This window comes from Marmota monax, unplaced genomic scaffold (genome assembly GCF_021218885.2).
Source record: "Marmota monax isolate L192 unplaced genomic scaffold, Marmota_monax_Labrador192_F-V1.1 WCK01_AAM20220418_F8-fsc00017, whole genome shotgun sequence".
NCBI classification, from domain to species: domain Eukaryota; kingdom Metazoa; phylum Chordata; class Mammalia; order Rodentia; family Sciuridae; genus Marmota; species Marmota monax.
Window position 1 is genome coordinate 20,308,976 of NW_026695241.1, and position 104,877 is coordinate 20,413,852.

At 38.3% G+C, this 104,877-nt stretch overlaps 2 protein-coding genes and 1 pseudogene across 11 annotated transcripts; 2 read left to right on the forward strand and 1 right to left on the reverse strand.

The window, feature by feature from the left end:
* Positions 1–23,168: 23,168 nt before the first annotated feature.
* Positions 23,169–41,861, reverse strand: LOC124090295 (rRNA-processing protein FCF1 homolog). The gene is made up of 7 exons (XM_046440869.2): positions 41,556–41,861; positions 40,071–40,142; positions 38,678–38,826; positions 33,963–34,035; positions 27,803–27,890; positions 24,464–24,558; positions 23,169–23,448 (listed from the first exon to the last, which is right to left on the reverse strand). The coding sequence occupies exons 1-7, from the start codon at positions 41,588–41,590 to the stop codon at positions 23,400–23,402; spliced, it is 561 nt and encodes a 186-aa protein (XP_046296825.1). The 5' UTR covers positions 41,591–41,861; the 3' UTR covers positions 23,169–23,399.
* A 128-nt stretch (positions 41,862–41,989) lies between these two features.
* Positions 41,990–96,617, forward strand: Arel1 (apoptosis resistant E3 ubiquitin protein ligase 1). Of its 10 annotated transcripts, XM_046440872.2 has the most exons (23): positions 41,990–42,140; positions 44,627–44,689; positions 47,433–47,525; positions 49,254–49,326; positions 59,010–59,318; positions 64,745–64,805; positions 65,726–65,952; positions 66,858–67,095; positions 71,854–72,023; positions 72,597–72,777; positions 72,975–73,222; positions 74,854–74,931; positions 75,719–75,860; positions 75,982–76,103; positions 78,128–78,203; positions 78,697–78,806; positions 80,264–80,443; positions 80,622–80,747; positions 83,328–83,457; positions 83,539–83,597; positions 86,507–86,596; positions 87,017–87,192; positions 87,299–89,885. In XM_046440872.2, the coding sequence occupies exons 6-23, from the start codon at positions 64,790–64,792 to the stop codon at positions 87,399–87,401; spliced, it is 2,472 nt and encodes an 823-aa protein (XP_046296828.1). In that variant the 5' UTR covers positions 41,990–42,140; positions 44,627–44,689; positions 47,433–47,525; positions 49,254–49,326; positions 59,010–59,318; positions 64,745–64,789; the 3' UTR covers positions 87,402–89,885. The 10 variants fall into 10 exon arrangements, 8 of the variants coding, with proteins under 8 accessions (XP_046296828.1, XP_046296827.1, XP_046296830.1 ...); XM_046440871.2 differs by lacking the exon at positions 44,627–44,689; XR_009226357.1 differs by lacking the exons at positions 44,627–44,689; positions 47,433–47,525; positions 49,254–49,326 and adding an exon at positions 94,992–96,617 and having other exon boundaries at positions 87,299–87,620.
* LOC124090297 (rRNA-processing protein FCF1 homolog) lies at positions 76,115–78,114 on the forward strand (annotated as a pseudogene).
* Positions 96,618–104,877: the final 8,260 nt, after the last annotated feature.

Consider the following 104,877-nt stretch of genomic DNA (forward strand, 5'->3'; position numbering starts at 1 on the left):
CACTAAATTTTTTAGGCTGGCCTAGAACTGCAATTCTGTCTCAGGTTGCTAGGATTACAGGCATGCACTACTATGCCTGGTGAAATTTTCCTTTTGAGATATACAAAAAAAAAAAAAAAATGTAGGGCGGGGGTTGTAGTTCAGTGGTGGAGCACTTACCTAGCATGTGTGAGGCACTGGATTCAGTTCTCAGCACCGAATATGAATAAGTAAAAATAAAGTTCTATCAACAACTAAAAAAAATGTAATTCACTTTAGTAATAGAACAAAGGAGAAAATAATAATGATCATCTTGTTAGATGCAGAAAAATAATTTGATAAATTTCATAATTAAAGTTCATGATTTTTAAAAAGCTTAGTGTTATAGTTTGGATCTTAAATGTCCCCCAAAGACCCATATGTTAAAGGCTTGGTTGCCAGCCTGTGGTGCTATTGGGAGGTGGTGGAACATTTAGAAAGTGGGTCTATTGGGAGGAAGATAGGTCATTGGAGGCATATACCTGCAGGGATATCGGGAGCTCTCTCTCTCTTTGCTTCCTGGCCACCATGAGATGAATAGGCCTGCTTTGCCACATACCACCCTCCCTCACCCTAACTGACATACTGTGCCACCACAGGCCCAAAGCAATTGAGCTTAGTGACCATGACTGAAACCTCTGAAACCATGAGCCAAAATAAACTTCCTGCCCTTTAAATTGATTAATCTCATGAACTTGTCATAGCAATGGAAAGCTGACTAACACACTTAGCAAACAAGAAATAAAGGTGTTGTGGTGCATGCCTGTAATCCCAGCAGCTTTGGAGGTTGAGGCAGGAGGATCCCAAGTTCAAAGCCAGCCTCAGCAACTTAGAAAGACCTTATTTCAAAATAAAAAAAATAAAAAGGGTTGGGGGGCTGAGGTTGTATGTGGCTCAGTGGCAGAGGGCTAGCTGAGCACATGTGAGGCACTGGGTTTGATACTCAGCACCACATAAAAATAAATAAACAAAATAAATATGTTGTTAAAAAAAAAAAAAAAAAAGGTTGGGGATGTGGCTCAGCAGTAAACACTCCTGGGTTCAATCCCTAGTACCAAAAACAAAACAAAAAAAAAAGGAACTTTTTTGATCTGAAAAAAAAGAATCTAATTTTAAAAAGCTATAGCAAAACTACCCTTATGGTGAAAAGTTTAAAGTTTTTACATCAAGACCAAAAACAGACATCAATGATCATTACATTTGTAATGAGTTGAATTTTGCCCCCACTAAAAGACATGTCAAAGCTCTCACCTCAGTAACTCAGAATGTAACCTTATGTGGAAATAGAATAGTTACAGATGAGATCTTCTGGAGTAGCATAGGTCCCTAATTCAATATAATCTGCATTCTCATAATAAGGTGGCCATGTGAAGGCAGAGAATGGCATTATGCTACCACAGGCCAAAAATGTCCTTTCATTTGTGCATACACACACACACACACACACACACACAATCTTCTATTGGTTCTGTCTCACTGGAGAACCCCTTCTAACATAGATAGTGACAAAGGTGGCTTCTGGTAATGTTTGTTTATTTATTTGAATGCCATTAAATAGGCACATTCAGTTTTTTAAATAATCTGTCAAGTTGTACCACTTAAAATTTATGCACTTTCTGTTTGTTATCATTTAATAACTGAACCTCCACAAAAATGTTGGACTCTGGAAGGTCAAGTGAACATTTACTGTATGATCTACTTTATATATAGTTCAAAAATCAGCAAAATAAAATTATGTTAGAAGTGAGGGTGGTAGTGTTACCGCTGTTGACCGGTGATGAGTCCTTGCTTCCCCAGTGTTGAAGAATAACACCAAAGAAGCACGCCGAGGCAAGGTCAGAGTAGAAATTAGAAGTTTATTAAAGGACAGCAGAAAAGCCTTCTCCCAGAGGAAGAAGGGGACCCAAGAGGTGGAATCCATGGAAGTGCGTTGTCTCTCCATTTTATAGTTTCTTTCAGTGATGGAATGTAGGTGGGAAGGCCCGAGGGGTGGGACACAGGTGGGCCAAAGAAGTAGTCTGAGCAGGAAGGACTTCATTAACACTTCTTTGGGATGGACTTTGGCCTAGGGCCTTTTCAGGACTTCATTAATATTCCATGAGTTGTCCTGCGTTTCCTGGAATCATTCTCAGCATGGCCTCCATTTTAGATTTCACTTGGTATTAGACCCTATTTACCTAACTACACTGACTACCTAACTTTAAATCTGGCTTCAGTAGGTAGTTGCCTTTGAGGAGAAGAAAAAGAGTAGAGACCAGTAAAGGCCCAACTGGATTTCTGAGGTGAGGACAATATTCTGTTTCTTGAACCAGGTTGTAATTTCACAAATACTTCCTTTATTGAAACTTAAGTGGTACCAAAACAGGCTGGTGGACCAATGGTACAGAATAGAGGACACAGAAACCAATCCACAAAATTATAACTATCTTATATTCGATAAAGGGGCTAAAAGCATGCAATGGAGGAAGGATAGCATCTTCAACAAATGGTGCTGGGAAAACTGGAAATCCATATGCAACAAAATGAAACTGAATCCCTTTCTCTCACCATGCACAAAAGTTAACTCAAAATGGATCAAGGAGCTTGATATCAAATCAGAGACTCTGCATCTGAGAGAAGAAAAAGTTGGCTCCGATCTACATATTGTGGGGTCAGGCTCCAAATTCCTTAATAGGACACTCATAGCACAAGAGTTAAAAACAAGAATCAACAAATGGGACTTACTCAAACTAAAAAGTTTTTTCTCAGCAACAGAAACAATAAGAGAGGTAAATAGGGAACCTACATCCTGGGAACAAATCTTTACTTCTCACACTTCAGATAGAGCCCTAATATCCAGAGTATACAAAGAACTCAAAAAATTAAACAATATTTGGGCTGGGGATGTGGCTCAAGCGGTAGGGCACTCGCCTGGCATGCGTGTGGCCCGGGTTCGATCCTCAGCACCACATACAAAGATGTTGTGTCCACCGAAAACTAAAAAATAAATATTAAAAAAAAAAAAAAAGTTTAAAAAAAAAAAAATTAAACAATAAGAAAGCAAATAACCCAATCAACAAATGGGCCAAGGACCTGAACAGACACTGAAAAACCAGCCTCTATCTCAGAGCAAAGCCTGTCCAAGGAAGGGACATGGCCTTTGTCCTTGGAAAAACCCACAGAGCACTCCTAAGCACATTCCCACCCTGCTAAGTTGTTTATCTACAAATAGCAGAAGATCTGCTGCGCCAGTTGTCCCTGACTCAGTCAGGCTAGGTGGAGATCCATAGCAACCCCCTAGCAGCCACCAAGCAGCATGAGACAGGGAAATACCTGGGATGCCAGATAACCCTCCCAGTAGTTTATGGTGGTTGATAACATGTTGGGAAACCATGTAGTTCAGCACGTACACCCCTCATGGCTTAAACCAATCAGTTCAAATGAATACCCCTTTTGTACTGACCAATGACCCCTACCCAACTTGTTCCCGCCAGTGAATGTGCTAATCATGTTTTAGAGTTGTTATTTGATTTTCCCACGGTGTGTGATGATTTGCTAAGGGATGCTATGATGTATGTGAAGTCCCTGCCCTCTCCAAAAAATGTATAAAACTGCTGAAAACCCTGGGCTCAGGGCCTCTCAGTGTCACCAGTTGCTGTGCGTGTGCGCGGAGGACCGAGCTAGCTCACAATAAACACCTCTTTGCCGCTTACATCGATCTTGGGTCTCTGGTGGTCTTTGGGGGTCCCAAATTCGAGCATAACAACACTTCTCAGAGGAGGATATACAATCAATCAACAAGTACATGAAAAAATGCTCACCATCTCTAGCAGTCAGAGAAATGCAAATCAAAACCACCCTAAGATACCATCTCACTCCAGTAAGATTGGCAGCCATTATGAAGTCAAACAACACCAAGTGCTGGTGAGGATGTGGGGAAAAGGGTTCACTTGTACATAGCTGGTGGGACTGCAAATTGGTGCAGCCAATTTGGAAAGCAGTATGGAGATTCCTGGGAAAGCTGGGAATGGAACCACCATTTGACCCAGCTATTGCCCTTCTTGGACTATTCCCTGAAGACCTTAAAAGAGCGTACTACAGGGATACTGCTACATCGATGTTCATAGCAGCACAATTCACAATAGCTAGTCTGTGGAACCAACTTAGATGCCCTTCAATAGATGAATGGATTAAAAAATGTGGCATTTATACACAATGGAATATTACTCAGCACTAAAAAAATGACAAAATCATGGAATTTGCAGGGAAATGGATGGCATTAGAGCAGATTATGCTAAGTGAAGCTAGCCAATCCCTAAAAAACAAATGCCAAATGTCTTCTTTGATATAAGGAGAGCAACTAAAAACAGAGCAGGGAGGAAGAGCATGAGAAAAAGATTAACATTAAACAGGGACGAGAGGTGGGAGGGAAAGGGAGAGAGAAGGGAAATTGCATGGAAATGGAAGGAGACCCTCATTGTTATACAAAATTACATATAAGAGGATGTGAGGGGAAAGGGAAAAAAAAACAAGGGAGAGAAATGAATTACAGTAGATGGGGTAGAGAGAGAAGATGGGAGGGGAGAGGAGGGGGGACAGTAGAGGATAGGAAAGATAGCAGAATACAACAGTCACTAGTATGGCAATATGTAAAAATGTGGATGTGTAACCGATGTGATTCTGCAATCTGTATACGGGGTAAAAATGGGAGTTCATAACCCACTTGAATCAAATGTATGAAATATGGTATGTCAAGAGCTTTGTAATGTTTTGAACAACCAATTAAAAAAGAAAAAGAAACTTAAGGATGCTTTGTGATTTCCTGTTTGTGTGCTGTATTTCACAATTTTAAATAAATTCAAAAACAAGGTGGAAATAAGAAAAGTGATGGTAGTGATGATAAAATAGAGAAAATAGGGAAAGATAAAATTAGGTGGGGGCTGGGGATGTGGCTCAAGCGGTAGCGCGCTCGCCTGGCATGCGTGCGGCCCGGGTTCGATCCTCAGCACCACATACAAACAAAGATGTTGTGTCCGCCAAATACTAAAAAATAAATATTAAAAAATTCTATCTTTCGCTCCCTCTCTCTCTCACTCTCTCTTTAAAAAAAAAAAAAAAAAAAAAAAAAAAAATTAGGTGGAAGAAGATGGAAAGCTTTCTCCTTGCCTTTGCTTTTCCCACCTTTCCCAGTAGGTCTAGCTGTCTGGGCGTTTATCCAGAACCCCTCCAACAAAAGGGGCCTTTCAGCACCTGCTTGGGATATAGCACCACTGTCTAAACAGGCCCTCATTGATTAAGACAAACTAAAGGTATTGTACCTAAAGAAAATTTAGATGCTATGGGGATCCTATTCCCTTACTATGGAATCCCTTAAACTATGATCCCAGAGACTCAGGAGTCTGAGGCAGGAGGATTGCCTCAGCAATCCTCTCAGGAAACTAACGTAGTCAGCCACTTAATGCTTCTAACCTGCACAATTTTCAAAAATAACAACCATCTTCATTTTACAGAGCCTTAGCGCCAAAGAAATATTTTTTTAAAAATCTCATTGTGTGTATGATGCTCTCCATGTGACATCTTAGGAACATCAACTTCACATTATAAAACCAATCCAGGCCGCAAGTGGTGGTGCACTACTGCTACTGAGGGAGGTTGAGATAGGAGGATTTCAAGTTCAAGGCTAGCCTAGGCAACTTAGAGAGAGCCTATCTCAAAATAAATTTTTTTTTAAATGGCTGAGAATATAACTCAATGGTAGAGTGCTCTTGAGTTCAATCCCTAGAATCATACACAAAAACCAACATATACACATTTTAGAGAACAATTTTACTAATCTAGAATGCAAAAAGTAAAGAATAATAAATATCAAAATGAACTAAGATTAATTATAGCACAGATCATGAGAAAGTTGTATGTGTGGGACCCCAGAGGATCAGCTATCAACATCAACTACTATGAGTCTTTTCTGGATTAAGGTTACAACCCACCTGCACTTCTTTATTATTTTTCATTCTTGTTGTTGCTAGGGAGATTTGGGTGCAGGTTGAGAAGAAAAAACAGCATTTGGCATTTTGAGACTTTTGTGTGTATGTGTGGTACTGAGGCTTTTGTGTGTATGTGTGGCACTTTACTAATGATCTACACCCCAACCCTTTTTATATTTAATTTTGAGACAGGATCTCCTAGTTGCTGAGGCTGGCCTCAAACTTGCAATCCTCGTGCCTCAGACTCCTGAGTCTCTGGGATCATAGGTGTGTTCTACCACAGAGCTGAGGCCATATTTCTGATTGGCTGGTGGCTTGCATGCCGTTTCATGGAATAAATTCTTACTAGGGGTTTGGGGATTTAGCTTCATGGTAGAGTACTCACCTATCATGTGCAAGGCCTTGGGTTTAAACCCTGGCACTGGAAACAAATGAAAACCTTACTAGCTAACTCTTGCAGTTTACACTATTCTAACAACACAATCTAGATGCAGATTAGCTGCAATGGGGTCTGTGCTTAGGTAGGCATTTCTTCAGGATTCTAGTTGGACACTGTGTAGACACAGTGTGATCTGGTCATACAGAGTCTTGGAAATGTGTTTCTTTCCCTTCTTATCACCATGGAGTCCTGAACCCATTTTATTCTAAATAAATCCATAGATGTTCATAAGTGATCTTAATTGCTATGGGGTCAATTCTTCCAGCCATTCCTCATGGATCTGTGAGGGCTTTGGAAAGCCCGAAATTGAGGGTGTACACACATTATAGTTATTTGGATGTTAGCTATAGCAACAGCTGAAACTTAAAAAGAAATGTATTGGAAAGATAATGTAGAATCACAAAATATATAAGAAAATCATATGTTCCTTAGTCCAGGAGCAGGGAAAAAGCCAGGGTAGGAGCTATTCCACCATTAAGCTCTGGATGCTGGAAGAAACAAGGTTCACTTTTCCTTTATTCTTGAAGCCTCTAAATGCCTTCTCAGATATATATATATATATATATATATATATATATATATATATATATGATTATCAGAGGAAGGCTCTGGAAGGAGCCTCCCATGTTCCTTTCCGCTTCTATAGTGTAAGAACTGGGCACTCTGATCTAACTTCTAATATACACAATTGGGGAAAATGTAACTCCAAGGAGAAAAGGGGTAATTAGGTGGGAGGAGGGGATTTGTTGTTGTTGTTGTTGTTTGTTGTTGTTGTTGTTTTGGTACTGGGGATTGAACTCAGGGGCATCCAACCACTTAGCCACCTCCCCAGCCCATTTTTGTATTTTACTTAGAGACAGGGTCTCACTGAGTAGCTAAGTGCCTCGCCATTGCTGAGGCTGGCTTTGAACTCAAATCCTCCTGTCTCAGCCTCCAGAGCTGATGGGATTACAGGATTGGGCCACCGTGCCTGGTTTGGGAGGGGATATTGACAAATAAAACCAACAAATATCTACCTCCTGGGGAGTGGGCCTCTACTGTCAGCCAAATGTGCTCAGAGACAGGACAATAAAAGGAACTTAGAAGGATACAGATCAAATGCAAAAAGAACCTTATCAAAAAGATTATGGGGAAGAATGAACACTGGTTTTCTGAGCAAGGGTAAATTGGAAATGGCCTTAAAAATTGAAGAGCTGATATGTTTATTAGAATGCAGTCTAAACTGTTTTTGAAACAATGAGAAACTAAAGGACAATGGCTTAAGCAAAATGAAAGTTGATTTCTTAATCAAAGAGCAGTTCAGAAGCAAGCCATCAGAAGCTGTTTTCTTCAACATAAAGCTTTCATCTCTGGTGGCTACTCTGGCTTGTCAAGTTTGCATCTAGCCAGTGGGTTAGGGGAGCATACCTTTTTACTTTTTTTTTTTTTTTTGGAGGCAGGGTACCAGGAATTGAACTCAGGGGCCCTGGATCACTGAGCGACATCCCCAGCCCTATTTTGTATTTTATTTAGAGACAGGGTCTCACTGAGTTGCTTGTCACTCACTTTTGCTGAGGCTGGCTTTGAACATGCACTCCTTCTGTCTCAGCCTCCCAAACCACTGGGATTACAGGCATGCACCACTGTGCCAGTTTTACCTTTTTTTTTTTTTTTTTTTTTAAACGTGATGCTGAGGTTTTAACCCAGGGCATCATGCATGCCTGGCAAGCACCTGTATCACTGAGCCAGCCCAGGAGCATGCCTTGTCACGAGCATGCCTCTTTAATGTCATGACCAGAAGAGAAGCACATTATTTTCAGTCACATTCTGTTGGCTACAACTCAGGGAGTTGGTTGTGGCTCTCTGCAAAGAAGATTGGGAAATAAAGTCTCTACATGAGCAATCCAAGTAAAACTCATGAATCTATTATTAAAGGAAGAAGAGGAGAATAGATACTGGGGACAACTGGCAGTTTATACCACATTGACAATATCAAGTTCTAATGAGGATGTGGAACAACAGAAATTCCATTTGAGCAACAGAAACTCCAGGATGGGAGTTCAAATATGTACATAAAGAGTAATCTGACAATATCTGGCATAACTGAAGATGCATAATGTTTTATGATCCAATTCACTAGTAGGCATATACCTTGGACTAGAGTGTCTGTACACACACGTGTACGTGTATAGTGTAGTGTATACACATATGCACAGGAGGGTTGTAAAAAAATGTGGTCTGTTTGTAATAGCAAAAATAAGAAACAACATAAATTATTGTTTATTGGAGAAGGAATTAATTATTTTATATTTATTTGATGATATATTGTGCATCAATGAAGGTGGGTGAATTACAGATGTTAATGTGGATGAATCTCACAAACTCAGCAAAAGAGAAAGTTGCAAAAGACTAAATACACTGGATATGTACTCCAAAAAATTTAGAGTAAACTCAAACAGGAATTTGAACACCATGTTCACCGTAGCCTTACTCACAATAGCCAAAAGGAAGAAGCAACTCAAGTGTCCATTGATGGATGATTAGATTAAAAATGTGAGATAAGCATAATGGAATATTATTCATCCTGAAAAGGAAGGAAATTCTGACACATGCTACATGGATGAATCTTGAAGACATTATTCTAAGTAAAAAATAAGAATTTGTCACAAAATGACAAATTCTATATGATTCCACTTACATGACGTGTTTAGAGTAGACAGAAAGAATTGTATGTGAATATACTTACAGCCAATAAAACATACAGTTAAAGTGTAGCAAGTGAGGAGGCTGATGCAGTAGGATTGCAAGCTTGAGGATAACTTGGGCAACTTAGCTTGAGCCCGTATCAAAATTTAAAAAAATTAAAAGGACTGGGGATGTAGCTCAGTGGTACAGCATCCCTAGGTTAAATCCTTAGTACTTAAAAAAAAAGATCAAAGTCATAAAGTTTATGTTATGTACATTCAACCACAATTTAAAGGCTATATACAGAATAATATCATTTACAGGTGATGCCCAAACCATGCATGCTATGTACATATTGCTAAGATATACAGCGCTGGGATGCAGCTTGGTGGTAGAGTGTTTAGCTAACATGTCCAAGGCCCTAGGTTCAATCCCTAGCACGAGAGAGAGAGAGAGAGAGAGAGAGAGAGAGAGAGAGAGAGAGAGAGAGAGAGAGAGAGAATAGAATTAAAATAAAGAGGATAAACAGAAAAACTAGGACAGAGGTTACCTCAGCTGTGGGGTAGAATTGAGGGAAGGGAAATGTAATAGGAGAGGATTACATAAAAAGCTTCAAAGTTAAGGGGAATATTCTTTTTCTTAAATCAGGGAATGGGTACAAGGATGTTCATTTTAGTAATAATCTTTATACCTTAAATATACTCTGTATGTGCTATACATTATTTCATCTACCTTTATTATACAATGTTTCATACATTCAAAAGTAATGTATGTCTTTGAATATATGAAGCATTGCATGCTTTTACATGGAAAAATTAAAATTGAGAGAGAATGGGAAAATATTAAAATTGAAAAAAAATTTGAAAAACAGCTAGTAAGACATTTTCCTTATACTCTTAGACATGGCTACAGTTTCTGTAATGGATAATGATGATTGTCTAAAGAGCATTGTTTCCTTCCTCCATCTTTAATGAAATCCCAGTTTTGCTCACCACTCCACATCTTCCTCACCTACCATGTTACTCAGAAAAATCCAACCATCTCTGGCTCTAGAAGTATGTTCCAATTAGTCATTCATGGTGATATCATCCCTCTTGCAATATATTGATTAGAGATTCTGGATTAACCTAATCAGCATATGAAATTTCTTTGGCCATCTAAAGATCTGCATCTACCCAAAGTTGGCACAATTGTACTGAAGGAAAGGGGTCTTATTCCATAATATAATTCATGATCCTCCTGTCTCAGTCTCCCAAATTGCTGGGATTACAGGCAGGCACCACCATTCCCAGCTTGAGGATTCATTTTCTTAGCACAGAATTTTCTTTTTTTTAATATTTACTTTTTAGTTTTTTAGGTGGACACAATATCTTTATTTTATTTTTATGTGGTGCTGAGAATCGAACCCAGGGCCTCTCGCATGCACACTACCACTTGAGCCACATCCCCAGCCCCACAGAATTTTCTTAATAGTCCACTTAAGTTACCAATTTGATAATTTATCTGGAAGGAAACTCTTAGAATCTGCCTAAGGTTGTACTATGCATGCTAGCCTTGGCGGTCCAATAAACACACAAATGACTCTCTGAGCAAGCTAGGCTCAAAGTTCTTTCATCACATCAATCTCAAAATCTTCATCCATAAGGGTACTCAATGAAACAATGGCTCTTATCTTTGCTGGAATTATTCCATCTCTCATATCATATTCTAATTACCTATTTTTAAAAAAATATTTATTTTTGGTAGTAGTTGGACACACTACCTTTATTTTATTTTATTTATTTTTACATGGTGCGGAGGATTGAACCCAGGGCCTCCCACATGCTAGGTAAGCACTCTACTTCTGAGCCACAACCCCAGCCCCTAATTACCTATTTCTTAATCTTTTTTTTTTAAATGAATTTTAATATTTATTTATTTTTTAGTTTTCGGTGGACACAATCTTTGTATGTGGTGCTGAGGATCGAACCCGGGGCGCAGGCATGCCAGGCTAGCGCGCTACCGCTTGAGCCACATCCCCAGCCCCTCTTAATCTTTTAAAAAAATATTTATTTTTTAGTTTTAGGTGGATGTAAAATAAATATCTTTATTTTACATTTATGTGGTGCTGAGGATCGAACCCAGTGCCTCATGCATGGTAGGTGAGCACTGTACCACTGAGCCACAATCCCAGCCCCTTAATCTTTTATTTCTATAAATCTCTTAAATACTCCTTTCTAATATATCTGTTAGTTAGCTTTCTGGATTCTCCAGTACCTTGATTGATCCCTTTTTGCCTAGTTTACCGCTCCTCTCTTGACTATACTTCTTTTCCTACCAATCTTCAACCTATGTCAACTCAGCCTCTTTGCAGGCATCTTCAGTTTCTTATTCTACTGTTGTAATTGCCCCATCAATTTCCAACTACAGCTCATTCCATCCATTGACCTCCTTTTGCTGAATGGCCCTGGAGGAACCAAACAGCACACAGATGGTGACACTACCAACTCAGCTGCCTCAATGTTGTCTGGATTCTCATTACTTTGCCATTATTTTATGTCATTAACATCTTTCACTCAAAACAAGAGCTATTTCAGTTCTTCACCACTACCCCAAAACCCATCGCTCAATAAATGGCTTTGCTTTACCTTCAGAGAGAGAACTGACACACCCACGCTCTAATCTTTATTAGCAACCAGCCTTACCTCCTGTCCTCCAGTTTCAAAATGGCTCTGCTCCTATCCCAGGTTAATCCTGGCCCTTATGTGTTACAGCCCATCTCTTCACATTACTAGATTAGTTATCTCTTCTCCCTACTGTATTTTTCACTTTTGTTTCATCAAATATTTTGAAAAATGATAAATGTGCAGAAAAGTTGTAAAAATAGTGAAGAAACACTCCTATATTCTTTACCTAGGGGCATCTCTCTCAACTATTTGTGTGTATCTACTACCTATTCTTCCCCAAATTATTCAAGAGTTACTTGAAGACATTACTTTACTTCACACCTAAACATTCAGCAGAGTTGTCCTAAGAATATTTACTATAGTATTTACCCAAAGAAAATTTAACATAAGTACAATTCTATTACCTAACAATTCATTCACACTTAAGTTTCTGCAATTGTCCTGGTAGTATCCATTACAACTTTTTATTTTTCTGGATCCAGAGTCCACTCAAGAATTACAGCTTGTTGGGTACAAGTGGCACATTCCAGTGACTCGGGAGACTGAGGCAAGAGGATTGCAAGTTCAAGGCCAGCCTCAACAACTTAGTGAAACCTAAGCAATTTAGTAAGACCATGTCTCAAAATAAAAAATAAAAAGGGATAGGGATGTGGTTCAGTGGATGAGCACCTCTGGATTCAATCACCAGTACCAAAAAAAAAAAAAAAAAAAAAATTACAATTTGCATTAGTTTTCAAACCTTGTTAGTTTTCTCTAAAACCAGCCTTTCCTCCCTCCCCATATTCATGTCCTTGGTGAGTTTCTGTTGTTGTTATTGTTGTTTGTTTTGTGGTACTGGGGATTTGAACTCAGGGGTACTCTACTGATGAGCTATATCCCCAGCCCTTTATTTTATTTATTTATTTATTTATCTATTTATTTTATCTATCTATTTATTTATTTATTGGTATCAGGGAATGAACTCAGTGGCACTCAGCCACTGAGCCACATCCCCAGCCCTTTTTTATATTTTATTTAGAGTCAGGGTCTCGCTGAGTTGCTTAGCACCTCATTTTTTATCCTTATTTTGTCTATTTATTTATTTTATGTAGTGCTGAGGATCGAACCCAGGGTCTCAGACATATGAGGTGTGCGCTCTACTGCTGAGCCGCAACCCCAGCCCCTTAGCACTTCAATTTTGTTGAGGCTGGTTTTGAACTCACAATCCTCCTGTCTCAGCCTCCCAAGCTGCTGGGATTACAGGTGTGTGCCACCTTGCCCAGCCCTTTATTTAATTTAATTTAAATTACTGATAGACCATTATTTTATTTATTTATATGTGGTGCTGAGAATCCAACCCAGTGCCTCACACATACCAGGTAAGTGCTACCGCTCAGCCCCAGCCCCAGGCCCTTTAATTTATTTTTTGAGATGGAGTCTCACTAAGTTGCTGACGCTGACTTCCTGCCTCAGCCTTCCAAGTCATGTACTATCACACCTGGCTTTATTGATATGTTGAAGAATTTGTGTCCACTGATTTGCATTTGCAAAATGGTCCTTGATTTGGGATTTGACAGTTTGTTTCCTCATTATTAGGTAAATTTTTTAAATGGGGGACAAAAATATGACATAGTTAATGTACTCTCATATGCATCATATCATGATGTCCTTTATCATAGTTTGTCCTATGAGAAATGATACTGAGTTTGATCATTTGGTTAAGATGGTGTCTGCCAGATTTCTCTGTTTTAAAGATTTGTACTATGGAGTGATATTTGAGGCCTTCCAAATATCTTTTTCCATAGTTTTCACCATTAGATCTAGCATCCACTTATGATTCTTGCCTGAATCAGTTATTACAGTGGTAATTGTAAAACAATGTTTTTATTTATTTATATGTTTGTTTGTTTTTGAGATGGGGTCTTTGCTGTGTTGTCCAGGCTGGCTTCAAACTTGAGATCCTCCTACCTCAGCCTCCCAACTACCAGTGTACATCACCACACTTGGCTTAAAACAATGATTTTATATTAGTTTTATTCCATATACATTTATTAGTTGTCATTTTTCCATGTAAGGGAAGCTCTTCCGTCTCCCCTACTTTGCTCGTTATTTTTAGTGGGCTCATAGATTCTTTATGAAAAATCAATGCATTAAAATCCATTGATGTCATTATTAATTTTAATATTTAAATTATGTCAAATTTGGTCAGCATGAGCCTTTTCATGCTGGTTTCTGTTTATTTTGATATGGCCCATCAGTTTTGAGGACTTCCTTGCATTTTTTATGTGATATTAAGATTTCCTTATTATGTATGAATGTGTATGTGTAAAATATGAAAATAATGTAAAAATATATAAAGAAAAAATGAAAGTCCCAAGATCCACACTTAATTTTCTATAGGAAAAAAATACAGCTTAAGATACTTTTGTAAAATACTTCAGGAATGTATTCATAAGTTGGAAAGAAAGTATGAAACTCTCAAGTGAACTGTAAAAAGCTAGAGACTCAGCATTTGCCTTTAAGAGTTTTGCCTAACTTTTGAAAATGGTCATCATGTTTCTCGGCAAGGGACTGCAAATAGGCTAGCTCATGGTTATGAATTCTCAGGGGATAGGATGCAGAACTTAGGTCTCGTTGAAAAGAGACCATGAATAAAGCTTGGATTACAAAGAATTATACCCATCATATTAGAGAGAATTAAAAACCATTTCTCCTCCAGGGCTGTGAAGAAAACACCTGTTTTGACCTTTAACATCAAGTAAAGGGCAGAATCTTCTGTGAGAATTTATAACAAACTAGGCCTGATGTTTTTTTTAACCCAAGTTCTAGATTGATTGAAGACCCTGAAGCCCAGAATTTAATTTATAGTTATTGCTGCTAGTAACTCAAGAACTGACAGAGGTAAACGCAATAACTTTGGGAAGAACTTCATCCCAGGTCTCAAAATATTTCACTTAAAAACAATTCTAAGGAAAACAACTCACTAAATACACAAGAAAATAGGGAAATATAAGTGAGTATCAATAGCTAAATAAATAAATAAATAAATAAAATAAAGAGAAGAATAAGTCTCTCAAAAATCTATAGATACTGGAATTATTACATACCAGATATAAAATATTTTATTTCAACAATTAAGAGATTTGAAAATATGAGTAAAGAACAAGGATACCTGAAAAAGAACAGAACTAGAATAAAAACTTAATTGAAATTAAAATGAAATGTGTAAATTTAGTAGTTTAGCAGCATGTTAGACAAAGCTGAAGAGAGAATCAGTAAAACTGATAGGGCCGGAGAAAGATCCAGAATTCAGGCCAAAGAAAGAAATGAAAATATTTAAAAGAGGTCAAATTACTTGGAAGATTGAGTGATAAGATTTATTTACTTATTTATTTTGAGAATTTTAATATTTTTTAGTTCTCGGCAGACACAACATCTTTGTTTGTATGTGGTGCTGAGGATCGAACCCGGGCCGCACGCATGCCAGGTGAGCACGCTACCGCTTGAGCCACATCCCCAGCCCGAGTGATAAGATTTAATGTGGGAGTTCCAGAATGATAAGAGATGGACAATTATGTAATATTTATTTTTTTTTTAATTTTATTTTTTTTTTATTGGTTGTTCAAAACTTTACAAAGCTCTTAACATATCATATTTCATACATTTGATTCAAGTGGGTTATGAACTCCCATTTTTACCCCGTATACAGATTGCAGAATCACATCGGTTACACATCCACGTTTTTACATATTGCCATACTAGTGACTGTATTTGAAGAGACAATGGTTGAGAACTTTTCAGGACAGCAAAATCCAGGGATTCAAGAAGCCCAATGATGATCTTCCCAAACAGGATGTGAGAAGAAATCCACAGCTAAATTTCTTCAGAGTGAAATTTTAAAACTCTAAATAGAGAAAATCTTAAAAAAATACTTGGTTAGGGGCCTTGGGTTGTGGTTCAGTGGTGCAATGCTTGCCTAGCGCGTGTGAGGTATTGGGTTCAGTCCTCAGCACCATCTAAAAACAAATAAATAAAATAAAGAATGTTTGAAGCATGATAGTCTCTTTTTAAAAAAATTGCTGGATAGGCCAGGCACAGTGGCACACACCTGTAATTCCGGTGACTTGCGTAGCTAAGGCAGGAGGATCGCAAATTCAAAGCCAGCTCAGCAATTTAGTGAGGCCCCCAGAAACTTAGCAAGATCCTGTCCCAAAATAAAATAAATAAAATAAAATAAGCTGTGGATGTGGTTCAGTGGTTAAGCATCCCTAGATTCAATCTCTGGTACAAAGGAGCCCTCATGGCCTATTAACTCTTAAAGTTTCCACCTCTTAAGCTATTTGGTGGCATCTGAATTTTGGGGAAGAAACATTCAAACTATAGTAGATGATATGTTTAATGCTATGAGTTTTAAAATAAATACATAAATATATGCAGTAAGAATGTTCTCATAGCAATTTGATCTTGGAGTACTCAGATTCATTCTGAACTGTTAAGAAAATAAATTTCTGTTCTTCATAAATTTCTCAGTCTCAGGTATTCTGTTATAGTAGCACAAACTAAGATACCATCTTAACCAGCAAAAATTTAAATCTTTACATTGTTGTGCAACAGATACATGTAACTTTTCATACACTGAAACTGTATATCCACTAAACACTAATTCTCAACTCTCCCCCAACTACTGGCAAATATTTCTTCAAGATCCTGCCTAAAAAAAAAAAAAAAGATCCTGCCTCAAACTCTTTTGGAAATATACTCAGAAGTGGAATTGACAGATTGTATAGTAATTCTACTTTTAGTTTTTTGAGGAGCCTTTATAATATTTTCTATATTGGTTGTACTATTTTACATTCCTACCAAGAATGTATAAGGGTTCTAATTTCTCTACATCCTCACCACACACTTGCTATTTTCTGTTTTTTTTTTTTTTAAATAATGGCCATCCTGGGGCTGGGGATGTGGCTCAAGCGGTAGCATGCTCGCCTGGCATGCGTGGGGCCCGGGTTCGATTCTCAGCACCACATACCAACAAAGATGTTGTGTCTGCTGAAAACTAAAAAAAGTAAATATTAAAAAATAATAATAATAATTAAAAAAAAATAATGGCCATCCTAATGAGTGTGAGGTTGTATCTCATTAAGATTTCGATTGGCATTTCTCCCTATGAGGAGTTGCTGAGCATCTTTTCATATGCTTGCTGGCCATTTCTAAATTTCCAGAGGATTTCTATCCAGGTCTTTTGACCATTTTAAAAACTAGGGTCATTTTTTTTTTAGTTGAAGTTTCTTATAAATTCTGGAAATTAACCCTCAAGTATTTATAATTCATAAACATTTTCTCCAATTCCATAGGTTGCCATTCCTTCTAGGCTCATTGTTTCCTTTGATGGCAGAAGTGTTTAAACCTAATGGAGATTCATTTGCCTGTTTTTGCTTTGCTTTTGATATCATACCCAATAAATCTAATGTCCCAAAGTTTCCCATGTTTTTTTTCTTAGTTTTATGCTTTTAGGTCTTACATTTAGCTCTTTAATCCATTATTAGTTCACTTTTGCATATGGTAAAAGGTAAAAATCAAATTCACTCTTTTACATGTGGATATCCAGTTTTCTCAACACCATTTGTTGAAAAGACTGTCCTTTATGTTTTGTGTTGACTTGTCACCCTCATCAAAAATTATTTGGCCAGCCAGGCATGTTGGCACAAGCCTGTAATCCAAGCAATTTGGGAGCTGAATAGGAGGATCAGGAGTTCAAAGCCAGCCTCAACAATATAGTGAAGCCCTAAGCAACAAGTTTCAGCAAGATCCCACCTCAAAATGAAAATAAAAAAGGTTGGGGATGTAGCTTAGTGGTAAAGCAACCCTGGGTTAGATCCCCGGTAACACTCCCCTCCACCCCCAAATCATTTGGCCATATATACAAGAGTTTATTTCTGAGCTCTCTATTCTTCTTCTACTTCTTCTTTTAATAATGGGAATTGAATCCAGGGGCACTTAACTGCTTAGCCAGCCCTTTTTTATATTTTATTTAGAAATAGGGTCTCACTAAGTTGCTTAGGTCCTCGCTAAATTGCTGAGGCTGGCTTTTCACTTGAGATTCTCCTGCCTGAGCTCCTGAGCCACTGGGATTACAGGCATGCACCTCTGTGCCCAGCCTGTCTTACTTTTACTATATATTTGTCTTTATGCTATTTACCACAGTCTTGATCACTGTTCCTTTGTGTTATGTTTTGCAATCAGGAATTGTGTGTGTGTGTTCAAGTGGCCCTTACAGAGTAGCCCAATGTTCTTAGGTAAGCTTAAGAGCATTAGGTTATATAATTAGGTCTTGGCATTCACCTCACTTCATCTCAGCATGCAGGCATGGTATCATCCCATATTATCACAAGAAGGAAGGTAAGTACATTACAAAATATTTTGAGGGAGAAAGAGCAAGCATCAACACATTTAAAAAAATATTTATTTTTTAGTTGTAGTTGGACATAATACCTTATTTTACTTATTTATTTATTTATATGTGGTGCTCAGGATTGAATCCAGGGCCTCACATGGGCCAGGGAGTGCTCTACTGCTGAGCCACAATCCAAACCCAAGCATCAACACATTTATATACCTTTTGTTACAATATATTGTTATATGTATCATTGTTAACCTCTTACTGTGCCTAATTTATAAAACTTTATACTTGGAAAATCGGATTAGGAAAAAACAGTATAAACAATATAAAATTTGGTACTACTGTGGTTTCAAGCATCCACTGGTGGTCTTAGAATACATCTTCATGGATAAGGGGGAACTGTTATACAAATCTTTCACCTCCTTGGTCAGATTTATTCCTGAGTGTTTTATCCTTCTTGATGCTGTAGGACATGGGATTGTTTTTTACTTTCTTTTTCAGATTGGTCATTGTTATTGAATGGAAATGCAACTGATAATGGAATGCTGATTTTGTATCCTGAAACTTTGCTGAAATTGTTTATTAGTTGTCTTAATCTGTTTTCTGTTGCTATAATTGAATATCACATACCAGATAACTTATAGAGAAATTTATTTTTTATTGTTCTGGAGCCTGAGAAGTTCAATGTTGAAGGATCACATCTGGTGATGGCTTTCTTGCTGTTGGGGGCTCTGCAGAGTCCTCAGGTGGCACTGGGTATCTTAAGGAGAGATAAGCCCAAACTTTAACAGACTCACTCTTAAAATAACCCATTAACCCATCAATTCATGAATAGGTTAACCAATTCATGAGGGTGGAGCCTTCATCAGCTAATCATCTCTTAAAGGTCTCACTTCTTCTTTTTTTTTTTTTTTAATATTTATTTATTTTTTTTAGTTTTCGGCGGACACAACATCTTTGTTTGTATGTGGTGCTGAGGATCAAACCTGGGCCGCACGCATGCCAGGCGAGCGTGCTACCGCTTGAGCCACATCCCCAGCCCAAGGTCTCACTTCTTAATACCTGACAATGGAGATCGAATTTCTTTTTTATTAAACATTTATTTTTAGTTGTAGATGGACGCAGTATATTTATTTATTTTTATGTGGTGCTGAGGATCGAACCCAGTGCCTCAACCATGTGAGGCAAGTGCTCTACCCCTAAACCACATCCCAAGCCCTGGAGATCAAATTTCAACATGAGTTTTGGTAAGGACATTCAAATAATAGCAAGGTAACTGTTGTTTTGTTTTGTGTGGATTCTTTACACGTAAGATCACATCACTTGTGAATAGAGATAATTTTAACTTTCTTCATTTGGATACCTTTGCTTTTTTTGCTTTTGGACTTTTAACACACGCTTTATCAGTTGGTGTAGGCTAAATTATGCTACAGTAATAAAAACAAACAGCTGAGGATACTGGTGCATGCCTGTAATCTCAGTAGCTTGAGAGCCTGAGACAAGAGGATCTCAAGTTCAAAGCCAGCCTCAGCAATTTAGTGAGACCCTTAGCAACTTAGAGAGACCCTGTTTCTAAATAAAATATAAAAAAGGGCTGGGGTTGTGGCTTAGTGGTAGAGTGCTCACATAGCATGCACTAGGCACTGGGTTTGATCCTCAGCACCACATGAATGTAAAATAAAGATGTTGTGTCCACCTAAAACTAAAAAATAAATATTAAAAAAAAGGGGCTGGGGATGTGGCTCAGTGGTTAGGTGCCCCTGGGTTCAATTCCTGTTTTTTTTTTTTTTTAAACAAATTCGTATTTATTATTCATCCTGATATTCCAATCCTGGGCCAGCTGGGATGTTCTGTAGGCCCCAAGCCAAGCAAGGTTCCATCTCCATGCTTTCATGATTGCCAACACAGGGCAAAGGGAGCACAATAATCACACACTGACTTTAAAGCTTCTGCCTAGAAATGACATATCATCTTAATCAAGGCAAGTCACATTGCCACACCTAGCTTCAAAGATGGTGCAGAAGAGCATTTCCAACCTGGGTCCACACAAAAGCCAGAAATAATTGGTGGGCAGCACAATTGAATGCCACACTCTCTTGTAGATACCAAATGTTAAACTCACTCTCCCGTCCACAGGTAAAGTATATGCAACCTCTTCTGCTACAGAGACAATCTCAAAGTCCTGTCCAGTCAAGGCAATACTCAAAGGTTATGTACAGCAGTCCCTACAACAAGGGGTATATATAACAGTGTCTGTATCAGGAGGTGTGGCTTTTCTTGATCTAGAGACCTATGCACCAAAAGAACAATGATCAGCATTCATATGCCAAATATACAATAATTGGATAGAAACAAGACAAGCACACTCCCAGAATTGATATCATTCAGGAGGCGCTTAGCCACTGAGCCCCATCCTTAGCCCTTTGTTTTGAGACAGGGTACTACTAAGTTGCTTAGGGCCTCACTATGTTTCTGAGGCTGGCTTTGAATTCACCATCTTCCTAAGCCACTGGGATTACAGGCATGCACTACCACTCCTGGCTCACAGTAGCAACTTATGAAATGGAAACTCTAAGAAAGTACAAAGAGAAATAGACAAAATACACTAATATTAGGAAATCCTCATGTATTTTTCTCAGTTTGAGACAGATCAAAGTGTCAAAAATGAAAAGGATAGAGAAGGCCTAAGCAATTGGGTAGATTTTATGGATATTAAAACATTTATCTTGATAAGACTTTTTCAAGTGTATGTGGAACTTCCACAAAATTGCCCACAAGCAAAACCCCAATATTGTTCATATTGCATATTCAAACAACATATTTAAAAAAATTTTTTTGCATGTCTTTTTCTTCTTTTCTTCCTGAGGCAAATATTCCATACAACATGACACCCATTCTATATATACTTCAATGTGTTTTGACAAATCAATATATTCAAGTAACCATCATAACAAACACCATTTCCAGGACTCCCCAAAATTCCCTTGTGCCTATACCTGGCCATCCTCATCTTGACCTTAGGCAATCAATAATTTACTTTCTATAGTTTTAGATTTATTTTTTCCCTAGAATTTAAACAGAACCATACAGTGTATATTCTTTTATACCTGGCTTCTCTTGTTCAACTTGTTTTGAGACTAATCTATGTTGTTGAATCAGTAGTTGATTGCTTTCATTGCTGAATAGTATTCCACTGTATGAACATACCACATATGTTTATTCATTTACCTACTGATGGATATTTAGGTTGTTTTAAGTTTTTGCTTTTTGAATTTATGAACATAGGTGTATAAGCCTTTTTGTAAACACATTTTCATCTCTCTTGGGGTAAATACCTTTGTCAGCATGACTTGAGTACCCATTTCCCTACATCCTTGTTGTATTATTTTAGAATATCTTTTTATCAGCCACTTGTTATTTTAGGGAGAGGAGTGTCTTGCATGGAAAATTATAATTTAATATATTCAAACTTATTTATGGTGTTCTGCTTCTTTATTTTAAAATTTTTTTTTAGTTGTAGTTGGACACAATACCTTTATTTTATTTATTTATTTTTATGTGGTGCTGAGGACTGAACCCAGCACCTTGCACGTGCTAGGCGAGCACTCTACCACTGAGCCACAACACCAACCCTCTGGTGTTGTGCTTCTTATTGAAGAATTCTACCTAAAAGTTAGGAACACATTTTTCTTTATTCTAACACTTCTTAGTTCAAAACAAAATTTAGGTCTTTGATCTACTTTAAAGTATATTCTCATGAATCATGTGAAATAAGAATTTAATATTTTTCTTCTCCAAATATAGTCACCTTGCCATTGCAATAATGCAATAATCACTAATATTTAGTGGGATTTTTTTTTATTTGTCTTTTTTGGAACTGGGATCGAACCCAGGCTTTACGAATGCAAGGCAGACGTTTTGCCATGAGCTACATCCCAGCCCAATAATCACTAATATTTATTGAACAACACTTCCTTGGGCCAGGTATTACTCAATTTAATCTTACCTTATCAGGTTTGTTTTGAGGATTAAATAAAACATTTTAAAGAAGAAATAAGGAAAGTATCAAATGGTTATGTGGTTTACCCAACTCATACAGACTATAACTGGTGGAATCAGGATTCTAACCCTAATAGATGACTTCACATTATTTGGCATTCTAACATAATTTCCTTGTCCTACAGATTTGAAATAGCAACTTACTAATATAACAAATTCCCATAAATACATAGGCTTATTTATGGACCTTCCACTGTGCTTTAATGATCTATTTATCTATTCTTACATTACCTTGTAGTCATTTTAAAATATCTATACTGATCATATTACCTGTCTGCTTCTTTTTTCCCTCAGTACTAGTGATTGAATCTAGGAGTGCTGTACAACTAAGCTACATTTGTAGCCCTTTTTATTTTGATTTTGAGACAGGGTTTTTGCTAAGTTGCTAAGGCTGGCCTCAAACTTGTGATCCTCCTACACGAAGTTGTTGGATTACAGGCATGCACTCCCTGTGCCTGGCTTTACTGCTTAACAATTTAAGAACACCTTATTGACCTTAGGATAAGTCCAAACCCTTTGGTGATAAATAAGGCCCCCTCCTTTTTACCTCCCACTTCATGGGTCTCAGATGTGGGTATATCCCCTATTGCCCCATGATTTCCTATGTTCTAGTCATAAAGTTTTTCCAGCAATTATCTGTACAAGTCAATCACGTTCATGTCTCCATATTCATACTACTTCCTGTGCTTCATCTTCTTTGTCTTGTTTACTGTGTAAGCACTCATTTATTTTTAAGTTTAACTCAAACATTACCACATCTAGCCTTTCCTCCCTTCCTATTAAAACCAAATAAAAAGAAATCCTTCCTTTCTCCTTCATGTGCCCACAACTTGCATAATACTTGTACCCTAGCACTATTTTACTGTATTTATTCATTTGCATGTTTTTCTCTTCAACCATGTTTAGTGTTGTGAGGGCAGGACCAAATCTTATTAAGTACTGAGTATAAACTTTAAAAACTTTGAGTAAATCTAATCATGTGAATAATGACTGGAACATATGATTTATTTAAAAAATGCAACAAATTTTTAAAGGCTACAAAATATCATTTTCAAAAAGCATCAAGAAGTGAGTATATTTAATCATATTTAGCTCATAACAGAGCAAATAATTCATGCTACAGGAATTATTCTATATTCTATAGCATGTTTACTGAACTGGCAACTGAGAAAGTTGGTCGAAGGAAGATAGAGGACTTTGTCTTGTAAGAATCAGAACCGAGGGGCTCCATAATCATCTGGCATACGCTCGATGTTGTATCTGTTCAGGGTAGAAAATCAACATTGGTAAGAAAGGTGGGTAGATCCCATCTAAAAACTCATCCTTTACTCATTATAACACTTATCCCCACCATGAATTTCTTCTGTCAGTGGGAATATTTTAGAGGGATCCCATAATGAGTGACTGACATCAAAACACTGACTATATTATCTTTTTCTTCAAATTCACAAAGTTAGCAAGTAAAGGAGCCAATGTCTGAATCCAGGGAAGCCCAAGTTCTTAGCCCATATTCTCACCACACTGTGATCCCCAAGCTGCTGAAAAGCTGGTCATTTATAGTTTGACCCAGAAACTTACAAGAACACTAAAGAATGTTTTTTTTTTTTAAATAAGCTATTAGTTTCCCAAATGAGGTGCTAATCAAAGTATCTTTAAAAAAAAATCTTAAAAAAAAAACATATCTTTCAAAAAGGTATTTCTGGCCAAAAAAGATTAGCTTGATTTAAAATAATGCTTTGTATTTAAAGCAATGTATCTATTCTTATTTAACAATTTGAGTGTCTGCTTCATTCCTAAATCCTATCTTTATTTTCTATCCTTGCTCTTGATACTTTGTCTCATTTTTTCAATACAATCATGTAAATATTTGATATAGTAACTTCTTTGAAATCCTTTTATAACCTTATAACTTGACCTCATTTAGGGAAAACCAAACCCCGGGTTGCTGCATTTATTGTTTAAAAATTGATATGGAGGGGCTGAGGTTGTAGCTCAGTGGCAGTACACTCGCCTCGATTGTGGAAGGCACTGGGTTTGATCCGCAGCACCACATTAAAAAATAAATAAATAAAAAATAAAAGTATTGTGTCCATGTCTCACTAGGTTGCTCTTGAGTTCTCCCAAGAGCAAGACTGGCCTCAAACTTGGGATCCTCCTGCTTCAGTTTCCCAAATTGCTAGGATTACAGGAGTGAGCCATCACACCCAGCCTGAACTCTTTTTAAATTAACATCAACTATATTCTTCTAGTTACTTTCCCAAGAGAAATTTCTTACCTGTGGTTAGAAATGTACATGATAGGAACTCCAGGGATCTTCCGGATTCTTCGTTTAAGGTCACGGTCAACTGTGGCCACGATGTAACACTTGTGCTGAAAGAGATATCCATTGATGTTCATACAGAGCTCACTAAGTGTATTTAATGACTATTGGAAAATTGCACAACTATTGACTAATCTTAAGAATCATTCATTTTTCACAGTAACTAGAAAAAGGAAGGCTATAACAATTTGTTGAGTAGCTACTGTGCTCTAGGAGCTCATATTTATAAATACATAATAAATTGCTTAGGCTGAATATGATTCTAAGAATCTTGAGGGGAAGAAGGTAAAAAACTGTTTATAAGCCACAAGCTGTTTTCTGTCTCATAAATATAAGAGACTTTTCTACCTTAGGGCACAGCTCTCTCCTTTCCCTGATCTCAGGGCTTAGATGTGCTTTAAAGCCTCTCAATGTGGAGGTAGGCTACTCCTTGGGCTGGGAGCCCAGAACAGGATATCCAGGACCCATAGTTTGAGCTTAGCATCTCTGAAAGCTGCAACATTTTGTGTTGTACCTTAGTTTTGTCATATCCAAATTTCCATTGAGTTTTACAAAAAGTTGCAGTGTGGTGCCTGCTGGGCTGTGGGAAATTATGGGCAATGCTGGCCCCACCTATGAGAAAGTGGCTAAAAAGACACAGAACAATCACCAGATGAAAATGATTATCCTCAGCAAGGGAGAAGAGTTTTTTTTTTTTTAAGCAGAACTGAGGAACATAGAGCTTGGTGCATAATAGGCAAGCTCTCTTACTGAGCTATACCCCTATCCCAAGAGAGGCTCTTATAAGAGTTACCTGTAGTAGAAGTTCGTGTGGCACTTGACAAGGAGGTCAGAATAGAACAATTCAAAACCTACTTATTCCAGGATAAGTGTGAGACAGATTTTGATGTAAATGAGAAACACTTTTGGGTTAGGCATGGTGGAAAAGGACAAAATTCCTGCATGAGGAGGAAATGGAACCTTATTTTAGAATCATAGGGAGGTGGAATCTGATATATGATTATATCTACATAAACCCAAACCATTTTAGAGATTTGAGGGATAAAGAATCATGGATTCAAAGACAGAAAAAGAAGAAATCAAACTATCTGCTGACAATATGATCCTTTATCTAGAAGATTCAAAAATCTCTCCCAGAAGAATTTTAGAGCTTATAAATGAGTTTAGCAAAGTAGTAGAATACAAGATCAACAACCATAAGCCAATAGCTTTTCTATGATTCAGTCAAGAAAGAAATTAGGGAAATCATCCCATTCATAATAACTCAAAAACAAAACAAAACAAAAAAACAAAAAACCCCAACCGACCAGCCAACAAAACAAACAAAAAAATTCGGGAATTAATCTAACCAAGGAGGTAAAAAAGCCCTATAATGTAAATTACAGAACACTCAAAAAGGAAATTGAAGAAAACTTAGAAGAGGGAAAGCTATCCTATGTTCTTGGATAGGCAAAATTAATATAGTCAAGAGCTGGGGTTGTGGCTCAGTGGTAGAGTGCTTGCCTGGCATGCGAGAGGCACTGGGTTTGATCCTCAACACCACATAAAATAAAATAAAGATGTTGGGTCCACCGAAAACTGAAAAATAAATATTAAAAAAAATTCTCCCTCTAAAAAAAAAAAATTCATTTGGAAGAATAAGAGATCCAGAATAGACAAAGCAATACTAATCTAGAAAAGCAAAGCAGAAGGCATCATAATACCTGATCTGAAATAGGTGGGATGCTGTCAAATTAAAAAGCTTCCGCACAGCAAAGGAAACAATTAAGAGATTGAAGAGAGAGCCTGCAGAATGGGAGAAAATCTTTGCCAACTACTCCTCCAAGAGGGTACTAATATCCAGAATATACAATAGAACTCAAAAAACTCAACACCAAAAAGCAACGAACCAAACAACAACAACAAAAAAAAAAAACACCCAAATAACTCAGCCAATAAATGCAAAAGAACTACTCAGAAACTATTCAAAAGAAGGAACACAAATGGCTGACAAATATACGGTGTTCAACATCTAGTAATCAGGGAAATGCAAATCAAAATTACACCAAGATTTCATCTCACTCTAGTCAGAATGGCAATGATCAAGAATACAACAATAATAAATGCTGGTGAGGTTGTGGAGAAGAAGGTACACTTGTACACTATTGATGGGACTGCAGACTAATACAACCACTCTGGGAAGCACTATGGAGATTCCTCAAAAAATAAGGGATGGAACCACCATATGACCCAGCTATATCCCAGTTCTTGGTATTTTCCCAAAAGATCTAAAATTGGCATACTACAATGATATATCCACAACAATGTTTATAGCAGCATAATTAGCAATAGCTAAATTATGGAATTAACCCAGATGCTGTCAATAGATAAATGGATTAAGAAGATGTGATGTGTATGTATACATATGCATACACATACACACACACACACACTGGAGTTCTATTTAGCCATAAAAATCAAGTTGTGGCTTTTGAAAATGAAGTAGATGGATGGAAATAGAGAATATCATGCTAAGTGAAATTAGCCAAACTCAATGGTGGAATGTTTTCTCTCACATATGGAAGGTGAAGTACAATAAAGGAAAGGAGGAGGGAAGAGGAGGCTAACATAAAGAACCAATTAACTGGGCTGGGGTTCTGACTCAGTGGCAGAGCACCTGCCTGGCCCATGAGAGGCATTGGGTTTGATCCTCAGCACCAAATAAAAATAAGTAAATAAAATAAAGGTATTGTGTCCATCTATAACTACAAAAAAAGAAAAAAAGTGACTTAAAAAAAAACAATCAATCAATTATAATTTAATAGAGAGTGAAAGGAAGTTTAGTAGAGTAGAAGAAGGAGAATGGAAAAGGGGAGGGAGGACGGAAGGAAAAAGCAGGAGGGAAAAGGAGGGGTATCATGAAATGAAATCAAATTCCATGCATGTATGAGTCTTGTCAGGATGAACCCAACTACTATGTATAACTACAAAGCTCCAATTAAAAAGAAACAAACAAACAGAAAAAAATAGAACATAACCAGTGTAACCCAAATCACATCCCCAGGCAGTGCAGGTGCTGAGATTTGAAACCATGCTTCATCCCCAACCTGTGCTCTTCCCATTATGGTTAGAATATAAATTTTCAATCCACTTTCTCAAGTAAATGAGGAAATTTATGCTTCTTGTGAATTGATGTTATATAATTTTTAAAATAATTTATATTTCTAGATACTTTACTGACCATGAACATTCAGGAGATAATAGTTTACCTTTTTTGTTTTAAAGTAGAAGTAAACATTTAAAAACTTATGATACCTGAGTTACTCTTTGTACTAAGCAGTCATCTGCATAGGTTCCTTTGTGCGTGCATGGTAATCGTTCAAACCGGGGATCCTTTGCAATCCTGCAGGGTTATAAAAGTGGATTAAAGAAAACACTCAAGCAACTGGATAATCTCCTGTGCCTCAATTAGTGAAGTGAAAGCAACATGACCTCTGCAGATTTTCAGGCACCTTCTCCTTCTGAAGCTTATCTTTTAACTAGAAACACACCTTTCAGAGCTGGGAGTCAAAGCTTGCTGACTGATAACTGGTGGTATGCCTGCAGTCAATTAATCATCGCAGAAGTCTGAATTATATTTCCATTTTAAAGAAGAAGCAGGTTCAGAGAAGTTAATTTGCTTAAACCTACATAGTTGGGAAAAGCCAGGATTCAAAACCAAATTAATTTGACAGTTCATTTGTTTTATACAAATGTACTGGAAGACAGGCACAAAGATGGGAATTACAGTGTGGTTTATAACAGTAAAAAAAGAAGGCACTCTAAATATCCAGCAACAAGGTAAAGTTAAGATATTTGGGTACCCCTGTCCTATTTAAAAAAAAAAAAAAAAAGAGGGAGGTAGAGCTATCTGTATGAATGTGGAAGGACCTATACTAAACTGTACAGTAAACATAGGAGGCCAACGAACAATATATAAGCAAAAATGCATATATAAAAGTATGAATGAACACACGATTAAATTAAGAAAATAAAAATTCCCTTCTCAGGTATTCTTTCTCTAGACTCACATTGCATAGAAAAGGGTCTGAAAAAATATGTAAACTAAGATTTTTTAATTATCACTCTGAGGATAGGAAAATGGTCAAAGTGTGAATGTGGAGAAGGACTCTTTAATTATCTGTATATTTATTCTGTTTGCATTAAAATGTATTATTTTCATATAAATCTGAAAAAGGAAAAATCCTGAGTTGGTGATTCCTAGGGCTCTGTTCTTTCTGTTACACAACGATGATGAGTCACTGAAATGGATAAAAATACAAGGTAGCACACAGGTACCAAGCGCAACAAAAATACTCCATATTGCAGTAGTTCAGTGCTAGATCAATGTGGGCTGGATAATTTAGAAAAAGACATGGAGATGAATAAAATGAAGATGAAAGAATATACCAAGCAAAGTGAGGGTAGGCATATTCCAAACAGGGCACCATCCAACAATAAAATGTTTGCTGCTGATCAGGAAAGAGTGAGCACATCTGGCGGAGAAGTGTTTATGGAGAGGAGGGTAAAATAAGGCTAATCTCCAATGCCAGGCTGAGGAGTGTGAGCTTCATGACAAAGGTGGTGGGAGTTAGTATAAGATTTCTGAGGCAAGGGCTAAATAAAGTGGTGTATACCTGTAATCCCAGTAGCTCAGGAGGCTGAGACAGGAGGATTCCAAGTTCAAGGTTATCCTCAATAATTTAGTGAGGCCCTAAGCGACTCAGCAAGACCCTATCTCAAAATAAAAAAGGGCTGGGGATGTGGCTCAGTGGTTAAGCACCCCTGGGTACCAATCCCTGGTACCAAAAATGATTTTTTTTTTTTTTTTTTGTCGGGTAGGGCACTGGGATTGAACTCAGGGGCACCTGACCACTGAGTCACATCCCCAGCCCTATTTTTTATTTTATTTAGAAGCAGGGTCTCACTGAGTTGCTTAGCACCTTGCTTTTGCTGAGGATGGCTTTGAACTTGTGATCCTCCTGTCTTAGCCTCCTGAGCAGCTGGGATTACAGGCATGCAGCACCACACCTGGCCCAAAAGAGATTTCTGAGGGAAGAGTGATATGAACCAAGTTCTATCATGGGAAGAATTAGCATGCTGGGTAAGGAGGATACACTAGAAGGAAGACAGGCTGGTAGCTGAGAAAAGATGTAGGCAACAGTCTTGTGACTTGGCTCTTTGGCTACACCTTTCACTTTTGGAATTATCTCTTCTTCTTAACTGGCTCTTTTCTGGGGACAGACCAACATGCTCTAGTACTTTCCCATCATAAAAAAGGAAAAAAAAAATTAATTAGCCCTTCCTTTTAGCTAACACCCCATTTGTTTTTCTACATAAACAAACTTGTGCCCATATTTCCCTCCCTCTCCCACAGTTCATTTATTTTTTTAAATTTTCTTTAGTTGTTGATGGACCTTTATTTTATTTGCTCATTTATATGTGGTGCTGAGAGTTGAACCCAGTTCCTCATACATGTAAGGCAAGCATTCTACTGCTGAACTACAACTCCAGCCTCCCACTATTTATTTATATTATTTAAAAATAATTACCTCTTTTCCCCTTTTAATTTGAATTATTTCAGATATGCAAAAATGGATGAAGATTAAATTTTCATTAAAGAGCCAGGTGCAGTGGTGTAATCTCAGCGAGTTGGGAGGCTGAGGCCCTAAGCAATTTAGCAAGAACCTGTCTCAAAATAAAAAATAAGAAGGGCTGGGGATGTAGTTCAGTGGTAAAGTATTTTTGAGTTCAATCCCCAGTCCCTCCCTACCCCACTACAAATAATTATTATGCTGAATTTCATTCTATATTTATCATCCCCACACACTTTACTACAGATGTAAGATTTCATATGTACATACCTATATAGAGTGTAATATTGGCTTGCATGTTTTTAAACTTTAGATAAATGTATGCTCTTGGTTGGTTGTTTTATAATGCTTTTGAGATTTATCCATATTGACAATTATAACTCTAGTTCACCCATTTTCACTCCTATATAGTATTTTATTCATGAACATTCCATAATTTGTCCATTCTCTCCTTAAAGGACCTTTGGCTACCTATAATTTTTTGCTATTACATAAGAAAATTCCAAAACTTGACTCTACAATTGTTGTGTGAGTTTCTTTATGGCAGTGCCTTTCTGTATTACCAGAAGCCACAGTATGAATGCAGTTTACTAACACTCACTTTGCACTTTTATACACAAGCTTATAAAAGTGAAGAGTTTTGTGAAACAGTATTCAAATTCAACTCTTACCTCATGCAAGGCATGCTAACATTCTATTACATTAAAAACAATATTAGTTGTGACTCATTAAACTGATTTCACAACATACAGACTATGATCTCTAGGTTGAAAGACAGTGTTGGAACAGCATGGACAACCTTGATTTTACCAGATATTGCCATATTGCTCTCCAAAGTCATGTCACATTGACAGCAATAGTAGTTGAGTATGAGAATTCCCATTGTTATACAAACTCAACTATTTTGGGCATTGTCAAGCAGATTTAATTTGTTTTTGCCAACCTGATGAGTATGAAATGGCATCTCACTGTGAATTTAAGGATTATTTGTCTTTTTCTTAGATATATATAGAAGTTCTTCATACAGTTTGAAAATAAGCCATTTGTTCATTACATGTGTTACTAATATCTTCTCAATGTCTCTGGCTTGTCTTAATTTTGCTTATGGTATCTTTTGTTATAAAGAAGCATTCAATTTCCATATAGTCAAATTGATTAATTTTGTTATAGTTTGGACTTCTTGAGGAAGTCCTACCCACCCTCAGCTCATTAAGATATTCTTTATATTTTCTACTAAAAGTTTAGATATTTCCTCTACCTGGAATTGATTTTTATGTGAGATACAGATCCAATTTTTCTTTCTTCCTACAGATGTAATCAGTATTTTAGTAATTTATTACTTTCCTACTGACCTAAACAATACTATCTAAGATGTTCCATTTGTTCTTTTGCCTTTAAAAAATCATCTTTTTTTATATCAATGAAATATAATAGAAATCTCTAGTTATAGAGATATGCTTGCATAAGTTTTAACAGACTTATATATCCATGGAACTTCTTCCACCACTGAGAAATAGAACATTTTCTTCTCCACAAAAAGCTGCCTCATGCCTCTTTGCAGTTAATCCCCGCTCCTACTCTTGGCTCCAGGAAACCACTACTCTGTATTCTATTCTAGTTTTGCCTTTTCTAGAATTCCTATAAATGAAATAAAATTTCTAGACAGGAATGTTTTATTTCTTGACTATAATAGAAGTCCTATTGTTATATACGTATGCCAAACTCACCAAATTATAAAATTTAAATTAGTGAATTTTATTGTATAGAAATTATATCTCCATAAAGGTGACAAAAATAATACACTGGTCTATTGAACATGTTTTTTTAGCCATGGCATGATTTTGTGACATCATTCATAAGTGACTTAGAAAACACTCATTAGTTGAGGTATGTTGCTTTTTCCAACTATTGGCACTTTTTTTTTTTTTTTAATATTTATTTTTTAGTTTTTAGGCGGACACAACATCTTTGTATGTGGTGCTGAGCATTGAACCCGGGCCGCACGCATGCCAGGCGAGCGCGCTACCGCTTGAGCCACATCCCCAGCCCTGGCACTTTTCATTATACGTTATGAAAAAACATCACACCTGTTATCTCCACTGGTCTCAATAAGAACAATAAGAAGGTCTTTAATATTGAGGATGTGATAAGCTCACCATAAGCTTGAATTTTATCACTGGTGACTGATATGGTAAGTTGCTTTCCTTGCAGTGATGTGTTCACCACTGTTTTGTTTTTTTTTTTTAAATATTTATTTATTTATTTTTCGGTGGACACAACATCTTTGTTTGTATGTGGTGCTGAGGATCGAACCCGGGCCGCACGCATGCCAGGCGAGCGCGCTACCACTTGAGCCACATCCCCAGCCCCGGCCACCACTGTTATTTTTTATTTTTATTTTTGGTACCAGGGATTGAACTCAGGGGCACTTGACCCCTAAGCCACATCCCCACCTCTTTTTTGTATTTTATTTAGGGACAGGATCTCACTGAGTTGTTTAGCAACTGGCTTTTGCTAGGATGGCTGTGAACTCGTGATCCTTCTGCCTCAGCCTCCCAGGCCACTGGGATTACAGGTGTGTGCCACCATGCCTGACACCACTGTTAATTTTTGAGAAAATGTTTGCCAAATAACAAAGTCTAAATAACCAGTGTTTATCAGTTGTTCCTTCACAGAAACAATGACATTCCATGAAAAACCAGCTGGTTCAGCTCCCAACTCAAACACACACACAATACTTTTCATTGAGATAACTTTTGTCCATTGGTAAGTAGCAGAGGTGCTCTGTGTATGTATCACATTTCATCACAAAGAACACTGATGTGTATTTGAAGGTCAAGATATAATGAAGTTAAATTTTACTGCTTCATTAAGGAATCTGCCTCACTGGAGATTGAACCTAGGATGTTCTACCACTTAGCTACATTCCCAGCCATTTCCTTTTTATTTTTAATAGAGAGTCTTGCTAAGTTGCCAAGGCTGGCTTTAAATCTGCGATCTTCCTGTCTCAGCTTTCCCAGCCACTGGGATTATAGGTGTGTGCCACTATAGCTAGTTTCAAGGACATTCTTAAGCAACTCTGGCTTTTTTTAAAAAAAAACTGCCAGTGAAGAGCAGTGAGGAATACAACGGCTACTAGCCTTGTAGGAGCCCATTATTTTGATTCATACTAAGGCATAAGCAATGTCATCAGTGCAAATGTCAACACAGTGACAAAAACAATGGCTCTATTATTATAAAATGAGTTTTGTGAATAAAAGGTTTTGTGCCAAAGTCTCTGGGACTCAGAAGTCCATGGACACATGTTGAGAATGCCTACTCTAAATTCAAAGTTCTAAATTCAATTTTCTAGAGTAAACTCAAAACTTTAAATGTGTACATTTTAAGTGTGAGATACTGAAAGAGATGTCTTTAAAACAAACTAATAAATAACTTCTAATGGAAAAATTGAGAGGAAATTAAAAGGAGTCACAAGATCAATATGACTAAGTAGCTTTGTTCAAAGAGGTTGAGCTTAAAATCTTTTAAACTTTATTTAATTTTTAAAATCATAAAAGTTTTGTTTAATTTTTATTTTGTCTAATTGGTCAATCACTCTTTGGAAGGCAAAGAGACGAAGAAGGGTCAAAAGAATCTTCATTATACCAAGGACTGGTGTTGTGGCTCAGTGGTAAAGCACTTGCCTAGCACATGTGAGGCACTGGGTTCAATCCTTAGCACCACATAAGAATAAATGAATAAAATAAAGGCATTGTGTCCATCTACAACTAAATATATAAAAAAAAAATAAAAAAATCTTCAGTATACCAATCTAAAATAAAACTAGACTAGATCCTTCTTACCTTAAAGCCACTCGATATTTTTGCCCCAATTTCTCAATTTCAGCCATTACACAATCAGTTATACAAGGGATACCTGCCAGGAAAAAATACAAAAAAGTTAACAACAGAACTTGTGGATAAGTTATGTGAATTATGTCCTGGTCAGTCTTTAATAGATCCAAGAAACTTCTGGAATAACAGCTAAGATCTAGAGAAGACTGTCATGTATAACTGAAAATAACAAATTAAAAATCCCTATTTATAAAGTAACTAGGGAATTGTCACAAAGACATGCCATAGACTTTAATAAGCACCTGTCATAAATGCTGGGGAAAAAATTAAGCCGAATCCTGTTATTATTTTTCTGTAATTTGTAGATGGAAAAAATGTTTAAATTTAAGCCATGAAATTAAACAAAAAACACAAATTTAATCACACAAATAAAAGAAAACTTGACAACTACCAAAAGCCACAGCAGACTAAAAAATAAGGTGGGAAAAATATTTTTACACATTTGTCAAAAGGGCTAATTTTCTTAATGTATTCCTATAAATGAAATATCTCAGCTATTATAATAATAGTTTGTAATTGTTACTATTTGCCAGACACTGTGCTAAGTACTTTATAAGAACTGTCTCACTCTAGTGTTCATAATAACACCTACCAGGTAGCATTGTTGTCATAATTATCATCATTCCTATTTTATAGATAAGGATCTTCAGATGCAAAAAAGTAACTAGATAGATAATGGTGAAGTCAAGATTTTGATAGTCTATTCTGGGATCTTTTTTTTTTTTCTTCCTCCTTGCAGTTCTGAGAATCAAATCCAGGGCCTCATGTAGACTAGGTAAGTGCTCTACCATTGGGCTATACCCAACCCTTACACTAGGGATCTTAACTGCCAAGCTATATTTCAGTTCATAGACTAGGACATAGAAATGGTCAATAAGCATAAAGATGCTCAATCTTACTCCTAATTAAAGAGATATAAATCAAAACAAACACTTTCTACTTAGTAGAGTGGTGATATATGCTATAACATGAACAACCCTTGAAAACATATGTTAAATGAAAGAGGACCAAATATTATGACTCTATTTTCAAGAAATGTCCAGAATAAGCAAATCTATAAAGACAGAACATTGGTAGTTGCCTAGGGATGGGGAGAATGAGGAGGGTTGTGGAGTGATGGTTAACAGGCACAGGGATTTTCTCCAGGTCATGAAAATGTTCTAAAATTGTTGTGATTAATGATGCATAACTCTTGTGACTACAATAAAGGAAACTGAACAGTACACTTTAAATTGTGAACAGTATATGAATTATCCTAATAAAGCTGTTTTAGAAAAATTTTTAAGTTGTTGATGGACCTTTATCTATTTATATGTGGTGCTGAGAATCAAACCCAGTGCCTCACACACGCTAGGCAAGCATTCTACTACTGAGCTGTTTTTTTGAAAAGAACAAAAATAAGATCTATTTTCATTTTTAATAAAAATAACTTCCATCTTTCACAGGTTGTATGTAAGCTTGCAATATTCCTGCCTCAGCTTCCCAAATAACTAGGATTATAGGCATGCAATTACAGCACCCAGCTACATGCTTATCTATAATCATCCCTTTCCATTAAGTCTTGAACTCCGCAAAGTCATCTATGAGGGCTGAAATCAATTTCTTCTAACCTCCTGTTAATGTTGATATTTTAACTTCTTCCCATAAATTATGCATGTTCTTTTTAAAAAATATCTTAGTTGTTGATGGACCTTTACCTTGTTTATTTATATGTGGTGCTGAGAATCAAACCCAGTGGCTCACACATGCTAGGCAAGTGCTCTACCACTGAGCTATAACCCCAGCCCATGAATGTTCTTAAAGGCACCTCATTCAATCTGGAAAGGTCCAGATCTATCAGAGAAAAAGATAATGGCAGTTAGGACTTTACTAAAAGTATTTCTTAATAATAAACTTGAAAGTCAAAACTACTTCTTAAGGGCTGTGGCTGTGGCTCAGTGGTAGAGTGCTTGCCTTGCACATGTGAGGCACTGGGTTCAATCGTCAGCACAACATAAAAAAGTAAGTAAACAAAATATTTTAACCATGTATAATTAAAAAAATATTCAAAAAACTACTCCTTGATTCATGGACTTCAGAAGGATATTCTCCTAGTGGACAAAAACAAGATTAATCTTTATCAGAGCTCTTGGGTTACCAGGTATATATATATTTCTTTTTTTTTTTTTAAGAGATCTGAGAAATGCTGACGGAAAGCTGGAGAGCAAACTATCATCATTGTTGGGAAGGCTTAAAACATTCAGTAAACCATATTATAAACAAATGTGTTGTTATCCAGGTTTTGTTGTTTTATTTTTTTATTGGTATATCTTTTTAAAAAAATTTGTTCTAATTAGTTACACATGATAGTAGAATGCATTTTGACACATTGAACACAAATGGATCACAACTTCTCATTCCTCAGGCTGTACATGTTTTGTTCTATTTATAGAGCACAGGCAGAGTAGATTAGTATAATTCCTTAGAGCCCTAGGATTTTTGGAATGGTAAATGAGCATTGGCATCAACTTAAAGTTACCAACTACATAAGCCCCTAATAACAGAGTCAATCTGACCTTTGAAGACACGCATTGACTTCTTGATAGCTATTTAAATCCTAGGTTGTATATTCTTCCAGGATAAGGCTATCATGTCAACAGTGAAAATCTGTTGTGTAGTGTAGCCACCTTCACCAATAGTCTTAGATGGTCCTTTAGATCACTTGCAGTAGCATCTACATCAGCACTTGAGGCTTCATCTCACACTTTATTTTAATAAGATGGCTTCTTTCCTTAAGCCTCATCCAACCTCTGCTAGCCTCAAACGTTTTTCCTGCAGTGTCCTCATCTCTCTCAGACTTCAGAGAATTGAAGAGAGTAAGGGCCTTGCTCTGGATTAGGTTTTAGCTCAAGGGAATGTTGTGGCTGGTTTGATTTTCTTTCTCCATATCAGCAGAAAGATTGTTTTGTTTTCTTACTAATTATGTGTTCACTGGAATAGCACTTTGACACTTTTTAATTTCTTTAAAAGGTTTTTCCTTTGTATTTACAATTCTGGCTACCTTTTGGCACAAGAGGTCTAGCTTTCAGCCTGTCTCAGCTTTTTACACACCTTCACTAAGTTTAACAGCATCTAGCTTTTGATTTAAAGGGAGAGGTATATGATTCCTCCTTTCACTTGAATACCTAGAAGCCACTGTAGGGTTATTAAGTATTCTAATTTCAATAATGTTATATCTCAGGGAATAGGAAGGCCTGAGGACAGGGAGAGAAGTGGTAGAATGGTAGTTGGGATCAATCAGAACACATACAACATTTATGGATTGAGTGTGCCTTCTTATATGGGGACAGTTCATGGTGTTCCCATTTACAGCAATATCATCAAAAGTCACTGATCACCGATTAATAAAACAGATATAATAATAAGGAAAATATATGAAATATCATGAGTTACCAAGAGGACACATATTATAGGAAAAATGGTGCTCAAACACTTGCTCTATGCAGGGCTGTTATAAATCATCAACTTGTAAAAAATGCAATGTCTGTGAAGTGTAATTTTTTTTGGGGGGTGGGAGTTCAAAGGATTGAATTCAGGGGCACTCAACCATTGAGCCACATCCCCAGCCCTATTTTGTGTTTTATTTAGAAACAGGCTCTCACTGAGTTGCTTAGTACGTTGCTTTTTGCTGAGGCTGGCTTTGAATTTGTGATCCTCCTGTCTCAGTTTCCCGAGCCACTGGGATTACAGGCGTGTGCCACCACACCAGTTGTGAAGTGTAATTTTAAAAATCACAATAACACAAGGTGTGTCTATAGTATCCTTTACAAATTAAAAGAGGAGGCTGGTGTTGTGGCTCAGTGTTAGAGCACTTGCCTAGCTTGTGTGAGGCACTGGGTTCTATCCTCAGCACCACATAAAAATAAAGGTATTGTGTCCATCTACAATTAAAAATATATTTAAAAAAAGATTAAAGGAGGTATAAACTTTCCCTTTTTATTCCACTAATTTATTCTTTATGACAAAGTACAAGCCTAATTTTCATTTGTATTTTTTATCAGGTGACTGGAAAATACACAAATTTAAACTTATCAGATCTTACTATTAGGAAGTTATGGCCTACATTTTTTTGCCTGTTCATGGTAGTGTTGGAAAATTGTGTGAAGGGAGATAACCCAAGTATACAAGGGAACTTTATTAATGGTAAATTGCACATCTAGGTGTAAATATATTACCTCAGGTCGTTTTAGTACAAATAAATAACATCTGAATAAACTTAGAAATCAACCATCATCCAACTTCTGATTCTATGATTGTAAATGACAAAATGTCTGTAGATTTTCTACACTCCTTAATATAAAAGAATGTATATACTGAAAAATTATAATACACTTTAATATACCTAGAATTTTAAAATCCCAAATTCTAAAACATAAAATTCCCTTTCTATGTTCAGAATTGATATCCATAATGATGGCCAAAGCACTGTTTTCTGAATTGTGAAAGTTCAATTACTTCTAGTCATGTATGCTTAACATTTCATTAAAAATGGTCATTTCTATGATAACCATTGCAAATTAAATGGCAATTCATTCATCGCAAATCCTATCTCCTTCTTTCATATTTTTGGATAAATATGATTATTCTGAACAAATGTCAAAGAAATGTAAAAGTATGTTACTCACACTTGGCATACAGACAGTCCATCATTGACTGCACTAAGTCCAGTTTGGCTTTAATGGAAAAATTGATAAAGTTGGTATCAACCAGGATATGATAAGGTGGGCCCAATTGTGTATTGTATTGGAAGAATAAGCAGGAAGGGTGTTGGGGGCTGAAATAAAAAGAAAAATAAGAACACAAAGTTAAGTCTACATTGAGGGGCTGGGGATGTGGCTCAAGCGGTAGCGCGCTCGCCTGGCATGCATGCGGCCCGGGTTCGATCCTCAGCACCACATACAAACAAAGATGATGTATCCGCCGAAAACTAAAAATAAATATTGAAAATCTCTCTCTCTCTCTCTCTGGAAAAAAAAAAATAAATTGCTAAGGCTGGCTTTGAACTCAAAAAAAAAAAAAAAAGTCTACATTGATATTTTGGTATGAACAAAAAATGAAAATGAAGTCTTTGCTGAGGATAGTTCACTGTAGATTAAGTTCCTTTTCTCTTATTCATTGGGAATAAGTTCTAAACAGGAAAGCAAGGAAGAAAGTAAAAAGCTTATTTCTTTTTAAAATTCTATCTGTTTTTTTAACTTTATTTTTTTTTAATGTGGTGCTGAGGATTGAATCCAGTGCCACACGTATGCAAGGCAAGTGCTCTACCACTGAGCCACAACCCCATCCTGTGAAAGCTTATCTTAATTGTACACTAGCATGTTTTGCCACAGATTTAAAAAAGCAATTATTCAACACAGATCTTTTTCTATCAGAAGCAGAGTAGCCATGGACACAAGTAGTAGAATACTGATATCTTAATCAGAATAATACTACACCAAGTTTGCTATTCTCATAGGATCCTAAATGGTTGTACAAAATGTGGTCTAAGAGAACAGTTTGTCCAGTGTTAGGATTATGTAATACAGCAGGGCCTTTTTCTCATCTACAAGTCCCAAATGTTTAAATACTAGTCCATGGACCAGGTTGAGAAAACAAAGAAAATGCAGTAAGGCTTTTGTAAAGTTAAATATATTTATTAAAAGAAATGACCTTATTCTGAAAATACTATTTATTCATTAGTATTTATTTATTTTTTAAAACAATCTTTATTTCATGAAATGCTGGTGCGTTAAACAATGGTAATTATGTCTTCTAAAAGATTCTTGGTAAACAAAAATCCTAATACTCTCAGATTATATTCCCAGGATTTTAGGGAAATCTTACAGCTCTATGAAATCCCAAAACCTTCAAACCACTGGCATCAGTGTATGCTCAGCAATACCACTCTTATTTGCATAATGTGTCAGACTTACTAACAAATGATTGTGTAAATCAGCTTATGGAAAGCCTGGATTTCTAAGAGGTTTTGGACTGTCCCTTTCAGGTTTAAAAGAAAACTTAAAGTTTTTGATTACTCACACTTCTCTTTCCTTCAGTGCACTGGGATCTTTCTTTTGTTTCTTTTTTGGTTTTAATCTATCCTTTTCTTTACTGGGGGAAAAAAAAAGTTAATACAGGAGAGATGAAAAATATTACAGTAGTTAGCTCATTAAAAAGTTCCATTATTTTTTTCCTACAGAGCAAATCCATTTTGTTATATTTTTATGTTAATATCAGCCTACACTTTCTGAGCAAATAACTGTAGTGGAAAGTAGTCTGGAACTATCAAAATTATTCAGTAAAACCAATAATCCAAAAAACTGTTAATGGGTAAATGTTGGTTAAACTATAGTGTCTTTCTTAGCAAGAAGTTTTCATATCAAGGACCAAAATCCCTCCCAAGAAGTGAGCAAAGAAGTTGTTGATATTTATCTTCTGATGACTCAAATGTTTTAATAGTAGATAGGGAATGGCGTTTTCCCAAATGCTTCTTATAAAGGGTTAGACAGCTGGGCATGGTGGTATATTCCTGTAATCCCAGTTACTTGGAAGGCTGAGGCAGAGAATTGCAAAGTTCAATGCCAGCCTCAGCAATTTAGCAAGTTCCTGTCTCAAAATAAAGGGATGTAGCTCAATGGTAAAGCATCCAGTATGGGAAAAAAAAAAAAAAAAAAGGGAGATGGTGCTAAATCACAAGACATATACAAAATTTAACTGTAAGTAGAAATTATCAGTGGGGCTTCATTCCTATAAAGGACATAATTAATCCACACCAATGGCTTGCTTTTTTTTTTTTTTTTGGTGTTAGAGATCAAAGTGAAAGCGCCTCATGCATGCTAAGCAAGTGCTCTATCACTAAGTTACATCTTCAGTCCCTAATAAATCCACATCAAAGGCTTGGAAGACTAACTCTGGAGGCTCTCATGACCATTCTGTTTTTGTGAAATTTAAAAACAATGAAGACCAGTCCTTATTTAATAACCTATCCAGTCTTGACAGAAGCAGAACAACTATTTAGGTCCTCTTTATAATAGAGAATTTCTCTCTATTCTTTTCTTCCACAGTGATCTGGATTCATATAAGATTTATAACATGGAGTCATTTGGGAGTTTTCTCATTCTCTTTCAAAAAAGTTTAAGTGTCAAGTGCTGAACACATGGTCTTTGACTTCACCATCTTTCAAGGACAACAAACATCTTTTTCTGGGGAATGTAGCAATGTAATGGTAAGAACATAAAGGTGTCTACATCACACAATTGTTATGATGTTTAAATGTGACAAAGCACATAACAAGAGCGGAACAAAGTGAACACTTAAGAAATGTTTATTTCCCATGGCCTTTCCCAGCAAAGTCGCTCAGCAGCGCGGTGACTATTACACATCTGACTATTATCTCCTGCGACACAAATCTAAGACACAATATTATAAGAGAAAACAAAACAACAAAAATATTTGCTACTTATCCCCTCGTGACTTCTCTATCTCTGGGCAGTCTTAAGAACCCAAAAGATTCTGGACACTCACAGCCTCTCATCTCTGAGACTAAGCATTCGCTTCATGGTCGCATACTTTCTTGTTTTCTTTTGCTTTCCCTTGAAACAGAAATTTTAGAGTTAAAAGCGTACATTGTATCTTTTTAAAGTACTTTTTCTCTTGTCCATTCTCTTCTTCCTTCAAACACCCAACCCCTCTCCTCACTCCTTAAAGCACAACAAGCTCGGTTCAGAGCCGTTTAAGAACTAAGTTCCGAATGCAAATAAACAAGGGAAGTGTAAGGAAAAAGAAATGGGGTCAAGCTCTGAGTCCTTCCTATGCCCCCCATATAAGGCTCCGACAGACCCTCTTCTCACCATGTTCAAGCCGCACACCCGTTCTTCCGAATACACCAATTACACGACACTTTTACGACATGTATATACTGCTTCCGTCGAAGGATAACCCGGAAACGGAAGCCCCTTTGAGAAACGGAAAAACCCCAAGCCGGCTCTTAGCTCGGGCAGAGACAGCTCTGGGGGCTCTTGTCGGATTACTTGAGGGTCTATCTTCTGTTGAATCCTGCTGCCGCTTCCCAGGACACCTCAGCTGAAATTTAGCTGCAACGTAGCTCGGGTAACGTTTCTCTCCACTCATCCTGCCCGAAGCAGATCCCAGCAAACCTGCCTGCACCAAAGTTCCCAGAAAGAGGACAAGTGTTGCGAGTCGGAATCCTGGGTTGCCCAGTAGTTTGAGGAAACACCTGTCTTTATAGCCCAGCGCTGGGGCATCAGGTCTCCGTTCTCCAGTCCTGAGGCTGCGGTTCCTAGTCGGGTTTCCTAACCCTCAAGGTGCTTCGTGCACCTTACAAGGACCTTTCTTCTCGAATAAACAGTTTATTCGTCCAGGCAAAGAGTGATGAAGAAGCGCTTGAGGGCCTTCTTTAGGCTCTCTCTGGAAAACTGGGACGTAAACTTGTATATATTATTATTCCTTAAGCTAAGAATATGGTGGGAAACAACTGGCATTTATTGTGAAGGCTTGGCATGCCTTCCTTGAGGGAAAAGGGAGAATTTGTGAGAAGAAGAAGGGAAAGGTAGCGTACCCCGCAAGTATCTGTTATGTACGCTTGTGGGTCTTTATCTTTTGGAGCTCATTCATACCCCGTGAAAATTTGTGGAAAGCCAGGCACAGTTCTTTCAAAAATGAGCTGAAGTGCGCAGCACCCTTACAATTTAAAAGACTCATATACTATGAAGTGTATCTCTGGACCATTCAAGTGTTTGGAAACTTCATACTAAGAACCCCTATATTGTGTACTGTATATGTACTGTACTTATCGCTTGATGCTCTATGTTACTTATCTTTTGACCTTCACAATAACTTAAGTACATTCATTTTAGGTATGGGGAAGCTGAGGCGGAGGCTTTATTTAGGGGTCTGTTTGATCCCAAAGCCTATGCTTTGCTTTCCTTTGCATTTTTTTTTTTTTTTAATGGTGCTAGGTGTCCAACCCAGGGGATTGTGTTTGGTAAGCAATGCATTCTCACTGAGCTTATACTCTCAGCCCCACCTGTGCTTTTCTTATTGCTTGATACATCTCAGATGATACAAACATTTGAGAGCCCCAAATGTTTTCAGGTTAAAGAAAAAAGTGACCATTGTATAACTCTTATTATAAGACAATATATTGGTTAATAGGAACTTGGAATCTGACTGATGGGTTTTTAAAAAAAATTTATGCCTCTTACTAGATGCATGACATTGGACAAGTTAATCTGTGTCTCTCTCTCTTCATATGAAAAATTGAGATAATCATAACAGTACCTGCCTTACAGAGATGTTATCAGGACTTATTATCCTCATTTATAATATGAAGTACCTAGAAAAATAACTACCACAAAGTAAATTTACCAAGTGTTTTCTATTCCTTGTTGTTCCGACACAATTCTTCCAACTGTGGTAGAATTAGAATTTTATGCTGGGTTTATTTTAATATGTAGTTTCACTATTTTGGAACTTGAATATGTTGATAAGCCTCAAAACCTTTTTCTCATCAGTTTTTCAGGTCTTGAGAAGCTCAGTTGCGGGGCAGTTTCTCGTGTTGATTTGAATGTAGACCTACTGTTTGTCCTGCTTCTCTTTTCTCCTTTAAGCATGCATGATTTAGATTGCTTTGTGGTTTGCATATTTGTAGGCTCTGAACTTCTGATGTTGAAGTAGTTTTATTATTAGAATATCTACAGATTCTGTATGTACCTTTTGCTTTACTCCATTTGAAGTCACTAGACGGTCTTAATCTCTCAGAACAGCTTGTCTGCCAAACTGTCATTCATGGGTAGAGCTAATAGCAACCTTTTTTTTTTTTTTAATACATTAGAACCTCTTGGTGATTAGGTAGTAAGCTTTTTAAAAAAAAAAAAAATTATTTATTTATTTTTTAGTTGTTTTTTTTTTTTTCCCGGTGGACACAACATCTTTATTTTATTTTTATGTGGTGCTGAGGATCGAACCCAGGGCCCCACGCATGCCAGGCGAACTCGCTACCACTTGAGCCACATCCCCAGCCCCTGGGCAGTAAGCTTTTAAAGTAAACATTGCCAGTTATTTTTAAGTCAGTTCAGAGTGCTGGGATGTATCTCAGTGCTGGCTTGTAGCTCAGTGCTGGGCTGCAGCTCAGAGATCCTGGTTCAATCTCTGGCACTTCAGAAACAAAGTGAAACATTTAGAGACTGATTTGGTAATTTACTAATCAGTTTCTAAACATTTTGTTTTGTTTTTGCAGCGTATATATTTCATTCAGAGGAACAATTGCATATGATTGAATAGTAATTTGCATTTAAATTCAGGCACTGATGGAAAACACTTCCTTGGTATTAGGTCCCCTGATTTTTGGAACTCATATAAAAATTTTTTAAAAAGTGGTTTGCAATTTTTGTTCTGAGAATTTTCTTATTTCCTTATTAATATTTGATAGGGAGCTAAATTAGTGTGGGAATACCATGGGGGATGAGAACATGCTTAGAAAGGTATGTTTTTGCTGCATTGTAATTTTGTTGAAATCTGAGATTCTTATAGCCTGAGATTAAACTACTTGGATACTCTCTAACATTCTTTGATAGGAATGGGAAGAGAAGAGGTGGTGTTGGTTGTGTTGGATCGAAGCAGGAGGGAATGGCTTTCAGGTACATACTTGTAAGGAAGAGAAATTATTGTAATTCTTAGCAGTCAAGAGGGTTATTTTGTATTTTTCTTCAGTTTTGAAGAAAAAGAATCAAAGCATTGGACCCACATTGTGAACATATAATTTGGCTTGGACTTCCCCCATGCACTAATTGGACTAATTTACCAATTTGAGTTGATAACAAATTATAAAGTATTATGGATAATCAAAGATTCCTTAAAGTTTTGTATTAATAGTGTTGGAAAGTTGGTGATCCTTGGTAGTCTAGTGGTTAGGATTCAGTGTCCTCTCAATATTAGAAAGTTATAGGTGGATTCATGTTTGTGGCTCTCAAGGGAAACAAAATTAATTTAGAGGTATCTCTCTACTTTTAGTTAACATTTTTACATTGATTTTTTTTTTTTTTTTGGTGGTGGTGCTTGGGATTGAACCCAGGGCTTTGTGCATGAGAGGCAAGCACTCTACCACTGAGCTACATCCCCAACCCCCTTACATTGATCTTTATGACACTTTTAGTTAAAATTTTTACATTGATCTTTATGACTCATGACTTTTTTTTTTTTTTTTCCGAACAAACATTAGTTGCTATTAATTGTTTTTCAGGTAACTTGACTGCTTCCTAAATGTGGTAGCATGGTATACAGCATGCTCTACTAGGTCTGGATATTTAATTGGTTTATAAAAGGATCTCAAAGGTAGATTACTATTGTGTTTTCTTTCACAAAGCATTTATTGAGGACCCATTTTGCCTTAGGCAATGTGCTAGTTACATTTTAAGACCTTAGTCCTATATTGGAGAAAGGCTTGTGAACAGTTAAACTGTGGTAGGTCATTAAATAGAGATTTGTGAATTGAATTATTATAGAGAAATTATTTCACCTGTTCATCTTTCTGGAAGTGGTCCAGGTCAGTACTGTTATTATTACAGTCAACATGCCATATGACAGATTCGATTTTATGACATTAGTGGAGTCTGGTCTGTCCTCTTTGGGCAGTTCAAATCCAAGAATATATACCCCCTGATATATATTCAAGCTATTAGGAAGAGAAAGCATCTAAAACCTTCCAAGTATGATCTAGCTTTTTATGTCTTGGTGAAGAAGGAAACCCAGCCTGGCTGTGCAAATGGTTTACAGGAAGGAGTTGAAAAAGATTTTCTAAAAAAATATTTAGCCTAGCATATTTGAGTTGAGGCAATGATTAAGAGGCATGATCTCAAGGAGAAGTAAGGATGTTACATAAGAAACCATATTTAAGTAAAAACAAAAAAATAATAAATTGTGGAACAATTTTAAGTTTATAGAAAAGTTTCAAAGAAAGTTCAGAGTGTTTCTGTATACCTTTGGCCAGCTTCTCCTAATGTTAACTTCTTACACAACCATGGTACAGATGTTAAACAACTAAGAAATTAACAGGATTATTAGTGGAACTACAGACTTTGTTTGGATTTTACAAGTTTTTCCACTCATGTTCTTTTAGAAGTTTTCCACTCATGTTCTGTCCCATAACCCAGTCCAGAATACCACATTGCAATTGGACCATGTATAATTTTTACAAACAGGTTGAGTTTCCCGATGAGTGCTTTTTCTGTGCTATGTATGTGGTCCAGTAATCCCCTCTGATCATTGATGAAGAGTAAAAGTCATTGATCATGAAAATAAATAATACTACATAGTACCATTCCTTGATTCCCAAACCACTGGTAACTGAGTGAAGAGTTGGCTTTGCTCCTAGGAAGGTGATGTGAAGGTACTTGAGAAGCTATGAGCTAATCCTGATGAAGGTGCCCATTCTAGGCTCGAACAGCACCTAGTGCTCACCTCATAGATTTTACTACATGGAATTATAATAGTGATTAATTTGTCTGTTTTCTTTGCTAATCTGTATGTTTTTAAGGAGTTGGGGACTGTCTTACTCATTTTGGTACAGCTTATTGCTTGACATGTGGTAGGTTCTTAATATCCATTTGAAGAAATTAAGTCCTTATTTGGTAACATTGATTATTAGGTCAACAGAAATTTTGTTTTGAATTAATAAGTGTTGAGTTTCTTCTTTACATTGAGTCATATTATGTTGCCATTTTTGTGATTAGTTGAGTTTTTCTCCTTGGAATCTTAAAGAAATATTAAATGCTCATTTAAGATTGTTATTCCTTTTGGACTGGGGGTAGAGTGCTTGCCTAACAAGATCAATGGTAGACAACTTGCCTAGCTTGTGTGATACCCTAGGTTTGATCCATAACACCATCAAAAAAAATTGTTCTTCCTTTAAATTGTATAAATAATTTGTTTCCCCTTTAAATAAGAGTAGAATTGAAAGTAGTGAATCATAATAGAGGCAGAAATTATTGTTAGCTTTTAAGTATATGTGCAACAATTCTGTTTCTACCCCGCTGGACTACGGATCTGGCCACTTGCCTGCCACTTCATGCACAGTTAATGAAATAACAACTTCTTAGACTTATTGAGGGAGACAGCTTGTCAGGCTCAGAGAATTAGTTTTAAAATCTTCTTGTTATAGCCAAGATTCAGTGGCCCAGGGTCACCAAAGCATAAAAGCTGCCATGGGTTGGTAACATGGGGGCCTGTCTTAATTGTGTGGATCATCATAATAGAGTCCATTTTGTATGCAGAAGAAGAATCAGGATAGGAGGAAGTAGTAAATTGAAGCTAATAATTTTCCTTTTGAAAAGACACCTGAACAAAAATAAATCTGTTAATTTATCTGTTAATTTGTTGATTTAGATACTACATTGTCATCTCCGAAATAGTTGTCAACCCTTCATCTTTCTGAGCTGAATGTGACTCCAGCCTTGAATCCAGTCAACTGAGAATACAGTAAGCATCAATTAGAAAAAGCAGAATGAAATTTGAATTAATCAGTTAGTTGGGCATGGTAGTTCACTCATGTGATCCTAGCAATTTGGAAAGCCAAGGAAGGAAATCGCAAGTTCAAGGCCAGCCTCAGGAATTTAGCAAGCCCCTGTCTCAAAATAAAAAGGATTAGGAATGTAGCTCAGTAGTAAAACACCTCTGAGTTCAGTCCTCAATACCAAAAACAAAACAAAAAAAAAAAAAAAAAAAAGAAAGAAAGAAAAGAAAAACCCAAAGAAAAGAAAACAAAACAAAACAAAAAAAGCCAGTTTGTGAAAATATGAAGCTATAGGATCTTGCCAATGGATCTCTCTAAAGTTCATGTATGAGTTTGGGGTTTTTACTTGTTTTCCAGAATATCTTCTAGGGTAAGTGTTTCCCAAACTTCTGTCCTTTGCCCACCATTATCATGATTTTTGCCACACCCATTTGCCAGCTAAAATGTGATTTCCTTAATATTCTTTTTAATTTTTAACTAACGTACATGAAAAACTGGCATCACCATATAGAAAAGAAAATCATAAAAACCTTTTTATTTTAAATGTATGTATAGGAATTTCATTTAAAACAATCTCATAGTATCGTTCTGTACTTTAGAAAACACTGTACTTGGGGAGTTCTTTCTGGATACTTCATTGTGATTGAACACCACTTTTCCTGCTTGAAATTTCACCTCTGTACAAATGAGTATCTATGTCACATGCAGAGCTTCTGTGGTTCTCTTTAGTGAAGATGACTTAATAGTGATGAAGAATCTTTTTTTTCCCCCCTTTGGGTGCTAGGCAAGGACAATACCACTTAGTTACATCCACAGTCTGTGATGAAAAATATCAATTAGTCAGTTGTTTAAGCCTGAAAAAAAGCAGAGACCAGAAACATCTTATAATGCAGAGTATTATTAAAATATTTCTAAAAAATTAAGCCAAAATTCTTATAAAATGACTTTCAAAATAACTAAGAAATTTATTCTTAGTTTAGAAGACCATTTGTTATTTTGATTATTATATGTTAAGTACCTCTGTTACCATAACATTTGCTTTGATTAAAAAGTAACACTTTTAGGTTCATTTGTTTGAATGAAGCAATGAGAAAAACAAAAACAACTTTAATCCCTGACATATAGAGTTCCAACTAGGACTCTATGGGTCAGTAATTCTAGAAGCTAATGTTTTCTGGACTTAGGGTAAGGTATGTGATAGGGATGTAAATGAGCCAATTTTCTATTTTTTTCCCCCAGATGTCCCACAAGGTTATAGAATGAACATTGGTAAATTGTCATTTCTTGATCTCCAAGTTTTATATTAGCTTTGAATCCCTTTTCCTACTCTAAATTGTACTGAGTAGGATTGGCAGACTCCATTCTAGAGGGCATAAGCTGTGCTTTTGTATATACTATAAATTTCATTTTGAGTCTGAGGAACTCTGGCTTGTTTGAAGAGAATGGTGCAAGAAAAAAAATGAATTAATGGCTGTAGAATTACTTTAGTATGCTCATCTTGACCTTATAGCCTTAATTTTAATTTAACTCTTCTGGGACAGCTTTTTCCAGCCCCCTTACAGGTAAGAGTGCCTTAATAATGGTGAGAATGATCTTAGAAAAGCAGCATCTTAACTCCAGAAGGGTTGTAGTTGATCACCCTTGGCTGAACCCCAGTGAGCTTACTCTGGGTTGTGGAATTTTGTTGTTTTTAGAACCAGCATCAGGCTGCAGAGGTTTTGGTCCATTTGAGGAAAAGCAAAGGATTGAAACCTTGGCTAAATTTAGGTAAGTCACTTACCAAGTTGAAAAGAGGGGATATCTGCTAAAAAGATAAAAATCATTTCAAATTTAGAAATAGACTATAACTTTAATGATGCTTGGTAATGTGGGAAGTTGATTTGAAACAAGCAAATAAATAATAAAATTGAATAACTATGACATAAATCAAATGCAGGAGTTAAGAAATTTTGTTAAAATTTTTTTGATAAGAGTTTTTTTTTTTTTTTTTCTTGTGAAACTTTTAGATGAACTTTGGAAGAAAATGAAAATGTCTTTGTGACTTTGAGCTGGGCAGAGATTTTTTTTTTTTTTTTTTGATCCTGGGGATTGCACCCAGGAGTGCTCAACCACTGAACTACATCCCCAGCCCTTTAAAAAAAAATATTTTATTAGAGATAGGGTCTTGCTGAATTGCTAAGAGCTAAGTTGCTGAGACTGACTTTGAACTTTGAACTGGATTATTGGCTCATGCCAATAATCCCAGGCTGAGTCAGGAGGATCATGAGTTCAAAACCAGCCTCAGCAACAACCAGGCGCTAAGCAACTCAGTGAGACCCTGTCTCTAAATAAAATACAAAACAGGGCTGGGGATATGGCTCAGTGGTCGAGTGCCCCTGAGTTCAATCTCCAGTAACCCCCTGCAAAAAAAAGATTTGAGCAAATACCTCACCAAAGAAGTTTCACAAATAATCAATAAGCAACTGAAAAAAGATGCTCAATGTTGTTGTTAGCCTTCAGGGAAATGTAAACTAAAACCACAATAAGATATTACTTCACACATATTACAATAGATAAAGTTAAGATCAGTAGTACTGAGTGTTGGTGGATGTAGAGCAACTGGAGCTCTCATTCTTTGCCAGTGGAAATACAAAGTAGTACAGCTACTTTAAAATACAATTTGGCAGGGATTTTGGGGGGCAGCCAAAACTATTCTAACCATATGAACCAACAATCCCACTCCCAGGAATTTACCAAGAAAAGTGAAAACGTGTCTATAAAAGATTTATTTTTGAGGGCTTGGGATGTGGCTCAAGTGGTAGCGCGCTCGCCTGGCATGCATGAGGCACTGGGTTTAGTCCTCAGCACCACATAAAAAAATAAAGATATTATGTGTCCACCTAAAACTAAAAAAAAAAAAAAAAAAAAAAAAAAAAGTTTAAAAAAAGATTTATTTTTGAATATTTATATTTATCCATAATAGCCTAAACTGGATATAACCAAAATGTCCTTCATCTGGTGAATGGATAAACAAATTGCAGTATGTCATTTTAGTGGACTTCAACCCAGCAATAAAGAACAGACTACTGTTCTACTGTTCTTGTAACAACACGTATAAATCTAAAAACTGTTACACTACAGAAAAATGTGACATGGAAGACTTTTATAAATGATGTCATTTATATGGCATTCTGGAAAAGGTAAAACTATAGTGCTAGATTAGTGGTTGGGTTGAGGGTGGGGAACTGACTGCAGAGGAGCACAAGGAAACTTTTTGGGATGACAAAATGTTCTATCATCATTGCATTTTATATTATAATGTTATACAGTTGTCAGAATTAGTTAATACACTTTAGGCTGGAGGTGTAGCTCAGAGGAAGAGCATTTGACTAACATGCTCAAGGGCTTGAGTTCAGCCTCCAGCATTGCAAACAAAACAGAACTAATTGTGCATTTTAAATTGGTGGCTCTGACTGTATAAAAGCTATACCTCAATAAAGCAATAAAGCAGATTTTTTAAAAATTTTGATGAGATTATTCTGTCAAGGATTTATGCAGGATTAGAGAATGAATTCAGATTAGATTTGAATGTATCATAGGCACTGAGGTGATTTAGATATAATAAGCATCACTGAATTGAGTTGCAAAGAGCTTTCTAGTTATCAAAATTAGATTAATTTTTCATTAATATTATTAGTGATGGGAATTGGGTATAAATATTATTTGAAGAATTAACTAGGGCAGAAAGTGAGAATTCTAAATAATTCAGGAAAATAATTTAGGGGCTGATTTTTGAGTTCTCCACCTCTAAGCATAAAACTTTTCTGGGTCTGAACACTGTTGCACACTCATTTCTAGTAGTAATTACTTCTTTTGGTCTCTAGTAAACCACTTTTATAACTTCTTTTCTCTGATGATTCCTCTTCCTCCTTTTTTAACAAGTGCCTCACTTTGTTGTCCACGTTTGTTGCTCAGACCTCCTGAGTAGCTGGGATTATGAGTGCACGCCACAGCATATGTTCAATGTTGTTGTTAGCCTTCAGGGAAATGCAAACTAAACCACAATAAGATATTACTTCACACATATTACAGCTTACTATCTTCTCTTTCTGCTCAAAGTAATCACACAGAGACAGAAATGCCTTTTTCTTTGGGTCCTGTGACGGCTCCTCTGACCTTAGGGGTTCCTGTAAAGAGAGAGAGAGAAGAGCAAGTGCTGAACCCTTTTATTGGGGAGAAGCCATTCAAATGAGGCAAGGGGTAGGATTTCAAAGGAACAGGTGAGTGTAGCTCAACCCCTCTGGGTGCCAGATAACCTTGCCTGGTTATCTGTCACGAGTCATGGCACTAACACACCAGACTATAGTGATCTTTCAGATCCCTATGGTGCATCAGGACTTAAAGGTGCGTGCATTTGAAGTGGTTCCCCACAGTCTTTTTCTAGGTCTGCCTATTTACATAGTGGTCTTTTCCATTCCCTGTGTATTCAGGATGTTGGTACCTTCAGATGATTGTTTGAATTTGTCTTGTGGGTGTATTTACCTAAATATCCCATAAACACTTCAAACTTCTGTACTCATATTTCTCCCCATATTTTTCTCTTCCTTCCTATTCTCCTCCACCATTGATCCTGTTTCCCCATGGTAGAAAGTTTGCATTTGTCCTTAGCTTTTTGTTCTTGGTTGTCATTTTCTTTTCTTTTCTTTTTTTTGTAGTAGGGATTGAATCCAGAGGAACTTTACTACTGAGCTACAACCCCAGTCCTTTTTATTTTTTATTTTGTAATGAGGTCTCCCTAAGTTGTTCAGGGGCTCTCTAAGTTGCTGAGGCTAGCCTTGAACTTGTGGTCCTCCTGCCTCAACCCCCGGAGACAGTGGGATTAAAAATGCACATCACTGTGCCCGGCTTGTTGGTCTTTTTGACCTGACAAATCATTGATTTTGTTGCTTCTAAGAACAAAAACTTTACATCTTTTATGATATGTGATCCTCTTTCTCCCTTGGTTTAAAAAAAAAAAATCTCTTTTATGTTTTCTTGTTGCTTAATGTCTAAAAGTCATATTTTTTTATGTTTTCAAATTAAATATTTCTGAGCTCTCATTCTTCCTATCCTGAATATACTTCCCTGCCCTTCTTGGTGGAGTGTGTGTGTGTGTGTGTGTGTGTGTGTGTGTATGTCTTTAGTTATAGATGGACACAGTACCTTTATTTTATTTATTTATTTTTATATGGTGCTGAGGATCAAACCCAGTGTCTCACACATGCCAGGCAAGTGCTCTACCACTGAGCCAAAACCCCAACCCTTGGGACTCTTTTTTAATATTTATTTTATTTTATTAGTTGTTGTTGGACACAATACCTTTACTTATTTTTATGTGGTGCTGAGGCTCAAACCCAGGGCCTTGCACATGCTAGGTGAGTGCTCTACCTCTACCGCTGAGCCACAACCCCAACCCAGGGACTCTTTTTGATACATCAGTATTACTGGTTAAGAGTGTAGGTTCTGGGGCTGGGGATGTGGCTCAAGCGGTAGCACGCTCGCCTGGCATGCGTGCAGCCCGGGTTCGATCCTCAGCACCACATACAAACAAAGATGTTGTGTCTGCCAATAACTAAAAAATAAATATTAAAATTCTCTCTCTCTCTCTCTCTCTTTCTCTAAAAAAAAAAAAAAAAAGTATAGGTTCTGGAATTAGATTGCCTGGCTCTTTCAATTATCAACTGGATGACTTATTGGCAAGTTATTTTAGTTCTCTGTGCCTCTGTTTCCTAATCTTGTAGATTATTCTCAGTGGATAATAATATGCTTATCTCATATTGTTGATGTGAGGTTAAAGGAGATAATATAAATAATGCACTTTATACAGTACCTGGCACAGAATATGTTCTTTCTTTCTTTTTAAAGAATTTAGCCTTTATTTATTTGTTTTTATGTGGTGCTGAGAATGGAACTCAGGGCCTCACCCATGCTAGGCAAGCACTTTATCACTGAGCTACAACCCTAGCTCCAGAGTATGTTCTTGGTAAATGTGAGTTATTATCATTGTCATACTTGAGAGAAACCCTGAAAGTTCAGTATTTTAGATTGTTGCTAGGTTTTCACATGGGATCTCTGGAAAGCTGGATAGTCCCTTGGGTAAAACTCAAGCCATCTTCCTCACTTACTATGGGTTGAGCTGCTGTGGCCTGACACAAACCATCATCGTAACCTGGCAACTCAGCATAGAGCAATATCCCCCAAGGCACTCCTGTAAAACCAAGTCACCTGGGTCTGGAGTTTGAATTCTCAACCAGTCTTCCCTTTATTTCCTTTAAGTCTTGCTACTCAAGAGCAGCTGGAATCCTTTCCTTTCTCAGTGCCACTCCATTTTACATGTGATGCAACTGGAAGAGGAGGGAAGTAACTTGTCCAGGATCACTCAGTAAAATTTATTCTCTTAACCACCAATGTAGAACTGGACTTAGAATTATTCACCCTGGTTCATAATGCTGAGCTTTTCACCACCTCCCTTTTTTTTTTTTTTTTTTTTTTACTTTGGTATTCTGCCTATGCCTAGGATATTAGCCTTTTTTTCTTCCTGCTTTTGCAAATGCTTATTCATTTTTAAGAAATCTGCTTTATTTACCCTATTATGAAGACTTCTCAACTCTGTTACCTCTTCTTCCCCTGCCCTCCACATTTGTTTATTCATACTGTTTGGTGGCATTTGCCACATTGTGTCATCTGTCTCCCATGTTGAACCAGGTGCACAGGTTAAGAATGTAGTCTCATTTATCCTTCTACTTAGTTTTTAGCATACAGCCTGGCATACAGCATATGCTCAAGAAATGTGAAATCAATTAAGAATAAATGATGCAGAACCTAAAAATAGTTGTCAGTAAATTACAAGGTGAAATCATATAGATTTGGCAAATTATTTTAGTCAAAGAGAAAATAAATGTAGATACCTAGAGATGGGGAAACATAGCATAGTAATAGTAATCTCATTTAAAATGTAAGTGTATGGCAGGCTGGGGCATGGCTCAGTGGTGGAGTGCTTGCCTAGTATGTGTGAGGCACTGGGTTTGATCCTCAGAACCATATAACAAATAAAAAATAAAGGCATTCTGTCTATTCAAAGAAAAAAGTGAAAAAAAAAAAAAGTGTATGGGATAGGTGCCAATGGGCAGTAGACCAGAAGTTAAGTGTTTCAGATTTTTTGACTCAAGCACCTCTTGTGGTACAGGGTAGTAGGTATATAACCCCTTGGGGGCTTTACAACTTGGCAGAGCAACCAAGAGCCTTTTGGCTTAAGTACAAAATATCCATGAGTATTTTGAGCATATCTATGTTTTTATCTTTAGAAAGCCATGAATTTTTGCATTCTATTTTGTGTGTTTATTTTAACACGAATATACTTTTTTCCTCCATTCTCTTTTTATCCTCTGGTGTAATAGATGCTTCAGGAACATATGACATTTATTCTCTGACTTCTAGCACATTCTGGCATTTGCTGATACCCAAATCTGTGAGGCATGGAATGGGGTTTTAGTCTAATATGGCAGCATACTCACTTGCTGTGATTTGGGGGATTGCCTACTCAGGAGTATTATGTCATGGAACTGAGGAGGGTGAGCTCATCTTGTTCTAACTCAGCTGTTCCTGGAAGGCTGCAGTCAGTTGGAGGCACCTCATTACCAGAGTGCTGGGGACCAGCTGGAGAGAGTTCACAGAAGACCTGCAGGAATGATCAAGAGACTAGACGGGCTGACTGATGAAAGAATATAAATGAAAACCTTATAACTTGGCTGAACCAAGACAGCAGAAATATACAACTGTATAAATATCTCAAGAGTATAAACTTGATGTGGGCGGATAGTCTTTTATAGTGGTATTTTGGGGTGGGGAGAATAAGCCAAGGGTGATATCAAGCCAATGAAATTATAAACTAATAATTCAAAGTGTCTGATGGTACACTATTTCTTGGAACCTTCATAATTAGACCACTCTAAACCTGTGAACCTCTTACTAATTGAGTGATTTTTTTTTTTTTTTTTAATTTGATGTTCCTGGACTCATGGCTGGTGGTCTGAGCACAGAATGCTGGAGACTACATCTTGGAAGGCGGTTTCTTTCTTTTGTCCTGTCTTGTTTTGTGGAAATCAGTAGGTGATTACTAAACTCATATGTGCTGCCACTTAGCTCTATATGTACCAGAATTCTGAAGTGGACTATTCATGCCAGTTTTTTCCTTAGCTTTTTAGAATAGCACTTTAAAGTGTCATTAATATGTACTGTAATAATTTTAGGAACCAAGATACAGTATTTGATCCCTGAGGTTTATTGTATGAAACACATTCTTTGGGAAATGGTTGTGTAAAATCCCTAAATGGGCTATGAATGTCGACCTGAAACTTAAATTAAAGTTGAAATTAGAAAGATTAGCATAATTCTGTGAGTATTATAGCTGTTTTCCTAAGAAGGGATAGTAGAATGAGAAGAAAATGATTTTTATGCTTTGGTTTGGTAGAAATGTTCACATTTACAAAATGTAAGTACATTGCTTCAGGACTAAGACCTACACCAGGGATTGGTATCCTTTTCCCACAAAGGGTTCTATAATAAAGTTTTGTGGACCATACATCTCTGCTGCAACTACTCAGTTCTGCTATAGTAGTGTAAAAGCAGTCATAGGCAACATGTAAATGAATGAACTTGGATCTTTTCATTCTGTTTTTTATGAAAACAGGTGGATTTGGCCTGCCATCTATAGTTTGCTGGCTCCTGCATTTGATTCTTTTTCCTGAAAGTGTAGTCCGTAAGACCTGTGAGCCTGTAGAGATGGGAAGTATTGGGCCCCCTTTCAGGCTGACTGCTCTAGAGTGTAGGCCATGCTTCTGAAACTTAACAGGAATTAGCTGGGTTCTTTGTGAGAGTATAGTCCCTGAGATAGAAGGGCCACATACCATACTAGCTATGGACGGCAAAGGATTAAGAGCCAGCATCCTCAGGGAGCTATAGTCTATTAGGAGAGACTGCCATATAACAGATAATTATAAAGCAGACTAATAAATGCGGTCATAGAGGTATCTTCATCTTTGGAGTATCACAAAGGAGGAAGTGATTGATTTTTGCCTGGCATGGGTAGAATCTTTAGAGAAATGCCAGAGGGATGGGGGTTGGGCAGTGCTTGAGTTGAGTTTTGAAGCTCACTAGAGACACTGCAGCATTGATAAGCATGGTAGTTCATGGTGGGGACAGTCAGTAAAGGATGTTAGAACTAAGAGTTACTTGGCTTAATCAAGTAGCTGGTCACAGAGTTGGAAACCCTATAAAGACAAAAGTTCAGTACACTTTATCTTCATTTCTTTTTACTATTTCTCTATTTGAAAAAAAAGCAATTTGTCTGTTGTCTCTCTTTTTTAGGAAAATAGGTCCCTAAAATTATATTTCTCAAGAATATGAATTATATATTAAATATAATATAATTAAATATTATATATTCAATATAAAATTATATTTGTTAAGAATTTTTTCATGTTTTTGCATCATTAAAATTTGGAAAGGCTGGGATTGTGGCTCAGTGGTAGAGTGCTTGCCTAGAATGCGTGAGGTACTGGGTTCAATTCTCAGCACCACATACAAATAAATAAAAATAAAGGTCCATTGACAACTAAGAAAAAAAAATTTGTTGGAAGCTGGGGGCAGTGGTGCATGACTGAGGCAGGAGAATCTTAAGTTTCAGGCCAGCCTGGGAAACTTAGGAAGTCCTTGTCTCAAAAGAAAAAAATTTGGGTGGGGGGCTAGGAATGCAGCTCAGTGGTAAAGCATTCCTGGGTTCAATCTCCAGTACCGACAATAATAACAAAAAAGAATTTGAAAACATTGAAAGGCATAGATAGAAGATAAAAATTCTAATTCTGTAAAGAGATGACCTCTATGAACATTTTCATGTTTTTCTCTGTTTTATTTAAATAATATTATGATTCTAAAATTGGGCTTGTGCTATAATGTGAACAATTTCATGCCTGCCTTTTCACTTTATTTGTGAACATTTTATTCATGAGGATTTTCAAAGTATCATTTTAAAATCTTTATGTAACATTCCGTCATAGAGATCTCTTGTGGTATACATAACTGCTCTTTTGTTTGTGAATCTTTTAAGCTGGTTCCAGTTGCTAGTTGATCCATGTTTTGGCTATGTACCTGGCAAGCCTTATTAAAATATATGCATATTCTATTTTTTAAAAAATATGTATGTATTTATTTATTTTTTAAGAGAGAATTTTCTTTTTTTTTTAATATTTATTTTTTAGTTTTTGGCAGACACAGCATCTTTGTTTGTATGTGGTGCTGAGGATCGAACCCGGGCCGCACGCATGCCAGGCGAGCGCGCTACCGCTTGAGCCACATCCCCAGCCCAATATTCTATTTTTAATTATAAAAGTTTGCCAACTTTTTTGATCTGTGGGCCTTCATTCATTCTGTTCTGTTCTAGTTAGCATTTTGTGTTTTCTTCTTTGGTTTCCCAAAACAGAGAGACAGGAGAGTAATCATTAAAAGCATGGATTTCTGGCTGTCTGAGTTTAACTCTACACTACTTTTTGTGTATAATCTTGAGAAAGTACCTCATCCACTTTAAACCTACTTTATAAAGTTAAGAAAATTGTGTTTATGTCCTAGGGTTATGAGTCATGAAGCACTAAGAACAGTTCCTGTCATATAGTAAGACTGTTTTTCTTTCCATTAAATGTTTAGTAGTGTCTTCTCATTTGTTTTATGTTGGCTCTTTGTATATGCATTGCCATAATAAACCTCCTTTCTGCAACATTCGGTCATGAGTATCTTTGTGGGTTCAAACTGACTTTATTGGACTTAGTAACTTTATTTTGGAAATTCGCAGATTTTCCCCTGCCCCCAACTTCTAATAGTATATTTTGCTGTTTTAAAGATAACATTAGCCTTGTTTAATCATGTCTTAGAAATGAATACATTAGCACAAGTGAAATAGACTGGACAGGCTGGTAGTTTAGTTTTCTCTTTCCCAGCAGAATGTTGATTTGAGTCTTTTCATGGTATGTATGAACCTCTGTAATCTAGCTTTTCTGGTGCTTTTGTCTCATTTCTCTTCACTTGGGTTCCAGGCTCCAACCCCATTAAACTGAAACTGGGCCTGAAGTTGTATTGAGTCTCCCTCTTTAAATCTGTGCCCTAGTTTGCCTTTGCTGAAGGTCTGGGTCAACTAAAGTGCTGGAGCTTCCTTCTGGGCTGTGACATAGTTACAGGCAGTGAGGTTGCCAGTCAACTCTTTTTATGAAGTTTGAGTGGAGTTTCAATTGAGGATGCTTGGTCAGGATTTACCAAACCTTGGTTACTTTTAGTGTACCAGAGTTCCCACTGTCTGTCTGTTCTATCTCTGTTTTTTTTTTTTTTGGGTGGGGGGATCTCTTTCAGAAAGAAAAACCTATTACACTTCCCTTTTTTCTTTATAGGGTAGGATCCTGGGACACCAGAACAGATGCATCCTTTAGCAGTTGACTGTGCCCTGCGCTAGAGAAGTCCAGGAATGATATATTCTTGGGCTATATTTCTCTACCTTGGAATTCATCCAGTTCGTTACAAAAACATCAACTCTCTACTTACTGTGACACACGCTAAGTGAAGGTCTGATGGATAGACCCTCTCCAGTGACTTTGTGGCTTTTTTCTTCATGTGGAAGTTGGAAGACAAAGTGAAAGGAGCCAGAAGTTATTTGCTTTTGTGAATAACTTGGTTCTCAGAACATGGGCCCTCGTTTAAAGGTAAGGTAATAGGCTGAATTAAGATTCAGTTAGTGGGGTGCAGAACGTGGACCCAGTGACCAGGTCCTGAGTCTCCTTGGTAAGAGATAGCTGTTGAAGCACAGATTATAGTGAGAATTGACTTTTTCCCTGACAGAGCAGTTTTGAATATGAAGAAACAAATTCTCCATTTTGGGGAAGTGATTTTCACAACTGATCTTCAATGTTGCGGTTAACATTTATTTGATACTGTAATTATAAATCTTTTAACTACAAAAGAAGAAAAGGGTTTTAGAATATTCGTGTCAATCAACTTTAACATTCCTTTGATACAGGTAATTTCAAGTATTTCCCTCTCCATTTTGTAGGGAACGTGAGAGTCAAAGGTCTGTAGTATGAAGCAAGTTGCCTGGAATCCTCCAGGGAGCAAGTATTCTCTGCACTAGATAATTGGTACTGCATTCCACCTTTCACTGTCATGCTTTATTTTTATTTCAAAAGATAACTAAAAGAGCCTTAAGAATTTATCCTTCTAATTTTAGCCTCACAGTGAAATTCTAGCAGATAGATTGGGTAACTTTTTATATTTTATTTGTTTTCTTAAATCTTTTGAAGTACTTGGCTATGCCTTTGAATTCATTCTTTTTCATAATTCATCATTGTATGAGGTTGAGCACTTTGGGGCCTCAGACAGGTTCTATTCTCAGCTGTGTCACTTGACCAGTTTTGAGATGTTCAACAAGTTAATTTTTCTAAGCCCAGTCTTTTTTTCCCCTGTTATCTTATCTTGCCAGACTGTCGTGGTGATAATTATAGAACTTAGACTAACATTGTAAAGCACTTTGGGTGGTGTTTACCTGTGGTAAATGCTTAATAAAGGGATGGAAAATTATTAGTTTATTACTACTGCTGTTATTCTGCTAGCTTAAGAGTATTTACAGTTTGCCACGTTTTATAAGGGCATGACCACCATAGAGATGAATTTGAAAACAAAATATTAAAATAAGAAAATTGTTTGAAATAGTATGGTAGAGGTTTAGTATTCCTCTTTGTGCCTGTACTAGACATTGGAAGAATTCCAATGTAATTTTATGCAGGAGAAGTATGAGCAGCAGAAAGTTGAGGGTACTGTAGAAAAATACATGAGAATTCCTGTTCTTACTGATAGATATTTGATACATACTGGTTAATCTGAATTAAATTGGCAATTTTTGGTCTGAAGAACTTAAATGAATATACTGGCTCAAGTGAATATACTGCTAATTAAATAAGTTTTTTAAACTTATATGTAGGGCTGAGGGTGTAGCTTCGTGGTAGAGCAATTGCCTAGCAATGCATGAACCCTAAGTTCAATCCCCAATACTGCAAAAAACAAACTGTTTTCAAAAATATACTGTTTTCTATCAGTGAAATTTCTGATCCTTAGGCATTCTGAACAAAAGAAAGAATAGATATTTGGCCTTATTCATTCAGCAGATATTTTGTTCATATTTATTGCAATTATTAAATGTAATTATGTTAAATACTTTGGAGGATTTTTTTTATTGCTTTGGAGGGATTTAAGACTAGTCTTTCCCTTATGTTATTTACCTCTCTGAAATGAAAAAATAGACAAGAGACTGAAAGTTAGAATATAAGAACGATAAGATAGATAAAATCAAAATTGAATGGAAATTCAAAATTTCTAAGATTTTAACTTCTTAGAACATGTGAAGGAATTTTTAAGTTGGGGATTAGGGAAGTTTCAGGGAATGAGGATAGGATTTTCCATAGATTTAGCATCAGGAGGTATCTTGTAGATAGAGATTGAAAGCAGGGAGGTGTTGGGCTGGGGATGTGGCTCAAGCGGTAGTGCGCTCGCCTGGCATGCGTGTGGCCCGGGTTCGATGCTCAGCACCACATACAAACAAAGATGTTGTGTCCGCTGAAAAACTAAAAAATAAATATTAAAATTCTCTCTCTCTTTTAAAAAAAAAAAAAAAAAGAAAGCAGGGAGGTGTTTCCGGGCAGACTTTTAAAAAGGCACGGAGAGGGCTGTGGCTATGGCTTAGTGGTAGAGCTCTTGCCTGGCATGTGTGAGGCACTGGGTTTGATTCTCAGCACCACATGTAAATAAATAACATAAAGATTAAACAAAGAATAAATAAATAAAGATTCATCAACAACTAAAAATATATTTAAAAAGGCATGGAGATGGAACATTTCAGGGCATGTATTTGAAAGTATAAAAGATCTAATTTAGGTGGATCATAGAATGAAAAATGAAGGATAATAATGAATAATTAGGAGGAGATGTGGCCAAGGAGAATAGTGCAGGGTTGGGATAGCAAGAGGCAGGGAAGGGAGAACTCCCTACAGAATCAGTAAAAGGATAAAAAATGTTATGGAATACAGGTGAAGACTGAAATAAAAATAATTGGAATGACAAAAACAGGCTATGAAACAATATTCAAGAAGAGCCAGAAAGGGGAAAAATGTAGAAGGAAGGCAAGTTCAGAATGTAACTCTGGGGAAAACTTGGAGATAGGCAAATATTATTGGGGAGGTATTTGAACTGTGAGCAGTGCTATATTTTGCAAAAGTCAAATCAGTGAGTGAGAAATTGACAGCTTACTCCTTAACCATAAGGAGATTTTAAGAAGAGAGGAGAGTGATTTGGAAAAAAGTTGTGATTGGTATGCTGAGTTTTAAATGATAAAGGGAATTTAGGGTAGAAATGTAGAATCGACTTACTGGAAAAGATCTAGGGATTCTAGAAAATCAGTAATGATGATTTGGTTGAGAAATAAGGGAATGGGGAGAAATGGCCAAGGATTCAACATGGTAAAATTTATTACTGCCAACTTCATGGGGCCTGGGACTTTGGCTATTGTGTTATATGCCATTCCCCCAGTATCTTGTACATTAAGTAAGTTACTCAGTATTTGTTGGATGAAGTATTTTAGGATGAGATTTTAACTTCTTAGAACATTTTTAGACATCAAATTAGAATAGAATGAAGCTCTCCTGTACAGGTGGAGATTTTAGGTACAGTAAGAGAAGCCATGTCTTTTGTAAGTGATGCATTTGTCACTGAAGAAAGTGTGGGCCAGTAGAGAATTTCCCTTGATTTCTTCAACTCTGAAGCAAAGGAGTAGTGATAGTGGTACTTCTGTAGAGAATAATTGTAATGATCACTAAAATCTTGAAAAAATACTGTGTGCCAGACTTAATTCTGAGCTGTTAATGTGTTATCTCATGGCACCCATATGTAGGTATTAATCCTACTTGACAGATAGGAAACTGGCATTCTGTAGAGAGATTAGATGATTTGTTCTGGTTCACTTTGTGAATGGTAGTGTATGGGCTTGAACCCAGATAATCTTAACTGTAGAGTCTTTGCTCTCATCTTCTATATTATACTATTTGATTTGAGAGCTGTGATTGCTTTGGGACTTATGTTGAAGTCATATTAAAGAAGATGGTACCACGGAAATGATTAAATCTTTCACTCTTACAGTAGTGAAAATTCTGAAGCCTAGACAGGTCTACAGTTAGTTGTAGCCCTGGAACTAGTCCTCAGGCTTTTGACTTACTGCTTATGAGCTGCCTCTCATAGGAAAGGTTGTTGTAGAAGTCAGAGATCATAGATCTGAATTTTTCTAGCCATTGTGACTCAAGCCATAAATTCAGCACTAGTTCCCCCCAAAGGAGCAAGAGGCTTGATACCACAAGCCTGTGCCATCAGCCACATGTACTTCATTTTCTGTTGAATGCTGTAGCTTTTCTGAGAACTGGAAGTTTTCACATCCAATATTACATTGGATAGCATCCAGCTGAGAAAGCACTTAAGGCAGTTAAACTGCTAGGTTTGGTCCTGCTGGGTTATCTAGCACATCCTGTGAGGTTCAGAAAGATGCTTTTTGAGAGATAATGACAGCTTTTCAGCATAAGGTCCCAGAAGATGTGATATTTGTTGGGAGAGAGGCTCAGAAGTTATGATCCTAAATTTCAGGTCTATATATTATCTTAATAATAGGGAGCTTCTTTATCCTTGTATGTTGACATTTCTAATTTTTCATGTATTTTTTTTTTCAAGTAGGACTTCAGATACCAGTCTAAATAGGAATTTCTATGGAACTTGACATGGTTATTCCTCACATTACCTACTATATGTGGGTTCTGTTGAGAATACTATTATCATAGGAACCAAAGAACCATATTCTGTCTCGTTCAAATTTTTTGAGCACAATGAGACATAAAAGTGCACCCTGTGGGTTTTTTTTTTTTTTTTTTTTTTTTTTTTACGTTGTTTAGGTTCTTCTTAGCTCTGGAGCCTAGAAAGTTTTAGCCGTTTTGTCCCAAGTAATATTCTAGTGCTGACAAAAGTGCTGGATATTGATAACCTCAACATATATTGCCTTAGAAACAAAGAGAATTGAGTATGGGCTGGAGAGCATCTGCAGCTCACACAAGGTTATACTCAGTGAAGTGATAGGGAAGTTGAGCACACATTGCATTTTTTCTTGGTGGTGCCCTTGGTGATTCAAATGATCCAATGAATAACAAAGATTGAGTTTTGTTCTGGCAACAAGTTTAATAACAGTAAAAGTTTCCCCTCAAACCCTGATCTTGGCAGGCATCACTTAGGATGAGAAGTACAGTTTCTTCCTTTTGTTCCCCTCTGCTGAACTCATTTTCCAGAGGGCTAGTAGTTTGATTTGGTAAAGGCACAAATGACTTCTTTTACATACTCACTGCTTATTATTGGGATGATCCACAATTCGTTTTAATTACATAATGCCAACATGGTAATAATACTTAACTTTTTAAAAATCTATATTTTATATAACTGTTTCTACTTAGCTGAATTACTTCCAGAAGGCAAATACTGTAAAGGGGGAAATGCTTTCATTGTCCTTTTTGTTTGTGTTAATTAGAACTATTTTGCTTGGGGGAGGGAAACTGTCTTGGGAGCCCAGGATCTAAGAAGATGAAAGCCCTGTTACTACATTTTGTAATTAAAGTAAGTGACTGTTTGTGGTGTTCTTAGGGTGGTCAACAGATTGGAAGACTTTGGGAGGAGTGATGCATTCTCTTTAAATGTGTGAAATATGTTGTAAAGTGCCTGTCAAACTAGAGAGGGCAAAAAGGTATTGACTCTCTAGACTAGAGAGCCGTGTTCTGTAATTTGTTTCCCTCTAAGATGGCTATAAGGGAAAGTTGGAGAAAAAACTAATAAGTTTGCTGGGCACAGTGACACCTGCCTATAATCCCAGTGGCTTGGGAAGCTGAGACAGGAGGATCGTGAGGTCAAAGCCAGCCTCAGTAATGGGCACTAAGCAACTCAATGAGACCTTGTCTCTAAGTAAAATATAATATAGGGCTCAGGATGTGGCTCAGTGGTTGAGTGACCCTGAGTTCAATCCCCAGTACCAAAAACAAAACTAACAAGTTTTCTTTCGCAGCTGCAGCTGTGATCCTTGGCTGTCTGTTGGCACTGAAGGGACCTGATGTTTTACGTTATTGGTATGTTATAGAAAGAGCTTTCTTAATTATCTTTTTTTAAATTTTTATTGTTACCAAGTTGCTTTTTGTTTCCCTGACTATTCCTTTCTCTCTTGAAAACAGAGCTAGAAATATTTCCACTCATGCCAAAATGTACCTTCACAGGTTTGGCAGAGGAATTCATTCACTTGGGAAATACTTATTGAGCAATTACAGTCTGTGCCAGACACTGTTTACTGTGGATTCAATGTCAAATCAGGCAAAAATCTGCTTTTAAGGAGTTCATAACATGAAAAGGAAGATGATCAAGGAGGACATAAGTTATAACAAATATGGGAGTTTGAGGGAGCCAAGAAGAGGGAACTCTTAACTCTATTGGGGCTTGGAGAATGCCTGTGCCTAGTGGACAAGGGAGGGAAAGGCTTCCAAATGGAGAGACCTGAGTGCATATTCTTTTTACTACTTTTGTAAGGGCCCAGCACATCCAGGAAAGTGGGGCTGGAGGAGAATGATGTGTAATTTATGCTATGGAACAGTGTTGGTGAACTTTTTTTCTATGAAAAGCCAGAGAGTAAATATTCCAGTTTTGAAGGCTCTATATTCTCCTTGCAACTGCTAAGTTCTGCCAGTGTGATACAGAAGCAGATGTAGACAGTTTGTACCCAAATGGGTGTGACTGGTTCCCAGTTGAACTTCATTTATAGAAACAGATAGTAGGTGGAATTTGTGGCCTGAGGGCTGTAGTTGCTGACCCCTGGTCTAGCTGAGAAGTTCCTCACTTCACCCACAGAGGAGGTGGCAACCCTATACAGTGTTTCTTCTTCATCTTACAGTCTCATCCTGACTCTCTTTTAAGTTTTGTGAGATGGCTAGCCTGTTCTGTGATGAGAAGCTGTAATGTGTAACCAGCAGCTGGTTTGTGTGTTCTCTCCTTTATATAGGTGGAATCACAGTGTCTGTGGTTGCATTCTTCTTCACAATTAAGTTCCTCTTTGAGCTTGCCGCACGAGTAGTCAGCTTTCTTCAAAATGAAGACCGTGAGCGCCGAGGGGACCGGACTATTTATGACTACGTGCGGGGAAATTATCTGGATCCCCGGTCCTGCAAAGTCTCCTGGGATTGGAAGGACCCCTATGAGGTGGGCCACAGCATGGCCTTCCGAGTGCATGTAAGGGAATGTTTCTGTCTCCATCCCCATTGGGTTTTCTGAGTCACTTGCTTTCCAGAGACCAATTCAGTCCAATGATGCTGCTGGCTGGAATGTTAACATTTTCCCTTGTTTCTCATCTCCTCCTAGGAACTTGAGAACTCTTAATATACAAAGAGTGGTGAATTTCTGTACGCTTTTGGTTTGCTAGGTGCTTAGCTTTGAAAAAGTTTAAAACTTAATGTTACCTTTTCAAAAAATTGTATTGAGAAACTTAGGTATTGAAGATTAGGAGTTGGCAAACCACAGCCTAAGGGCCTTCTGTTTCTGTAAATGCATTGTTATTGGTCAGTGTGTCTTCTTTCTTACTTGAGTCCTTAGGACAGTTCAGTAGCTTTGTGCATGACCCACAAAGCCAAGAATATTTACCCTCTGGCACTTTACAGAGAAGTTTGCCAGTGCCCTCGGTGACTTCTCTATTGTGTAGCATAAAAACAGGCAAGAGAGCTGGAACCTCTCCTACCCTTGCCTGATTCTTTCCTTTATTCAGTGCCAGTGCTGCCAGTCTACTGCCTTCCATTTTTGATTAGTATTGGTAATATTATAGAAAGGTCTGGAAAGACTAAGAAGGCAGCATTTGTGGTTCATAAATGTCAAGTCAAAATTGGTATGTTCTTGATTCAGTGGTGTATTCTACCCCTGTCCTCTGAACAGGTGAAGAATATGTTCATGACTTATTGATTTTCTTTGGTGTGCCGAGGGAATTTGTCTCTGTTTCTGTGAGCAGAACTGTAAGAAGCAGGTAGGCACGGGGGTTTATCAGTATGACCTTGGCCGGCTACTTCCTCTTTCCCCACTCTCTTATTACACCAAAAATGTTTTTCTCCTCGGCTCACTAACAGGTGCCCCTCTCCTCTCCTCTACAGTTATTTTATAAGAACGGGCAGCCTTTCCCTGCACATCGGCCTGTGGGACTGAGAGTTCACATCTCTCATGTTGAGCTAGCAGTGGAAATTCCAGTGACCCAGGAAGTCCTTCAGGAGCCCAATTCAAATGTGGTAAAGGTGGCCTTCACTGTACGCAGGGCTGGGCGTTATGAAATTACAGTGAAGCTTGGTGGATTAAATGTGGCCTATAGTCCCTACTACAAAATTTTTCAGCCTGGTATGTTCTTTGTTGTTTTTTTCTCCTTCCATTCCTTTTTTGGTGTGTTGGTTTTTTAGTGAGATTTGAGGGATTGAACCTAGGGCCTTGTGGTTACCAAGCATATAGTTTGCCACTGAGCTTTAACCCTTTACCCCTAGATTTAATTCACATGCCATAAAATGCATCTATTTAAAGTGGAGAGTTTAAACAGGCATGATGGTACATGCCTGTAATCCCAGCAAGTTGGGATGCTGAGGCATGAGGATCACAGGTTGGAGGCCAGCCCGGGCAACTTAGTGAGCCCCTGCCTCAAAATGAAAAACATAAAAGGGCTGGGGATATAGGTCAATAATAAAGCACTCCCTGGGTTCAATCCCCAGTACTACAAAAACAAAAACAAAAAAACTATTAATAATAATAATACATATACAATTTAATGTACACAGTTATGCAATTATCACCATAGTCAATTTTAAAGCATTTTCAATATCCCCAAAAGACTCATTATCAGTCACTTTGTCACCAAATCCCCAATCCTAAATTTCTAAACCACTTATCTATTGCTTCTGTAGTGTTATCTAATCTGGACATGAATGTAATCATAAGATACATGGCCATTTGTGACTAGATTATTTAACAATGTAATACTTCTAAGACCTACCCATGTCGTAGTGTGAATTAATTCTTTGTTAATTTTGTTGCCAAGTAATCCAATATATGGATATACCACATTTTATTTATCTATTGGTAAGGTGGTGGGCATTTGAGTTTTTTTCCACTTCTTGACTAAAGCTCTTGTGAAATTTTGTGTAGATATAATTTATTTTTTTTTAAATTTCTCAAGGAGTAGAATTGCTGAGTCTTAAGCCTAGCAAGTTCAAAAGGGCTAAGGGCACCAGAATATGTAGAAAATAAATTCTTCTGATTTTTTGAAACCTTTTCAAGTTAAAGCGTCTTGATACGAATCCCACCCTTGCTGCCAGTATGCTTTACTTCTCCCTAAAGAGTTTCTGCTCATGCTTCTGGTATCTAGGAATGGAGGCTTTATCTCTACCCTTTTTTCCTCTTGTGTCCTTTATGCCAGATAACAGATGCTGACTGACATTGAGGTCCATCAGTATAATCTCTTGACTCTTGGTTTGCAACATACATGTTTAGTGTATTTGGGGCGGTGGGGGGCGGGGTTCTTGTACGCCTGTCTTCTGCCTTGTACCCTGTCTTCTTCCTTGTACGCCTATCTTCTTTCAAGAAGCTTCATTAGATAATGGTTAGTATGGTATCCACAGAAATGTTAGGACCATGGCTAACTTTGGGAGTCAAACCTTAAGAAGATTGGTGTATCTTTTCTTGACTGGTTCTCATCTTGCTATCTTCTGCAATAGAAGGCTGCTCAGAACAAAGTAGCTCCCAAGCCATCCCTCTATTTGCTTCCCTTGAATGCCTCACTCTGGAGACTCCTTTCCACATGAATTAGCACCTCACCTTCTTGCCTCCAGTGGAGAATAATTTCAATTGTTATGATATGTACTAACTTGGTTTTAATTAACATTTTTTGAGATAATTGTATATTCACATGCAATTACAAGAAATAATAGAAATCTGGTATATCCTTTACCTAATGTAACATTTTTTTTTTTAAGTTGTAGGTGAGTCACAACACCTTTGTTTTTAATTATTAATTTTATGTGGTGTTGAGGATCGAACCCAGGGCCTCATACCTGCTAGGCAAATGCTCTACAACTGAGCTACAACCTCAGCCCAGTAACATCTTTCAAAACTATAGCATGGTGTGATATAGTACAATATCACAACCAGGTTTTTAATATTGATACAGTCAAGGTACAGAAAGTTTTTATCACACTCAAGGATCCCTCATGTTGCCCTTTTATAGCTACACCATTTTCCCTCCCTCACAGGCCTGTTTCTCTTTTGTTATTACAATTTTTTATTTTTAGTTGTAGATGGACACAATGCCTTTATTTTATTCATTTATTTTTATGTAGTGCTGAGGATTGAATCCAGTGCCTCACACATGCTAGGCAAGCGCTCTACCATTGAGCTACAACCCCAGCCTCCACAGGTCTTAACCCTTGGAAACTCACTAATCTGATTCATTTCTATACTTTTGTCATTTGAAGAATGTTACATAAATAGAATCAAAAGGTATGCAATCTTTTAGGATTGGCTTTATTTTCACTCAGCATAGTATTCTGGAGATGCAGCCAGGTTGTTGAGTATATCAGTAGTTAGTTCATTTTTATGAGTAATATTCAATGATATGAATATTTAATTATCCATTGAAGGACATCTGAATTGTTTTCAGCTTTTGACTGTTGTGAATAAAACATTCATGTATAGGTTTTTGTGTGAACATAAGATTTCATTTCTTTGGTATAATGCCCTAGAGTGTAATCGTTGAATTGTATGAAAATGAATGGACATGCTTAGTTTTTTTTTTTTTTTAAGTTGTATTTGGACACAATATCTCTATTTTATTTATTTATTTATTTTTATGTGGTGCTGAGAATCAAACCTAGGCCCTCGCACATGCCAGGCGAGTACTCTACTGCTGAGCCACAATCCCAGCCCCACATGCTTAGTTTTTTAAAAATAAAATTTCCAACTCTTTCCAGAGTGACCTATCACATTTTATATGCCACCAGCAACATTTGCATAATCCAGCATCTTTGTGTCCTTGCCAACATGTAATATTGTCACTATTTTTTATTTTAGTCATTCTGATAAGTATGTGCTATTTCATTATGGTTTTAATTCACATTTCCCAAATGGTTTAATAAGGTTGAACATCTTTTCATATGCTTATTTGCCATCTGTGTATTCTCTTTGGTGAAATATTTCTTTTTGTCTTTTGCTGATTTTCTAAGTAGATTTTTTCAATGTTGAATTTTGAGAGTTCTTTATATATTCTGCATACCAATCTACAGACTGTATGCAGACCAGCATTACAGAGTTTTGATTACTGTAGTAATTTCAAGTCCTAAAATTGGAAAACTGGCTCTTCTCACTTTATTCTTACAAAATTGTTTTGGCTATTCTATTTCCTTTGCCTTTTCATATGAATTTTGGGATAATGTTGTCTAAATCTATAAATAATTCTGTTGGAATTTTAATAAGAATTATGTTAAACCTGTATGTCAATTTGGGGAAAATTGACACCTTTACAATGTTGAATCTTCCAGTTAATAAACATGATATTTTTCATTTAAGATCTTTGTTGTTTTTCTCTTAAGCATTTTGTAGTTTTCCACGTGTAAGTCTTATACCATGTTTTATCAGATTTGTGCCCCTTTCATTTTTTTTTGCCATTGCTCACACATTTTTTGATATTCATTTTTCATTTAATACTTTTATAATACTTTTTTATAATTCATTAAAAATCTTTATTGATTCATGCTTTCTAGAAAAAAATTCAATTAAATCATCAAAGGCCATTACTTTTCTTTGCTCTAAATACTAAACCATTTTCTCCACCAAATATCATAATGTATATTTTTATAGCTAATTATTCTGTAACAGCTGTGATTCTCAAACCTTTTTTCCCCAAAAACACTTCTTAAAAATACAAGATCTTAGTTGCAAACAGACCATAAGTAGCAATTTAAAAAATCAGAACAGGCAAAGCCTTATTCTTATGGACCAAATCACCACTGAGCTGATGTCAGCCTTTCAGGCTTTGTTCAATGGCTCTGCACTATCAGAGGTGTTCCACAAATATTCTCAACATCACAAGGGCAGATGCTGATGTTCTGATGCTGCAAACAACCACAGGGCATAGAGGGGAGACCTTGCCAATTTAGTTTAATTTGACAAGAGTTTTCTTTTGCACTTCTTTCATCATTTTCCTTGCTGTTGGTATCAATAAAATAATTTTCTTTTTCATTCTCTCTCTCTCCTATTTTTTCTTCTTTATCTTTAAAGGTTTCTTTATCTTTTTTTTTTTTAAAAGAGAGAGTGAGAGAGAGAGCGAGAGAGAGATAGTGAGAGAGAATTTTTTTTTTTTTAATATTTATTTTTTAGTTTTCGGCGGGCACAACATCTTTGTTTGTATGTGGTGCTGAGAATTGAACCCGGGCCGCACGCATGCCAGGAGAGCGCGCTACCGATTGAGCCACATCCCCAGCCCCGGTTTCTTTATCTTGAGTGGAACTTTTTGTCTCTTGATAGTCAAAATTTTCAAATACTTTTTCGCTTTGGCCTTTAAAACAAATTCATCAGATATTCCTAGTACTTTTCATTTTCCACTTATTATTCTTTAAAACCTCTGTACAATTACATGTTAAATTAAGAGAGTACTAAACTCCCACTGAAGTGTTCCACAAATTTAGTGAAAGCTTGATCTTTTATCCTGGTCATTGTATGTTCTCACTATAGCCCAAATCCAGACAATTATTTTATAATACATGTTGGTAAAATGTGTTCACACATTTTTAAGGCCTATCTCCTCTGTTCCCTGTGGAACTCTAGTACTGTATTTTTAACTCTCAGTTCTGTTTCTCCACATTTTAATTTTGTTTAGTTCTGGCAGTTGTTAGAATTTATAAAAATGAGTCCATAAAGTTCATTTGAATTAGTGTATTTTCTTTCCTCTTCCCTCCTCTTCATTGTGTTTTAATTGTCCCTAAGAATTGGGAGGGGACTCACTAAGCAGTTCTTTGTGCCTTAAAGAATATCTTTCCTATCTCTAAATGTTAGAGATAGAAACACTTGCCTAGCACATGTGAGACACTGAGTTCAATTCTCTATTATCTGTTCCAGGAATGGTGGTTCCTTCCAAGACCAAAATTGTGTGCCATTTTTCTACACTTGTGTTGACCTGTGGGCAGCCACACACCCTTCAAATAGTGCCCCGAGATGAGTATGACAACCCTACCAACAATTCTACATCCCTGAGAGATGAGCACAATTATAGTTTGTCCATTCATGAGGTAAGTGGCCTTTTCTCCCCCCTGTCTGTTTTGACAAGAGTAGGCTCCTTCTGTCATTCTCACCTTTTCTTTCTTTCTTTTTTTAATATTTATTTTTTAGTTTTAGGTGGACACAATATCTTTATTTTTACATTTACATGGTGCTGAGGATCGAACCCAGTGCCTCACGCATGCTAGGCGAGTACTCTACCACTGAGCCACAATCTCAGCCCCCATTCTCACCTTTTCTGATTGACTCCAATCTCTTGTCTCCTTTTCTGGACTTGTGTATTGTCATATCTTTATCTGAGTAGCTGTCTGTCTCATTAGTAATTATGAGACTTAGATTACATGGTAGATAGGAATGTTCTTTGTAAAGAATGAATTGCCTTAGACTGGGGTTGTAATTTAGTGGTAGAACACTTGCCTAGCACATGTGAGGCACTGGGTTCAATCCTCAGCACCACATAAAAATAAATCAATAAAATAAAGGTATTGTGTCCATCTACAAATAAAAAATTTAAAAAGAGTAAATTGCCTTGCAGATAGGAAAAATGGTACATGTTGAGTAATATTTTGTTTTTTTTCCCATAGCTTGGCCCTGAAGAAGAGGAGACTACTGGAGTCTCATTTGAGAAGTCAGTGACATCGAACAGGCAGACTTGCCAGGTTTTCTTGCGACTCACCCTGCATTCTCGTGGTTGCTTCCATGCCTGCATTTCTTACCAAAATCAGCCGATCAATAATGGCGAATTTGATATTATTGTCTTAAGTGGTGAGTTGGAAGCTGTGATTTGGTGTCTCTACCCTCCTCCCCACTGCCACTTCTTTGTGTGTCTGTACTCTTGTCCCACCAAACAAACATTTGATATTTGAACCACACTTGGCTTAGTGTGCTATAGACTAAATGCTTAGAAATAGGCAATTTTTTCCTCCCCTCTTACTTTAAATCTTATCCTTGTTATGCTTCAGAGAATGAGAAGAATATTGTTGAACGCAATGTGTCCACGTCAGGAGTGAGCATTTACTTTGAGGCTTATCTTTATAATGCTACCAACTGTACCAGCACACCATGGCACCTCCCCCCCATGCACATGAGCTCTTCCCAGCGCCGGCCCTCCACTGCTGTTGAAGAAGAAGATGAAGACTCACCCTCAGAGTGCCACACTCCTGAGAAGGTGAAGAAACCGAAGAAGGTGTACTGCTATGTGTCACCAAAGGTTGGAACACCCCATTTTTGTATTATAGTCCCTCTACTTGAGCCTGCCTCTAATTGGGATTTAGTAACATTAGCAACAAAATACCAGTCTGAGTGCTGGTGGGGCAGGATCATTGACTTGACTTGAAGGGTTTGGGGATGCTGCTAAGAGAGGTTACTGAAAGTGGAGCAGTAGATTGATATTTGTTTGGAACTAGCCTAGATCTCTGTCTAGAGAGGCTTTGTGCCTTGGCACTGTGAGCATCTGTCTGTGCTGCCTTTTGATTGCTTCAGTGGAGAATTTTCAAGACATGGCTCTGAGTTGTAAAGAAAGCTACTTTTAACCATTAAGAAGTTTTCACCAGTATAAAAATCACTATTGGCCCCTTGTACTATGTTGAAACAATTTGGTCTTTTATTCTGTGATTTGTGAAACCTCAGTAAATGGATGTCACATCAGGCTCCAAGATTGGAATAAAGAAATTTTGGCAGAGACAAGAAGGTGAACTTCCCAAGCCCCTGAGCTCAGAGACGCTTTTTATAAGTGTTTCATTTGAATATTTGTATTTTCTTAGTAAGTTCTCATAAAAATGAGACTCTGTTGAAATACCCTATTTTATCTGTTTAATCTCATAACCAAAACTAAGTTCAAATTCTGTTCTTCAGAGCACTTGCTGTATACCATCTTCACTTAAAAATCTAGCCTTTATTTGGACTAGAAGGGATGGTAATGAGGGAAATGGATGAGGTGAATGAATGAAATAAGACTGGCTTTGAATTGATCATTGCTAAAGCTGGTTATGGGTTCATTATATTGTTTTCTCTTTGGAAAATGTCTTTAAATCAAGAAAAAAATCTGATCTGCCTCATGTTCATATAATAAGTTTTTTGTTTTTTTAGATTAAAGAATGTTACATTGTCTTTTCCTTTTTTGTAAATTGCAAATTGCATAGGAAGATCCTTCTTTATCCTTGCATGGAATATTTTGGTGAACTTTTTGTGTGAGCTGCCCCCAAAACACACATGCATTACTATCCTCTTGCCTTTCCATCCCTGGCAAATCCTTGGCCACCCAAGGAGGAGGAAAGTAATGGGTCTGGAAGACTGGTATGCCCTGTCTGGACTTAACAAAGTCATTCTGACCAGCACTGGGCTGAGTAGGAGATTCGGATTGTTTCTGGGTAAAATGTTCACCACTCTGATCCCAGCTATTTCAGAATTGTAAGACTTGAGTTTTAAGGTTATAAATTGTCTCTGTGAAATTTTATGTCATTGTAATATTTTTAATTTGCCCTTTTGGGGGGGGATACCAGGTATTGAACTCAGGGGTACTCAACCATTGAGCCACATCCCCAGCCGTATTTTGTATTTTATTTAGAGACAGGGTGTCACTGAGTTGCTTAGCGCCTTGCCATTGCTGAGGCTGGCTTGGAATTTGTGATCCTTCTGCCTCAGTCTCCTGAGTCTCTGGGTTTAATTTGCTTTTTTAGAGGTAGAATTGATTATTTATTTTAGTACTAAGTTAACCCTCTTTGTCCATCGAAGAGGCAGGTTATCATGAGAAACACAGAAACTTTGATATTTGAATTAAAATACCCAAATAGGGCCCGTTTATTTATCACTCATTTTGTTTTCTGTGTGTTGATTCTCCAGCAATTCTCAGTGAAGGAGTTCTATCTGAAAATTATTCCCTGGCGCCTGTACACCTTTCGAGTATGTCCAGGAACAAAAGTAAGTTGGACCTTACATCTAGTTCTTGCTGAGCAGGCTTCAGCTCTTAGGATGTTTCAGGCCACCTCCCAATCCTCCCCGCTCCCCTCACCCCCACCACTAGGGCTTTCAGTGTTTTTGGAAGTTCTCCCTGTACACAAGGGATTCATTTCCAAATAAAGAAAGGGTTATCTCCTCGATTAAATGGCACAAAGAATATGTAAATTCTAGAAGGACACGTGCCTACAGAAACAGAAATTAGCAGCAATTTGGAATAGTTTACCAGTTACCTTTGTCTCTAGGACTAAATTCATACAGAAGGCCTTGGTAACTCCCAGTATGCTAAAGCTCATTCTTTTAAAAGAAACATTCTCTCATATATTTTCTTAAAAGTCTTTTTTTTTTTTTTTTTTACTTTTCTGGGCTTTTAGAATATAAACTTTTATCCAAAGGTTTGTTGTATATGTTGTTTTATAAAAATCACTTTCCTCTAGCAGTTTGGAGTAGCAGTTTTTGTTATTTTATATATCCTTACTACTTTTGCCCTTCTTATACTTTATGTTGGAAGGTCTATAGGGTTGATTGTAATCCTTACTTAAGGCAATTTCTGCAATTCAAATAATTTTAAATAAGATTTGAATTGTAGAACATTGAGGTGAAAAAAAGGAGATGTACTCCTGGTTGGTGCTCACTCAGAGAAAGCATGTTTACCTGGTTTTTTGGTTGGTATAGAAGGGTAGAAATGTGGAAAGATTTTGCTGGGATTGAAGGCTTTATAGATTAACTTTTTTTTTTTTTTTTTTGTTAGTTTTCCTACCTTGGCCCTGACCCTGTTCATAAGCTTCTCACACTGGTCGTGGATGATGGTATTCAGCCTCCTGTGGAGCTCAGCTGTAAGGAAAGGAACATTCTAGCAGCCACTTTCATTCGCTCCCTGCATAAGAACATTGGTAAGATTGGTATAGAGATTCAACTGGGAAGGTAGCAGTGCCAGCTGCCTTTGAGTCCCAAGGATATAAAGTTCATATACCTGTTCATGAGGCTCTGATCATGGATCTTGCTGTTCTTCAGGAGGCTCTGAAACCTTTCAGGACAAGGTAAACTTTTTCCAGCGAGAGCTTCGGCAGGTACACATGAAAAGACCCCATTCCAAAGTCACTCTGAAGGTCAGCAGACATACCTTGTTGGAATCGGTGAGTAAAATTTCATCTCCATCAACAGATGCCAGAGTTTTCCAACTAAAAACCTCTTTAATAATATGGTTATACCTTGCAGTTTTTGGGTTTTTTTTTAATGAAGCCTAAATTTCTCTTTCTTAAATATATCTATTAGAAACTGTTTGCTCTTCTCTTTGATTATGCTAACTTTGGGGCAGTTGTTGGAGGTATTTTACTAAGGGGAGACTAGGTGACACATTGGCTTTCACGCCTGTTAGGTAAACTAGTTCCTGAACAGTCTCCTATGCAGGGAGGTGAAGTGGTTACAGAGGATGTTCCTGTTATTGAATCCTTAAAATAGGTTCTTGTTGGATTACAAGGATGTGATTTTTGTTGTCACTCTGGTCTGATGGAAAAGGAACACCTGACGTGTGTCTGTCTCCACCATGCAGACACTGGCATGGATCTAACATTCCCTGGGAATGAGAAGGCTTAATTCCTGTCCAGAAAGTGTTTGTAGTGTTTGGCTCTGGTAGGTGTGACTGGAAACCCCTTTTCTCAGCCACACTCTCCATGTGGCATGGCTCACTGCCTGAACCTTGCCTTGTGGATAAAGATATCTAGTGAATAGATTGTACTTTACTGAAACTCGTTGGTTCTCTTGCTCATGGCTTAATGATTTGAGTCATTTTTTTCTTCCTATAAGAGTTTTTTCTTTTTTAAAAATTCATGTATGTTTTTATTCTAATTAGGTATGTATGACAGCAGAATACATTTTGATTCATTGTACACAAATGGAGCACAACTTTCTATTTCTCTGGTTGTTGCAAGAGTTTTTTCATTAATAAAATCAGAATTGTTGGGGTGTATGGCATAAACATGGGAAGGTGAAAGAAAGCAAGAAAGTATGCAATCATGAAGCAAGTGCTTAGTCTCAGAGATGAGAAGCTTAAAGAAAAGAATAGATTAAAAACTTAAAAGAAACAAGAGGAAGTTCTCAATGCATTGAAGGAAAGAGAAGTCAACACCTTTCCTGCTTATTCTTCCAATACAGTATGCAACTGGGCCCACCTTATCACATCCTGGTTGTTACCAACTTTATTAACTTTTCCATTAACACCAAACTGGACTTAGTGCAGTCAATGATGAATTGTCTACCAAGTGAATCTCTTATGTAACTGTGTAATGGCTGAAATTGAGAAATTGGGGCAGAAGTTACCAAGTGGCTTTGAGGATGGCTAAGGATGCATGGTTTGAACAATTACCATGCACACACAAAGGAATCTATGGGGATGACTACTTAGTACAAAGAGTAACTCAGCACAAGTGTTACATCATGACCACATTTGAACATGACCTTACATGAAGAATCTGGAAGATCCCTGGAATTCCTATCATGTATACTTCTAATCATAGATATGACAGGGAACAAATACCAGATGATCCCCCTCCATTTTTACAAAGCAAAGTTCCTCTGTCTTCCTTCGACCAACTTTATCTATTGCCAGTTCAGTAAACATGCTATAACACAAATTATTCTATTCATCCATTTACTCTGTTATGAGCTGAGTATGGTTAAATATACTCACTTCTTGATGCTTTTGGAAAATGATATTTTGCCTCATTTTTAAAAAAATAAAAATAAAATGAAGGTTATTAAAAACAACTTCAGTTCCAACAAAATGATGGTGTAAAGACAAAGAAGTATTTTTTAAAACCTTAAATTTCTGGGGCTGGGATTGTGGCTCAGTGGTAGAGCGCTCGCCTAGCACAGGCAGGACCTGGGTTCGATCCTCAGTACCACATAAAAATAAAAGGCACTGTGTTGTGTCCATCTACACCTAAAAAATAATTATTAAAAAAAACAAACCTTAAATTTCTTCTAGAGATCTGTGCATTTTAAATGTAAGACGATGTTACAAAAGCTTATTTCTACTAATCTCCTCTATATAATAGTGGTTACTTTGATGGACAGTGGCAGTACTCTTGTGTTTTTGTTTTTAGCATCTGAGGCTGCCAACCAGTATTCTCACAGTTTCCCTCCTGTCACTGCTTTTCAGTCTTTGAAGGCCACTCGAAATTTCTCCATCTCAGATTGGAGCAAGAACTTCGAAGTGGTTTTCCAGGATGAAGAAGGTCAGTTTTGAGATTTCATTTCATCTTTTGAAACTCTCCTCCCTAATCCCTGCTTTATCTTACTCCCCCTACACATACAAACAAAACAACTTAGCTTCCAGGAGTCAAGGGAAAAAAAAATGATCATGTTCACTGGCCAGATGGCATGGTGGAGCTTGTACAGCAGAAACATAGGGATTGGAAGAAGAGCTCTAAGAGTTTGAACTAAAAGGGCAAAGTAACCATTGCAGAAACAGGAAAAATGTCCATCTCCTAGGATCTCTGATCTTCTGTGTTTCCAGTAGCTTAGTGACCAGAATACTTTTATCCTACAGAAAGCGATGGGATTTAAAAAAAAAAAAAAATCTATCATTTAGGTGACTTGCAGTGGAGATACAGTAAAGTAATGGAATGGAGGGAATGTGGAGAGCATAAAATCACCAATAAAGGAACAAAGATGATAAGAGGAGGGAGGTAGGCTTCTCTTTTTATTAATTTTCATTATACTTTTCAGCTCTGGACTGGGGAGGTCCTCGGCGGGAATGGTTTGAACTGATCTGCAAAGCATTGTTTGATACTACCAATCAGCTCTTCACCCGTTTCAGTGACAACAACCAAGCATTAGTGAGTCTGTGACTTTCCCCTGGGTGGGTGGAAAGTGGAACATGTAATGTATACTCAAGGGTTTGAAATTTTGAAAATCTGACAACCCGTGTCCTGTTCTTAATTTTGCTACTTACAATATGAGCTAATCAGGTTGCCTCCCTCCTAGTTGCCTTCATTATTTCATTTATAAGATGAGAAAAAATGAAGACAGTTGAATATTACTTAAGCCACTTTCTCAAAACATACCTGAAGTGGGGACTGGGGTTGTAGCTCAGTGGTAGAGCACTTGCCTAGCATGTGTAAGGCACTGAGTTCAATTCAGCACCACGTATAAATAAATAGAATAAAGACCCATTGACAACTAAAAAAATATTTTAAAAAGAATACCTGAAGCAATTGATTTCTAGGCTATATAATTTTTTTTTCTTAAAGGGTTTTTTTTTTTTTTTTTGAGAGAGAGAGAATTTTTTTTTTTTTAAATATTTATTTTTTAGTTTTCGGCGGACACAACATCTTTGTTTGTATGTGGTGCTGAGGATCGAACCCGGGCCGCACGCATGCCAGGAGAGCGCGCCACCGCTCGAGCCACATCTCCAGCCCCTCTAGGCTATATTTTTGACTAGGTTGAGGTGTTAGGAGTAAAATGTAGATTTTGGCTGGAAGAAGTTCTAGTTCAGTGAAAAGACATCATATCACCCTCTGATTAATTTCCATACTCAGCCAGGGACCACAAACTTAATACAAGATTCTTTAGTTTAGTAAAAATCCTTATTATTTTTTAAATTTTTTTTTTTGTCAATGGACCATTATTTTATTTATTCATTTATATATAGTGCTGAGTGAGAATCAAACCCAGTGCCTTACATGTGCTAGGCAAGTGCTCTACCACTGAGCCACAACCCCAGCCCTCATCCTTATTTTTTATCCTTCAGTCACTTTAAATTAATCAGTGGTGGCTACCAAAAGCCCAGTATCATTAGTTGAGCTCTTTGATCCTTACACTGGAATTCTTGCTCCCCTGGCATGGTGTGTTAGTCAGCTTCCTGTTACTATAACAAATACCTGAAAAAAATCACCTTGTAAATAGAAAGTATGTATTTTGGCTCACAGTTATGTAGGTTTTAGTCCATGTTTTGTTGGCCCCATTGTTTTTGGACCTATGTTAAGGCAGCACATCATGGTGGCAGTGCATGGCAAAAGCAATTACGTCATGACCAAGATAAGCAACAGACCAGTTTGCCACAATACCCTTCAAGTGCATGCCTTACTGACTTAAAACCTTTCACTTGTCCCCCCCCATTAAAGGTTCCACTACCTCCCAGTAGCACAAAGGCTGGGAACCAGTCCTTTAATATATAGGCCTTTGGGGAACATTCCAAATCCAAACTATAACATGGAGTTGGGGAGGGAGGGTCTCTCCAGAACAAGGCTTGGGGAAAAATAGCCCAGGACCTTTCACTTTATTTCTTTGACAGGTTCATCCTAATCCTAATCGCCCACCTCACCTGCGCCTAAAGATGTATGAGTTTGCAGGGCGGCTGGTGGGCAAGTGTCTGTATGAATCCTCTCTAGGAGGTGCCTACAAGCAGTTGGTTCGAGCCCGTTTTACCCGTTCTTTCCTGGCCCAAATCATAGGACTACGCATGCATTACAAGGTAATTACCATCTTAGGTATGCATTTTCTACTAAGACTGCCTGTCCATAAATTCTGAGATCTCTTTGCCTGGGCTGATTATTTTTAAGGTTCAAGGAATAAGTGATTTCAAACAATTACAAATTTTATTTCTGGGCAAAAGTGAGTTTATTTTCGGCTGTGTCTTTCTGTCTCCTCAGTACTTTGAAACAGATGACCCAGAATTCTACAAATCAAAAGTTTGTTTCATCCTCAACAATGACATGAGTGAAATGGAGCTGGTTTTTGCAGAAGAAAAATATAACAAGTCAGGTCAATTGGACAAGGTGAGAAAGAGGACCAAAGCCTGTGGGTCCCCTGTTCCCCAGCTCCCTCTAGAGCAGTGCTAATACAACTTTCTATAGTAATGGTAAGGTTCTAAATTTGTATTGTGTATTAAATACCCACGGCACGGCTAGTGTGACCACATAACTGAATTTCTCATTTTAATGAATTTAAATTTAAATAACTCTTATGTGGCTAGCAGTTTCCATCAGATGATGCAGCTTTCAAACATTGCACCCCACAGTTTATGCTCTCAGCCCTTTTTGGGGAGTGGGCGGGTACTGGCGTTTGAACCCCAGGGCCTCACACATGCTGAGAACACACTTTACCTCTGAGCTTATCCCCAGCCCCAATCTCAACTATTTGAGTGGAGTAAGAAACAGATATGCCTATCTATTCCACTTGTTCCTGCTTTCCAGTCGAAAAAGAATTAAGTGGTAATGAAAGACTCACGCATAAGCAGATTTGGAAAGGATATTGTCTTCATCAGCATTTACCAGTGGTGATATAGATGATTCCTATTTTAACACAACACCTCTGTGAAAAGTTTTTACAAGGAAACTATTGGCCAGAGGTATTTTTGAGGAAAATGTGCCATTGTTTACATTGTGGGTTTAATGATAAGTGATGAAGCTAAAGTTACAGTGATTCATAATTTTAAAAAGTTGTGACCAATGGTACCACTCTACTGATAGTCAGATATCCTTTCTGAATATTGTGGGAATGTAACGCTTTGTACACACATAACCCTTTGTACATATGGGATCAGAGCCTGACTTCCTGAGCCAGCATAACAAGAAAACTAGAGTCAGTAAAACGTCTTCAGGCCCAAGGGACAGCATGGTAGGAAAGGCATGTTACTCCACACACATCAGGGATTCTTAGGGATTAAAAATGTAGAAATTTCTTTCTTTCTTTTTTTTAACTTTCAGTTCATGGTAGATTTCTTAGAATGTAACATCATGATGAGGATGGAAAATTGAAATGGGAGTATATATTTTACTGATTTTTAAAACTTTAAAAAAATCAGAAAAACGTGAACAAACGCTACATTTAAAATGGGTAAAATAACATGAATTCTCAAAGAGGATGTCCAAATAGAAATAAATATGTAAAAAAAAACTTATTAAACTTTGCTGGTAATCAGAAAATTATAGATAAAACCAAATTATAGGGGCTGGGGTTGTGGCTCAGTCGTAGAGCACTTCCCTGGCGTATGCAAGGCACTGGGTTCAATCCTTAGCACTACATTAAAAAAATGAATAAAGTAGGGGAATTGTGTCCAACTGCAACTAAAAAAATATATATGTATTTTAAAAAACCAAAACCAAATTACATATATTATACAATCAATGAAAAAGATAATACCAGGCATTGGTGAGAATGTAAGCAACAGGAGCTCTTATATATGAATATAAATTGGCACAGGCATTTTAAAAAACTGAAATTATCTAATAAGCTAAACTCTGATACCTTATGATGCAGCAATACTACTTCTAGGAAAATGTAGAATTTTTTTCTATTATTTTGTGTGAGTTTCTGTTATTTTGTGATATTTCTATTCTGTGAATAAGCACTTCTATCTAGTAGTCTAAGAAATAAATGGTTAAGATTTAAGGTTTACATTAAATGAGATAGCAAGCTGGAGTTGTGGTTTAGTAGTAGAGCGCTTGTCTAGCATGTGTGTGAGGCACTGGGTTTGCTTCTCAGTACTACGTATGTACATTCATACGTACATAAAATAAAGGTATTTTTTTAAAAAAGCATCTTTAAAAATATGAGGCAGCATGATGTCATCAGGATCTTAAAATCTGATGTTATAACTAAATTGAGGCTTTCATTTATCTATGAATATATATATATATATATATATATATATATAAAAAATATATGTGTATGTATATGCTATATACAATATACAAATTTTCCAGAGTGGTAATTTTAAACTGTGCCTCAAGGATTCTTTAAGTGCCTTTTAGAGTTGTTTATTGAAGGATACAAGTTCTGTTTGAGAATCATCTAAGTTTATTTGACTTTTTCTTTGCATATGAGGAAAACAGGGGTCCAAATAATTAAGTGACTGAAGTTATGTAGCAAGATAGCATCAGGACTGGGATTAGAATCCAGGATCTCTAAGGTTCAAACTGTGGCACTTTCCACTAATTCACTTTGGAGAACTTGTGGAATCAACTATCCCCATCTTAAAATTTCTGAGACATAAAAGGATTTATTTGAGAAGAGGTCTGTAGTGGTTTAATTTTGGATGACAGATTAAAATTTAGTAGTAAGAAACCTTAATATCTTCCTGTTGCATGACCACTACCTGACTGGGTCAGAGAAGACCTCACCCACACACCCACTTCAGAAATAGTAGTTGGTAGAATATGGCAGCAGTAGTAGAAGCCTTGAAGCTTAGTCATGTGAAGTGAAAGCAAGTGTGTTAAAAAGCTGAAAGCACAGTGGAAACTTGTAGTTGGTGCTGATAGAGTTCAAGGGTTTTATGTGTGTGAAACATACCAGGCACATAGCACCTTGTAATCTAACATCCACAGCCTCTCCTTATCTTTTGCTTCCTATTTCAGGTTGTAGAACTCATGACAGGTGGAGCTCAAACCCCAGTCACCAATGCAAATAAAATCTTCTATTTAAACTTGCTGGCCCAATATCGACTGGCCAGTCAAGTGAAAGAGGAGGTGGAACATTTCCTAAAAGGTGGGCTCCTATTTCCTGTTGGCCTTGAGTTTAAAATGTCTGTATCCTTGGTGTGGCTTTAACTTGGCATATTTGTTTCAGGCTTGAATGAGTTAGTACCTGAGAACCTGTTGGCCATTTTTGATGAGAATGAGCTCGAGGTAAGTGCTTATAATTCAAACCCCTGTTACAGAGAGCATGCCTATAGGAACCAGTGTGCAGCACCTCCTGTTATGAGGTGCAGCAAGGAAGCCCTTATATACAAGAGTTGAGCACACTTTTATCACTTTTCCATTCATTGACCCCTTCTCCAACTTTTTAAAAATCTAAATGTGAAAATCAGAAAGCAGTAAATAGTTAATTATTTTTGAAGAGTAATGATTAATATTTATTTATCAAATATTGATATTGGTTAATTTGAATAATTGAATAATAAGAATGTTAGTGTCATATAAAGTCTTCATAAAATTTTTCAGGGACATTTAAGGGATAATAGAATGTATTTGTTAGGTATTTATTGAGTACTTCCTCTATGCCATGTATTTTGAGTACTGGGGAGATAGCAATCAATGTGAGATAAAGTCCCAGTCCCCCTACGGCTATATTCTAGTGAAGAAGGCAAACCAGAAATATGGTTGTATTTCAAAGATCTGTACCAGAACATTGTATTTATTTTTACATATAATAGAAAATATATTCTTATATCAAATTCTATAGCAAGAAAATATGGATATAAGATAGTAAATACCATTTTTACAATTAGCCAAATTAAAGCCCATATCAGGTATGCTCCCCAAATCAGTTTGTCTTTATTTGCTGCTCACAGATGACACATTGAGTGCAAATTTTTGGTTTTAACTTTCCATAGCTTTTATGAGGAGTATATTTCTACAAACTGTTCTTATAGGGAGGAAGTTCTTTTATTTATTTATTTATTTATTTATTTATTAGATATTTATTTTTTAGTTGTAGTTGGACACAATATCTTTTTTTTTTTCCCGACCACTTTAAGGGCTTTATTTTAATGTTTTCTTTTAGCTTTTATTTATGTATACACATAAACACATATTACACACACTTTATGTTGTAAAAAAGAAAAGAGCATATTGTATTGTGGGTTTTCTTGTACTACTGTATCAGAAGTTATATTCCAGATGGACAAATGTGCTTTTGAAAGCACATTTTTTTAAAATCACTACATTAAATTCCACTATTTTGATCTATTAGAAAATATTCAACCATTTCCTATTAGTGTTTATTTAGGTTGTTACCGGTTTTTCTCCAGTGTAACTAGTGCTTAAGTAAACATATTGCAGATAAATCATTGTCTGCATTCTTGAGTATTTTCTTTATGCCAGATTCCTAGATGTAGCGTCATTAAGTTAAAAAACATGCTTTCAAAAAACACATTTGAAAATATTAAAGTAAATATGATATAAAAAAAGAAAGACACATTTGATACATATTGTCATTTACTTTGCAAAGAGGTTGCAAAAGCTTTTTCTTCTGCCAGTCATTTGAAAAAATTTCTTTTTACAATTAGTCTTTTTAAAAATGATACCACTTTGGTAGGTTGAGAGTCACATTTCATTGTAGTTTTAACTTCTGTTTTTCTATTTACTTATGAGGCAGATGGACACAATATCTTTATTTTACTTATTTCTTTTTGTAGTGCTGAGGATCGAACCCAGGGCCTCGCAGTGTTAGGCAAGTGCTCTACCGCTGAGCCACAATCCCAGCCCCGGGAGGAAGTTCTTTTAAAACAGGGAAAGAAATGTAGTTTCAGGTGATCTTGCATAATTCTTATTAACTGAACTGTCTTTGAGAACAAGAATCAAAGTCTCCTGCAGTTTTCCTCACCTTTTGTGCCTTCACATGTGGAAACCATACAAAAGGAATTCTTAGTTGGGCATGTGGCACACCCTATAATTCCAGTGACTCCGGAGGCTGAGACAGGAGGATCCCAAGTTCAAGGCCAGCCTCAGCAACTTAGACACTGTCTCAAAAAATTTTAAAAAGGGGCTGGGCACGATACTCCTGGATTCAACCCCTGCTACCAAAAAAGGAAATGAAGCGAATTCTTTGTGTCTCAGCTTAAAGTTTCTGATAGACTTATCACCAAGTACTGTTATTTTGGTGTTGAGGAATAGCTCCCAGTATATTTTGTTTTATCATGAAGCAAAGCTCTTGTAACAGCGTGTAAAAGTGAGTAGAAAGGAAGGACATGGTCTCTTCCTACTCTTAGCCACTTGTTTATTTAATAGGTTCTTTTTGAAGGAGCCAGGGCTCCTTGGGCTTTTCTTGCCTCATGATTAGGATGTATCATTCTTTATAGATGTTGGATGAATACTCATAGTCTGCTAAGTAACTTGCTGGATCCTGTACCAAATTAGGACATCAACAAGATGTTTAGGGTTCTGATGTCATTAATGTTCTCATTTTTTGGCATACTTTTAAATTTATATGATCAAGCAGAAGCAGGACCTAAGGGAATGTAGTAAGAGTTCAGGCCACAAAAGGATGGAGCCAAGTACAGTGCTACATGCCTATAATCCCAGTGACTCAAGAGACTGAGACTGCAGGAACACAAGTGTGAAACCAGTATGGGCAACAAGATCTTGTCTCAAAGTTAAAATTGGAAAAAAAAAAAAAAAAAGCAGGGAGCTGGGAAATGTAGCTTAGTAGTGGAGATTCCCTGGGTTCAATCCCTAGTACCATCAGAAACCAAAACAAATTAAAAAATGGAGGCTAAATCCTGAGAAAAAGGAAAGACCATTTGATAGATTGATAAAGGGGGCTAGTGATCCTCATCAAAGGGGAAGGACTTGCTTTTACTCTCTTATATTCCTAGGCTAAGTCCAGGGCAGACTATGTCAAATTATGTAAGTGCATAGTTTAGAGATTCTCATTCAGTAGTTCTGGAGTAAGATCACAAACAGTATTCTGGCATTGTGATCTCACCTCTGTCTTTCTCCTGGTGTTTTTTTAATCCAGTATTTGTGTGTTAATACATAATTTTGACTGTGTAGTGGGCCTTTGTCCTTCTTAACACCCAATCATCTTTCTGTAGCTGCTGATGTGTGGGACCGGAGACATCAGTGTTTCTGACTTCAAAGCCCATGCAGTAGTTGTTGGTGGTTCATGGCATTTCAGAGAAAAGGTAAGTGGGCCAAACTCCTTAAGTTGGATTTGTGCTATGTTGTAAGGAAGAAATTTTAGAAGAAAGAAGTAGAAGAGTTAAAGTGTTAGACATGTTGACTGGGAAGAAATGATATATAGGACAGACAGTTAGATGTCCAGGCAGAAAGGAGCCCTGGTTTTTAAGGACTGGAATGCTGACTGCCACTTAAGCAGTAATTTGGAAATGCAAAGGAGTAGAACCAAGCAATCAGTGATTACCTTCCTGATCATTTTACAATGTTCCTACAGAGGTTGCCAACTCTGGCATCTCCTACCAGTTTCCTTGTAGAACTGTAAACTCAGACACAACCCTACTTCAGGGTTATCTTTTCCTTTCCCCAAATATCAAATCTTAGACTGTGTACCATATGTTATTCCAGTCTTGTACTCTCCCTGCCAGGTCATGAAGTGGTTTTGGACTGTGGTTTCCAGTCTGACCCAGGAGGAGTTGGCTCGACTACTTCAGTTCACCACAGGCTCTTCTCAGCTACCACCTGGAGGCTTTGCTGCCCTCTGTCCCTCATTTCAGATTATTGCTGCTCCAACCCACAGCACGCTACCTACTGCACACACATGGTAGGTATCTGACTTGCCCTGTGTACGGCCCTGGTTGGGATTTATCTTTCCAGTCCTTGCCGGTGTTTTTGGTTGTGTGAGTCAATCACTTCTCTTGCCTTTCCAGTTTTAACCAGCTGTGCCTCCCTACATATGACTCGTATGAAGAGGTGCACAAGATGCTGCAACTGGCCATCAGCGAGGGTTGTGAAGGCTTTGGCATGCTCTGACCACTCTCCTGCAATCTACTTGGCTCCCATGCTCTATGGAGCATTTGAGCACATGTTACAGACATAACTGCTGATCCTAACACACATAACCATCAACCAGAAGATGCCGCATGCTTCCCTGTGTCTGGAGTATTTTGTTACCACAAGCCTTGTTCTCCCCCTTCCCTGCCTATATCTACCATAGGCCACTTTGACACGGTACCTTATCTGAGCTCTCTGGTAAGTCACGAGAAGAGGACCATGCTGCTTCTTCTTGTTTGGTCCTTTGAAGACCTCAGTAGCTGTATTTGCCTCAGTGGCTGAGGGAGATAACACACAGGCTCAGCTTTGTTGGGAAACTGGTGTGTGGAGAGCCTTAAGTCTTGTCTCGCTCCAGCTTCTTGGCTGATGCTCCTGTGAGGTGCCCTCTTTGACCCTCACTACTGGACCAGACTGATACAGGAGTCCTTCTCCTGGGTGGGATGATCCTCTGCTTGCCAACAGCCAGGACAAGCACAGATAGAATGTGGCCCACAATCCTTAGGTTCCTTAATTTTGTCCTCCTGCACATTGGCAGGCATAGGCCAAGGCACCAGATTACCTCTGCTGAGGACTGATAGCGGAAAAAGAATGATTTTTTTTTTTTTTTTTTGTGATGTCAGAACTGAAAAAGGCACTTTCCCTGCAGGCAATTTTAGAAGTGATCAGTAATCTACAAAGAATTCTGTAAGCTTTTTCCTGAATTTGAGCCAGTGAAACAAGCAGTCAGACCGAAGAATGTGAAGGATAGCTGGGCTTAGCCTCCAGTGCTTGGTGTGATTCTCCCTTATGGTGAGGGACATATCTAGGTGCATGTTGGCTTAAAGACTACTGATGCCTTTCCCTTAGTTTGTTCTTTGCACTGAGATATGACTAGGCCTACCTCCTGACTTCTAAGTTACATGCTATGTTAAAGAGGTGGGGAGTCTTTAATGTTCTGCTGAAGAAGATTTGGTAGCAAACAACAAGGATAGTAAGAATATATGCCAGCAATCTCTCATTCTCTCTGCTTGATGTTCTCTGACAGCACTGAGACAAGGGAACAATGATCACAGATTGCTGGGGTCAGGCTACTGGGGACAGATCTGGAGGACATGAGACAGTAAACACCTAGTATACACCATCCCAGGTCCTACCCTTCACTCCATCAGTTACCAGGAAGGCGAACCAAGGAGGGAGGAAGTTCTATACTACTGTTGAGTGATGATTGAAGAGAACCTGCCACTGTCTCTTGGAAGATGACAACATCCATTTTCATTACTGTTTGAATGCAAACAATTTTAAGGCTCAAAGTCACATCAACTTCCCAAATTTCAGTTTTTAAGAAGGCTTTGCTTCAAGCTACCATTCCTGATGGGGGCACTCACCTCAGAATATTACAAGCCATCTTTATTGCCAAAACCAGCAAGTACACAGACTCCTGAGACAAGGCAGGACTTGTGGCAATGCCTTGGCCTCCTAGAAACCGTCTGAGCCCTCCTGTTCCCAGGGATGAGGAACAAGCCCTCCTGAGCTGCTGCAGTTCCCGCCTGACCTCACTCCTCTGCAGGCATCATTTGTCCTTTCTTGGCATGGGTGCTGACCTCACTCATCCTTGGGGTCCAGGATATGGCATCAGGACCTCGTCACCCCAAGATTCTCCATGCCACATGGTCACTGCTCTCCTCAGGGACCAGGACAAGGTGCTGCTGCTCATCCATACTTTTCCCATGGGATATGTTCAGGAAAGTTTAGTCATCACCCTGTCACCCTTGGGCCCAAATGGGGGTTTCCAGCTGAGGCACGTGGACTTTTGCTGCTTTGGGCAGTTTTCCTCTTCTGGATTCTTCATTCTCCCCTCCAGCAGCCCTCCAGAAACTGATTCTGGGGATTGAGTTAATTTTCTTGGCTAGATCTGTTGTTTTAAGCTCTAGTCATAGCACTTTTTCAGAATATCCCAAGCACCATTGCAGTCCAACTTGGGCTGCTACATCCCCTGTGGTGGTTCATAGGTACCAGAGTCTTTGTTTCATAAAATCCTTTGGTACTGTTGTGGTTTTCTATTCCTCCAATTTTATCCTCCCCTACTTCCCCTTCTAATTATGTTTAAAAGCACTTTTGCTTTTTTTTTTTTTTTTCCTAATCCTGCTTTGATACTAGCCAATATCGGGGGAAAGGTACAATAAGCTGGAGAGAAGTAATAGTGTGTTATTTGGGGGGCAATTTTCTATTCATGTTTCTTATTTTGATCATTTCTTTTGTTTATGCCCTGGTAGCCTAGCTGCTTGAGGCCAGCTACCCCCCTGGCCTTTTAGTGTCCTTGAAGGAGACCAGGCCTCAAGTGAGCACAGGGAGTGTCCACATGGTTTCAGAAATTTAACAGAGACCAATCCTTGCTGCCCATTTGTCAGGCCAGGTGAAAGGGCCAGACATTTGCTGGTAGTGATGTAAATATTTTGTACATTAAATAAATGTCTAAAAGAAGAACGAAGGAGCAAGTGACTACTTTTGGTGGAGATTAAGGGATTAAACTAGAAGATGGAGAAGGAAAAACATTTACACATGATTTTGCATTTCCCTGAAAGCAGGAAGCAGTCGGCTCGGGGTAGGATGTGCACCTAGAACCCTGGCCCGTCTTGCAGCTTGTGCTTTCACCCTTCCCTGGTATCTGTCCATAGGGCCAGGCAGGGCCACCCTGCTTATTCTCTCATACTGCCATCCAGTGGGACAAGTATTTGTAGTCAGCAGCTGAAGAAGAATCCAGTTCTGCAGAAGCAGTGGATGTCTGTTATCAATCTCCAAACATGAATTTGTTGTTATAGCTTTCTGATTTTTTTTTTTTTTTTTGGTGGTGCTGGGGATCAAACCCAGAGCCTTGTGCATTCAAGGCAAGCACTCTACCAACTGAGCTATATTCCCAGGCTGATTTTCATATCAACATTTATTTTCCACTATCCCTGTTACCTTCCCACAAGGGATTTGGGTTTAGAAAACAAGACTATTGCTCCTAAAAATTTGTGAGTAACAAGTGATACTAGTTCTCCAACCAAAGTAAGCTTGGAAGAGATAAAACCAGACCTCTGATTTGAGCCTAGAAAGAAAAATTTAGGAACCCAGTTTTCTTGGGGTAGTAATCTTGTACATTCCCAATCTGGAAATCAAAACAATCCCTTTTAGAATTTTTGTTTCCCCCCTTTGGAGTACAGATTGTTGTTTTCACCCCCCAGATCTGTGAATTGGAATCTTAGCTTGAAATCTAATCCATTTGAGTGCATTCTTCCACCTCATTGAGCTCCTTGAATGATTTATCTCGAAAGACAAAGTTTTATCCTAACTTTATATTTTTCAGTTATTTATAGTCCTACATCTTTTACACTTACTGCTTTTCTGGCTTTGAATAGGTCACTGTGAAGGTTCGTGTCTGAGTGATTTCAGCCTATCATGGAGTCATTCTTAAGATTTGAGGTTTGGATTGTTCTTGAATCAACCCAATAAATACCAGCCTTAGCTTCTTGTACAGCATCGCCTCTGAGCCATTGCAGATTGCGCTCTTGGGCCTCTGTCTAGCCACACTTCTTAGCACCAGTAGAGGCTCTCTAGCAGGTGGCTTGAACCCAAAAACTTCTTACCTCTACTTTGGTTTCATTGAGATCCATAAGCATAATAGACCAGTTCCAGTTATCTGGTAATACATTTATTAAAAAATGAATAATTTTTAAAACTTTTGAGCTGGAACTCATTACTACTGAGCCATATTTCCAGCCCTTATTTTTTATTTTAAGATGGGGTCTCACTAAGTTGCTTAGGGCCTTGCTAATTTGCTTAGGCTGATCTTGAACTCATGATCCTCCTACCTCAGGCTTCTGAGTCACTGGGACTACAAGGCGCACTACTGCGCCTAGCTAAGCATATGCAATTTAAAGTAATTATAAAATGTAACTACCATCTAGGTCAAGAAGAAACATTGCAGTATTACAGAGCATAGTCTCATCCTGACCCTCTAGAAGGAGTGATTATCCTGACTTACATGAAAATTATTTCACCAGTGCCCTTTTAATAGCCTGTCCCAAAAGTCATAGGGTGAGGGGAAAAAGAGCCAATTAAGTCTCTTGATAAGATACTAACCAAGGCCAATTTCTCAATAATAATTAAACCTTACAATTGGTTTTACCCTTTTTTTTTTTTTTTTTAATGGTGTTGGGGACTGAACCCAGGGCCTTGTGCAGTGAGGCAGGCACTCTACCAACTGAGCTATATCCCCAGCCCCTTACTATTGGTTTTAGAAGGCCATCTTTGCCCCATGAGAATCTAGTCCAGATTCCTGAGATTGAACCAGGTTAATCATATTCTGAGACTACCAGTTCTTTGTAAAAATTTTTCTTCAGATACTCCTTTGTATTTATGCCCCCCCCCATAGGTTTTGTGGACTGGTCTAACATGATAGTGACTCTGGTGGTTAGTAGGACATCCTTGAGTGTCATCATTGAGGTGTAATAGTATTGAAAATTACTCAGCACTAACTTGTCCAAATAATTATGGAATGGGCTAGTATTTCTGACTCATTACTAAATATTGTGCACATGTCAGAAAAGCAAACCAAAGTTATTGAAGAGCTTAGTTTTTGGTTTTGCTTTTTAGCTTCTGTTTAGAATTCAAGGAGATAATGTAGAGATCTGTGGGGGTAGGAGGGTTCTGATGACCTTGTCTAAGTGATGCTGCCTAGAGCTGGCATATGCTTTTTTAGGAGTATCACACACACACACCCCATCCAGGTTTAATTTAATTTTGCTTATATGAATATGATTATTTTGTAGTTATAGCAGGGACCCATTTCTCCATAGTAAACTCGGATATGGCCTCTAAAGATGATCTGAGTCCCTGGTAAGATGTGGAAGACACAGTTTCTTTGAGAAATCAAGAGATGATAGTTGTAGGTTTTTTGATACCATGTCAGAGGTGGCTTGAGCCGCTATTTTGTCGGTGTAGCTTTGGCTTGTTTATACCAGCCAACTGCAGCAGCTTTTTAAATATTGGTACCTCTGAGGGAAGGTTCGGAACCAGAGCATCCATTTTTCTTTCCCACTACTAGGGATTGAACCCAGGGATGCTTTACCTTGCCCCCCCCCCTTTTTTTTTTGAGACAGGGCCTTGCTGAGTTGCTAAGGCTGCCCTCAAACTTAAGATCCTCTTGCCTCAGCCACCCAGGTCTCTGGGATTACAGGTGTGTGTCATGGTACCCAGCATATCTAATCATTTGATTCCTCTTGTAGCCTTTCTTTAGGGAAATGAAAATTTATCTAGGATGAGTCTGTGTGTGGCTGCCACTTCCTTGGAGCATCCAATAAGTAGGCCACTATGGCCTCTGTAGTCTTTGATGGCCATGAGTGCCTTAGACCAGGTTTGGCTGACAAACCAGGCAAATTTCTGAGTGAGCAAGGTCTCCAACTTCATCTCTTAGGGATCGCTAGAAAGAAGTCCACCTTGGATTACACAAGGAGTTAGAGATATAAACTTTATGTCCTATTTCTGACACTAGGGCCCCTGAGCCTCTAGCACCCCTGTAGCGCAGGCATCTTGTGTCATTTGATTTTTCCTCAAAGAAGATACCCTTGGATACTTTTGCATCAAGTGCAGAATGGGACCTTCACAGAATAGAAAGTCATGGACTGACTGACTGATTGATTTGTACTGGGGCTAGAACTCAGGGGTGCTTTTTACCCCAGCCTCTTTTTTTTTTTTGAAACAGGGTCTCAATTGCTGAGACTGGCTTTAAACTTGTGATCCTCCTACCTCAGCGTCTCAGGTCTCTAGGATTACAGGTGTGCACCACTACATCTGGATTTATATTTTTAACTCAAAAGTTCAATCTTGGCCAAGGCAAACCTTTATTTCTTTTTTAAATTTGTTTATTTATTTGTTCTAATTTGTTATACATGACAGCAGAATGCATTTCAGTTAATAGTACACAAATGGAGTACAATTTTTCATTTCTCTGTACGCAAAGTAGAGTCACACCATTCGTGTCTTCATACATGTACCTAGGGAAATGATATCCATCTCGGTCTACCATCTTTCCTACCCCCATCAAGGCAACCTTCTTTTCATATCAGTTTCTGACCTATAAAATGATACTATTAACTAAATATGAAAACTAATAGTATGGAGCTCTATGAAAAAAAACTTTCTATATATAGTCTTTATGATTCCATGGCTCAGAACTCTAGTATAATTTCCACAGCAGGAGTTTATGTGAATCTAGGGGCAGTTTAAGGTGCTTAGTGTGAATGACTGGTATGGGAGTCAAGAGGGTGGTGACAGGCCAAAGAGAATAGGTATTCAAGAGACCTAGTCCAAACATCTATGAAGAAGACCCAAATCATAAGAGGCCTTCTCTCCTTCCTTGTTACTCTCTAAAGGCCAGAGGAGGTGTTTGAGACTGCATCTCAAAACCTGTCATGTGGTAGGCAACTTGGGGACCCTAGTGGAGCAAGCGAACTGATGAATCTTGCGCAGTGTCAGACATCTGACCAAATAATTGGGGGAGGTATTTCAGTAACCCTTGACTTTCCTTAACTTGCCTGAGTACTGAATTATGGTAATAGTTACCTTTTTGTTGTTAATTAGCTCTCCTGTATATCAGGAACTTTAATATGTATTGTCTAATAGTCACAATGACCTTGCAAGGTAGATCTCCATTTTACACAAGACAGTTGAGGCACAGAGAGGATAAAAAACTGCCAAGGCATCTTTAACTACTCAGTGGTAGAGTGTACTTGGGCATAGGTCTGTTTCATGTCAAACTCAAACTCTGCATTTCTGGTTTGTCTCTAGTGGATTAGTTTAGACTACAAAAGAACCCAGGCACTGGGCCACCAGAGCTTGCTGCCTCTGCCTCACATTCCCTTGATGCTGAATGTGACAGATGAACACTTTATACCTTGGTTTACTTCTCAGTCACTTGGGGATTTGGGATTGATGAGGAGAAGGCCTCAGATAGCTTTTAAGAGGTGCAGCTATTAGTAGTAACTTTAAAACCTTGCATGAAGAAAGTTTCATAGAATACTAGTTAATAACTTGAATGAAGAAACTTCCAATTTTAAATGAACCCTGCATAAAGAATACAAGACATTCTTGAGGATATAATGGGGGAAAGATCCTGAAATTTTAATTTTTTTACTTCGGTGGAAAATCCATATGTTACATGCAAATGGGATAATTAGAATGAGGTCAGACATGCTAACACAATACCCTGATGTTTATCTCATGTAACTAAGTCTGCAGAGAAAGACTCATTTGAATATGTCTTTTGTCCCCATCTTTCTTTATATGAAACACAGAACAGCATCTTTTGACAAAGGCCAAATTCCTGATGGGCATCTCTGAGGAAGTAAACATTTCCAAGATTGCCAGAGCTAAAGGAGATACCCAAAACAAGACTGATTCTATTGAAACTACAAGCATAATATCTTAGGTTGAAGGGTTTCTCTACATCTCTAAGAGGAAGTCACTGCTTCTCCAACCCCCACTTCACCTGTAGTAAGGATTTGCACATGAAGGAATCTGTCTGACCAACTATGTTTCCTCTCTCTCCAGAACCCCCACTCAGAGAAGATGCCAAGACATTCCTCTGTTTGCCCATTAGCAGCCAGGGATATATGCAAGCCAGTTTGAAGACTTCTGTGTTGAAAACAAATAGTTGTGTTATTGTGTAAGAGGAAGATTATGTGTGTGTCATCATTTTGTGCTAAGTCTTCTCTAAATGAAAACTTGATTAGTCCTAAGTCTAATCCAAGTTTTCATTTCATTTCCTATAAGTGAACCCCCTATCCCCTAAATCTAGTGTCTCTGTTCCGTCTCTGGCTTCTCTTTTTCCTTTAATTCTGTGCATCTTTCCAGACATTTCCTGTGTATGGAACACTGGGTAGGGAACGAAGGAAACATAAGATAAAAAGTGATCCTTGTTTCTGAGCACCTCAGAGTTTTGTGTGGGGAGGTAGACACATAAACTCCATTTCCCTGAGGTTTGGGGTTTTGAGCTCATCACCACCCTCCCCCTGTAGTTTCTCTTATTCCTGTTTTGTTTTATTTTTAATATATTTTTTAGTTGTAGTTGGATACAATACCTTTATTTTATTCATTTTTATGTGGTGTTGAGGATCAAACCTAGCGTCTCGCACGTGCTAGATGAGCGCTCAACCGCTGAGTCATAACCCCAGCCCGTTCCTGTTTACTTTAAGGTGGGGAACATTCTATTTATGCATTTGGGAAATCCTGTATTACAGAGTAATAGCTGCAAGTAAAATTTGTTTAGCTCCTTTCACAAAAGAAGGGACATTACTCTCCCTGTTGACTTACAGAGAAGAACAAACCCTGATAAAGATGGATTCCAAACAGAGATCCAAGGAGCAAGTCCTCATTGCGCCATCAATAGGCTGTCACCCAAGCCAGCGCTGGGATGGGCCAAATAAAGGGAACTCAGTGATCTTAGGGCCACACTCTCCTTAACCTGCTCTCCCAAACCTGAGGTGTTGACTTTGGCAGTGGGGAACTGGCCACTTGCCTGCAGCTCACTTAATGAAATTAAAATCTAGAGTGGATGGGGAGAGGGAGGCATCTTAACAACAATCAGAAGGGTCTGTACTATGTCAGGATAATCAGGATGGCAGAGAAAAGACAAAGTAATGCCATTTCCAATGAATGCAAAGACATGAAGAGACAAATCAAGTCTCTGAACAGCTCTGATGTTGGTTTGTAACCACTGTGGGTAGAAATACTCGGCTTCATTCCAGTTTCCTTCACATTGGCCAAACTCAGGTAGCCAGAGTCCCTGGTTATCATTCTGCCATGTGCTGCAGTTGATGCCTGTTCTCTCATAGGTTTGAGCAGTTGGTTCTATTTTTTTTTTTTTTTTTTTAGTTTTTCGGCAGACACAACATCTTTGTATGTGGTGCTGAGGATCGAACCCGGGCCGCACGCATGCCAGGCAAGCGCGCTACCGCTTGAGCCACATCCCCAGCCCTGACAGTTGGTTCTTTAAACTGAGCTGGATTGTGGCTGGATTGGCCTTCTGTCAGTCAGGTCCGTGCCTCAGTAAAACCGGCTTTCTGTAGGCTTCCTTTCCCAAAGGGATTTTCCTGTGAAACCTTTCATCATAATGTCAACTTCTGTCTCCTCAGAAAGTCAAAGTAATGAAATTAAACTTGAGTATTTCTCTCTGGACTTGATGTCCTACTCAAGGTAGACAGATGTGTCAGATCCCGTCAGGTTCACGTGTACAGCTCTGGAGATGTCCAGAGTGGGGGTGCTCAGTGGCCATCCATCTGCAGATTCCACAATGGTTTTGATTTCAACTCTGACCTATTATATCCCCAAAACCTTGAAAATACTATTGGCATCCATGCTGTGTCTTCCAGACAGTCTCTCACACCCGGAATCAGCGCAAATCTCTTTTGTCAGACCATATCTTGAGTTTTGGCTTGAAAAACATTACTGTGGATTAGCTATGGAGAGGGGAAAAAAAGCAGAACTCCAGTCCTGACTTTCAGGGGTAAGACTGGGCTTAGAGGCTCTATGCAGCAGGAAAAGTGGGCCAAGATAGGGGTTGGCACAAAGATGTGGAGAATTTTGGAAGCAGAGCCAGTCTCTGAGGACTGAGGCCCAGGAAAGTCTGGCAAGAGGAATAGCTGGGTATTTAACCAGGAACACTCACTCTATTTTTCTCAGCCTTGGCAATAGGTCAGACCAACGAGCAGTTCTAGCAGGGTCCACATCCTTCCTATTGTCTCCACCCCAGCCTCACTCATCATCCCAAACATCTGCTTCAAATTTGGGTTCTTGCCTTCCCAAGCCTAATTCCTTACAGAGCATGGGTGGCAAGCATGAGGGCAGTTCTGCAGGTGCGGGGTGGGGAGAAGAGGCAGCGGCTCTGGAGAAGTTGTATGAAGGTTTGGTTTTAGATGCTCAGAAGAGTAAGGATCTGGCCTATTTTAAAAAATACACACATATATATCACCAAAATCTAGCCAGCAAGTTGTTTCACTTCCTGGGTAAAAAGGGAGAGATCTGACAGGGATTGGGACCAGCTGGGGAAGTCTCTGGGCCATCACAGGAACTACTTTTCCAAGGCAGCTCAGAGTCCAGAGGGAAAGCTGAAGTGATCAGCCTCATAAGAAGCAGTGGAGGTGCTAATGAAATATTAAACACCTCTTCCCAGTTACCAGCTGCACATGAACTGCAGCAGATACAGCCTGGGCAGTGAAACCAGCCTCCAACAGGGTGGCTGGGAAGGAAGCAGCAAGAAGTGCTGGCAGTTAGTAGTAGTACCCTCCCAGGTCTCATGAGAAGTTTTTCCAGCACTTGTCCTGAAATTCAATCCAGTTTAAGTAACAGAAAACAACCCAAAGGAAAACACTGGTGAGCCTAAATAAGTAATCTCAGAAATTTTGCAATAACAACAAGAGCTGACATCTAATACATTGCTTAGCGAGGCCCTATTTATTCTAAGCATGTGGCCTAAGTTATTTCATCTTCACATCAATCTATAAGCTAAAGTCAGTCAGTATTCCCATATTACAGATAAGGAGACTGAGGCACAAAGAACTAATTTGCCCAAGGTTACGTGTCCAGTGGATGAATCTAGGTGTCAGGTTGGCTCCAGCACCTCCTTTGACACAAGCTCAAAGGAGGAGATTTGAGGACCACACAGTTAAGTTCAGAGAACTCTTGTAAGAGCTGCCAATGTTCCATTCATCCCTCTAAACCGGGAGACAGACGGGGTGCAGACCTCTGACTTCTGGTCCAGGAAATCAGTCTGGTAGGCACTTCAACTTGTCCTGGGCACTCTGTGCCTTTTAAGGTTTCTGCTGCCCATCCAGAGCAGAGCTAGTGCTTTCCAGCTCCCCGCCTCCAGGTCAGGAGGTTCTCCTTCGTGTCCCAACTCCCAACAAACCAGGGAGGCTCCTTAGGTCATTACCCAGCTCCAGGTCCCTGGTGGGAAATGGAAGAACTAAAGAGCAAAGTCTGACCAAGCCCGTGGGTTGTTGGGAGCTCTACTTCAAAGCTGAAGGGTGGGAGCCAATCCCATCACTTGGCTGGAAATATGGGAGCCTTCGTGACATACCAGCTCACCCTGGCAGGCAGAGAAGAAACCGTATGGGTAGTGACAGGCTACAGGCCTCTTCCAGCTGTTGTCTCCAGAGTTCACTGAGTGTGGGAGCAGCCCTTCTCAGAGAGAGATGCTGGCAAGGAATCTTAGGAGGCCTACCTGATAGGACCAGGCACCCAAGAACAGGGTGTCAGTAAATGTAGTTTTTTTTTTTTTCTTAAAAAGAAAAATAAATAAATAAATAAAATATATATATATATATATATATATATATATATATATATATATATATATTTCTCAATGGACCTTTATTTTGAGAATTGAACGCAGTGCCTCATACATGGTAGGCAAGTGCTCTACCACTGAGCTACAGCCCCAGGCCCAAGTGAATGTAGTTTGAACAAGCTCAGCTCATGCCTGCCTTGCTTTCTTTGCTTATGTTGTGCCCTGCACAAGGAATATTTCTGTCTTGGCATTTCCAACCTCCTTAATCTTCCAGTCCAGCTCATGTTAGAGGATGTGAGAATTAAAGAAGAGAATTCTGTGAAAAGTGCTACCACTGTGTTTGGCATATTAACCCTTATAAACAGGGGTAGGTGTTATTATTATTACTTTTTTGACAATGCTGTAGATGGGAACCTAGGACCTTGTACATACTAGGCAAATGCTCTACCACTGATCTACATCCCCAGCCCTTTTTTGTATTTTATTTAGAGAAAGGGTCTCAGGGCTGGGGATGTGGCTCAAGTGGTAGCGTGCTCACCTGGCATGCGTGCGGCCCGGGTTCGATCCTCAGCACCACTTACAAAGATGTTGTGTCCACTGAAAACTAAGAAATAAATATTCTCTCTCTCTCTCTCTCTCTCTCTCTCTCTCTCTAAAAAAAAAAAAAAAAAGAGAAAGGGTCTCACTGAGTTCCTTAGAACCTCGCTAAATTGCTGAGGCTGGCTTTGAACTCACAATCCTCCTGCCTCAGCCTCCCAAGCTGCTGGGATTTAGAGGCATGCACCATCACGCTGGGCAAATATTTTGTCTTTTACCAACATGTAAAATAGGCACCATGCAGAGGGAGTGTGATGCTCAGATGAGGGATTGAATGTGAAAAATGTTTTTCAAATCACAAAATATCCTATAAATGCCAGCCTTGCCTCTCCCACTCCCACTGGCTGTGGTCTGCCTGGGGCAGAGCTGAATCCCTTTGCCTTCTCATTCAGCAAAGTCAAACCTGGAAGTTTTTCAAAAGAAACTTTAGTTTAAAAATGAGGGTCACCTAAAACAAGAAGATGCAAAAGAAGAGGAGCTCTTGGGCTGATGGAAAACAGACCTCCTACTATTAAGTCCCACCTCAGAAGCCAAACTCACTGTCAGCCATGATCATGGTCACCATTTCTTGTCCTTTGTCAGCCTTGTCTGGTGATTCTGCAGGGTCTTCCTGCCATGGATTTAGGGTTAAGGAGCATCAAAGAAAAGAAAGAGCCATGTTCTTTCTTATACATATGAGATGACCCTAAAACCCACAGACCTTAAAATGTGATTGTCCAAAGCTCACAACAAGTCCAGACACACGAGGACAATTTCATGAGAAGCTAACAAGTCTTAGAGGCCCTCACTTGCACAAGCCACTTTCAAGATCATATATTATTCCAAGATTGTACATTTTATAAGATTCTTTAAAACTGTAGTAGATCTCCATCTTGATTTTTACTATGCTATTCTTTCTTTTATATCAAGTGGTGATGGAGTGGCATTTGAGGATATGACTAAAGGAATTTGAATTAGGAATATATTCAACTGACCACTTGAGCCTGCTGAAATATATTCATTTGGTTCAGTTGGAAAAATATTAAGTTGAGTTATGTGTAATGTATTTATGCTGTATAATATATTTATTGCTAAGCATCCTGAATAGAAATGGCTTGCATAACTATTTGTATCACATACTGTGCTGATTCACCTGGTACAGTACCAGATGCATGACCAGCTGCTCTCACATCAACACTGGAAGTGTAAGGATAGAAGAAGAGAAAGAAATTTATGGAGCCAGAAGTTAGTCTGTGAAAAAGTCTTCAGAACATTGGTGTCAAAGCATGTTGAGGTTTTCTGTTGACTTAAGATTCTATAATTTTGGGATTCTTCTTCGTTTTCCGTCTGTGCCCCACTAACAATGTTGGGGATTGAACCTGGGGCTTCATGTATGCTAGGCAAGAACTCCATGACTGAGCTACACCCCCAGCCCTTTAAAAAAATGTTTATGTTGAGACTGGATCTAAGTGGCCCAGGCTGGTGTTCAACTTTCAATACTCTTGCCTCAGCCTCCCTAGTGGCTTGGATTTTAGGCATGCACCACCATACCCAGCCTTTAGGAGTCCTCTTTAAGTAAAACAATACAAAATTAGGCAAAAAGGAGAATATTTATTTGGAAAAAGAAAAAAGTCATAACAAATCACAAAATTTACAAAGCTGGCAAATACCATAAACATCACAAAAATCCAGAAAAATAATCCAGACCAGCAACTGGATATGGCCCTTCCAGCAGCTTGTATGCCTCTGCTCCACATAGGTCTCCTGTTTCCCCTCTGATGGAATGTGGGAAGAGGGACAAAAAAAGATTAACTTCAGGATGACCATTAGGGTTCCAAGGAATAGAAAAAGATGGCAATCATTAAATATAAATTTTATGCCATATTTTGGTATCCTGGACAGGTCCCTGGAATGAGGACACAGAGTCTCAAGGCCAGCAGCTCAGACAATTTCCTGAATTAAGAACTGAGAACTATATGCCAGGGGCCATCCTCCCAGCTTCCCGCAGTGCCGGCCTTTGTCATGTGCAAATACAGGGAGCGTAGACTTCCTCAGAGTTAGTTGGCTGTTGTGTTGTGACTGATTCCTTAGAAATTTGGAGGACTTGCCATGGCCAGAGGGTAGATCTGTAGGAAGACTGGGTTGCACAGCTTAGGAGACACCCCCTAATGTTTACTTGGCACTTCCCAGTGTCTTAAGTTGTGTTGTCCAGAAGTGGCCCTGGTAAGGAGGGTTTGAGTGAAAGTGGTGATTTCTCAGGGATCTTCCCAGGAGTGGGGGAAGGAGGCTGGAAGGATCGAGAGGCCAAGCAAGGATACAATGTCAAGCTGGAGGGAAAGTGGCCTAGCCCTTAGGAAATTGGGGGGGGGGGGGAAGGGACTAGGTACTTGTGCTCCTACTCCCAGGGTCACTGGGCTGGTGCTGCCTGTGGGGGTTCAGGGAAGTAACCCAAGATGTATTCCAAGATGATTTGGGGATCCAAAGATGTGTGGGTAGAGCACTGAGAACTCTGTTGTCCCTATGCCTTATCTGCTGCTAACTGCTTTAGCTGCATGATGCTGTCAGTAGAATGTGATCTCTGCTTGTTACTCTGTATCAGTGGCATCACTGACTCCTCAAAATAGGCCTGTGATATTGGCCCACTCTTTTTTTTAATATATATATATTTTTAGTTATAGATGGACACAATGACTTTATTTATTTTTATGTGGTGCTGAGGATCTAATCCAGTGCCTTACCCACGCTAAGCAAGTGCCCTACTACTGAGCCACAACCCCAGCCCCTAGGCCCACTCTTAATTGGTAAAGAAACTAAAGCTCACAAACGGCTGCTGTGACCTGCCCAAGGTTCCCCTCATCTGCAGGTGCTCTCCTAGGTGCCCCACTGTTTTCCCAGCTCTCAGCATCCTGTTTGTCTCCTTCCTGAGGAGAGGGACACCGTCTCTTTGCTCACTACTCCCAGTGCCTAGTAGAGTGTCAGCACATGTGTGATAGGTGCCCAGTGCCTAAAAGATTCCAGAGCCATGAGCTGAGACTCTGCAAGAGATGCCTTGTCATGTGGTACTGCAGTGATGCCCTTAGGTGTGGCCTGGTGCTGGGGACACAGGTGCCATATATCCTGGGGTGAATGCTTGCTGGGAGGGGAAGTTGGTCCCTGAGCAAAGACTTGGAGAATGTGAGGGAGACAAGCTCCAGCTGTCTTCCAACAGTACCCTCATTCACATCCTCAGAAGCTAGCCTTCTAAATGATTTCCGTCTCCTGGGAATGGCAACATCCTCTTTTTAGAGGGTGTGACCCTCAAGTTCCCCTCGAAAGTTGTGTAGTATTCACAGCCTGTGTATGATTTTAAAATCAATTTGTGAGATGGCTGATGGCCCCTGGAATATGCCACAAATTGTCCCAAGGTTCTGCGGGAGAACTTAGGAATGATAGATCTGTAAAGGAAAATAAGACAACTGAATAGGGAAACTCTATCGATTGGATAAAGTATTTAGACTGTACACAAGCCAAAGAAAAAGCACATTTGCCTTTGGAGGCTGTTTGGGGCCCTGCAGGGGCTGAAAGCAGAGGACTGCTCAGCTCTTTGGAGAGCAGGAAAGGATACAAAATATGCTTCTTCCTGTCCCGTCTGCCCTTCACCTGAGCCTGTGTCCTTGGGGAAAATAGTGACCATAGTACCCAGCTGTGCTGCCTCTCCCTGGTATGGGAGAGGACTGGGCTCATGCCAGGAGTCACACCGAATGGGACCTGAGGCTGGGGAGGGCTGGGGCAAAGCTGGGCTCTTGCAGGCTTGGGAGCTCCAGGCTGGTTGCCACCTGCCCTCCCCAACTCAGACTAAATATCCAGCCCTGTGGGTAAGTGAGAAATTCTTGGCCTCAGCCCGCCCAGGCCTCTTTGGCTTGAAACGGCCTTCCTTCATGGAACCAGGGTTGCTGTCTGCCCTTGGCCTGTTCTTCCTGTTCCTCACTCCAGGGGTTCAAGCTGATTGGCAGACTTATCCAAGCATGGAGGGTAGGGGCACTGGCCTTGGGAAAGAGCCAGGAAGAGGGAGGAAAAGAGAGTCAGAGACCAAGGACAGACGTGGAGTTAGAGAATGTCTGAGAGTGAGAGACAGTAAGACAGGCAGTGACATGAAGACAAAGAGAGGAAGAGAGAGAGAGGGAGGAGAGGAGAGAGGGGAGAGGCAGGGAGAACAGACAGGCTCTAAGAAGGCAAGGAAGGAATGCTTTGCCCCTGAGAAGGAGGGTGAGAAGGAGAGGGTGACAGCTAAGCAGACCTGCTCTCAGTTGGGGCTACCACAGTGTCCGAGCATAGCCCTGCCCATCAGCTTTCTGCAGTGGAAGGCATGTGTTCTCTAAGGTGGGCCTTAGGCGCTGGAGCAGGGACTTTCAACATCCCACATCTGCTTCCCATCTGCATCTTCCTTCACTTGGTGGATTTGCAACTCCAGGCCTTCCTGCCAGAGCCCCAATCCATTCAAAACAAAACGTGGCTTTTCATTTGTAGCTGCAAACCCATGTAGTCATCTGCAGCTCTCTTGGGTAGCCTGAGGCCCTACAGGGCTCCTGGCAATACCAATGTGGAACCAGAGATGGGAGTCAGTGGCAGAGAAGGAGATGAGGAATCTGGGGAGAGGCCCTATAGCCCTGACCTGCAGAGGACTTGGAGTCCTTGCTGAAAGGCTTTGAGAAGCACCCCAAGTTCACTGGACCTCCCAGGTCCTGACCCCAAAGCTGTTCCAGATAATGCTGGTGACATGACCACTTTGTCTTTCCTAGACCCCAAAGTGGGATACCAGAGCAGATCCTTCGGTTGCCAAGACTGACCACATCAAAGCAATGTCCCTGACAAATGCCACTTGTATTTAAAAACATTTTTTTAAAAAATATTTATTTATTTATTTTTAGTTCTTGGCAGACACAACATCTTTGTTGGTATGTGGTGCTGAGGATCGAACCCGGACCGCACGCATGCCAGGCGAGCGCGCTACCGCTTAAGCCACATCCCCAGCCCTTAAAAACATTTTTTAGAAAAGTTTTGTGTTAGTCAGCTATTTGCCACTGTGAGCAAAATACCTGACAAGAACAACTTTGAGGAGGGAAAGTTTATTTTGGCTCGTGCTTTCAGAGGTTCAGTCTAAGGTCAGCTGATTCCATGGCTCTGGGCCCAAGGTAAGCAGAACATCATGGTGGAAGGGGATGGCAGAGGAGTGCTGCTCTGTTCTCCACAGCCAGGAAGCAGAGAGGCAAAGGGGAAGAGGCTTCAGGGAAGAGCAACTCTTTCAGGGTATGCCCCTGGTAAACCACCTCCTTTAGCCATGATCCATTTACCTACAATTACCACTTACTTAGTCCATTCGCATTAGGATGGACTGATTAGGTTACAGCTGTCATAATCATTTTACCTCTGAATATTCCTGCATTAACACAGAGCTTTGGTCACTTTATATTCAAACCATAACAAGTTCTTAAAAGCTAATAAATGATCTATAAAAGAGCCCAGGGCTAACCTCATTTTTTATGGAAACAAAAGACTGAGAGACCTGGGACATCTGTCTTTCTCCTGCCATTCAGC

Bases quoted from the DNA above. Each gene is read 5' to 3' on its own strand.
- LOC124090295 (XM_046440869.2), bottom strand. From the start codon at position 41,590: ATGAAGCGAATGCTTAGTCTCAGAGATGAGAGGCT. The intron at 40,143-41,555 runs GTGAGTGTCCAG...TTTTTCCCCCAG, and splicing joins AGTCTCAGAGATGAGAGGCT to TAAAGAAAAGGATAGATTAA. The intron at 24,559-27,802 runs GTATCATAAGTT...TATCTCTTTCAG, and splicing joins TAGTACAAAGAGTAACTCAG to CACAAGTGTTACATCGTGGC.
- Arel1 (XM_046440872.2), top strand. The intron at 76,104-78,127 runs GTGAGTAAAATT...ACTGCTTTTCAG, and splicing joins GACATACCTTGTTGGAATCG to TCTTTGAAGGCCACTCGAAA. The intron at 80,444-80,621 runs GTAATTACCATC...CTGTCTCCTCAG, and splicing joins GACTACGCATGCATTACAAG to TACTTTGAAACAGATGACCC.